The following is a 134575-nucleotide window of genomic DNA, read 5'->3' as shown; positions in this document are numbered from 1 at the left end:
GACTCTGGTTTTGTGACAACTGATTACAGTAAAATGATGTTTTTGACAGAATTTAATGAAACAGACTAGAAAATATTGAGAAGCATACTTACATGCTAGTGGAATCTATGTGTTTGAGGCTAGCTGAGAAACTTGCCTTGGGCAGCAGCAGGTTACCAGGAGCAGGAAAAAAAGCTTCAAGAGTAGAAATAGGAATTTAAATAGGAATTTTGCCTCTTCTAGTGCAGAGAGTGCAGGTGTAGAGGGGAGGCATACCTGAGCATGCTTCAGGGCAGCACCAGGGTCTAAAACACCCCTGACTGAGTGGGTTGAAATAAATGGTCTGATGGCTTGAATGCAGTGGTGCAACCTCTACAAGGGAGTCTGCTGGGGGGCCTTGGTTATTTGTAATTTCACATGTGACCCACAACACAAGAGAATTCGGGTCTTGTAGAGGGCCCAGATAAAAAAACATAATTCTGCATAAACATGTTGACTGAGTAGTGAGTGCCTCCCTGATGCTTGCCAGTACAGTTAAACTTGCAATTTTATATTATAGGACCAGTTTCAGAAATAAGGGCTGGTCGACCAGTGGGCTCAGACCATTGCAAGGAGGGGCCCAACCTGAAAGCCATTTAGGGTGACTTGGGCTAAATGCAGATTTGCTGCTTTTGTTGTTTGTTTTCTTCCTGTCCTGATACACATATTTATAAGAAATTCAATAAGTCACAATGTGTTTAATTCCGCATGCACTCATTGTTTATTGTAATATTCTGAGATTCCAGCATAATACTTTGTTTAGTATACATCATATCTTCTAAAATGCTGACCTCTCTCTATTCTAATCTGATTTCCTCTAACAATGACTTTTGAAATTGTGTAAACATTGGTTGCTATGGATGGTATAGTACTCTGTCTGATAGTCAAATAATGTGCTTGCTATTCTGATCCTGAGCAGATATAACACAAAAAGCTACCTTGTTTAAAGAGCAACAGAAAAATCAAAGGGTTTCATATACATTACCATGCAAAATTATTTAGACAGTTGACCAATTTGTTCATTACTGAATAAAAATCATATATTTACATTTTGTTCTTTGTGATATTTTGTATTATGTATTTCTAATAAACCCTAATAGAAACAAAAACTATTTGTATTATGCTTTTTTATATGCTATAAAAGCTCTAAATTTACACATGTGAATGAAACTGCCTTAATGTTTGTTGCACTAAAGGACAATGAAGCTCAACTTCACTTAGGGTTGTGAATTTGTAAGGTCCCTCCCTTCATAGAGACTTTAATTGAGAACTGGAACACTAGCATTTTGCATTATTTCTTTGTCCTACTACCATAAATAGGAGTGCACAGTGATGTGTGTACTACGCATGCACAAATCAGTCGCTGGACAGATCTCTGGCATGAAGAAATAAAATGACAGCTGCACAATCTGCAAAAAGTACCGTTGTCATGCATTTATCTAATGACACCTGCAATGTGTAAGCTGACAGGCCATTGCCATGCCTGTCAGTGGATTTGAAGATATGGGGCAGAAGGCTGTGGATTGCATGTGGAGAAAACACACCATTGTGCCACTAGAGCCTTAAGGTGGCCATAGACCAGCAACAATAATATCATACAAAACTAATTTTCATATGATATTCGGTGTGTGCATAGCGGGAGCCGAGCCAACTGATATCTGCAGAAGACTTGGATATCGGTCATCTCGTCGATGAAGCTGGCCAGAAAATTTTGATCGGGCGCCTTTGAAGGCACCCGAATATCGGCCATTGTTAGTGCTGAATCATCAGATACAGGTGGAGTTCTATTGTTTTTACGTGTATATTTCACGATTCAGCTCTACAAGTGTGTAATGAAACGAACCATCTTTTTTGTAAAGATCTTTTCCAGGAAAGATTGTAATTGTAATGGCTGGCCACCTTTAGAGTAATTGGAAGGTCTATAAAAACTTTTGGCCCAAGGGGCAGATGTCAGGAGTATGGCCTACTTCAGTTTTCTACATAACCCTCTGCTGTTTCTATAACAGTTAAGGGTAGGGTTGCCACCTTTTTTTAAAATGCTTTACCGGCTGGTGGGTCGGAGGGGACACAAAGGGGCGGGCCGTGATGTCAAAATGGGCGGGCCATGACGGTGAAAGGGTCTGGGCCGTGCCACGGACACTAGAAGAAGCAAAAGAAAAGGTAAGTTCCAGGGGATTGGGGGCAGGCCGAGGGCTCCTTTTAATCGTATTACAAATTTACCGGCAGCTACATTGGCTAGGCCGGTAAAATACCGGCCGGGTGGCAACCCTAGTTAAGGGTGATGGCAGATTGCCACCCACTGACCCAATCAGCACACCCCGTGGCAACAGAACTCCCGAAAAATGGTAAATGAGAGCATTTTTATAGCATATTTGAAGAAAAATGCAGTGGACGTCACTTTCCCATGATTGAGCTATTTAAATGGTTTACTTTTGGCTATTCCCTTTCTCTGCAATTAAAAAAGCATTAAGGGGGCCAGTAGAGATCACAGATTTCCCTTGCATGTTAAAGCACTCACTCTGACATTGCCCTTAAAGGAACAGTTCAGTGTAACAATAAAAACCAGGTAAATAGATAAAAATAAAAAATATTCCTAATATAGTTAGTTAGCCAAAATGTCATGTATAAAGGCTGGAGTGAGCAGATGTTAACATAACAAGACACAACACTACTTCCTGCTTTTTTCTCTTTAACTCAGAGTTAGTCAGTGACTTTAAGGGGGGCCACAAGAGACATAACTGTTCAGTGAGTTTCCAATTGATCCTCATCATTGAGCTCAGATTCATAAGCAAACAGTTATGACCCATGTGCCCCCCTTAAGTCACTGCACCAGTAAAGGCTTGTATATCTGGAAGATCAGTCAATATAATTGAATTATAAGGTAACAGGTGTACATGTAATGTAAGTGCCCTTTGTCATTTTAATGTGTAAGAGGAATGGCTATTCTGTGGTTAATGTACAAGAGAAATTATGATCAACTGTTTTTTCTAGAATGGTTTAGTTATCACTACACACTCTCCTGAGCAAAGAGGCTTTCTGGGTTGTTTCCACTTTTATGTAACTTTTTTTTCCCAGAAATCAGTTATGGATTGTTTCTTTATGACTAAACTGCTTAGCCAACTATGCGAATGCTAAAACTTTTCATGTTATTTCACATGTGCCATGTTCTTTTACAGCTGAATAAACGTGCAATATACAGTACCTTTCCCCTGGCGTTCGTGAGCATAAAATGGGTGTTAAGGTGTATCCAGTTTAGAAACAATAAAGGAGTAATTGTTCTGTGAAGAAAACACTGGCATTATCATGTGGCTCCTGAAACCTCACAAAACAAAGGAAAGGCTCAAGGTTAGATTCTTTAGAAATCAATGTACTGCTGAAAGTTCATCTGATAATGATTTATTTTGTTCTCAGATTTTTGGCTAATACCAATGTAGATGGCTATATTATAAACATAGCTGCTCTTACAGTACCAGAATGTGAAACATATATAAGAGTTCATTGTAGTGCAAGTCTTGATTTATTGATGGCTTTGTTTCTGTACACACCATTTGTGCATCCTTATAGGTCCAATCAGGGCAGTTGCCTGGAGCCCATTGTTAAAAGAGGGACCAGTGTTGGTGAAAGGGGAGAGGCTTGGGCAGTGGCAGGACATGGGTTGGTTGAGGGAAGAGCATGAGAAGCTTACCGCCCAGGGCCCTACATTCAGCTATTCACTCCTGGTACACATATTCCCTACTCATTTTGTTTCAAAGCCACTGGTTAATTAAATTAATAACATTTCTTTGAATAGACCTGCCAGTGTTTCTCTTAAAATTGAAGTCCTGTTTTTTTTTATATAGTATGTGGGCTATCAACTCCAGTGTGTTAAGCCCAACCTTGTCTTTTCTGTACAATTGAGTCTTACATAATACATATATGACACAGAATGCCTTTAAAAACCTAAACTACATCTATTGCTAAATAAAAATGCCATGCTTTCTATGGAGATTTTTCAAAAGTGCAGATTCAGCAAACATTATAAATGTCTAAATGCAGGTATCACATTTTCACATTTGTAGTGTGCAAAGCTAATGCACTGCAGTCCTGATCAGATATTACTGAGGGAGATGATAGTTTTGAACCCACACACACCAAGAGGCTTCTTACTCAGTCTATATGTTCATATACATGCATAAATATTTGCCTAGGCAATGCCTGCAGGCCATCTGCCAAAGACTTGATCACTCACTTGCCTAGGGCTGCTTTTGCCCAGCATCCTGAGTAAGTTTCAAGGAAAGAAAAATACATTGGGGCTCATTTTTAAAAACACTGAGCAAATTTACACCAAGAGCAGTAACACATATCAACCAATCAGTGACTAGCTTTTTACAGGCAGCTGCAGGTTGAACATTTGATTGGTTGCCATGGGTTACTGCCCAGCTGTAGATTTGCCCAGTGTTTTTTTATAAATGAGCCCCATTGTGCCGATAAGGGCAATCACACATGGGTTGTTTTGTTGCCAAAGTTAAAGTGTGAACGAGAAAAAAGACAAACTGCTTTGCCATTGCTGCAATGTAAATCTTCATAGGCAAATTATAAAAAAACGACATAACCATTTTGCTAGTCGTTATTGAATTATGACATTTTAGTAATTTACTGCTGTAATTTATATTGCTGACAATGGCATGGTATTTTTGGTTGTTTCATCACCTGCTTTTAAATTGGACCTGTCACCCAGACACAAAAGGCTGTATAATAAAAGTCCTTTTCAAATTAAACATGAAATACAATTTATATTTTTTATTAAAGCATTCATAGCTGTTGTAAGCGCATTTAGAAATCTCAGCTGTCAATCAAATATTGTCTGCCAATCCTCTATGCCCTTGGCATAGAGGCGGGGCAGACAATTACTTTCACTTTCCATTCGGCACTTCTTAGATGTCACTGCTCTCCACATATTCCCCCGTTCTCTTTACCATTTAATTGTGTAGCCAGGGCATGGGGATGAACATCAGGTCACCCATTCTGGTGCACAAACAAGATTCTGAGGTGATGCAAGGTTTGCCTTAATAACAGTGTCCACAAAATGGCTTCTGCCTGTTTGCTATAATTTTGAAATCCCAAACTGAAGGAAGCAAGATTCAAATAATTGATATTGTGTAATTAAAGATCATTTTGCTTGACTAATGTGATAAAATAGGATTTTGAATAATTTTTTTTGGGTGACGGGTCCCCTTTAATGTGACTGACAAAATGACCCATGTACCATTGCTCTAAGCCTTTTTATTCACAGCCTAACACACACAGTAAACTCAGAAAATTTCTCCTATGTACATGCTGTTTTAAAAAAAAAAAAAATTATTGTATCATATAAAAATAACAATATCCCCAAATGGAGCCTAACACGTTTCATGCTTACCTTGCACTTAGTCATAGGCAATCCCAAATGGGACACATATCTCCATACAAATACATTAACAAATGTCATTAAAACCAATCACAATTGAGCAAGGCTCTTGTTACATAAACAAGTCATTAAGGATTTCCAGATAAGTCCACTCATCTTAAAATACTTAGTCTATTAGACATTTTTAAATCCATGTTTTGGGGCAAAGTATCACAAAAATACATGTACAAAATGCATTATAGTATAAATATCATTACACAAAGCAAATCACATCAAATGTGAAATTCATACCTAGTGGTAACCGCGTCTGTAAAAAAAAAAAATCCAATATATTTCTCGTAATTTCTGTAATCTAGTTAAAATAGCTCCTCCTGTTTTAACCTGTTCTATCGCTTGTAGTGCAAAATATTTAATATTCCCATTGTTACATTTCATAAAGTGCCTGGTGACATTGGTTTTGTTGCAATATTTAGTATTACTAATCTGTTCCCTGATTAGTTCCCTGAAGACATTTACACGTAATACATTGATTGTTTCCACATTTATAGCAGCTTTTGAAGCTCAAAAAATGATCTTATTTAGCATTTACTCATGAATAGACTAGGTGATACTAAATCTCCCAGGGTATGTGCTCCAAAAACATCTTCATCTGTATGTATATAATATAGGAAGAAATTTTTTTAACTACATGGACTATTTTTTATATTGTCTGAAGGGATGCACCAAGTCCAGGATTCGGTTAGGGATTCTGCCTTTTTCAGCAGGATTCGGATTCGGCCGAATCCTTCTGCCCGGCCGAACCGAATCCAACCCCTAATTTGCATATGCAAATTAGGGGTGGGGATGGGAAATTGGGTGACTTTTTGTCACAAAACAAGTAAGTCAATTTTTTCCCCCTTCCCATCCCTAATTTGCATATGCAAATTAGGGTTCGGTTCGGTGTTCGGTATTCGGCCGAATCTTTCTTAAAGGATTCGGGGGTTCGGCCGAATCCAAAATAGTGGATTCGGTGCATCCCTAATTGTCTGCTATATCTCGTAATGAAAGACAACTTCTCATTAAATTGTGTGTTATGTATCTTATTTTTCATAACCAGCAATCTATCTCTATCCATGTTAGCTGTCTTACAAAAGGCTTTTTTATTTATAATTTTAATTATGATTTGATATTGATTTTATTATATCATTATTATATAGGAGAATTTATAGGAGAATTTTTTGGAGTTTGATGTTAGACCTCTCTTTGGTCACTAGAGGTCTCTACCATGCTACAGTGGGTTTTTACACCACCTTTAAAGTATCACACACAGTGCCAACTTTGCCTCCCATATGAAAAGACTGAAACCACTGGTACAGGAATTTTTAATTCCTAAAGTTGCCATGCACCTGAAGCTGCCAGACCTAGATATGTTGGTGAGCACATAAACTATAAGTCAGAACTGGATTTGTTGGGTTTCTAGACAGAGATTCGTCTCTTGAAGGAACACAGAAAAAATGCTGGTTCTGCTATTATTGTATTGTGACTGTGTCTGTGATTTTAACTTAAAAAAAGTATTTAAACAAGAACCTATTACTTGAAAGGACACTGACATAATTACCATTATTTTGTACAAGCTTAAAGAGCCTCAAGTAATTTTCTGTTACATAATGTAAAGGTTTTTGTGATTATGTTGATACTCAATTATATGTTAAAACCTATTGGTTTTCTTTGATCCATTTCTGGTAATCTCTTATATAATGTCAACATAATTTTCCAGCTCCCAGTGATGTAAGGCTATGGACACTCAGACTGCTGTCAGCTTCTGTATTTTTGTAGGCTGAGAGAAACAGATCTGCTCAGTGCCCCTGCTCCATTAATTTGAATCAGATCAGCCTGTATGCAGTCACACATAGCAGAGCTGAAGCTGAGGTCAGTGTGTGACCACACACAGGGTGATCTGATTCAATTCAATGGAGCAGGGGCACTGAGCAGAGCGGCTTCTATCAGAATGCAAGAATACGTAGTCGGACAACAGCTTGTGCATTCATAGCCTAAGGGCATGGACACACATGCGGTTTTTGGCACGGAAACACAGCACAGTTTTTAAAAAAAGATGACTGCCACATTAATATGCTAATCTAGTGTGCCATTACCTAAGCTTGAAACTGCTTAGCGTATTTACGTGGCGGTCAACCGTGCTGCGTTTCCATGCAGTAAAACTGCATGTGTGTCCAGGCCCTTAGTGTAAGGCTATAGCCACAGAGAGAAGCAGATCTGCTCAGTACCCCTGCTCCATTGATTTGAATGTAATCAGCCTGTGAGTGCTGTAATTAGAGGAAAGCCTATTATTTACCTAAGATTATTTTTTTAAATTTGTATGTATATATAAACAGATATAGTATGATACTAAGAATTAAATGTGTGTAATTTAGTTTGCTGTGATGAAAAAACAGTGCAGCCCCCAATCCTTATTGCTGTCAAACACTGTTTCTACTTTATCTACCCTTTTGCAGTTATCAGTTCTTGGAGACTTTGTACAATCATAAGGGAGCTAGCACATGGGCAGATTCGGGGAGATTTAGTCGACTAATCGGCTCTTCTGCGGGGCGACAATCTCTCCGAACTGCCTTCCCCGTGCCTGCTGCCTGCTGCCTGCTATTATGACAAAATGCTAGCGCCAATGCACTCGCAGCGATTCGATTTTCAAAGTCGCCTGAAGTTGCCTAACGAGGAAACCGGGCGACTTCGGAAATTGGAGCGCCGCGAGTGCATTGGCGCTAGCGTTTTGTCATTATAGCAGGTGGCAGGCACGTCGAAGGCAGTTCCCCCCGAATCTGCCCATGTGCTTGAGACCTAAATCTCACCCAGGCAACACAGATTGCCATTGTGAAATATTTACATATGAGTGTAGTTGTGTTCCAGAATTCTCAGCCAGAAATTAACTGTGTTGTGTCAAATAAAAGATCCACATATGCATTAGGAAATGCCACTGGAAATGCATTTATGTTTTGGTTTTTTTTTGTCTTCGTAGGTTATGTCTAGTCCTCTCCTGCCTTTACAGTATGTCTTAGTAATTAGTGGCACCAAATTACTATATTTGTCAATTGCAGTTGTACAGATCAAATAGTAGTTATGGTAAATCTCATAACTTTTGCAGGATTTGGATTCAGCCAACTCTTTAGCACTTAAATGGATTGTTCATTGAGTTAACTTTTAGTATGATGTAGAGATTGATATTCTAAGACAATTTGCAATTGTTTTTATTATTTGGGGGTTTTGAGTTATTTAGCTTTTTTGTTCAGCAGATCTAAAGTTTGCAATTTAATCAATCTGGTTGCTAGGGTCCACATTATCCTAGCAACCATGCAATGATTTGAATAAGAGACTGGAACATGAATAGGAGAGGACCTGAATAGAAAGATGAGTAAAAAAAAAGTAGCAATAACAACAAACTTTTAGCCTAACCTCTGTGTTTTTAGATGGGGTCAGTGACCCCCATTTGAAAACTTGTGTGTCAGAAGAAGGAGGCATGGCAGAGAACCTAGCCTGGTTAGGATGAGACAGGCTAAACGTAGCAAAAAAGCCCTTCACATGCAACATAAAGCCTTCTATAAACAGAAGGTATTCACTTGGCTTGTGCCATATACATAGGACTGCCTAAAAGGACAAAAATTGAATCACTGAAGAGCCTCTTTGAAATCTCTAAATACCTGCCCCTCTGGTTGTTCAAAGGTTAATAGGCTGCAGCACCCCCTTAATCAAACTTTACATCACATATGTGCTGTTTGCAGATATAAATGCATTGATGATGTGTCAGAGGGAAAATGGTCCCAGGTGAAAGGTGCTATTTGTTTTAGGGAAATGTAATGATGCTGGCACACGGAGGGGATGTATGCAGTACAAATAATGCCATTTGGGTGGGGGAGATGTGCCCAACTTATATACATGGGAGGAAAATGTAGGCTTTACATGTCCTTAATACCACAATTATAGTTCAGAGCCATATAAACAAATAAGGAGGCATATAATTCAAAACCTAAAGAAAATTAATTAATAAGGACCAATTGAAATGTTGCTTAGAATTGTCCACTCTATAACATACTAAAAGTTAACTTAAAGATGAAACACCCCATTAAACTTCCCATTATAGAATAACTGAATGTCAGGTCTGGACTAAGATCCAAAATAGGCTCTGGCATTTCAAGTACACTAAGCTCAAGCCCCCACTGGCCCAATAAATAGTGACTCTCCATGGCATCTTATCTTACAGCAGTCCCTGCTGTATCCACAGAATCCACAGATTGCCAGTCTGAGCAACTGAATGTAAATGTATTTTTTGAGAGTTTGCCCAGATTTGAATATGAAACATCAAGTTCAGATTCAGTTTAGTGTTTGGTCAACATTTTTGCTTAGGATTTCGTATTTGGGAATATCAACAAATGACCTATTCTAAGCATCTTTTCTTTTTTTAAAAAAAATTAATTATTTGCCTTGCACTTCTGCAGTAGCTTCTAAAATTCCAAATTTGAGAGCTGCTGAACAAAAGGCTAAATAATTCAAAAGCCACAGATAAAAAATAACGCCCAACTGCAACAATCTCTCATACTATCACTGTCATCTAAAATGTAATTCAAAGGTAAATTAACTTATTTAATTACTATTAAGTTAAGTATGGAAAAATCTTGGGAAAAGTAAAAAAATTCATATTTTTGATTATTTTTAAGCTCACTGATAAATTGTTACTGGTGGAAAACCGCTGAAAAAAATTACAATATTCAACTTTTATCTTTACAACTATACCCCTGAACATTGCAGGTCTGTATAAAAATATATTGCATAAAACATAAAGGTATAATTTTGCTTTAATGCTGAAGCTACGCTACACTTTGCGTTGACTTCTATGGCATGTTGACAGGTTTTAGGTGGTGATTCTTAAAAAGTTAAATCTTGCAAAATTGCAGTAAGAAAATTGTGATGGCATTACAAGTCACAGGTTGAGATTTTGCACGATTTATATCAAAATTTCAAACAAGATTATTAATAAAGCTATACCCAAATTTGCCTTTGTGTCCATCAGATTGACAGTAACGTAACTAGGTAGGGGAGGGCCCTGGTGCGGGCCATGCAGCTGTGGCCCCCCTACCCCACTTCACGTCAATTTTCTTTGCGGCTACAGTGGGGTGCGATCTGCTGGGGGGCCCTGCGGGGGTGTGGGCCCTGGTCCAATTGCACCCTCTGCTCCCCTGGTAGTTACGCCACTGCAGATTGATGTTCATGTATGTGCCACCTTTTGCTGCTGATTACATCATTGTTTTATGTAATGTTTTAGATGTTTTCAAACACTGAGTTTCCCAAAAGGGCAAATTATAAAAATATCCTCAAATAAGTAACTGTCCTCGAGGCTGATCCCTCCCCTCCACCATTGTATCCGGCCCCCCCGGGGGTGGGGGACACCACTGTTGGGAATCACTACTTTAGCATAAGGTAAAACAACACACACATTGTTGCAAAACTGGAATTCCCATGTTTTCCCTTATATTTTAAGCTAACATGCACAGTCCAGTTTCCTCCCACACTCCAAAACATATAGGGGCAGATTTAGTAAAAGGCGAAGAGACTAACATTAGCGAAAAATTTGCCAGTGTGACGTAATATCATTACTTCGCAGACGTAACTTCGCTAGCGAAGGAGATAGACTCTAGCGGTAATTCGCTCCCTCGATAGGACTTTCTCAAAAAATAGTTGAAAATTTTTTCTAAGCCCCAAAAACCGCTGGCGACTTTTAATTTTTTAGGGTGATAGGCTGCAAAAGATCGTAATTTTTCCTGGGGTAAATGGCTTCCCCCCTACATTTCCTTACATATGCCACATAAACTATACACTGGGCTCATGTTTAGGGCAATATAACAACTCTATTTTATTTTATTAAGGTTTACCGGGCTTGTTTAGTGTAATGTATTGGCTGCAACATATACGTCCATTCAACTTTAACTTCCCGAAGTATGCAAATTAGGCAACGCTAGCGAAACTTTGTTTCGCTTGCTGCAGTAACGCTAGAGCGACTTCACCAGCGTTTGGCGCCCTGGACGCAACTTCGGATTTTAGTGAATTAGCGTTGTCCTGGCGAATCTGCACCTGGCCAAGTGTTGCGATGTGAGCAAAGCCGTTGCTGGTGAATTTTCGCAGGGTAGTGAATTTGCCCCATAGGGAGATTGACTGGGTTTTGATAAGGTTGACCCTAGTATGTGTGTCTATGAATGTGATAGGGGCATAAACTCTATAGGAATGTGATGTGAGTTGTTTAAATTTTATAAAGCACTGTGTCAATGTGTCAGCTCTATATAAAGGATAATAAAAACAATATGAAAAACAGGAGAAATTACCTGTTTTTGCTGCAGAATATATGCTTCTGTTAATATATGTCATATGATTAAATAAGTAAATATATATATATATTGGGCACTCGTAAGCTGTTGCTGAATGGAGCTGGGATTGTTTTTTGTATATGCTAAAAAGGTATCACAAAGTGATTTATTAGGCCAAATTAAAAATGACTGTAGCCTATACTGTCTCTTTGGTTTCCTACATTTCTGCCAATTCACAGCATTTCTCCAAGTTCTTTGTGATGTGTCAAATAGAGATTGGAGTTTCTATCACTCATGTGAAAACTAGGAATATACACTGTGCAATACAAATGAAGTAAGAGCATACACAGTGAGAATACAACTATCTCCCCCCAAATGACATCCATACATAGACATGTTTTGCTTTATAAACCCTTTTAGATCACTGAAGCAGTCATTTTGTAGTTTCCTGTCTCCAGCCATCATACTCTCACAGCAAGTTTCACACATGGGTGGGATGCTCGGAGTTACTTTGAAAGGATACAAAAAAAAGGACAAATTGGGTTGTGGGCTCTCTATTAAAGTCATGGCTAAATGAAGGTTTAATAAAAGGTGCTTTGTTTTGTTGACAATGAAAATGAACCACAAAATATTTTAAAGAAAAAGAAAAGACTGCTAAGAATTCTAGCCCAAAGGCATGCACTCTTAAAGGACTCTGCACAAAAGACCTGATGATTAAAAATAATCAGAGGTCAAGGTGTGCATTGACAGTCATTTAGCAAATAGAAGTGCCTTGTGTAATACCGTGGCTATACATATATTCCATACAATAATAGTTTGTGGCTTCAATTCAGAAAGACTGTAAATATCATTGGGTGGCCATCTGAACTGTGCTTTTATTCTCCAGTGCTGACGTCTTTTTCCATTGTTATTAAATCCCAGCTCCACTTAGTGTTGATGAGTGGTTCCCAGCAGGCTTTTATTTGTTTGCACTCTACTGCGTGGCATTTTACAATGCAGCTGTAAACTAGAACTTTGCTAAATGTAACAGTGCACCGGACAGCAGCATTTCTGCAGAGCTGAATGTCCATGTTATTGCATTTCTTTGCAAATATCAGTGATGCTCTAACAGTGCACCCTTGCTAGTGCCAACACTGTTACTATTACTAATATGGGCATATTGTCAGAGCAGTGTAAAGGACCTGTAGATAATGAGGTGTCTGGGGAAGCAGAAGGTAAGGGCTAGTAATGAGAAGTGAAGCTGCTGAGAGATGAGCAACAGATAAATAAACTGAACGAGAACCTGGTCAGATACTTAGGGTAGAGGGGGCTGAACAAGGGTAAACTTTTAGGGGTCCAAACCTCTCTAAATAATTCAGTGTGAAAATGTTTAGTGAAGCAAGGGATGGGGTGCTGCTCCTGAGTTTTGTGAATGAGAATTTGTGCTCAAAGTCGAAGTTTGGGAAGCAGGAGAGAGGGGTACCTGCTGTAGGGAATTACTGAAAGAATGAAGGTGCAGGGAGTTTTACATAAGATACAACTAATTGAAAGGGTAGCTGTCTGGAATGGAGGCAGCAGCACCTGTAACAAAATGTGTAGGAGAGCAGGAAAGGAGATGGCAGTGGTAGATGTTAGGATCTATTTATGACAGTGAAATCCCGTTAAGTATCCCGTTAAGCTATCCCGTTAAGTATGACATGGAGTTGTCCAGAAAAGGAAGATCACGGTAAGTATGATAGAATCTTCCCTTTTCCATGATGCTTAAAGGAACAGTAAAAAAAGAAAAGTATTTTAAAGTAATGAAAATATAATGCAGTGTTGCCCTGCACTGGTAAAACTGCTGTGTTTGTTTCAGAAACACTACTATTGTTTATATAAATAAGCTGCTGTGTAGCAATGGCTACAGTCAAAGGAGAAAAGGCTCAGGTTACACAGCAGATAGCAATTAAGCTCTGTCTGTCTAATAGTGTTATCTGTTATCCATTAGTTAACCTGTGCCATATAACTATTTTTTAATTTCCGCCATTGCTCCACAGCAGCTTGTTTATATGAACTATAGTAGTGTTTCTGAAGCAAACAGATCAGTTTTACCAGTGCAGGGCAACACTACATGATATTTTCATTATTTTAAAACACTTAAATTTTTTGGTGTTACTGTTCCTTTAAAGATAATTAATGTTATTGTACTTTGCAAATGTAATCATGCCTTTTCCTTATGTAATTAAAGAGAAATATTCCATTTTTGTAATCTGATTGCACCAAAGGTATTTTCAAACTTACTGGAAGGCAAGTTTGAAAATATTTTCATGAACTTCCTTTATTTTTGGTACCACTGACAGTACATGTTCCTGTATTTGAGGCTCTGGCTCTGGAAAAAAAAAAAAAGAATTTCCATTCCATCATATGTAAGGGATGAACTAAAAGCATTGTGAAGACCAGAACTGTCTTAGTTAGGTAGTACCGCAGCATGCTATATACTATCTGCTCAGAAATTCTGTGAATTATCAGCTATTTCATTAACTGATATCTGGTTGAGCATGGCTCATTTACTAACCAGACAAAAAGTTCAGCATTATTCATTTATAAGCCAGCATGTTATGCAGCAGTTTACAATAATTTTTACAAGGAAAGATTCAGATTTGTTTTCGCGACTGCACACGGGAATCTTTCACGTAGATTTTATATTTCTAGCTCAACAGATAGATTAAAATAACTGGTTTCACTGTACACTCCACTCATGTATTTGAACATGTCCAGACATGCATGCATCATATGGGCAAACAGATTACATCTGTATTAGTAAAGAGCTTACCCAGGATAAGGGTCTGGGATGTTAAATCTCTTGCATAGCAGTTTGTCAGGGTGCCATTCAAATGTATCTCTTTTAAGCTTCCCAAACATTTTCATTTTCACGGCTGCTGCTTTGCCCCCCCCCCCAATTCGATCGAATTCGAATCATATGAATCAAAGTAATAGCGAATTTGATCGAATGTGAATCAAAATTTTTTATCAAAAAACCGAAACTGCCCACCAATTGACTCCAAATAGGTTCTAGGAGGTCCACCATAGGCTAAAACAGCTATTTTGCAGGTTTTAGATGGTGAATGGTCAAAGTTGAATTTATAATGAGACAGTACATGATAAATTTCGATATTCAAATTTTTTTTCAAATTCGAATCAAATTTGGACTATTCTCTAGTCAAAGTACACAAAAATTAGCTCGATATTCAAATTTTTATAATTCGAATTTTCACGTCGACCTTTGATAAATCTGCCCCTAAGTGTCATATTAAAGAATCTTACCAAACTGGTATATGTATTTAAGTAAATATTGCCCTTTTACATCTCTTGCCTTGAACCTCCATTTCATGATGGTCTGTGTGCTGCCTCAGAGATCACCTGACCAGAAATACTACAACTCTAACTGTAACAGGAAGAAGTGTGGAAGCAAAAGACACAACTCTGTCTGTTAATTGGCTCATGTGACCTAACATATATGGTTTGCTTGGTTTGTTCGTGTGCACTGTGAATCGTACGATCCCAGGGGTGGCCCTTATTTTTTAAAATGGCTATTTTCTATTTATGATTACCCAATACTAAAAAAAGTACACAGGTATAGGATCCCTTATCCGGAAACTCGATATCCAGAAAGCTCCGAATTTGACTCCATTTTATCTAAATAATCCAAATATTTAAAAACGATTTCCTTTTTCTCTGTAATAATAAAACAGTAGCTTGTACTTGATCCCAATTAAGATATAATTAATCCTTATTGGAAGCAAAACCAGCCTATTGGATTTATTTAATGTTTAAATTAATTTCTAGTAGACTTAAGGCATGAAGACCCAAATTACGGAAATATCTGTTATCCAGAAAACCCCAGGTCTGAGACATTCTGGATAACAGGTCCCATACCTGTATTATGAAAATGGTTTATTTACATGAAGCGGGGTTTTACATATGAGCTGTTTTATGCATTATGTTTTTATAGAGACCTCATTGTTTGGAGGGTATAGTTTTCCTTAAACATCTAAGTACATTTCAATACTAAGCCAGAATAAAGCCATACCTCTTGATATCTTGGAACTTCAATCTTGTCAGTATTATCGTCATATTAAGCCCTAGAGAATCGTGAGGACAGTGTTGAACTATAGAGCATTGCAGATCTCAAACTCCTCACACTCCCTCTAACGCTCCCATTCAGTCATAATTTCTTCCAGGCAGTTTTCTAAGGCATCTGTTGATCCAAAACCAGCTCACAGTCAACACAATTTTTATCTATCACTGAAGGATCTTGGTGAACATTAAAGACTTGTTTAGAAGCAACACACGAGTTTCACCAGTAGAGGGCAACAGTGCATTATATTTTCATTACTTTAAAACACTATTTTGGTGTTACTGTTCCTTTTGACTTCCTTCAATGTGATCCCAAGTTAATCATTTGACCAATCACACCACAGTCTTAACAGCCATGCATTCTTTGCACTTGTACCGATTAGCAGATTTCATGACTCCCGACCTTCATTCTTATCAATTGAATGTTTGGAAAGAATTATGGCTGCTTGCAACTGATATAATTATTTTGATAACAGAAAGCCACTGAACAAACACAAAGTAGTGCTACACACACACTCTCACCGCTCTTTGCAGCGCCGGGTGCCGTCTGTGTCTGCCCAGGTCTGATTCACGTACAAGAAAATACTTCAGCAGCACTCCGATTATGGTGAAAAAATTGAGGCTTTATTCGTGCCTCAAGCTAAGCGACGTTTCGAGCTTTTCCAGCCCTTTTCATGTGAGTATTTTTTAAACTCCTTTAAATTCGAATACACGCGAAATTCAACTGGGGGGTTATTCATAGAAAAAATCGAATATCTGAAACTCGGACGAATTTTACCAACTCGAAAACTCAAATTGAATTCGACTAAACTCGATTCAAGTTTTTTCTCAGAAAAAAACTCGGATGTCAGGAAGGCTACTAACATGTCCAAATTGGTGCCTGGACCTCTCCCATTGACTTATACATCAACTCGGCAGGTTTTAGGTGGGGAATAGTCAAATTTGAGTTCTTAAAGGGATAAATCTCGAAATTCTAATTAAATCTCAAATCGAGTTTGGATAATTCACAATTCGAATTTGAATTCGACCCTTAATAAATCTGCCCCTTAATGTCATACACCGTGAGTGACTAGACGCCAAAAGTAACATTATACAGGATTCATAAAAAAACCATAGGGCTACTACGCAATGCATATAAGTTCAAAAGGGTGATGGAGGTGCGCTGGAGATACAACGGAAAATCCTATAGGAACAAAATAGACAAAGCCTCTATGGTGTAATATCCTTTGTACACAAAGCTACTATTGTACATCAGATCTACTCACACTTAAGGAAGAGATCGTATCGCAGAAAAGGAGGGCTCGTCGGGTCTGTTACTAATCGATCATGCGCCTGTTAGATAAGAGTTCAGAATAGTGTAGTAACCTCACAATTCGTTTGGGAGTTTTGTCGATAGAGCGCTTACCTGACTTAGCGTACGATTCAGTGTAACTGCGGCTGGTAGCGGTTCCTTTCGGGCCGGCCACTTCAAAGCTTGTACACTTGCGCTGACAGGAATGCGTTTTTTTTCTTTCAGGTAGCGGTCAGGCTTTTCTTCCAAATATCAATGTCGGCGTTCTCTCCCACGTGGTTTGCAATCCGGTTTCGGTGCGATTTGGCGATGTCCTCAATTTTCTCTATAGGATTTTTTAACCCAAGTACAATACTTGGGAAAGGAAATTCAGGGCACGTATTTGCCTTATTAGAAATTCAATTTATTCACATAAAATACTATAATATGTTTTGCCAAGAACAATTTTCATTCATTCCAGTAGGAATGTAAATTCTGACATTTTGTCGCCCTTGTGCTAGTGAAGATGAAGTGCAGGTAACACAACATCCCAACTGCCTTAAAGATAATTATAATAATAATCTCAAAATATTTAACAATATTGCAAGATATTTCTGCTGTGAACAATAATGATGTGTGAACAGGGAGCAAGTAGAAAGGAAAAAAAATAGCTGTAAGCATAGCAGAACAGTTAGAAGGCCAATTACCTACCTTGCAGGGGGTTTCGCCCAGCATTTCTCTTCTCTGATCTGAGTTAAGATGGTGCCTGCTTTGCTTCTTTCTGAGAAGCATCAAGTAGTGCTTGGAGAGCTGGAGAGGTTTGACTGCTTGCATTAAGTACAGGTATGAAATAGTGTACTGGTCGGTAATCTTTTGGGAGCTCTGGGGGTGAATATATGTGCAGAATGGTAGTTAACTTAAATATTAGAATGTAGCACTGAATTCCATACATTCTAACGACAATTTCCTGATGTTGTATAGGTACTAATTAAGTTCCATGGACAATTAAAAGGGATTTGCTACATCAATAACAGTACATATCAGCTGGCAACTACATCAGAATTTTAAAAAGTAATACAGATATGGGACCTGTTATCCAGAATGCTCGGGACCTGGGGTTTTCCGGATAACAGATCTTTTTATCTTCATATCTTAAGTCTACGAGAAATTATTTAAATATTAATAAACCCAATGAACTGGTTTTGCTTCCATTAACGATTAATTATATCTTAGTTTGGATCAAGTTCCGTGTATTGTTTTATTATTAGAGAGAAAACCGAAATAATTTTTAAAACGTTGGATTATTTGGATAACATACAGGCAAATTCACTAAAGTGCGAAGCGCCTAACGCTAGCGCAAATTCGCCAGCGTGACGTCATTTCGTTACTTCGCCGATTTACTAACGGGTGCTGGCGTAAATTCGCTAGCGAAGTGGACCTACTCTAGCGCTACTTCGCACCCTTACGCCAGGCGTAGTTGCGCTATGGCGAAGGGAGGTAACTACGCTAATTAACTAACTTGCGCATTTTACTGAACATTACCTCTTGTGCCAGACTTGCCTTCGCCACCTCAGACCAGGCGAAGTGCAATAGAGTAGATAGGGATTGCTTCAAAAAAAGTTTAAATTTTTTCTAAAAAACGCTGTCGTCTTTTCCTTTTTTAAGGGTGATAGGCTGAAAAAGATTGTACATTTTTTTGGGGTACCCTCCTTCCCCCCTACATTTCCTAACATATGGCACCTAAACTATATAGTGGGCACATGTGTAGGGCAAAATATCAACACTATTTTATTTTATGAAGCTTTCCCAGGCTTGTGTAGTGTAAGGTATTTGCTGTTACATATATGTTCATTGTACTTTAACTTGGTGCCGTATGCAAATTAGGCATCGCTAGCGTAACTGCGCTTTCCTTGACGAATTAACGCTAGCGCAACTTCGCTACCTTTCACCTCCCTGAGCACAACTTCGGATTTTAGTGAATTAGCAGCGCCCTGGCGAAGTGCGGCAAAGTGTGGCGAAGCCTGCGCTAGCGCAACTCCGCAGGTTAGTGAATTTGCAAATTTTGCGAAGTGTGCCGAAGCCTGCGCTCGCGCAACTCCGCAGGTTAGTGATTCTAACCTGCGGAGTTGTGCTAGCGCAGGCTATGCCACACTTCGCACAAGTAACAAAATGACGTCACGCTGGCGAATTTGCGCTAGTGTTAGGCGCTTCGTACTTTAGTGAATTTGCCTATGGGATATGGCCTTTCTGTAATTCAGAGATTTCTGGATAACCGGTTTCTAGATAACGGGTTTCCGGAGAACGGTTCCCATGCCTGTAGTGGTTAATATTCACAGGTTGGTGTCGGCTGGAAGAGTTCGATTGGATTTTGGACTGTGTTCCAATAAATTATGAACATGCATACCAATTTTCAGACTAGCACATCTTTTTTGTACTTATTCTGCACTTATCTGCACACAGCTTTTTAATAGATAATCTGGTACGGAGGAGGACGGGGGCCCGGCGGCACGACCCGCACCAGGGCCCGTCCCCCTCCAGTTACGTTACTGGGAATAGTAAAATCAAATTCAGTGTTTTTATACTAGACGTACAATTATCTCACTACAGCAGCTACACTATTCCAGTGGCAGTAAAACTTTTTAAGTCACTTTTTGGCCAGGGCCCCTCTTAGCTCATTAAAATATTGGGGTTTTCCAAGTTCTCGCCAAAACGGTCTTTCAGACAACGTCCCTGTGCCAATCCCTCCAGGTAGGCTAGCCCCACAGTTGGGATCCTCTGCTCTATTCATTATATCATTTTTTTTACTTATTTAGCCTCTAACACATACAGCACAAATGGACCCCTCATGGAGAACCAAGGTCAAAGTTGGACATATACATAGGAAATGTGCTGGTGCCGTCGGAAAGTGAATGCCTTGGAATGCTAAAGTGAGCATTCCTAAATGATACCTACCTGCTAACATTTGTCAAAAGCAGCACACTTCCTAGGCAGCAGTCTGGTTTCTACTTCCAAGCATGAAAGTTCATTTTTCATGTACCTTAACTATTACAAAGCTTACCTGTCCAGACATTCTGATCTTCCTTCCTCTGCTGTGTTTTAATCACCAAGCATTACCATCATTACCATCACCAAATAATTTAATATGTTTCTCTTGTAAACCAAACAAAGCTTGACTAGGATCAAGCCTTCGATAGCCCAAGCCATGAACATTATCTTTTATTGTGAAATCTTATGGTATGACATCTTTGGGTGCAAATGTTACATTTTCAGGAACATATTCATCTTCTTCATTCTGTAACAAATTTATCTAAAATAAGCAATGTATTTGACAGAAGGAGCCATGTAAAAGCACTGGCAAAATTTGCTCTAGTTCGCTAACCCAGAAAAAACTGTAGTAGTACTGTACTAACTGCACTAACACAATAAAAGCTAACTATTAACTGGTTTATAGGGGTAAGGATTGTCTATGCTTCTGTGTTTACCACAAAGATCTTTAGATATTATTAAATATGTGAACTTACTTTGGATCCTTCATAGCCTACTGGGGTAATGCAAAGCCATACATCCTGACATAGCTTTCTAGGGGGGAAACTATAGTTCAATTATACTGCTGATTTTTTTTTTTTTAATTATACGGTGTCACACATATATGTCCCAAGGAAATGAATTATTCTTTATAATTAGTAACACGCAATTTGGCCAAAAGTATTCAAAGATTGACTTTTAAAATGTCCTCAGTTGAAACACTTATTGCCAAGGCCCAAACTGTCTCTGGAAGCAATGTTAGTACAAGAAATATTTTTGATCAGAAGCAAGCAAACCTAACATTACCACGTGTACTCCAAGAATTAGCTGTAATGGCGTAAATATCACTACTGTTGGACTCCGGGGTGATAAATGGCATTTCACATCATCTGTACCCAACCTCATTGCATTGTTATTTAAATGGTTGTTTTCATAAACCATATACAGTATACAGTGGTAAAAAGTCTTTGTTTACTGCAGTGCACAGCGGGCTTACACACAAAGCTATAAGGCAATGATGTGGCGGGAATAGGGGGTGTATATTACAGGGGTTGTACACCATTGAACACTTTTTCCATTTCAGTTGGTTTCAGATAGATCTTTACAAATAAAGACTTTTCCAATTACTTCCATTTTCTATTTTGACAGTTTTTCTAATATGGAAGTGTAAAGTTAAAATTTTCACCTTCTAAAGCAGCTCTGGGGGGGGGGGTTTGCAGACTCTGTAACTGTTCTAAATGGATACATTTAGTTGATACATTTGTTATCATAGTCCCTGCTGAGCAGAATCCCTGAGTTTCATTTAAAACAGCTGTTAGAATTGATAAAATAGTTGTTAATATTCCACAGATACTGCTGAGAAATGTATCAACTAAATGTGTCAACTAAATGTAGCAACTAAACGTAACAACTAAATGTAGCAACTAAATGTAACAACTAAATGTAGCAACTAAATGTAACAACTAAATGTAGCAAATTGTAAAAGTTCAGAATGCTCCTGGTAGTTATGTGTGGGCCGACCCGATACCCGTGTGTTCACCGACTTCGGGGTTCGTCTTTTAGAGATGCTACGCCTGCTCGCCCAGCCCCTTTTGTGACATCATCGTGGGGCGGGCAGCGCTTGTCTATAAAAGGGACCCGAAATTGCGGATGCAGTTGCGGGCCAATAGAGGGCGGGTGCGGGGCGTGGAAATCCTGACTCGCACATCACTAGCTCCAGGATCACTGAGCTGCCAGACTGAGTCAGGAACTTTAAACTTAAATTCTGGGAAAACAGTAAAAAATAAAAGATGGAAAGCAACTGAAAAAGTTTGTGTTTATGGTGCACAATCTGTAAACAACTGAACTAAGTGTGGAATGTGAACAACCCCTTTAACCACATAATAAATAGTAAATGCATGAGTAAAACCAGGATTATAGCAGTCAGTGTGAGCCTAACTGCTGCAAAAACCTTCCCCAAAGAAAGAAAGCGGAGCACAAGCAAGTTTTTAGTGTGTTGCCCAATAATATATAGTTCCAATGTGTCTACAACTTTATCCACAAGCTTGGAGAAGCTAAAGAATTCTCCACCCTGATTTTATGGATCTAGCGTCAAATTCCATTTCCACATGCCGGGCTTCTGCTTTTGTGCGCTTCTCTTTGTACGAGGCCCCACTCCCTGTCCTTCTTCCCAGCCCATTTGTCGCAACAGCTGAATACCAATGATTAGTCTAATAGAAATGAAATGCATAACAAAGTAAAACAAGAAAAGACTAAGACAACAGAACTATCAAGAGAAATGAGTACATCCACGTGGTTGTAGCAACCCCATGAATGTAAGTAATACACTGGACACCTGGAATCTACTCACTCTGCAGAAGTGGTGCTGGTCCTCCGTTGACCCGGCACTGTCCCTTAGCAACAGCAACTTTTTGTTCATGGATCCGGACACACACAAATTTCTGAAGTGGAGAAAGTGCCCCTTCTTTATTGATTTATATCATCACCGACATCAACCTTTTCGGGGGGTACAGCCTTCATTCATTAGGATATAATTACAAGTGCAGCAAAAACCTTTAAAGGCATAACCCCACCTCTTCCCTTGTGATCACAAATTCACGTGTATCCATTGTTTTAATTAAAAAGACTCAAGGTAGGCAGACGGCACTTCTGGAAGAGATTTATTGGGGTGGCTGCTGTAAATCCTAAATGGATATACAGCATCCACCCCAATAAATCTCTTCCAGAAGTGCCGTCTGCCTACCTTGAGTCTTTTGAATGTTAGCAGTGTGGATACTGCTTGATAGAGCACCTGGACGAGTACAAGTGGTGAGCAGTAGCGGTCTTTACCCTTTTTTTCGATCTTTACATTGTTTTAATTAACCCCTTCCCAGTTATAATGCATTTTCAATTGGAAGTCCTTTCAAAAAGTGCAAAGTCCCACATAAAAAGTGAATGAATAATTTATAAAAAGTTCATAAAAAATTTGAAAGTCCAGTTTACTAAACAAACCTAAATCCCAGGTAATGATGAGTGTAATACCATATCCAAATTCAAAACTTTTTTTAAGGAAAAAACAGGTAAGATATTGTTTTAACCATAAATAGTGATATATATATTATAAATGATATAAAACATTATTATTCACTACCTTCGTTGCTGTTAATATTAATTTCTATACCCTGACTTTTCTTATATGTGAGGAGAGGGAGTTAAAAGGGGAACAAATCTGTTAATTATCTATACCCTAACATTTTTATCCCTAGGGCATAGAAAACAAACAGGAAAACAAGACAGGGGGCCAGAAACACGTTTATCTAAAAACATTTACATAAACCATGCTAAACTAAAATTTTCATTGAGGCTTTTTGGAGCCCGCGTTTTGAGTTGCCAGATCCAGAAGGCCTCTCGCCTTAATAAAGATTTCTTTAAATCATTACCTTTGTACATTTGTACCACTTCTAAAATCTGCCATCTTAGCTGGGATATATTATGTTTCATGTCAAAAAAATGCTTCGCTAGCAGTGTCTCTCTTTTGAACTTCTCTTTACTTTTTCCCCTTTGGCCTCTGGTTTGTAATTTCTCACTTTTATGTTCATTCATTCTCACCTTAAAGTGTCTAGATGTTTGCCCAACATATCCTAGTCCACACCGACATTTCAATAGATATATCACCCCCTTCGTGTCACATGTGGCAAAAGTTTTCTATTTTATATCATAACCCAAACTTGGGTGTTTACAGATATCCCCCTTCATAGCATTATTACAATGGCCACAATTGTAACAGGGATAGGGCCTGATTTATTAAATCTAATTCTTTTGGAGGGTTTCTCCTTGAAATCTGTTCTAATAATCCCATCAGATATTGTCCTGCCCCTTTTGTAACTGAAAGTGGTTTTTCAGTAAAAAGTTTACCATATACTCTATCTTTCTGCAAAATATGCCAATGCTGCAACATCACCTTCTTAAGGAAGGATGAATGTGGGCCTTATTTGGTTACACAAACCAAATTTTGTTTCCTCAATCTACTTTTGTCTTTTTCCTCCAGAAACTCTCTCCTATCCCTATTCAGCACCTCATCTTTCATCCCTTCCACTTCCCACTCTCTGTCTGAATTTGTTGACCAAATCTTCTGCTTGGTTCTTATAAAGATCATCAGATGAGGTGATCCTTCTTGCTCTAATAAATTGACTTTTGGGTAGCCCTTTAGTGACTCCTGTTGGATGGAAGCTATCCTTGCACAAGAGATTGTTCCTGTCTGTCACTTTTTTATAAAGGTCTGTGATAAAAACCCCAACAGTTAAAGTTACCTTTACATCAAGATAGTTAACCGTACATGAACCAATGTCCATGGTAAATTTAGTTGTTTCATGCACTGAATTGACATATATATTTATGACTTCCGATTGAAAATGCATTATAACTTGGAAGGGGTTAATTAAAACAATGGATACATGAGAATTTGTGATCATAAGGGAAGAGGTGGGGTTGTGCCTTTAAAGGTTTTTGCTGCACTTGTAATTATATCCCGATGAAGGGAGGTTGTACCCCCCATAACGTTGATGTTGGTGATGATATAAATCAATAAAGACGGATCCGTAAATCAGTCTGTTTAAAGGTGGTTTTATGTCTTTAAAATGGGTTTAGATCTGGGCTTTCTCTCTCCTTTGAAAGCTACAAGACAGGGAAGATTAAGCCTGTGAAACCAATGCTTTGGTGTTGGCAATCTCTCTCCTTATAAAATCTAATCATGGGAAAGGATGAAACCTCTGACTGAGACCAATGCTCAGGTCGGGAGATACTTTTTGCAAGGAATACAACTATGCAGGAAAGTGCAAGCTGATGAAAAATATAACAGGAAGTATAAAGTGAGGACCACCAAATGGACTGATCAACAGATACGGCAAATGTTTAGTTGCAGTTATTGCTGCACAAGGGGGTCACACAAAATAGTGAGCATAAGTAAGTTATTCACTTCCGTTTGCCACATGCAGATATGTTATTGGATCTTTTTTTTCCAATAAATACATGACTAAATACAATACTGTGAGTTTCATTTAACTAGGTTTTCTTCACCTATTTTTAAGACTTCTTTAAAAATCAGATGATGTTTTAGCTCACATTTATATAAAAAAAATTTCTTTAAAGGGTTTAAGCACCACAGTGTATGCACTTGCACAGATACTAAACAACCAATGAAACAGGGGACCATGGAATTGGAATTAATCAATCTCTTTAGTAGGTTTGTAGCTTAGTAGGTTTGTAGCTTATTTTGCCAGATCAGTTCTATTTGTTTATTTTACTTAGCATTGGAATGCTCCCACAGCCCCTTTTTTGTAAGCAATAAAAAGTACAAAAAAGGAAAGAAAGAGAGGGTATGAGGAAAACACAGAATTACCTGGGAATGAAAAATATGTAAACAGAAGCACAATCCCAAGTTTGAAAGGACTGGGAAAAGGGGTTGACAAAATAAAGCAGACATATACAGGTATAGGATCCGTTATCCGGAAACCCTTTATCCAGAATTACGGAAAGGCCGTTTTGGAAGCAAAACCATATATATAGTATTTTTTAAGCCATATATATATAGCATATGTTAAGCTTTAGGCAAGTTCAATTGAATTGTAAAGAGGAGGAGTGCAAATACACCGACGCGCATTTCGCTATGTAGCCTTGACAAAGCTAAAAGGGGGTTATGATCAGTTTGTTAAATTGACGTGACGCTGAGGTATCAGCGGTAGTGTGCTGGGCAAAATTCCTAATGTTACAGTACCTTTATGCTACTTTCTAACATGAGATCTGCCCTTCATAGTCTTTCCCACAGGGGTATTTTAATAAATATACCGCTGAACAAGCCTTATAGTGCATAGTGTTTAATATAAGAATAAGAGAACCACCCCTGACCCACACCCATGTAGAATCACAGTGCCAGCAATGTGTTGGAATGGGGTGGTAGTAGCCACATGAGATAACTAATCACAGTGAATGGCAAGCCGTGGTATGATATTACTCTTAAGTAATCAGCAAAACACTGGGGATCATTTATTAATATGGACCAGTGTAGTTACCTGTAGCTGTCAGTCAGATATTGGCTCTCAAGATCTGACTGATTCAAATCATATCAAAATGAATTGGATTTTTGTTGCTAGTGCACTTCTGTACCTGCATTAGTACATTGGGGTCATTGTGTTCCTCAGCAGGCCAGAAGTAACTAGAAATATATACAGTACAATATAATGTGCTTGCAGTGGTTTCATGTAATTAGTGATCTCATTCTAGGCTCATATGCCATACTGTGTGACCTAAAACGCTGATTGTGTCTTCCAGTGTCTGTCATTGTATCTGGTGGCTATGACAAAGATGTAGTCCTTTGGGATGTAATTGCAGCATCTAAGAAACTCGTCTTAAAGGTATTTCATTAAACTAATATAGCATGAACCATCTGTTACAGTGATTTTTTTTGCAAATGCATGTCCTTGTGTGATTTTTTAAACAGTCTCATCATTCTGCACATCACTCTCGTTGAATGCTTTAAATGTTATAGCTGTAAATCATTCTTAGAAATGCGAAGCCTCTCCACTTGTCAAGGGAATTCAGTGGAATAATTTTATGTTGTACATCCATACCAACTATAGCCAGTGTCGAAGAAGGGTAGACAAATATATTTCCTTATAAATGGCTCTAATGTAAACCATTCCAATTGGCTGTGTCAGTGTTGTATAGTAGTTTGTATTACAATAAATATGTTGTGCTACATAAAATATGTAAATGGAGTCCATGGGGAAGTGGGGCCTTTAACTCCCCCCAAATATCTTAGTGAGTTGCAACAGACCCCCTAACTTGTGCAATATTTAAAATCTAGTAGTGCTGCTAAACTATATTACAGTATACAGGTATAGGACCTGATATTCAGAATGCTCAGGACCTGGGGCTTTCCAAATAACAGATATTTCCGTAATGTGGATGTTAATATCAAATAAACCCAAATAGGCTGGTTCTGCTTCCAATAAAGATTAATTATGTCTTAATTTGGTACAAGTTTTGGTACAGTTTTATTACTACAGAGAAAAAGGTAATAACTTTTTAAAAATTTGATTACTTGGACAAAATGGAGTCTGTGGGAAGGAGCCTTTCCATAATTCGGACCATTCTGGATTTCAGATAAAGGATTCCATACAGTGGTGTGAAAAACTATTTGCCCCCTTCCTGATTTCTTATTCTTTTGCATGTTTGTCACACTTAAATGTTTCTGCTCATCAAAAACCGTTAACTATTAGTCAAAGATAACATAATTGAACACAAAATGCAGTTTTTAAATGAAGGTTTACGTTATTAAGGGAGAAAAAAAACTCCAAATCTACATGGGCCTGTGTGAAAAAGTGATTGCCCCCTTGTTAAAAAATAACTTAACTGTGGTTTATCACACCTGAGTTCAATTTCAAAGGTTATAAAGCCATTTCTAAAGCTTTGGGACTCCAGCGAACCACAGTGAGAGCCATTATCCACAAATGGCAAAAACATGGAACAGTGGTGAACCTTCCCAGGAGTGGCCGGCCGACCAAAATTACCCCAAGAGCACAGAGACAACTCATCCGAGAGGCCACAAAAGACCCCAGGACAACATCTAAAGAACTGCAGGCCTCACTTGCCTCAATTAAGGTCAATGTTCACGACTCCACCATAAGAAAGAGACTGGGCAAAAACGGCCTGCATGGCAGATTTCCAAGGCGCAAACCACTTTTAAGTAAAAAGAACATTAAGGCTCGTCTCAATTTTGCTAAAAAACATCTCAATGATTGCCAAGACTTTTGGGAAAATACCTTGTGGACCGACGAGACAAAAGTTGAACTTTTTGGAAGGTGCGCGTCCCGTTACATCTGGCGTAAAAGTAACACAGCATTTCAGAAAAAGAACATCATACCAACAGTAAAATATGGTGGTGGTAGTGTGATGGTCTGGGGTTGTTTTGCTGCTTCAGGACCTGGAAGACTTGCTGTGATAGATGGACCCATGAATTCTACTGTCTACCAAAAAATCCTGAAGGAGAATGTCCGGCCATCTGTTCGTCAACTCAAGCTGAAGCGATCTTGGGTGCTGCAGCAGGACAATGACCCAAAACACACCAGCAAATCCACCTCTGAATGGCTGAAGAAAAACAAAATGAAGACTTTGGAGTGGCCTAGTCAAAGTCCTGACCTGAATCCTATTGAGATGTTGTGGCATGACCTTAAAAAGGCGGTTTATGCTAGAAAACCCTCAAATAAAGCTGAATTACAACAATTCTGCAAAGATGAGTGGGCCAAAATTCCTCCAGAGCGCTGTAAAAGACTCGTTGCAAGTTATTGCAAACGCTTGATTGCAGTTATTGCTGCTAAGCGTGGCCCAACCAGTTATTAGGTTCAGGGGGCAATTACTTTTTCACACAGGTTTGGATTTCTTTTCTCCCTAAATAATAAAAACCCTCATTTAAAAACTGCATTTTGTGTTTACTTGTGTTATCTTTGACTAATAGTTAAATGTGTTTGATGATCAGAAACATTTTGTGTGACAACTGACAAACAAAAGAATAAGAAATCAGGAAGGGGGCAAATAGTTTTTCACACCACTGTACCTGTATTTTACTATTTTATTTGCTATCATTGTCATGATGTATATGTGAATTTTAGGGGGGAATGAAGATTGGGTGCTGGATGTGTCACTGAGCTCCAACAAGAAGTGGATTGTTTCAGCCTCAAAGGTTGTAAGTTACTTTTAGTCTTATTCCCCCTAATAAATTTGGTATAGTGTGAAAATCAATATTAATTCTTTAATATTCACTGTTAAGTAGAGAGGTTTCTGTGAAAAGGCATTTCTAAAATCTAATTGCACAGATCACTATTTTCAATCTGATATATTCTTCTGCTTCTTTCCTATAGTGTTTCCAAGAGACATATGTAAGCAAGGCTTATACTCAATTTATTTTCCCTTAAAGGAGAAGGAAAGGCTAAAATTAAGTAAGCTTTTTAAAAAAAGGTCTATGAGAATACACCAGTAAATCCTCAAAGTAATGCTGCTCTGAGTCACCATCATTTCTTTCCTTCTATTGTGTTTACATGGGCTTCCAGTCTGTCCTCAGCATAAACCTCCAGGGCTAGGGTTTGAGCATGCTCAGTTTGCTCCTCTCTCCTTCTACCCAGCGCCGTTCCTGTGGACATTGCCGCCAGAGGCAGCTCCAGTAATGCCGCCACCCAGCCTGATTATATTTCCGAGGGGAGGCAGCAACACTAGCGCGGAGAGCGCAATTGCGCTCTCGCTCCCTAGTAAAGCGGAATTAAAAACTTGAAATTTGGCTCTTAAAGGCACCAGGAGTGGCTTTTTGCCATCCCTGGAAACCTAGCTGGTGCTGCCGCCTGAGACGAGCGCCCCTGCCTCTACCCCTCTCTGCTGTAATCTGAGCACAGAGCTATGAGTGAGCAGGGAGATACTCAGGCACGAAGTGATGTCACACCAAGCTAATATGGCAACTGCTATCCTGAACAAACAGCAAGCGCTTCTAGAGCTGTTTACTCAGGTATGGTAAAGCATTCTGCAGAATAAATATAGTGTTATAGCTTGCACTATTGTGGCTAATCTATTGTCAATAAACTGTTTCTGTAGCTTTCCTTCTCCTTTAAAGGAGAATGAAAGGGTTAATCTCTGGAGGGGTCCTCCTGACAAGCACACCAGCACTTGATAGATATTAGTGTGTGTCACACCTCATTCTTCTTACCTGTCCGAGGGGTCACTTGTGCACATGCGTAGTAGAGCAAAATTGTAACTTAGATACAAAAAAGCTGACATTTTTAGTTTCCCTTATATGTGTTCTTGTGGAAGATTAGCAGACTTTTAATCATTTTATTTTCCTGATCTGTTACATGATATTCTTGTAAACAGGATTATACACTGAGATTGTGGAATACAGAAAACTATGAAAAAATCCCTGCAGTTAAAGAAAACATTAGAGCACCTGGTTCAGTGGTGGCTCAGGTGAGTTACGCCATGATGATGGTCACCAATGTATTCAAATCAATTAAAGGAACAATAACACCAAACAATTAAATTGAAAGTAATTGAAATATAATGTACAGTTTCCCTGTATTGGTACAACTGGCATGTTTGCTTTAGAAACACTACTACAGTTTATATTCAAGACCGGATTTGTGACCAGGCTACAAAGGCTTGGGCCTAGGGCAGTAAAACTTTATGGGCGGCATGCAGCCCAGCCACTTCCCTAAGGAGCACTGGGGACTCAAAGCTCCCCAGTGCTTGAATGCTTGAGAGAGTGCTTGCTCACGCTTGTGCTCAATCGGGGAGGGTCCGGCCGGCACTAGGATTATGCAGGGCCGGGGCTAGGACAAGAACTGGCCGGCTCTGCGGCCTTGGGGGCTGCCTCCAGAAATCCAGCCTTGTTTATATTAACAGAAGTGGAGGTCACTTTCCCAACCAAAGGTGCACTGGGAGGGAGCGCCTGGAGAGACTGGCCATGTCTTGCAGGGAGCAATTACTGTTACCCCCAACCGGAGTGCGGACTGTGCTAGCCTGCACCTTTGGTTGGGGAAAATATTTTTGCCCAACAGGTGCCCTTTATAAAGTCATGCTTACTACATCTTTTGAAGAGGGGTCAGTAACTTGGTGGATCCATGGAGGATGAAATAAAGCCTTTTGTACAAATTACTGCAGGAGGCTGCCTGTGACATCCTGAATCTATTAATTGCCAGTAGGACGGGAACCTGAAATAAAACAAAAATGTATTGCCCTTAGCTAGAGTCCCTAAAAACGAAGCCATGAATATAAAACCTGTGTTCCCCAACAAAACGTTTGATCAAAGGCATTTCTAAAAATAAGGTAATTATTATTATTACTGTGGAGCAGATGACGTCTGCATTAAAATCCAATCCAAATGCTTACAAACAAAATCTGGAGAATGTAAGAAGCTATTTTCTACCATTAACTGGGATAATCCTGACTTGCTGAACAGATGTGTTTTCTGACACCTTGCATCACCTTCAACAACTCTTTGTCCGTTACCCTCAGTCCCAGATACTGTTCTGTTAATGGTTGATTTGAAAACTAAACTTGGCAAAATATGGAGAAACTTCTAGAAAATCCATCTTAAAAAGTCTGAACTCATTATCCTAGGACAGGACTTCAATACTGCAGTTACGTATTCACTAGATTAACAGTGAACAAGTACTGATATAAAATCTATCAAAATGTACACTACACAAGTGCACATTTTCACATTGTTATATGGGTGGATATAGGCCTTTATAGGGCATTTAAAACAAATAAAGTCTAATTGACTGTATAGTAATATCACAGGCATGGGTCCTGTTATCCAAAATGCTCGGGCCTGGGGCTTTCTGGATAATGGATCTTTGAATAATTTGGATCTTCATACTGTAATAAAAAGCACTCACCCTGGTGGTCCAGTGGTGCGGCGGGGACGCCGCCACGCTGCTCCTCTTCAGCCACCATCTTGGATTCTTATGGCGCGCGTTCCTGCGTCTCATTGTTTATATGGAGGTGGACGCGCTGGCGTAATGACGCAGGCGCGAAAATTAAACACTATAAAAGACCTATTTGGGCTTTCAGACCTTGTCTGTTATAGGTTTATCCTGTGGGGTTTGAGTTTTGTGCTATTTGATATTCTGATCTTGATACATTGCAAATATGGGAGTCTATCTAGGAGCAATGGATTCCTGTATAGTTAAATGGACAGAAAATTACTTACATAAAAAGATCCCCAAGCTGGTTCCTTTTTTCTTCCAAAGAGGAACTAGCCCAAAATACAGTTAGCAGTTTAATTAATGGGCAGGGGATGCCATCTAACATACTGGCCACCCCAAATGAATCATGTAGACCTTACTTAGACTAATGGCTACACCCCTCGAGAATGCTTTTGGATCATAAATTATTTTTACATTTATTTCAGCTTGAATATAAACCATGTGTTTCTCTTTTTGATCATTGGTTAAATGGAAGCTGTATGTGATTGTACTGCCTCAGAACAATGTAAATAGGCCACCCAAACATGTGGACACTTTGTACGAATATCTTACCAGAGCCAATGATTGAATTTCTGGAGTCTACTTGTGTTTGTGCGCAGCTTGGCAGAGCTCATATTCCTATCCTACACTGAGAGTTGGACTGTACAATTTAACTAAAACATGAAAACAGTAATCAGAAATAAAAATCTCCTGGGTAAATTTGCCTAAAGAATTTTATGTTGTGTATCCCATGTGAACAATGGTTACTTAAATTACATTACAATAATTTCTTTCTCTGCATTACAGTCAATTATTATTTTGCTTTTGACTGTTTGCAGTTACAGCACATCATTTTAACTCAGAAGAAACACTGGGTATTAGCTCATTTGTATATAAGTATAGTCTCAATTAGCCAATACTGTGTAAGAATTAGCAGTTGTTAATAGTGACACCTCAGACCATGTTTTTAAATCTTTGGTACTCCAAAGGGTAGATTTATTAAGGGTCAAATAATAAATTTGAATTTTCGATTTTTTTTTTAGTGTCAAAATTCACACATTCAAATTTTAATTCCCCAATTCGAATGTAAATTTGAATTGGAGATTTATCACATCTCAACCATTGACACAGTTCTAATTTGAATATTCGCCACCTAAACCTGAAAATGTGTAGGGGCCGACCATTCAGCCTGACGTTCTTTGAACCATTAACATCATTTAACTAATTTAAACAAGGAATCGTGTAGCCGTAGCAGTAATATTTGGGCAGATTAGTGAAATGATCTGCCACTTGGTCTATACTGCTGCCTGTGTGCTGAAGGTGTTAGTAATAGACATGTACTGGCACATAGTGATCTCACATACTAGGGCTGAAGGTGCAATAGACGTACTGACGTGCCAGTGAGTAGACTTAAGAAGTATGTGAGATCAGTGCATCACTACATGCCAGTACGTGTCCACGGGGCAAAAACGTGTCCACGGGGCAAAAACGTTGGCAACCTTATGTACATCACTACTAATTACCTCTTGTGTCAGTTATTGGTTGCTTTTTGGATGTAAATCTGTAAGTGTAATGTATAAAAATATTTAAGTAATATATAATATTAATAACAATATAATAAGTTGGACCATATAAATATGTGATAATAATTTAGGGAGAAGGGTTAGCCAAATTGCCATAGATTCCGAGTCTGTCTGTATATTCCTTTCATATTGCATCGTGTATAAACATCCCTGATAAGTCATTTGAGTGGAAATTTGTAATAAATTGTGAATAATGTCCACCTTTCCCACAGGATAGCGCAGTTGTTGAAGTGGATTATAAAAGGTAAAGGGGTGGTATGCACTTCTCAAACCACAGTGTGGCACCAACATTTCATAGCATTCACCGTGTAGTAACCCAGCATATGTCAGACACATTGTAGCCCAGTATATACTGACAGACACATTGTAGCCAAGCATATGATAGACACAGTGTGGCACCAGCATTTCATGGCCCAGACTGAGTCAGAGCATTTTGTGACAGACAGTGTGGCCCCAACAATTCATAACATTCAAATTGTGGCCCACAGAATATCATCATTACACAGTCTGGCCTCCCAGAAAATACACCCCGCTGATCTCACATCGGTGCTGCAATGGTACGGTCCACTGCCTGTTCATCATTGGTCCAGTCCAACCAACAAACACCCAGGCAGCATGGTAGTTTCTCCTACAGGCAGTGAGGGCTGTAATCCCCCTTTACCTCCTGTTCTGAGGGGTAATTAGTACAACAGAACGTAGCAATCCAAATCACTTTATAGGGTAAGACAAAGGGAGTGAAATAGCATCATCAGCCTCGGAACTGATGGCAAAATGGAAAGAGCCCGTATTATGCCCATAGATCATTTAATCAGAGCGCATAGCAATCAACGTGTCTTCGTTTCTATGGGCAACATATCCGGACTCTCAGCAGTCTCTGCTTGTTTGCCCTTGGTTATGCTTTTCAAACTTTCTATTTATAAAAAAATATATATACTATATATACAGACTGTAGGTACTACATGCAGTATATTGGTGTAGTGTATTAATACGAGGCTAACGAAAACCGTAAATTATAAAAAAAAAAGTGGTTTCCAACCTCAAGGCTCCGCTGGGATTCGAACCCAGGATCTCCTGTTTACTAGACAGGCGCTTTAACCAACTAAGCCACGGCGCCACACAGTGCTTCAGGCTGAAAATAGAAAATGTTAAATGATGCAACACTACCTCCTCCCCCTAATTATCTCCCCTAACATCAGTCCTCCCTTTTGCGACCTTTTCTGCGCAGCGCACTGTTCTACTTAGTGGTGCTGCTTTATTTTCCTTGGAATTCGTGCTCTGACGCCTCATGATAGGAGCGGTAATACAAGCGAAGCAGAACTAGAAGTTCTTTAGAATAAACCTCTGTTACAAAACTGTCACTGAAGGACTGTACTATTTTTTTGTCTGAAATCCCATCCCATACAATAGATGTTATGCTACAGCACAGCAGAGTTTCACATGTCGGATTCGAGAACTTAATTAAATAACGCAGATTGGGCGCTATCGGCAGACCAGCAGCACTAGGACCCTGTGCAGCGCGGTGGCTTTGTTACCTGGATGAATTAGAAGAGAAGGTGCACACCCTCATAAATAGAATGCAGGGTGCTAATCCATAGGAGGCTCCCCATAAGGGTCTCCAAAAATAGCTACTGAATATAATCAAAAAACGGATATCACATCCAATAAAAGAAAAATAAATGTATTACAAAAAGGAAAAATATAACAAAAATTACAAAAAAATATTTAGGGAGCCCAATGCGTTTCACCCTTAAGGGTCTTCCTCAGGGGCAAAAATCATCAAAAATTTTTTTTTAATGATTTGTGCCCCTGAGGAAGACCCTTAATGTTGAAATGCGTTGGGCTCACTAAATATTATTTTGTAATTTTTGTTATATTTTTCCTTTTTGTAATACATTTATTTTTCTTTAATTGGGTGTGCTGTCCATTTTTTGATGATATTGTTACCTGGATGAGGGAAGCCTTATGACATCTTAAAAAACACGTCATGCCCCAGGAAAAGAAATGCCAGCCCAGGCCTCTGGCCCAAGCCATTTCATGATACACATAAGTATGACACACCTCCCACCCAAAAAGTGTTGCACTGGCAGCTCTCCTCACACTGCACCAGGTAACATCATTCACTGCTGCCCTGCCGGCAGAGCAACCATCAGGGGGGGACAGGGGGGAGAGTTGTAGGGGGTCCCGAGGGTAATCTCATCTTTCTGAGAGCTGCTGACTTCGGGAAGGCATGGACGTTTAAGGGGCCCTGGCCACCAATTTTCTTATAATGTGGGGGGGCCCTGGCCACCAATTTTGGCCACCAATTTTTTTTCTCATGTGGGGTCCTAGCCACCAATATTTTTTACTGGGGGGGCCCTGGCCACAAATGGTTTTTTTATGGGGGGCCCTGACCACCAATATCGTTTTATTTTTTATTAACATGTGGGAACCTTATTTTTTTTGTTTTTTTACTGTGGGGTGGGGAGGGCGGACCTGTAGGTGGGGCTTGCGGTGGGCGCAGCCGACAAATTTTGTCCTATAGGGCCCTACGATTTCTGATGGTGGTTCTGCCTGCCGGTAATTCACCAGATAGGGCCGATATTACAAATTTTTCCAGCAATGTACTTACATGTGTAGGGACCCATAGGTTTAATATGCCCCTATGGCTTTAAAGCCATACCCTTCCTCATTTTTCCTAGTTGCTGGGCAAAAGCCCATGTATCTAGTTTAAGTATTCACCTATCCAGTTATTGGCCAAGAGGTGTAATGACCACTTCCTACCACACTTCCATATAGTGTTTGGAAAGGGGTGGATCTTCCTCTTTGGCTGCTGGTGTCCTGATTGTCTGGTTGTTCCCATTGAGCCTGGGTACACCAAGGCCCAGTAAAACCATTGCCCTAAAGCAGGGGCAATCTTGCCCAATTTGCTGCCCGAGGCGGCCTTTGTTTTTGCCACCCCCCCACCTCCCCCATGACACTCACCTTCAGTGCCGGACGGGGGTCCACGTCGCTACTGCAGAGAGCGCAATTGCGCTCTCTGCACTAGAAGAGCCGAATTTCTGGATTGAAAACTGGAAATTCGACTTTTGCCGCCCCTGACAACCAGGGGGGCGCTGCCGCCTGAGGCGAGTGCCTCAACTCGCCTCATTGGCGGAGCACCCCTGCCTAAAGGGACCAGTACCTTTAGTGTCTGAGTTGGGGACCAGGAAACCCCGAGAACGAGGTTAGCTAGAAATAAATTATATCAGTTAAAGACTCTCTCGGAGAGTAAAGGTCCCCATAGACGCGACGATTCTTCTTGCCGAATGACCGATTTTAGGGAAGTCCGACCAATCCTTCGAAATTATCGTGCGGTTAGTGGTATTTGAACGATCGTACATCTTACAATTTTTCGGCCGACATCTGTCGGGAAATTGATCGGCCAGGTCAAAAAATCTTTGTCGGCCCCAGTGCAATCTCTCTATGTTTGCAGGGCCAAGCAGGCAGCTCCCCTTTGTTTTCCTGCCAAATTGGTCTTTTTAGTTGATGGTAAATTCGTACGATCGTACGATCGTTCTGAGAAGATATTGGTCTCACGATCAGGATCTGATCTTTTAAAAATCTCAACATCTATGGCCAGCTTAAGATAGAGAGCTCAGATATCAAGAGCAGCTTTGTGCTCCATCAAGGATCAGTAGCAGGGAGTAGCTTCCCAAGGCTCCTAGATTGCCTTTAGTGAAGGGACCACGGTGGATAGGATGTCAGGCTTAGACTTTTTCTCCCTGACCACTCCGCTGGGTGGGATCTGGACCACTTCAAGGTATATCTGCCGGGGATTCCTATTGCTGCTTGACTGCAATGCCTTATGGGAGTCACATTCCTCAGCTGTTCTAGCCTATGATTTTACATCTGCCTATACCTCATATGACTGTAAGTAAACCTGAGGTCAATTGCCTTGTACAAATAAACTGTTGCACTTTTGTTTCATCAGAAGAATTTCCTGGAGTCCATCTTTTCCTATTTTTATTGCAAAGTAGCCTGCGAGTTGTAGTTTCAATACATCCTATCCGAAATCTTCCACTTAGTGAAGGCCCTAGCCTGAAGTGTTGAGTCACATGTAACCCATGCTCCTATCACAGGCTGGACATTAGCCACTTTTTGGTCTGCCTAGCCAAATTAGCGTTACACAGGTAAATTTGTAATGCCCTATAAGTCCTTCCCTTCTCTGACTTTCTTTAATGAGCTTATATGATCAGGTCCACCTCTGCTCTGCCCATTCCCCCCACCCAAACTGCCTATTTCACAGACCATTTCCCCACCCCATGACACCATCATCCTGCCCCCCACTAAGTGACATCACCCCTACCCCCATTCACCGGTATTATCCAAAACTGGGGGGAAATAGTGCATACGGAGTGAAAGTTTAAAATGAAAGGATAATTTACAAATAGCTAAAAGGGAATAAATCAGGACCAAAAGGAAGAATCACAAGGAAAATTAAAGTGCAATAAGTAATATAATATAAGAAGAAAGTAATAAGGGAAAACAATTAAAATACAGGAAAATTGCAACTACGCAGGGCATTTCTGGGGTACACAGTTCTGCTCTCTTCACCAAAGTAACCATACATTTCGTTAAAAAAAACTGAAAAATCAACCCTTAATGCTACAGTAGGTGATGATTCTGTACTTTTGGTGAGGGTTGGACGGTCATCCAAGGAAGAGAGAAGGGAGGGAGAAGGAAAAAGTAAACATTAAAACTGGAACAGGAAAAGAAATTGTGAAGAAAAAGTACATAAGAGAGACACATAAGAACTGAAAATTCTAGAAGAAAGAAATAAATAGATTACAGAGGAAGACTGTACAGAAACCAATAAGGAAATATAAGGGAAAGAAAAAAAAGTATAAACATGGTGCAGCAAAAGAGATGTATTGAGTAAGATGGTGTCCATTTCCCCTGAGACAATTGTGCACTTAACAGGGGTGTATTTGTAGAATTGTAAAAAAAAAAGGAATGAAAGGTGCATAAAAACAGCAGCCAGGCACATCCCCACCAATTGATGTTGCATGCAGGCCAAGGGAGCCCTTAAAGGGGACCTGTCATCCAGGCATAAAAAGCTGTATAATAAAAGTTCTTTTCAAAGTAAACATGAAACCCAAATTCTTTTTTTATTAAAACATCCATACCTGTTATAAATGCATTTAAAAATCTCAGCTGTCAATCCTATATTGCCTGCCCCTCCTCTATGCCTTAGGTAGGGTTGCCACCTGCCCGGTTCTAACCCAGACAGTCCAGTATTTTGAAAGGCTCTGGGTCAAAACTGGCTGCCTGAATTCCCTGAGAGTGACACGGAGATCGGGCAATCGCCATGTCGTAGCCCCGCTCCTGACATCATTGACCCGCCTCCAGTATGTCATTGACCAGCCACATCATCAGTCCACCTTCATTATGTCACGGCCCTGTCCCTCGCCCAGGGAAAGGCGGCAACCCTAGTCTTAGGCATAGAAGCAGGGCAGGCAATTACTTTCACTTTTCATTCTGCACTTCCTAGATGTCACTGCACTTCCCACATTCCCCCCTTCCTCCTCACCATCTAATTGTGAAACCTATTTATGATCATGTGCACCATGTCCCCCATTCTGGCTCGTAAACAAGATTTTGGTATGGTGCAAAGCTGCCTTAATAACAATGTCAACAAAATGGCACCTGCCCGCATGCTGTGATTGTAAAATGCAATTGCAAAATAGCACCTGCCCACATGCTGTGATTGTAAATTCTCAGCCTGAAGGGAACAAGATTTAAATAATTGATACAGCGTCAGTAAAGTTTATTTCGCTTGACTAAAATGACAAAATGGGATTTGGAATTATTTCTTAGGGTGACAGGTCCCCTTTAAATCAGTTACTGCTTATGTAACACCAACACAATGAGAAAGCACTCAATGATTGTGGAATATTGGCTCTCTGCCCCCCTGAAGCATGAGCTTTCGTCCCTACAAAGCTGCTCTATCTAACACTCGACAATGCTCATTCTCCTCTGCTTCCTTATACAGGCTTACCTAGAATAAACTAAATGAACAACAGAACGTTGGGGCAAAAGAAAATAAAACAATAATTAGCATTGTAACAACAATCTAGTGTAAAGACCATCCATCCACCTTCCAAAGTGATGTCCCCCACTTGAAAAAACTCAATGACTGAAAGTGGGGGCTTTAGAGATAAAATATACAACATACAACAAGCAAGAGAGCTGCAAAAGGAGAACAAGTCCTTACTTAAGCCATTGTGCTGATGAGGAGCCAGAACATTCTGTATTTCCCACATCACACCATTAATACTTCCCATGACATTGGAGCAGGAATATTTTCCCATGGCGTAAAGCACAACTCATAAAAATAGATTTCTACTGCATAATGGAATGTGTTCAAGGCTGTTTGTACAATATTTCATGATCTGACACTGATCAACCCTCTACACCGTGACATAATTTTTTGGTTAACATTGTATTTTTTAATTGGTAACAATATTGCAAATCCCTAATTATATTTTCATTATTATCTCCCAAAGTTTCTTTTCTGTTATGAAAAGTTGTGCACTATCCCTGGGCATTGAGGGGGATCTGCAACTGTGTAATTAACACTGAAGTTCTTGAAAGTCTTCATATAGCATCAATATAGCAGAGGTACAATATTAGATCTTATAATGAAATTCTGCAGGGTCAGGTACAAGCAGGGGTTTGCCACTGAGAAACTCTAGTGTATCACAAATAGAGCAATAAAGAGAACACAGATTTACCGCTATTGGATTTATGAAGCAAAACCTCCAAATCGACAAAATTTCACAAAGCTTTCACCTCACAGCAGGACAGCATTATTCCAAAATTTTCATGACATAAACAGTTTGCTGGAAAATGACACCATAGCATGGGGTTTTATCCAAGATGAAAAAATCAGCATTATATTACAGGAGGAAGCTGCACTTATGCTGTTTGCCAATACCGCTTTCTAGTACAATTTATTGTATTAATCTGTATACCTACTCGTGGAAGTAGTTTTGATTACACCGCTGTCTCAGACTGACATATTGCAAATTGATAATAAAATGGCTATATATTGTTTTAAATACTCTCCCAGAAGAGAAAACAATTGATGTTTTGAAACACATTATAATGGGATAAGAAACATTAGAATAAACTGATACTGTAAACTGTACAATTTATAAATTTGCCAGCATTTTGGTCTGCAGTGTGCTTAGTGAGAATATTCATTTTAATTTACAATTGATACAAAATGTTATATAGGGGACCCACAAGGAGGGGCATATGTAGTTGGGGGCAACTACCGGGGGACCCCCTATTTTTATTATATTTTGTAATGTATTCCACTTCAAAACAGTTTTGGGCCAAAAAGGGGCCTATTTGTCACTGGCCAATATGCTTAAATGTGTGTGTGTGTGGTTGTCTAACTGCTGTGTAATTACTACAATGTCTTCACTCTTTTTAAATATCAACAAACAGTACAGATGCCATTTCATCTATTTTGCCAGTCCCCAGCGATCTATTCTTCAGAGTTAATTTGCCGTGGGATGTGCAGATTAACCACGGTCTGTTAAAGACCATTTTGTGCTCCTGTTTCTTCACTGTGGATCAGTGATAGCTGTATCAAATGCATTCTTACAGTATAGAACACCATGAAATGATACTGCCAAAAGGCCTCGCTAGCATAAGAATTTTAAGCATTTTCAAATGGTTAAATGATGTTCGATTGACATAATGGTTACTATGGTTACTAATGAAGTCAAAAAGCAACAACACCCTCAATACACAAATAGCTAGGGATGCCTCCAGCCTGGGCAGTACAAAATTATATTTAATTATAATAATATTTAATTCCCTACACAACCAGAGAATTCAGGGAGCAGGAAGTGGAAGAGAAGGGAGGGATTATTAGGGTTTTTGCAGAAATATTTAATAGATCAGCCTAAAACGCTACTTTTTTAAGCACTATTCTTCTATAACTAAATGAGTATTACAGGAACGTTCTTATTTTTTATACAAAATGTCCCATTTAAGGCATGGAGATCCAAATTATACAGATTATCTCTTATTTGGAAAACCGCCGGTCCTAAGGATTCTGGATAAAAGATCCCATACCTGTATTATTAATAGGGAAGAAAGACAAAAATAAAGGATGTATTTTTTTCCAGAAAAAGTGGCAACCCTACAAATAGCATGCTACAAAAAAGGCACACATTAACCAACTGGTAGGGTAGAGAATCAATTGCAGCAGATTTGGGCCAAGTTACTCTGGCATGAATGACAAGAGTGGCTATGTGCTCCTTCCCTACCTATAGTTAAACACACCGTTATACCGGTCTGGAATAGTTAAGGTGGCCATACATTATAGGATCTACTCGTTTGGCAAGGTTGCCAAATGCGCTGATTTTTCCCCCAAGATGCCCACCAAGAGCCACACGATGGGATTACAATGACTGGAAATGGTCTGTCCGGGAGAGGACAGCATCAATGAGCCAATCCTTCATCCGAAGTGAAAATCGACAACCACTAAAGGGCCCCATAAATGGGCAGATACGCTGCCAACTTGATCTAAAGCGGTAGTCCCCAACCTTTTTGTGCCACGGACTAGTTTAAAGCAATACAAATTTTCCCAGGACTGTGTGGGAACAGGCTGATGCCAAACAGTATTTTGGTCCTTGTCATGATCAGTAGAAAGTTTCCTTGGTTTTTCACTGCTGTTGTCATGGCAATGGCACATCGGGAAGCTGAGATTGCAGATAATTTGGTTCTTTTTGATTGTTTTTTTCAGCTAATATAGACTGCAGCCAGGACCAGAGGAGGCCCGGTTCAGCACACGGCATGGCCCAGCACTGGTCCGCGGCCCAGTGGTTGGAGACCCCTGTTTTAAAGGACTCAAATTGCAGCTTATGGTCAACTATAATGGTAAGCACAGAGAAATTTACAGATATTTAAGCTGTCACTGTGTATCACAGCTATTAATATACCACTGACAGCCAGCAGTGAATTTTAGAGCTGGGCTCCCCAGAATGGTTAGATTGCCCCAAACCACATAAAATAAAATAAAGTTTGCTCAACACCAGGGTTGCCAGGTTGGCTTTTTTTTGCCTAATTGGGCTAGTTTAAAAATTTGTGGCGGCCGCCTATATACGGATTTGGGCTAGTTATAAAGTTGCCGCAGATCAGTTCTGTTTGGTATGTAAATTCATATATATATATATATATATATATACAATATCAAAACAGGGGGGTTGTGGGAGCACTCTAAAGGCTTTAAAGTATATATAAGTATAATAAATGCTATTGCATATGTACCCAAAACAGGGGTTATTTTGTTACAAAGTTATGATCATAAAATTGATAAGCCACCATACCACGTCAAGGTAAACCCCGAATGGCGGTCCCTAACTTGTTTTATATTTTATGTGCATTTTAGCATTACCTGTAATCAATGTCCGTTGAACGCTGTTTTTTCACTAAGGGCTAAATCCTCCCCAGCCAGCAATCAGGCTTTTAAAGGAGAGATATTCCCAAAACAAATTTAAAAGCATAGGATCACCACTAGTTTAAAGGGGGGGTATGGGGTGCTACAACCACTGAAGCTATGCCACAGCTCCTGGCTAAATATACAATATCAAAACAGGGGGGTTGTGGGAAAAAACAGCGTTCAACGGACATTGATTACAGGTAATGCTAAAATGCACATAAAATATAAAACAAGTTAGGGACCGCCATTCGGGGTTTACCTTGACGTGGTATGGTGGCTTATCAATTTTATGATCATAACTTTGTAACAAAATAACCCCTGTTTTGGGTACATATGCAATAGCATTTATTATACTTATATATACTTTAAAGCCTTTAGAGTGCTCCCACAACCCCCCTGTTTTGATATTGTATATTTAGCCAGGAGCTGTGGCATAGCTTCAGTGGTTGTAGCACCCCATACCCCCCCTTTAAACTAGTGGTGATCCTATGCTTTTAAAATTGGGCGTTTGTTTTGGGAATATCTCTCCTTTAAAAGCCTGATTGCTGGCTGGGGAGGATTTAGCCCTTAGTGAAAAAACAGCGTTCAACGGACATTGATTACAGGTAATGCTAAAATGCACATAAAATATAAAACAAGTTAGGGACCGCCATTCGGGGTTTACCTTGACGTGGTATGGTGGCTTATCAATTTTATGATCATAACTTTGTAACAAAATAACCCCTGTTTTGGGTACATATGCAATAGCATTTATTATACTTATATATACTTTGAAGCCTTTAGAGTGCTCCCACAACCCCCCTGTTTTGATATTGTGTATATATATATATATATATATGTGTGTGTGTGTTTGTAAATAAATATAGAAATCTGTCCTAACTTACAGGGAAATTGTAAAAATGTTCTCTTTAATGTAGAGGAATTAATGGAAAATTCCAGACACTTAATTGATTTGATAACCTTATTGTTTTACTTTATACACGAATGCTCTTTTTTCAGTGTACAAATTTGGCTATTTTTGTGTGCTACTTTTAAAATGACTTTTGGCTACTTTTTAGATCGTTTTTTGATAGCCTTTGGCTGGTTTTGAAATATAAACCCGGCAACCCTACGTCACGTAACCCTCCACATAAAATGTTATTGAAAGTAACCGCCTCGTGCCAGGTGTAGGTACAGCCCAAAAACACTATAGGGCCAAGTGCCATAAGGGCAACTAAAGATAGAATGTTTTTGTGCCTGGGCCTACCTCTGCTACTAAAGGTGGCCATACACGGGCCGATAAAAGCTGCCGACAGACCGTGTTGGCAGCTTATTGGCCCGTGTATGGGGGCCCCCGACGGGCTTCCCCGATCGAGATCTGGCCGAAAGTCCGCCAGATCTCGATCGGATGGGATTAAAAATCCCGTCGGATCGCGGCCGCATCTGTTAGTTGATGCGGTCCCGCGATCCGACCGCCCGTTTGGCGAACGCTAGGATCCGATCGTTGGGCCCTAGGGCCCACGATCGGATCAGCCCGATATTGCCCACCTCAAGGTGGGCATATCGGAGGGAGATCCGCTCGTTTGGCGACATCGCCAAACGAGCGGATCTATCCGTGTATGGCCACCTTAAAATATGCAGCCAAGATTTGGGTTGGAATTAGGAATCATTTACTACCACCTACAGGAGCACAAACACCCCACTGGATATGGAGGCTCACCTTTGGCCAGCAGTGTATTTTTAGCAACACTAATTACGAGCCCACTAATACAATTCTAGGCAGTGTCCGAATGGCCCACCAGGATACCAGGAAAACTCCCGGTGGGCCCAGGTGTCAGTGGGCCTTTTTGCTTCTAATAGGGTGACCACATTTTCTGTAAAAAAAATACCGGTCTTCCTATATATTTATCTTTTTTTCCTATTAGTAACATTGGGCTCAAGCATCATTTTTACCGTCCAGACTGGTAAACTACCGGACAGGTGGCAATTTTAGCTTCTAACTATTTGGCCTATTTAATGGTCATTCCCTATTTCTTTATGGGGCTTAATAGTGGAAGAATAGAGTATAGTATGTAGAGATAAAAGACTAGTTTGAATGAGGAGAGGAGGAATAATAGTTTGTAAAGTGGGCCCATGGCGTAAGGGTTTCTGGTGGGCCCCTGGCATCCCAGTCCGACATTGATTCTAGGTATATTGATGAATGTATTATGAATGATAATGTACAGGCACACTGATCAATGTGTTACAGTCACATCTATATCATATTGTTGGCCAACAAGACTATGAAATGTGATTTTTATTTGCATGTTCCTCATACACTTCATTAACGTGGTGAAAAATGAGCCCCAATGGGCACGCTGGCAGTGAAGCCAATGTGGACTCATGGGAAGGTATGAAAGCGAGGCTCTCCGGATTATTATGCTGAACTACAGAACCCAGCAGCATCTTTGGAAATTGCCGAGCGGCTGAACAGTCGGTTGCCGCGGCGGAGTGGAGGGAGTTTTGTGAGGAAACAAGAGGTGCCTCTTTCTCCTGGAGGTGTCGCTTTCTCTTTGTCTTGCATTCCCCAGCAGCACAGCAGAAGGTGCAAGTGTGGCAGAGGGGGGTGCGGAAGTGCTGCACATTATCAGCTGCAGCCAGAGATGCTTCCCCGCCTCCACCTCCCCTCCAGCAGCAGCAGCCGACAGAGGAGAGACAGCTAATGCATGTGTTGTGGGGAGCTGACAAGTGCACAGCTGATGTGGAGCCTCTCCCCTCCTGTAGCCCCCTGGTCGGCTGACAAAGGACTCCTGGCCCCCTGTCCGTCACCATGGCCGGGACTAGCAGGCTGGAGCTCATCCATCACATCTCTGTCATTTACCTTGGTGAGTACTGGGGACGTTTCATGCTATTGTACCCGCCATGCAAATGCTTATTGCTGCACTGCCGGTCACTACTACTGATCTTTTGTATCATTGCTTGCACCGCTGCCATCTAGTCTACAGTCTACTACAGCAGTGATCCAGTGCAAATGGGAGGCGACATTTAAAGGGTTAACCCCCGGTGCTGCGAGTGAATGGAGGTGGCCATCTCCAGCCTGTGTGTTGCCATTATTGGCTTTGATGGAAAGGATGATCTCCAGCCCTGTGCAAATAAAGCTCCGGCAGTGAAATGGGTTAATACTATGATCTCATCTGCTCCTGTGGGTATCAGGCTGCTCCCCCTGTGCTGCATGCTCTCCTGCACTTGTGCTCATATGGGTGACAATCTAATCCCTATTCCCCTTTCCTCTAGCCGGCTATACATCTATTTATCAATAAACGTGTGCATGTGGGTTCATTGCAGCAGGGAATGCAGTCAAGCAGATGCAATTGCGACAAGAGAACATCGCAGGTGCAAATGTGTAACAGGCGAGAAACATGAGCATTTCTGTTTGTATTGCTCCAATGACAAGAAATCTAAGCATTTCGCTAGTCCCCTTATAATTGGAGTTGTCAGTCTTGCACAGCAGCACCGAGCACAATGCAGCGGGGTGTATGTATATTCTCATTTTATTGTCACTTTTTCCACTTACAGTGGCTCCACTGAGGAAAATGATGTAACTGTCTAAACATACATTCAGATAAGAGTGGCATTTGTTAAAACATACATTCAAATAAGATGATATTTAAAAAAAAAAAAATCTATAACCACACAGTTAGCATGCATTATCTATGAGTTCAAATGCTAATTTTAGTATGTTTACATTCTAATAACGGCAGTGACTGGAGACCCTGATTGTATTATTGCAGTAACAGTGTATACATACATTCAGCATGCAATGTATCTCAGTGTCAGACTGGTCCACCAGGATACCAGGAAAACTCCCGGTGGGCCCAGGTGTAAGCGGGCCTCTTGCTTCTAACAGGACAATACGTGCTTCAGCGCATGTGGTGCGCACGGCAATTCCCGCTTCAGCGCATGTGTGCACGGCAATTTGCGATTCCGCGCATGAGCACATGGTGATGCACGCGAGGGTCAATTTGCGAATGCGCACAAAAGAACCGGTTCGCGCATGCTCGCGCTCAGTCAGCGCCAGCCCGGAAAAGTTGCCTAGGGCGCCTGTTGGGGCTGGCCCGGCCCTGGCTTCTAAACATTTCGCCTATTTCATGGTCATTCCCTATTTCTTTTTGGGGAAAATGTGTAACAATGGAAGAGCAGTGTCGGACTGGGATGCCAGGGGCCCACCAGAAACCCTTAGACCTTGGGCCCACCAGAAAACATAAAACCATGAGCCCACCAGAAAACCTTAGACAGTGGACCTTTCCTAACTATTATACCTCCTCTACTCACTCAACCTCTTTATTCTCCTAGTCTTTTATTATTTACTTACAATAATCTCCCATTATTAAGCATTTTTTCCCATAAAGAAATAGGGAATGACCATGAAATAGGCCAAATGTTTTGAAACAAGAGGACCCACGAACACCTGGGCCCACCGGGAGTTTTCCTGATATCCAGGTGGGCCAGTCCGACAATGTGGAAGAGTATAGTAAGTAGATATTAAAGAGTAGGAGAATAAAGAGGTTGAGGGAGGAGAGGAAAAATAATACTTTGGAAAGTGAATACATGGTCTCAGGTTTCTGGTGGGCCCCTGGCATCCCAGTCCAATACTGTATCAGATTATGGTACAACCCTTACATTAGTGTACATTTTTATTAACTCTTTAAATATTACAGTGCCTAGTTGTATAATGTATTCATGCCCTGTATGTTTAATCACAACAAACAGCTTTTTAATACTCAGTTCATGAATCGTTAACGCTCTGTTTAATATTTCACAGAGCTGGACTCTATTATAGCCAACCTTAGGGTTTCTGGCAACACTTCTAGCTTACAACTGTCTTTTGTTCCATACTGGCATTGCCCCTTGGGGTCGACAAGCTGACTACATATGTCAGAGCATTACTTAGGCTGGTGGTTAGCATATGTGCGCTCTTGCTTATACTAATACCTTGCTTTATTCGCTACTGAATGTGAATGGAAACCTCCACTACAATCTGCAATTGTTCAAATGTGTTACTGTTGAGGATTGTACAGTACCTACTATGACCGGCATTTAAATAACGTATATTTCATCTGCAGTATTATTTTAGACCTATATCTGCTCCTCAATCCCTCAAAACATTACAGGATTTCTGAGAAATCTGTTTGGTTGTATAGATGCTCATTGCTAGAACTGTAGGATCTGGCTAGTTAGCACTGCAGGATTGCAGGTATATTTTATCCCCTTTGTAGTGGGATTTATACAGTGAAATCATGAGTGCAAAAAGGCTGAGATTGCTGAGAATTCAGTAGGCATTCTGCAATACATTTGTAAAGCTGTGCAGAAAGATGGAATTCCATCACTGTTTTACAAAGGGGTTGTTCACCTTTGAGTTAATGTTTAGTGTGATATTCTGAGACAATTTGCATTTGGTTTTCATTTTTTATTACATGTGGTGTTTGAGTTATTTCGCCTTTTATTCAGCAGATCTTTAGTTTGCAATTTCAGCAATATGGTTGCTGGGGTCCAAATTACTCTAGCAACCATGCATTGATTTGAATAGAGACTGGAATATGAATAGGAGAAGTCTGAATAGAAAGATGAGTAATAAAGTTGCAATAACAATACATTTGTAGACTTATAGAGCATTTGTTTTTTTAGATGGGGTCAGTAACCCCCATTTGAAAGATAGAAAGAGTCAGAAGAAGAAGAGAGAAAATAATTCAAAATCTATAAAAAAGAAAAAATCAAGGCCAGCTGAAAAGTTGTATAGAATTAGCCATTCTATACCATACTAAAAGTTAACTTAAAGGTGAACTACCACTTTAATTACTGATGAATTATGTATTCCAGTGCAGTGCTTGCTATCTAGAGCATGAGACACTGGGGTTCAAAGTAGACCCCCCCCCCAAGGGCCCCCTAGCTGGATAAATGAGTTGTTCAGTAAGGGAGGTTGACATATCTGTTATATAATTCATAGGGTTGTTAAATTTTTTATGTATAAACTGTATAAATATTATCTAGAATGCTCGGGACCTGGGGCTTTCTGGATAACGGGTCTTTCTGTAATTTGCATCTTCATGGTTTTGCTTCCGATGAGGATTAATTATATCTTTGGACCAAGTACAAGGTACTCTTTTATTATTACACAGAAAAAAGGAAATCATTTTTAAACATTTGTATTATTAGATTATAATGGAGTCTATGGGAGCCGCCCTAATTCGGAACTTTCTGTATAACGGGTTTCCGGATAACAGATCTCATACCTGTGTGTGTGTGTGTGTGTGTGTGTATATATATATATATATATATATATATATATATATATATATATATATATATATATATATATATATATATATATATATTTACACACACAATGAATATCAATAATATTTATTTCATATTTTTTGCCCTGCTGTTCTCTGATTTAGTGTATCTACTGGCTATTTTTAGCATTAACATAGGAGTATAATCTTCACATTAGGATTATACTTTTAAGGTTTTTACAGGAAAAATCTGTCTGTTTATTCATAGTGTGACTCCCACAAATCGCCATATGGCCATCAGAGCACTGTGTAATCACAAGATAGAACACTGAGTTTCAGCCTTCCCCTGGGACTCAGCAACAGTGTGTGTTTTCGGCATATGCACAAAGAAGCATTGGTGAATGTATAAGTACTTAGACAGATGTAACAGGTCTGCTCATGCTGGTCTCTGGGAGGCATTTTGAGGACAAGGCTAGATGCTAGTTACATAGAGTATGAGACCTGAGGGCAAAAACCAGACCTCCACGATACTCTTGCTGGCTCTAGGACTTCAAAAATATAAGGGTAAGGCCACACGAGGAGATTCGGGTAGATTTTGTCGCCTGGCGACTAATCGCCTCGTCTCAGGAGGCGACTATTGAAAACGCATCGCCGCGTGTGCATTAGCGCAGGCGACTTTGCATTGTAACCTATGGGGAAAAACGCAGAGGCAGTTCGGGGAGATAGTCGCTCAAAAGACGGGGCTATTAGTCGCCAGGCGACAAAATCTCCCCGAATCTCCTCGTGTGGACTAGCCCTAACCTAGCTTGTGACCATAGAATATCAAAACATCTTAATCGTGCATTGTTTGGGCAGTCCTCATGGGATCTCTTCACCCCTGGACCAGTTTCTGCTGTCTTAATTAATCTGGTTTGGATTTAGCCAAATTGAATCAAAAAAATAACTAATACCAAACTGAATACAAATTTTAAGTTGAGAATTAGAAAGCAGTTCTCATAAATAAATTCAGCAAAAATATGCAGCCATTAGTTCAATGCAGCAGTCAGATGAGTCAAGTGGATTTCTCTTTGGCTTACAACTAAGTAACAGACAAAGATTTTCTTTTGATTGGGCCTTTCCTTAAAGGAGAGGTAAACCTGGAAATATTTTTATCCCTAATGAAACAATGTAATTCTGACCAAGTATTCAATATACAGTGTTTAAAATGTCTGACTTTTAATTACTGTTGAAAGCAGTATTTGTCCCTTTATGCACTCTCGGTTTTAACTGTGTAACAGATTCCTCTTCTTCTACAGCCAAGACTCCATTTGCCACAATTCTTACATGCTTTTCCACATATATTAGCTAGACAATGCTGTATTTATTGAAAGGTTGGTTGATGCATGTGGTACAGGGAATGAATTAAAGAATGCTTAATATAAGCAAAGTGCTACAGGAATGAAACCTTTCAGTTTACTTTTAGTAGGTTATAGAATGGCAAATTCTAAGAAACTTGTCAATTGGTCTTCATTATTTATTTTCTATAGTTTTATAATTATTTACCTTTTTCTTCTGACTCTTTCCAGCTTTCAAATGGGCGTCACTGACTCCATCTAAAAAGCAAATGCTCTGTAAGGCTACAAATGCTACTTTTTATTTCTCATCTTTCTAGTAAGGTCCTCTCCTATTCATCTTCTAGTCTTATTCAAATCAATGAATGGTTGCTAGGGTAATTTGGACCCTAGTTATCAGATTGAAAAGCTGCTGAATAAAAAGATAAATAACGCAAAAACCTTTAAACAATAAAAAATGACAACCAGTCAGGTTGCGCGCATGAGCGATAGCCAGACAGGTTGCCTAGGGCGCGTGGCTGGCCTGGCCTGGCTCTGCAACCAATTGCAAATTGTCTCAGAATATCATTCTCTACATCATACTAAAAGTTAGCTCAAAGGTGAACAACCCCTTTAATATAAATTGTTAGTAGACAGACTGGTGAAAGGGCAGACTTAATGAGCTAAGTGGTTGTTACCTTTTGTCATATTTCTCTACATTGCCTAGCCAAAGTCTGTGCTCAGAGTCTGGCGTTGATATGGATATAGCTCAAGACTGCAGAAGTAAGCATCCCTGAGTGATCCCTGCATGACAGGGCCCATGTCTGCCATAGACAAAGCCTTTCCCGTTAATGTAGATGGGAAAGCACACATGGGTGCAGTAGGTCTTAGTGCAGGGGGATTGTGGATTATAGAAGCCACATCATTTGCTCTCATCTGTTTATATCTCCGCAGTGGGTGCTATTTGTGTTATGTGTATAATATTTCATTTTTAATTCTTATGTAAAACTTTTCTTTTAAGGATGTTCTTGAAGATGCAATTAATCATGTTTTAGTTGAAGAGTCCATTAGAAAGACCCACCTTTGTAGAGTGTGGTGGGACTTGATATTGAGTGCTGTTATTTAAAGGACTACTTAAAGGAGACCTAAACCACCTTTCCAAAAAAAACCCCTACCCTCCATAGTCCCCCCTCCCTGCCCCCCCCCACACAGGTGTTCACACAAGTAAATGCCCCATAGCTGGTAATTACCCCTCATTGCAGAGTCAGCGAAGTGGAGCTCACGGGGCCATCTTCAGTGCTTCAGGAGACTTCAGAAAGTAAGTAACGTATCAGCGCATGCGCAGTTGTAGCTACATTCCGGTCCCAAACAATTGTGCATGCAGCAAAAACCACGGAAATTGCCGAAGGGACCCAAAGATTCCCGAAGTGCCGCAAGATGGCGCCTGTGAGCTCCGCTGCGCTGACTCTTCAATGAGGGGTAACTACCAGCTTTGGGGCATTTACTTGTGTGAACACCTGTGCGGGGGAGCTGGGAGGGAGGACTATGGAGGGTAGGGATTTTATTAGAAAGTGGGTTTAGTTCTCCTTTAAGTACATTTCTGATGCAGGGATATGCATTCCCTGGCATGCTGGGGTGCTGTTGCCACTTCTGTCAATTTATATGTCATTCTGTACTTAATTTGAATGGGATATGAGGGTAGTACATGAAGTTGGGAATTACCAGAAGCCATGAAAACTGCCTCCTTTTGGCCTTATGCTATGTATGCTATATAGCCTTGTAATTGTTAGGCATTCTGTGGTAACCCACTAAATCCACTTCCCTGGGCTCAGCTGTGAGGCAACACTATGTTATTGACTAGAGACATGCCTTTTGTGTTAGCCCTTGGTATGAAGGATAAATAAGTATTTGGATTTGGTTCAGTATTCAACTGAATCTTTTGCGAAAGATTCGGGGGTTTGGCCCGGATCCAAAATAGTGGATTCAATGCATCCCTAATTTCATGTTTTGTGTCACTTTCTAAATGACTTTGCAGCTGAGTTATCACATTTGCTCCTCAACACATTTGTGAGGTTACTTTATATTCTTTTTACTGTGTCTGCATGCAAACTGAAAAACAACTTCCTCCCCTATTTCTTTGCAGCTGCATGCTCTTCCACAGGTGTGTTCAAGCAAACTATTATCATTACTCCTTATTTTGCATCTGAAAATCCTGGAGGATGTTGGCAATGCCATTAATTCTTGGCAACTGAATTCAGTCAATATTGAGACAGCTTTTTACTTGTCTGAAGATCTTGCAATGCGTTGCCTCTGTTCAAAAAACAATCCAGCCAGATAATTATTCTGTTGAGTGCTCCAAACTACTATGTTGAGGAAATCTAGGAAACAACCCAAGATAAAGATATATTTTATTAATATGAATAAAGTATTGGTCTATCAAGTGAAATGTGGAATTTAGGAAAAAACAAAAAGTATTGTCACCCCTTTCCCCCTGCTGTATATCTACTTGGTAACCTACTTTATTTCCTTGTTTTTAAGGTATACTTTTTGTCCATTTTTGGTTTATGTTTAGTACCAATACAAGCTATTGTAATAAATTTACCATCTTTTCTATTAGGGATGCACCGAATCCGGGATTCGGCCAGGATTCGGCCTTTTTCAGCAGAATTCGGATTTGGCAGAATCCTTCGCAAAGGATTCGGGGGTTCGGTCGAATCCAAAATATTGGATTCGGTGCATCCCTATTTTCTATATTGTGTTACCTTTTCATGACAAAATTGTTACCATTAGGGTAAACTATTTGTAGCCAATTAAAATTGCGTGGTATTTGTTTACGCACTAATATAAATAAATTGCACACATTTTTAACACCAAATATATATCACCCCTATGTAGTCCAACATTTTAGGTATACAAAGTATATTCCTCCTGTACTCCAACTGGCAAGTATACTTCCCGTACTAAAGCATATCATATATAAATAAATTGACATTATATTAGCAGCCTATACAAGTTGTTGGTATGCAGGTTGTCAAGAAAAATCAATGTATTTACAGCAGGAAGGACCACCATTCAATCACAGGTATTTCCTTACTGTTGCATTTCACTGCTTGGGGTAGTATTTCCCCATTTCATTAGCTTTTTTTTTTTTAGATAATCCTCTGACATAAACCATTGCCATTCAATTTAATCATTCAGAATAGATAATACATATGTTTGTTGTGTAGTGATTGTGGATACCATAACTCCAACTATGGACAGTGTTGCCTCATTTGAACAAGAGATATGTTAATCCATTATGAGAATCCACACCCAACCCTAAACCACCAAACACTCCTATTTTATATATCCGTACCAACCCTGCCCCACTGTGATGTCATGGTAGAGGGCGGGGCATGATGGAGCACAGGTATATAAAAAAAGAGTGCGTCCGGCAGAAGCGGGGCTAGTTATAGTTGTAAAACTCAGGCGTCTTTTACTTTTTACAGAGTGATAGGCTGAAAAAGATCGTAAATTTGTTTTAGGGTACCCGGCTTCCCCCTACATTTCCATACATATGGCACATAAACAATATACTGGGCTCATGTGTAGGGCAATATAACAACTCTATTTTCTTTTATTAAGGTTCCCTGGGCTTGTGTAGTGTAATGTATTTGCTGCAACATATACGTCCATTGAAATTTAACTTCCCATCATATGCAAATTAGCCAACACTAGCAAAACTTCGCCATCGTTTGTCGCCCTGGACACAACTTCGCATTTTAGTGAATTAGCGAAGTGTGGCACTGTGAGCAAAGCTGTCGCTGGCGAAATTTCAGAGGTTAGTGAATTTGCCCCTTAGCCTTGTATCATGATATTTATATTCTCTTTGTACTGTATATTGTGTGTCAGTCTCTAAGTTCAGGTAACTGGCAGTAGCACAGAGGATGTACTGTATATCATGTATATCTGGGAAACAGTAATAAAAAAATCAACTTACGGTATATGGGAAAGAGTGATAAAAAAAATCAACCTGTATGGGCATCTTCTTGTCTTGGTGTCCCTTAGTCAGCAGAAGATGACTATCTGGTGGGGCCAAACGATGGTGATTGTGTGGGCCATGTAGTACGTAAACCACCGACCTTCAAATGGAAAATGTTTTTAAAAAAGCATACTTTGCTCCAAAGCTAAAACTACTAGTGATTTTGGTAGATGCAAGCCAACAATATGTAATGGGAGGCAGTTAGAGTACTTTATTAGGCCATTTGATGAGTTTTGAATTTTACATTTTGTAATAGTATTCTATGCTTGGAAGGGGAAGGGGGGGAGGCACAACATAGCAGAAGACTAGCCCAGCAGTGGAATTGTTAAGTGGTAATGAATATAGTGGACATGGTTGGAAGAGGAAAGATGAAGCTAAAAGGCAGCATTATGTTCGATATTGTGCGATGTCTGCTTGAATGTTAGACACAGCATACTACATTTCATGTTGTAACTGGTATCTGGTTTTATTCTTGGAATGGATGGATGACCATAATTATCATGGTAAAGCTGTGTTTTTATGGTAGGCAGATTAAGTATGTTAGATTTGCAACAGAATATTTTGTTTAGTTATGATGTACAGTGGTGTTCAGATTAATAGCAATCCAACATCCCTAACCTGATCAATCACAGTTTTTGGTAGAAATTACATTTCTACATAGCAAATCAGACCCAACAGTCATGGCATGCATGCTGCTGTTCCTGTGTAATTGAATCATTGAGACTTGTTCCAATTGCAGTGTTCAAAATAATAATAGTTTGTTCCAAATAATAGTAGTGTGGAGTTCAATTAGTGAGATCATTCATTATGTTAAAAAACAGGTGTCAGTTACGGCCCTTATTTAAAGGAGAACTAAACCCTAAAAGTGAAAAATGCCATATTTTATATAATGAACTAACTGCACCAAACCTAAGGTTTCAACTTCTTAATAGCAACAATGATCCAAGACTTCAAACTTTTCACGGGGGGGGGGGGGGGGGGTCACCATCTTGGAAAGTGTCTGCGACACTCACATGCTCAGTGGGCTTTGAGCAGCTGTTGAGAAGCTAAGCTTAGGGTTGTCGCAGAAAATGAGGTTGGCCTGTAATATAAGCTGATGCTACAAGGCTGATTATTAAATTCTGATGTTAGTTGCACTGGTTTCTGTGCTGCCATGTAGTAATTATCTGTATTAATTACTAATCAGCCTTATATTGTGACATTTCTATGCTATGTGTACTGTATATTGTGAGCTCAGTAAGTGACAGCAGCACAGAGCATGTGCAGTGAATCAGCAGAAAAGAAGATGGGGAGCTACTGGGACATGTTTGGAGACAAATCTTCCCTGCTAAATAGCTGTGGTTGCCTTGGGCTAGTACAGAACCCCAAAACATCATATATAACATTTCTAGCCTACTTCTTTAGTTACGCTTTAGTTCTCCTTGATGGAAGGCAGGCAGGCAGCAAATGTTGGGCATTGTGTTAAATGGGTCATTCCAGACATTGTTTAGGAGAACAGTGTACTTTGATTGGAGAGGGGAAAACATATAAAGAAGTGCAGAAAATGATAGGCTGCTCAGTTAAAATTATCTCAAATGCTTAAATTGGCAACCAAAACCTCAAAGACGTGAAAGAAAAAGGAAAACTAGCATTCGAATGGATAGAAGAATAGCCAAAATGACAAAGCCAATGATTAGCTTCAGGAAGTTCAAAGAAGGTCTAACAATTAGAAGGCGCCTATGTGAAGCCAAGCTATGGGCAATAAGTCCCTGCAAAGTCCCATTGTTTAAAAAAGACGTGCTGAAAAGGTTATTATTTGCCAAAGAACACATTGACTGGCCTAAAGAGAAATGGCACAGCATTTGGTGGACTGATGAAACAAGATGTTTTTTCACACAGTACACTATCTCCAAAGATGCTCAAGTAGCTCCCCATCTACTTTTCTGCTGATTCACTGCACATGCTCTGTGCTGCTGCCACTTACTGAGCTTACTGACTGACACGAAATATACAGTACACATAGAATATAAATATCACATTATAAGGCTGATTAGTAATAAATACAGATTATTACTACATGTCCGCACAGAAACCAGTGCAACTAGCATCATAATTTAATAATCAGCCTTATAGCATCAGTTTATATTACAGGCCAACCTCATTTTCTGCTTCATAATTTGAAACCACCCCTAAACTTAGCTTCTCAATAGCTGCTCAGAGCCCACTGAGCATGTGAGTGTCTTTCCAAGATGGTGAACCGCTGTGACAAGTTTGAAGTCCTGTATCATTGTTGCTATTGAGAAGCTAAAGCTTTAGGCTGGTGGAAGTAAATAAGTTCAGTATTTAAAATATGGCAACATTATTTTTTAGGGTTTAGTTCTACTTTAAATAAACCCAATAGGCTGGGTTTGCTTCCACCAAGGTTTAATTATATTTTAGATTTTGATCAAGTACAAGGTATTGTTTTATTATTACAGAGAAAAAGGAAATCATTTTTTAAAAAAAGACTATTTAGATAAAATGGAGTCTATGGGAGAGCTTTCTGGATAAGGGGTTTTCAGATGAAATTTTGATGGATCCCATGCCTTATATAACATTATAATATCTACCTAGTTTCTGATTGATTATCCAGATGATGTATGAGGGTTTTATTAATCCTTTCATATTTCTAGAGATTGTAGGGTGTAATGTTTAAAAGTTTGATGATGCAGAATTACAATAAAACCAATTTTCTATCACAGATCTTTTTTGATTTAATTATGAAAACCATTTATGCAGATTGATATCTAAGACGACTAACCATTCTGGCATGTCTGCAGACTAAAGAAAGAAAGGAAGCACTTACATTTCCCAGTTGCATTGATTTCCTTTAAAGCAGGAACAGTTTACTTTGTACCTTATTGGGTTCACGAAGTCTAGATAAGATGTGATTTGTATATTTGAGGCCGAGTATCAACATGAGAGCTTATGGCAAATGTTGCATATGGAAATTGCTTACTCCCTTCCAAGTGTTCTTAAACCGTGGCTCAATATCCTAAAAATAAACCTTCAAAAATAGCTGTGCCCTCCACAATCGGCATATCTTACCAACTGCCGCACTCTGGTAGATGATGTGCAGCAGAAAGTTATAAAATTGGCAATTACCAAACCGTACAGAGTTACAATGAGAGATAGACAAGACAGAAATACAGAAAGTGAGTTTAAATGAACAAATAAGTCAAGTGGTTCTTGAGGTTCTCCAGTTTCACAGTACACATTAGGGTAAGTATTTATTACATGAGAAGGAAAGCTACTGAAGCATTTTATTGCCAATAGATTAACCACAATAGTTCAAGCTAAAAGAATGCTTTACCATACCTGAGTAAACCGCTCTAGAAGCTCTCTGTTTCTTTAGGATAGCAGCTTCTATATAAGCTTGGTGTGACATCACTTCCTGCCTGAGTCTCTCCCTGCTGATAGCTGATAGCTCTAGGCTCAGAGTGCAGCAGGGAGGAGGGAGGGGGAGAGGAGCAAATTGAGCATGCTCAAGCCCTAGTACTGGATGTTTATCCTGAAACAGGAAGTCTGATACAGAAGCCCATGTGTGCACAATATAAGGAAAGAAATTCTGTGTTTCTTTTGACAGAGGACTCAGAGCGGCATTACTTTGAGGGTTTACTGGTGTATTTATATAGACCTTTCTGAAAAGCTTACTTAATTTTAGCCTTTCCTTCTCCTTTAAATTACACAAATGAGAGTGTGTGTGTGTGTGTGTGTATATATATATATATATATATATATTCTATAAACTCCATCTTTACATAATACTTAACAGTTAACATAGTTAGTGAAAGGTTATATAGTACAACTTGGTGCCTAAACACACTATCATTCTTACTTGTAAAATGATGACTACTTTCTAGGGTGGCTTGTACATATATTTTATTCAGTTGAGACAATTTTACTTCAGCAAGACAAAGCATTGGAAAATGCAAGAAATGGTTGATAAAATGTATTTAGCTTATATTAAGAAAGTAAAGCTAAATAAGTGTATTAGCCTGACTACAATATTAAATATATAAACATATGTCTTTGTTTTTTGGCAGTGAATGTTTTTACACGTGGATGGATTGAAACAGCTGTTCCACATGCAGGTATGTTCTTACATGTAAATGTTTTATTAGTAAAATAAATGTACGGTAGTGCATTCATCACATATAGCCTACTTGCACACATGCATATGAATGAAAGAGGGAATCTTCAATGGTGAATAAGTATCTTACAAGTATTTCTGTGCTCTTAATTTGTGTAAATCTTGCATGTCAGCTGTCTTTATGTATCTTGTTAGATACATTGTTACGCACTGTTCATTGGTTGGGTTTATACATTATGCCTGGTTATTGAGTTCAGTAATGCTTTTATTTATAAGCATTGGAGTACAGCAATCAATACATAGTAAGTTAAAAACTAGTAAGTACATAGTAAGTAAAAAAGACACATGCATGGCAATCAAGTTTTTTAATCTAAATATAATCTGCCTAACTGCTAGTTGATCCAGAGGAAGGCAAAAGAAACAAAAAAAACAATTCCAATTTACTTCAGAGGGGGGAATCCTTCCTGACTCCAAGATGGCAATTGGACTAGTCCCTGGATCAACTTGTGCTATGAACTTGCACTTGCTAAAAAGCCATCCAACCACTTCTTAAAGCTTTCTAATGTATCAGCCTGTATGACTGATTCAGGGAGAGAATCCCACATCTTCACAGCTCTCACTGTAAAAAAAACCCTTCCAAATATTTAGAGGGAACCTCCTTTCTTCTAATCGGAATGGGTGACCTTGTGTCAGCTGGAAGGACCTACTGGTAAATAAAGCAGTACCGAGATTATTATATGATCCCCTTATATATTTATACATAGTTATCATATCACCCTTAAGAGCCTCTTCTCCAGCGTGAACAACCCCAATTTGTCTTTCCTCATAGCTAAGATTTTCTATACCAACTAGGCGTAGGCAGAAGACCCTTGAACAGACACCTGCCTAGTGCACCCCCATCATTGCTCCCTAGGCAGGTGCTTCTTCTACCTACCCCTAGTTCCGGCCCTGGTTTCTACTTACCAGTACTGATAATAGTTAGTCTCTTTATGCATCCTTCATAATGTCTGTGGAAGACCCATGTTTTCCAGGTTGCACTTGGATTTCAGTAGGCCTTAAGAGGACAGGGTTTATAGTGAAGGTACATTAAAGGTAATGGTAGACAGAGATGTGTGTCACCCACAATAAATCTGCTCTACTGCTGGCGTCAGATCTCACAAAATTACCGTCCCCTACTCTAAAATTTGAATTACCACAAGTAAATCAGGTTACTTCTAGCAATTTGGCTTAATCACTGGAAAATACAACCAATTTGCTGAATCTCCACAATTAGTTTTAGAATGTAAAGGTCCCCATACACGGGCCGATAAAAGCTGCCAATAGACCAAGTCGGCAGCTTATTGGCCCAAGTGTGGGGCCATCTGGCAGGGTAAAAGAATCCTGTCGGATCGCGGCCGTATCTGTTCATTGATGATTCCGACTGCTGTATTGCCTCCATTCTGATCCGATCGTTGGGCCCTAGGGCCCACGATCGGATAAGCCCGATATTGCCCACATTGTGGGCATATCGGGGAGAGACTGGCTCTTTGGTGACATCGCCAAATGAACGAATTTCCCTGTGTATGGCCACCTTTAGAGAATGGTATTTTCAGAAGATGTGTTGTCCGTGGTAGAGCAGATGATTTTTTTCATTGATGTTGTCACCTTTATACAGATGTACATTGGTCTCCTTGTAAGCTTGCCTGATCTTTAATTCTAACTGGTTTCTAGGTCAAAACTAAGTGATTGCAATTGATCATTGGTTTATCACCACAAAGAGAAACTCCATAGTGTCTGCACTTCTGTATCATTTCCCAGAGTTTATACAAAATAGGTTTAATGCTTAGATAGTTTTTAGTCACGTGACTTACAGTATATTATCCCATCATCATGTGGTAAGCAGGCATATAACCATTGTGTCTCCACTATGCAAGTGTGAGTTTCTACTTCATATTCTGTAGTTTGTTGCGGACAGTTAGGGCAATTTGATTATATCTCTATTAAAAGAATAGGCTGATTTTTAACACAAACCCTGTTCTTTTAACTAAAGAATAATGCCCCTTTAACTTGAGTTCAAAATGCTTGCTTGTTGTTTACAGTGGTTAAATGTTTGGGATTTGTTGCCTTAAAAGTATTTTCAACACACACCCCATTTACTTAATTCAGGGATCCCTAACCTTTTTTACCCATGCAAAAAATTTGGAGAGCAATATAAGAATGCAAAAATATGCAGGTGCCAAATATGGGCTGTGATTGGCTATTTGGTAGTCCCGATATGGACTGGCAGCCTACAAGAGCTCTGTTTGGCAGTACACATGGTTTTTATGCAACTAAAACTTGCCTTCAAGCCAGGAAATCAAAAATAAGCACATGATTTGAGGCCCCTGGGAGCAGCATTCAGTGGTTTTGTGAGCAACATGTTGCTCACAAGCCACTGGTTGCGGAACATAATATATACCCCATCAAAGAGATAATGTTTTGTGTTCTTGCAAAAAAAAACCCCCAACATTCTACCATTTTAAATTTGATTTGTAAACTAATTTAAGTTTTAGTATTTGTGTATAGGCAGCCATATCAGTTCATTATTCATCATCCTGTGTTTGCAGAAAAGCAAGCATATCATCATTCAGGTCCATTAACTCAGCTACTGTTACCTTGAGGGCCCACCAGTCTCAGTACAGGTATGGCACCCTTTATCCAGAATGCTCGGGACATGGGGTTTTCCAGATAACAAATCTTTCCGTAATTTGGATCTTCATACCTTAAGTCTACTAGAAAATCATTTAAACATTAAATAAACCCAATAGACTGGCTCTGTTTCCAATAAGGATTCATTATATCTTAGTTTGAATCAAGTACAAGGTACTGTTTTATTGTTAAATAGAAAAAGGAAATACTTTTTTAGAATTTGTATATAATGAAGTCTATGGGAGACAGCCCTTCCGTAATTCGGAACTTTCTGGATAATGGGTTTCCAGATAACGGATCTCATACCTGTACAGGATTCTGCTTTAGGGCCACTATTAACTGATCTTTGGGAAAAAAACATTTTCTCTCATGACAGTATACCTTTAACTTGAACTCAGCATCCTGCTGTGTGCCAGGGCTTGTAGTTCACAATGGTTAAATGTTTGGGAATTTGACATTTCTTGCAATGAACTGATAGGGCAGTTTCACTGAAAGGGAAAAACTGCAAATGTATAATATTTTACATGTATCTCTCCTACGTTTTGCTTTGCTATAGACTATAGACTAATTGTTTTGCTTTGCTATAGACTTTAGACTAATTGCTCCATTAATGCATGTCAGTGAATAATTAATTAATCTTAACATTACAGCAGCCTGCAGTGGCAAACTGGAGCAGCATACAGAAAGAAGAGGGGTCATTTACAGCCCAGCTTGGCCTATGAACTACCCCCCAACAATGAATTGCAGTTGGTACATCCAAGGAGATCATGGCGATGTGATCACAATTAGGTAAAATAATCACATTTTCTCTGGATCTGCAGGAAGAGGATCTTCATTTATTTACAATAATTGAGATATATATATATATATATATGTGTATATATTATGTGTTAAACTAATTCCTGTAATTTTGGAGATACAATATAGAATACAGTGGAAATTACATCTCACGCATGAGCTGAGTATGTGCGCTTTGTTCCACTGATGTCACTGAAATATTTTGCGCATGCACACCCCGGATTTTTACCTGCAAATCATTAGAAATTGGCACAGATTCCAGACATTGGGGGAATGCATAATATTAATGGAAGACAAAGCAGAAAATCTGGTGACAGCTCTGAGAATATTAGAATAAGTGCAGACCAATGATTTTACAATGAATAGGTGGCAATTTATCTGCATGCTGATAAGTGAATTGGGCAGGGTTTCTATGTTTCCAGCACTGCATATGCTTCTAACGGATTTATGCTTAGCCAGTAGCATGGTAGGATTATGTAATAGACCACTATAAAAACAAACCCTTCATTTTGGAGCACAACAAATTGATTTTTATCAGGCTTGTTATCAAATAATGGATTTCTTCAGGTCTAAAGTAAAGACTACTTCACAGACAGACATCTAATTATAAATTCCAGCTCAGCCCAGAAGATTTACTTGCTAAATTTAGTAAAGCAAATACAAAGAAGAGGAAAGTCTAGCATAATATAGGTATGGGGTCTGTTATCCAGAAACCCATTATTCAGAAAGCTCCGAATTACAGGAAGGTCTCCCATAGACTTCATTTTATCCAAATAATCCAAATTTTTAAAAATGGTTTCCCCTTTTCTCTGTAATAATAAAACAGTACCTTGTACTTGATCCAAACGAAGTTATAACTTATCCTTATTGGAAGCAAAACCAGCCTATTGGGTTTATTTATTGTTTAAATGATTTTCTAGTAGACTAAAGGTATGAAGATGCAAATAACGGACCCCAGGTCCCGAGTATTCTGGATAACAGGTCCCACACCTGTACAATGTTCTTTCCTTTTTACCATCCAAAGAACAGAGAAGACAGCGCTGTAATGTTGTTGTAATGTAATTGTGCTTGAAATGGTGCTTTGTAAGAAATTGCATAATTTTCTGTCATATGAAAAAGCAAAAAAATGTTTTGCAAAGTTTTGTTGCATAATGGCAATATGAACAGATAAACAGTGTATCACTTATTATGTGCATTTGATAAAAATAATAAATACTAAAAGCAGGGCATTGCAACCCAGATGTCTCAAGAAGAAAATGCATATTATAAAGGAATCATAAATCCTTAAGGCTAATACCAGACGTAGATCTTATTGAATTGTGAATAAATTCCACCACTATCCCGAGCCCCTACACCAAAAATCAGCCCCTTCTTTGCCTGAACCTGAAACCATTTTGTGGTACACAGGCAGTCACATGCGTCAAATTAGGTGCCAAAATGCAAGCTGGAGAAAAACACGTCTGGGACAGCTGGTGACTGGGATGCATGCAGACCAGAAGTACAGAGACCTTCAAGTATTGTTAACTACAGATAACATCAAAAAAGATGTACAGTATATTGCAAAATAATTACAAATGCCAGAAGGCAAACATACATTCAAATATTTTGCCAGTAGAACCAATTTAAACCAAGATCAGCCTTCTGCATAAACCCAACATAATCAGCTCATGTCCTCATCTGAAGTAAGGCTTCTCATTTTGAACGGCTTTCATAAATACTGTAGCTTGGGAACAATACTGATTGAAGATTCGCAACTCAATTCTTATGAAACTCACAAAACACAAGCATCATACAATACAAATGAAATATTTGCTTGTTGGTACACTATTGGGAACTTGTCAGTTGGATAATTATGCATAGTTCTCTTATTTAAAGGAATAAGGAATTATGCAATCATGTATTCCTTTTAGTTGCTTTGTGCTACACTGCCATTGTTTATTCATTTATTTCCTTATTCATGTTTATCCTCTCTCATACGCAACAGTTTTAAGAATTTTGATGTTGAAGAATCTCACAAGTGCTCTGTTGACTGGCTGCTGATTGGGCCTTCGTCAAGAAGGGAGGAGTACAAAGTATGTGGCTCTGCCATCCCCCCTGCCTTCACCTCTTCACGCGATCATGTCTGGATTTTCTTCCACTCTGATGCATCAAGCTCAGGACAGTCTCAGGGATTTCGTCTTTCATATATTAAAGGCATGTCAAATATGTTTTACAGCTTTTTAGTAGTATTATATTAAGGGTGTTTGAAGGGATGAGGAGCAGCAGCTTAAAAAAAATGGGATATACCTGAAATCTTCAGTGCAATCTTAAAAGTGCCTCCACAGTTGGAGATTTGTGATGCATTTTAGCCAGCTGAATTGTGTTAGGCTGAGAAGATGCCACGTAGGGCTGGTATTTAGTTTTGACTTACATTTTGGTACTTTAAATTTTTTTTTTCTAAATATAGACCTAAAATACCGTGCTTCGTCATCCTTATCGGGCACGGGAGGTAAAGTACAAGAGCTGAGGTGGAATGCAATTAAATTCTTTTGCTGTAATTACATTTTTATGCCACACTTTCACAGCTGAGATAATGTATTTATTTTCAAAGTGGTTTATTCTGGCCATGAAGACAAATGCACAAATAAAAAATAAATCTCTTAATCAAATTGCCTCAGACTAAAAGCTACAGCAAATGAGAGCTCCAACTTTCACGCACTTACTACTTACTGTAAAGCATATTTGGAAACCAGAGGGTTCTCTGGTGTATACCCAGAGTGCTTTACATCAGTTTAATGCATTTTCCATTACTATTTGCATTTGAATTCAGCTCCATGGATAAGCTGAATCTACATTTAAGAAGTGTCTAATTTTTTTATAATGGCCACCTTCTCAATATCTCCCCCAACTGCCAAAATATAGGAGAGGGCTTTATTAAGGCAGGACTAGAGGGCCGGATATGCCCCTCATATACTTTTTGTGGAACCTCATCATTTTAGTATATACTGCTCTACACACATTCTGTATTGTGTACTGTTTTATGAGTCAGTCCTCATTCTGTATCAAGTATCTAGAAAACTTCCATTGCTAATTGTCACATCCTACATTCAGGTTTAGTAATTGTTCCATTCATTATATTTTTATTGTGTTTTTATTCCCAACAGGAAAAATGGGTCTGACTTCTTGCCCTGCTGAAGAGTTTTTATGCGGGAATGGCAAGTGTATTCCAAACAGCTGGAAGTGTAACTCCCTAGATGAATGTGGGGATAACACTGATGAGAGAAACTGTACATTCCCTTCTGCAGAAACACATACCAGCTTATGCCCACTTGGCACTTTCCCGTGCAGCGCTGCTCACTCTATGCAGTGCTTGCCTAATGAACTGCGATGCAATACTGTAAAAGACTGCAGCAACGGTTCAGATGAAGAAAATTGCCCGGATATAAAATGTGGCGGAAAACTCAGCAATTTCTATGGTTCCTTTGCCTCTCCTGATTTCTTTCGTGCTGATCACAGCATAACAGATCTGCAGTGCACGTGGTATGTGGATACTCAAGATAATCGACATGTTATTCTGCAAATAAGCTTGCAGCTGGGCTACAATGACTTTGTGCGAGTGTATGATGGTATTGGTGAGAGAAGTGAAAGACTCTTGCATACTCTTTCCTATCACAACAATAAACACACTGTCCTTTCTGAATCTCCAAATGGGCAACTCACTTTATTATACCATGCACGATCAAAAAGTATGGGCCATGGCTTTAATGCAACTTATCAGGTCAAAGGTTACTGCCTCCCTTGGGAGCATCCTTGTGGCAGTGATGAGGGGTGCTTCTCTGACAGCCAACGTTGTGATGGTTGGTGGCATTGCCCTAATGGCAAAGATGAAGCAAACTGCCCAGCCTGTCAAATGAATGAGTACCCTTGTGAAGGAGGCAGCGGCCTCTGCTATTCTTCCCTTGATCGATGCAACAATCAGAAGAACTGTCCTGATGGCTCAGATGAGAAGAACTGCTTCACTTGTCAACCTGGCAATTTTCACTGTGGGACCAACCTATGTATCTTTGAGACCTGGCGCTGTGATGGCCAAGAAGATTGCCAGGATGGAAGTGATGAAGAGAATTGCCTGGTGATTGTACCCAGGAAGGTCATTACAGCAGCACTTATTGGCAGCCTTGTGTGTGGACTACTTCTAGTAATAGCTCTGGGCTGTGCATTCAAACTTTATTCACTACGGAGCAGAGAGTACAGGTGAGCATTTCATGGCCACAGAGATGCCAATAAGACACACCTAACCAAGCTTTATTCTAATAAAAACATGCAAGTAGCATAACATTTAAAAATGTACTGCCCCCTTATCAGCTCCCACTCATATGAACAAATGCATTTATATTTTGTTTTCTCATGCACAATAACTGGTCATGCTTAACCTATTTTAAGAATATCACTGGTAGATGAAGCAATGAAGAAGGTCTTGATTACAAATGCTATCTTATATATTAATGTATATTTGTTAGTAAGGTATAGAGCACAGTAATGGCTTTATTTTATCACTCACCCTCTTTGCAAGTGCAAAGGAGGTGCACTTATGGATTATTTACCATTGCTTAAATTAAGAAAGATCTATGGTTTGATGTTTTATGCAGAAAGTATTTGACGAGTACTCCATTCACCCGTAGAATTAAAAGAAGTAAACTTTTATTTTCAACTTATTAAAAACATTTAATTTGATGTGTTTCGTATCTGCCGATACATAGTCATAGGTTTTATGCACTAAAAATACTAAAATTATATAAATCACTTTCATAATGCCCAACTTTCTCATTCTGCTGAGTGGCTGTTTGAGGAGTAGTTAGTAATGATAATGATTATAATAAGCAGCTCCTTATCACAGAACTTAAAGAAGAACTAAAGGTAAAATCATTGAGGATGCCCCCAGTCAATATAATTGCTTACTTGATACCCCAGGATATTGATTGTGATACTTTTTGCAAAAAACTGCACCAGTCTTAGGGTATCTCTGTGCAATCTGCATTGCTGCAATCTTCTTTGGCATTATATGTCTTCTTTTCATTCTGGTCTGGGGTGAGTGAAAGTTGAACTTAGCCACCAAAATGCTCTCATGTTGAGCAAAGGTGTGTACAGGTGTCTATACACATTATAAATGCAAGAACATGGATTTTACAACATGGCTGATTGCCAGTTACAGGTGTTTGCAACTTTTATTTCTCTACATTTTATATGCAGTGCAATTTAGTCTACTGTATCTTTTGCTGTAGCCATTTTCTTGGTTTTGTAACATAGTAACACATATAACATTTTCCAGTCTGATGTTTTTTAACTGATCATGAGGTGCTGCTGTCTCTGGATAAAATGCAAATATTAATGTTAATGTCACTAGTGGAAGTTTACACACTTCTCTCAATCTTTACTTTAAGGAACAGTAATACCAAAAAATGGAAGTGTTTTAAAAGAATGAGAATATAATGTAGTGTTGCCCTGCACTGGTACAAAGGGTGTGTTTGCTTCAGAAAAACAACTGTGGTTTTGTAATGGAAAGTGAGGAACTTACCCCACGGGACATCCAAGATGGCGACCTCCTGCTCCACCATGCGGTTCTTCCTGGTCGTAATATGACTGCGTCAGGAACGTGTCGCCCCAGGATTGGTCGCCGGCGACGGAATGGACGCCGGCGTCAGAATGTGCGTCGGCGTCAGGACGCCAACGTGAGGACGTCGGCGTCAGGACGCCAACGTGAGGACGTCGGCGTCATGACGTCACCGCGTCAAGTTTTGGCGCCAACCTTGGACTATTTATTCTCAATTGCCCTTTCTGTCCTTGCCCAATTATAGGTCTATCTCGTATAGTTCCTGGGTGTGATTTCTTGTTATTCTGCTTTTCCGTGTACCGACTTCTGCTTGTTTAAAGATTCTGATCCTTGCTGCCTGTATTGACCATTTGCCTGATTACGACTATTCTCCTGATAAATCCTTTTGTACCGCGAACTTGGTGTTGTTGTCTCCTCCTTGGTCCACACTACAAACAGAGCCTTCGGGCCCTGACAGTATAATTGGGCCATGGACCCTTCTGAGGAGCCTCCAGTTCCTACTGATGTCGGCAGAGCTGTTCGTGGATTGGCTTCTCGCATGCAGACCTACGAAGCCCAACAATCCCACTTCGGCCAGGCACTAGAAGCAATCCTGGAGAAATTGTCTGCCTTGTCTCCGGTGGTTCCAGTTCCTCTGCCTGTTCCTGCTACTCCGCTCCAGGTTTCCGAGCCTCGCATCCCTGCACCTCCTCTGTACAGCGGTGATCCGGAATCATGCCGTGGTTTCATTAACCAGTGTGCGATCCAATTCACCCTGCTCCAATTCTTAGACACCCTGAACCTCTACAACCCTTCTTCATTGAAGTCGATGCCTCTGATGTAGGAGCTGGAGCAGTTCTGTCTCAAAGATCTTCTTCTGACGGTAAACTCCACCCTTGTGCTTTTTTCTCCAAAAAATTTTCTTCTCCAGAGCAGAACTACGATGTTGGCAATCGGGAGCTACTTGCCGTTAAGTTGGCCTTGGAAGAATGGAGACATCTGCTTGAAGGTTCTTCTATTCCGGTGACAATCTTTACTGACCACAAAAACCTTGAATTTATTCAATCCCTCAAGCGCCTCAATCCCCGGCAAGCCAGGTGGGCACTTTTCTTTTCTCGTTTTAATTTTATTATCACCTTTCGTCCTGGCTCCAGAAACAGGAAGGCTGATGCTCTGTCCAGAAGCTTTGCTCCTGAAGATTCCTGCCCCGAAGATCCTGTACCCATTGTGCCCTCCACCAAGATTATTGCTGCCTTGTTTCCCTCCTGTGCCTCTCAGTTACTTTCTGCTCAGTCTTTGGCTCCTGTAGAGACTCCTCCTGGTGTTGCCTTTGTTCCTCCGGAATTTCGTCATGCCATTTTATCCCAATCTCACAGTTCCAAACAGGCCGGTCATCCAGGGATTAAGAAGACAACCGAGCTCTTGTCTCGTTTGGTCTGGTGGCCGACTCTAAGGAAAGATGTCAAAGACTTTGTTTTGTCCTGTTCCACTTGTGCTGTTTCCAAGTCCGGACATTCCCCCTCCCCAAGGGTTTTCTCTTGCCACTTCCCATTCCATCTCGACCTTGGACTCACTTGGCGATGGATTTCATTGTCGATCTCCCTGTTTCGTCTGGTCACACTGTCATCTGGGTGGTGATCGACAGATTCAGCAAAATGGCTCACTTCACGCCTCTTCGGAAACTGCCTTCTGCTCCCGAACTCTCTGAACTTTTCATCAAACATATATTTAGTCTCCATGGTTTTCCTGCCGAGATTGTGTCTGATCGGGGTTCCCAGTTTATTTCCAAGTTCTGGAGATCTCTTTGCAAAGCTCTTAACATCTCTCTTCAATTTTCTTCTGCCTACCACCCACAGTCTAATGGAGCCGCAGAACGGGTCAATCAGGCCTTGGAACAGTTTCTTCGGTGTCATGTGTCCCTGTGCCAGGATGATTGGTCGGATCTTCTTCCCTGGGCTGAATTTGCCCACAACAACGCTCTGCATTCTTCTTCCCAGAAATCTCCTTTCTTCTGTGTTTATGGTCTCAATCCTTTGGCTTTTTCCCAGGATCTTCTTCTTACCAATGTGCCTGCGGCCAATGACCAAGCTGCTCACATGTTGGCTATTTGGCATGCTACTGCGGCAAACTTAGAGAAAAGTTCCTTGGTGCAGAAAAAGTTTGCTGATAAAAGAAGGATTTCTTCCCCTCCATATATTCCTGGTGATAAAGTTTTTCTTTCCACACGCAACATTCGTCTCAAGATTCCTACACCCAAGCTTGGTCCTAAATTCATAGGCCCCTTCCCTATCATCGAAATCATCAACCCTGTGGCTGTTCGTCTTCAACTTCCTCCTGAACTGCGGATACCCAATGTTTTTCATGTTTCTCTGCTTAAACCTGCTGTGTCTTGCCCCTCTTCTTCTTCCTCTCCAGCTCCTGTTTTGGTTGACGATCATAAAGAATTCGAAGTCAAAAGAATCTTGGACTCTCGTATTTCTAGGGGCATTCTTCAATATCTTATCGAGTGGAAGGGGTTCGGTCCAGAGGAGTGTTCTTGGGTGAGAAGCTCGGACGTACATGCACCTGTCCTGGTTCGTAAGTTCCACAGACTTTTTCCTTCTTCCCCTAGCCTCGGTGGTCCTGAGGCCCCCCCTAAGGAGGGGGGTACTGTAATGGAAAGTGAGGAACTTACCCCACGGGACATCCAAGATGGCGACCTCCTGCTCCACCATGCGGTTCTTCCTGGTCGTAATATGACTGCGTCAGGAACGTGTCGCCCCAGGATTGGTCGCCGGCGTCAGAATGTGCGTCGGCGTCAGGACGCCAACGTGAGGACGCCGGCGTCATGACGTCATGTAAATCCTTCGAATATCGAAGTCGAAGAATTTACCGCAAATAGTTAGATCGCTGAAAAATCGATTTTAATCGATCGAACGATTTTTCTTTGACCTAAAAATTGTTAGAAAGCCTATGGGAAACTTCCCCATAGGCTAACATGGCACCTCGGTAGGTTTTAGGTGGCGTAGTAGGGGGTCGAAGTTTTTTTTAAAGAGACAGCACTTCGACTGTCCAATGGTCAAATAGTCGAACGATTTTTAGTTAGAATCGTTCAATTCGAAGTCGTAGTCGAAGGTTGAAGTAGCCAATTCGATGTTCGAAGTAGCCAAAAAAAACATTCGAAATTCGAAATTTTTTTTTCTTCTATTCCTTCACTCAAGCTAAGTAAATGGGCCCCTTAAACACTTGTTACTGTTCCTTTAAACTCTGCCTTTGTTATTGTCCAGGAAGTACCTGTTTTTATTTTCCCATGGCTAAAATTACATTTTGCTTGTTCATTAGCTTTCTTTGTTTCCAAAGCCTTGTAGATGTAGTGACCAGCCAACCCTTGCCTGTAACATTAAATATATTTCTGGTATCCACTGAATATGTCCAAGCTTCCAAGGATATCAGTGTTTTTGCTGTAGTTCACAGTATTGCTGGAAGCTGCAGCTAAATTGTGCCAGTGCTTAATAATTGGCTGCATTGTTTTGGTTGTGTTGGCAGTTTAACGAATAAAGTAACACTGTGCTCTGCACCTGTTTTGTTTTTTTAACTTTCTTACAGGGCTTTTGAAACTCAGATGACACGCCTTGAGGCAGAGTTTGTGAGGCGCGAGGCTCCCCCTTCATATGGGCAGCTTATTGCACAAGGTCTTATTCCTCCTGTTGAAGATTTTCCAGTATTCAGTGACTCTCAAGTAAACATCTCTTCACTCATTGTGCATGTGATCCTTTGTTTAATAAGTAGCTTCAAAATGCCTTTCTATGAAGTGATATTGATATTTTTGTATTTCCTTTTTTTATCTGCACAAAAAGGGTTTTTGTTTTGGCATTTGTTTTTGCAAAGGTTATAGTAGGCTGGTTATCCCTGCCCCAGAAACACTGCAATACAATATAGACACTATTTAGAAGTAGTGATGGGTGAATCTATTAGACAGGTGCAAATTTGTGTTGAATTTCTGCGTTTCAGTGGCGGTGAATAAATTCGCAAATTTGCAGTGAAATTTTTTTTGATGCCGGCCACAATTCCGGCATCGGCCACAATTCCGACAATTAAACGCACGCCATTGACTTTAATGCGTTTCGACATTGTTGCTGCCGCCTGCATTGTTGCTGGGGCCTGAATTGATGCCGGCGTTGGATTTTGACGCCCGCGAATTGAAGCCGGCATCAATATTCACAAATTTTCGGGAATATTGGATATAACGGGACAAAGTCGCCCATCACTATTGAGAAGTATTAAATAGCACAGCTGATGGTTGTGGCACACTCACACAATATTAAGATTGTTGATGCTGAAAGGTATTGTGGTAAGCCACGATTTGCCAGATACAGATATACAAAGTCATTGAACTCACCACACACACACACCCACCTCCCCCCGTTGGCAACTAGCTAAGTTATTAGGGCAATGTCATTTATTGGCTGTACTGTACAACCTGCAAAGTGTGTGCAGCACAATAAATTATTTAGAGGTGGAAACATTTTGAAAAACTCAAATGTTTTAATAAAATCTTCTTCATAAATCATCACTATTCAAGGTTTTAAAAAAATTATCCTTGAGTATATTTGAGTTCACTTTTTTTGTTACCATGGATTTGTACTAATTGCAAAAACCCCCAGCTGGAAAGAAGCAGAAGAAAAAAAGTAAATCATTTAAAAATTATACAAAAGAAAGAAGTTACCAAGATTAAGATACTCTATAACAATCGACAGGTTATTGTAAAGGTGAACTACCTCTTTAAGGAATGAGCCATAAACTGCCATAGAAACACAAACTGTTATTAATTTAAATTACATAAGACCAGATACAGATTTTGCTGTCTCTGGATAAAAGCCAAAAAGAAAGATCTACTTAATGTATAAGTAAGGACTGTTCTACTGAGATAATAAATTATGCTCTTGATGGCATGATACTTATTTAAAGGGGAAGTAAGCCCCCTAAAATAATATAGACTGCTCTTTTGAGAACTCCATTTTACATTGGTGTTCTATTCTCTTTTGTTTTCATGGTACTGGCAGTTTTACACTGCTAATATTCTTATTCCATAGCAGCTCATTGCTGCTGTGGTGATTGGCTGCAGAGCATTACTTGCCTTACTTATGCAGGCAGTGTCCCCAGGTGATTCTATGCACAGTTCTGTCTTCACTACATTGACTGTCGTGCTGAACCAATCATTTAAATATGCTCCAGTGTATAAATTGCATCAGCTTGTATGGCATCGTATTTACTATAACTAGTTCAAGTTTAATATCTAGTCTTTGCTTTCTTCGCTATATTTTTTATACATATACAGTGTAACTAAACACATTTCATTCTTTGGAATATTCATTGTTTTTAAAACAATCATTTGATCACAAGCTATTTTTATTCTTAGTGCAAAGACAGCTTTTGTCCCATGGTTTAGATTTATTGTCAGTGACATGCTATTTTTAAACCATATTGATTTAGTGAATTGCAATTCATTTTGCCTTTACCTCCCTAGGTTTCCATGCTACAGAACATCCGAACAGCTATGAGGCGGCAAATGAGACGTCATTCTTCCAGAAGGATTTCCTCTAGAAGGCGTTTGGGAAGACTTTGGAACAGACTGGTTCACCGCCCACGCGCACGGGGACAGATTCCCCTCCTGACATCCATTCTGTCACAAACACGATATAGCGAGACAGAAAACAGCATAAATGAAGACAACTGGCAAAGTCCATCAACTCCCCCTGAACGATTTTACACATTCGCCAGCAATCAAGACTCAAGTCCTGATCTTTCTTCCAATGATTTACATTTTGAGCTGGAAGCCATAGAGCAGCTTCCGTTAAATGATTTACAAAACACTTGCAGAGACTTGCACATGCCTTTTCAGGCAGAACAGTTGGCTCCAAATTCAGACTCAAGGGAGCCTTGTCACAGCAACTGTAATTCAGCCATAACTGAAAGTATCGAAGTTACATTGGAAGACTGTTTGTCATTACCTTTCCAAGAAGAAGGTTTGGTTCCCCTGCCACAAAGGACTTCAACAGAGGGTGCCAATCACATCCACAGCCATCAACAGGGTTTAAAAAAGCCCAGTAATTTGCCTTTAAAAAGAATAAACTTGGATCAGGTAGACAGCAAAATGAATGTCCAGATTCAGGTTAACAAGGAGCCATGTTCCTGTGCAATGTCTTGTCAGGACGAGCCTTTAGGTGTACATAGTAGCATTTATCATTCAGTGGAAAATGGGACAGAGGAGGTTCCTCACCCGCTCTCAGAAAGTTACACTAGTGATGACGAGTCACTACTGGTTTTCTAATAAAAGTTCTTCTATCTTACTGGTCTAGATTTTGTACTTTTTGGAAAACAAACCCATAAATCAGCTAGAAGGATATATATTTTTATAATATATTACCAATATTCATATCTGCAAACCTGAGCTTGACTGGCAGAAAACTCTTTGATGTTGGGTTTAATTTAAAAGTATGTAAGGTCATAGAAACTGTTCAGAACTTATACTTACCTCATAATTTAAAGCTAAATTACTAATGAAAATGACATTTTAAGTTTCATTTGGAGCAGTAGCACCTGCGGAGCTTAGATCACTGCAATCATCTTCCGATTTGTTCCACTCCCTTGTGCCATTTCTCTTACACAATGAAGAATATGATCAGTTGTGCCCAAAATGACAATAGCCTATTTATTTGCTACAGGCAGACAAGCCTTCCAGATTAGAGATGAATAGCAGAATGCTTGGTACAAAAGTTGTAAAACATTACTGAGTAACGAGAAACAAAATATTTGAAAATTAATATAAAATTTTGGAAGTGCCATTTCTCAGCTAAGGGAACCGTTTCTCTTATTCCTTCTTTCCTAGACATAAGGTTTCCTCTTTTAGCTAACGCCTAACTAGGAAGCCATGACTATGAGGGATAATGTACCCTCAAAGCTTGATGCAAAATGAATATGAAATGTTTATATATGTTATGTTCTTCCAGAACTGGGAAACAAATAAATATCTGTGAATGCTATAAAATGATCTTTGATAAAAAAAAAAGATCGTATTATATTTTTTCATTACTTTTTTTTCTTTTGTTTTTTTTGTTGTTAAACTTTACCTCAAATGACTTTAAAGCTTGGGTCCATCAATGAAAGCATATCATTAACTCTAAATGACATGCTCAATCTTCTATTCACTCTTGAAACCAAATGCAAATCAATATATTTATATTAAGTGATGTAGGATCAACGTTAAGCTGATTAAAGAGCAATGGCTGGACGTTCCTTCAAGAAGAAAGGACATACCTTACAGGAAACCAAACAATGCTGCTTCACTCGCGTACAAGGCACTTTATAAAAGGTACTTTTTCTCCGATCCAGACGTCTGCCATAAAGCAGATGATTCCTCATCTTTTGATAAGCCTTTATTGTCTAGTTATTTTGTTTGTCAGTTTCTTTGCTAGACGTTGTCTGTAGACATCATTCTGTCCCAGTCAGCAGGATGTTCCGTTGATTTCTAAGAATTGCTTTTGACACTAAATGCACAAACTATTGAGATATTGTGGATTCGTATTGATTTTTGTTTCCATTCTTGACAAATATTGACTTGCTGTGATACCAAATTATGAGCTGATCTTTATTTTAAAAGACAGAGATAATAATAATAACAATTATACAAGAGGGGCAAAGAGAAATATTCCCTTTACAGAGACTGATCTGAAGAATCACCTTTACTGTGTGTCTTCAGAAGCATTAATTAGTCTATTCTGCCAGGGGGAAAATGGTCAAAAAATATTACAAAGCATATGTTTGCAAGAAATGCTTCTCAATGATATTAGCTATATACATCCTGCTGACTTAATATTTATTCCATCATTTAGATTTTGACTACTAATTTGGTTCAGCAAAGCACATCTGTTTATACGTGTCTCTTTTTTATTGATTGTTTGGTGTTACCCTGATGTTTCTGTTGACCTGTAAATAATTTTGCAATAAAAGGCTGAAAAGTAGCAATATTGGTTTATTGCACCTGTCAGCTAATTGCTGTGCACGTATGGGACCTGTTATCCGGAATGCTAAGGACCTGTACTTTCCATTTAAGGAGTCTTTCCATAATTTAAATCTCCATACTAAAAAATAATTTAAACATTAAATAAACCCTACGAGATTGTTTTGCCTTCAATACAGATGAATAATATCTTAGTTGGGATCAACTACAAGGAACTGTTTTATCATTACAGAGAAAAAGGAAATTCTTTTTTAAAATTGTAATTATTTGATTGCAATGGAGTCTGTGGGAAATGGACTTCACATAAGGCAAAGCTTTCTAAAGCTTCATAAGAAACCAATAATTGATCCATGTTCTAGGCCACAATAAATTAAATTGATCAGTGACAGCATATGAATAGGGATGGCCCTGTCAGCAAAGAAACCAATCAAATCTGCTCCCTGTTTGAAAGCTGGGAAGTAATTTTCCCAAAAATGTGGGAGATGAGGGAGAGCAGAAGAGAAAAGTAAAAGAGGAGGAATGGAATAAGAGCAAAGAATGGGTGGCTTTAACACGAAAAAGGGGGGATTTGTACTGTTTGGATTTCTTTGGTACCTAGAAAACCCCACTGTTTTATTCACTTACCTGATTCTTCCGGGTTGGTGCTCCTATCAGTAGTAACTGCCCCAGCCTGGGGTTTCCAGCACCAGGCCATGGCATCTGGTAAGTGATTTTGACTTCTCCTTTAAACCAGTAAAGTTCTTTCTTGAAATATAGGGATGGACACATTACAGTTTCCTAGTATAACCTCACAGTTTGCGGCTAAACTGGCGGTGGGAATTAAGAACCACAGTTTGCGTATGGATTTAAATATTTATATATGTGTGTGTATGTATATTTATTTGTGTGTATTTTTATCTTTGTGTATGTAATTACTTAAGAAGCTGCAAAGTCAGAAGAAGTGTTGCCACCTTTTGGCAGATGTTGAATCCGGCCAGGGGGCGGGGCTGTGACACTGCTGGGGGCGGGGCTGTGTCATGGCAGGAGCTGCGCTATTATGTAGTGATTGGCCAATCGATGCGTCAGTTATAGGGAATCCTGCCTGGTTTTCCTAATTTGGAAAACCGGCAGGCAGTTTTTGCCTGGGCAGCCGTTCAAAAAACTGAGTTGTCCGGGTCAAAACCGGACAGGTGGCAACCCTAGTCAGAAGAATATCTCACAATGCGGTTAAACAGTTGTCTTATTTTCAATCCAGAAGCAATGTGTTAGTCCAGTTAGATTTAGGTGCAGAAAAACACGTTTGCAATAAACAACAGCTAATGATACTATTAATGCCACACACAAATCCAGAATCGCTGCAACGTGTGCATAATTTGCAGGTGGAGATGCTAATTTGCTTCCATATTGATGCTGTCATGTGCAAAATGCTGTGGATACAATTTAACAGGCACCCACTAATAGGCTAAAATTCTGGTTAAAAACTCTGTATTAAAACATGGTGAACCTTTAGTGGCTTTTACCATTTTTATGTTCTTTAATGCATGTTTTTTGCTATTAATAAAACTCTCTTCTTTTGTCTTTGAGCATAGATAAAACAAATGGGAAAACAAAAGCAGAAAACAATATACTGTGTACAATTAACATGTCTCCTCTATGGCATCTGAATGATGGACAAACAGCTCCTGTTGCGGAAATCTAAACAGGAAAATTTTGATTAACGTAAGGGAATTCCTGAGCAAGTCCTAATACATATTTATCATCCCTTTTGTGCTGTTGCTGTATACGGTAATTCTCATCATGCATGATAAAAAGAAGATTGAGTATCTTTTCAGTATAGTTTTCATAACATGATAGTTTCCTAGTTTGACTTGTTGGATACTTTTTGGCTTCTTCAGATGTAGTACAAGTTATTATGGTGTACATTTCACCAACACACGATAATTACAGTTGCTTTGAACTATAACATATAGAAGCACCAGAAAATGTTACTCCAACGTGGAAACACTCCCAAGAAAACCACCATACAGAAATGTCATATGAATGAGATTGTAGTCAGACAATGTTGATCTAATAAGATCTCATTAGTTTAAAATATTGATTTGACAAGTGTGCTTTTAGCACATAGACACAAAGGTTATATATATGGTACAGATTTATCAAGGGTCGAATTTCGAAGTTAAAAAACTTGAATTGGCAAAATTCGATAGTCGAACTTTTGTTTTTGAATTTTTTGGCCGTTTTCGTTGAGGTAAAATCGTTTGTTCAATCGTAGCAATCGATCGACCGATTCGAACAATTTAATCGATCAAGCGATTTTCAAAAAAACGTCGACTTTTTAAAACTTTTTTGGCTCTAGGTTCTAGGAGGCCCCCATAGACTAACATAGCAATTCAGCAGCTTTGAAGTGTTGAAGTCTACGTTTTTTAAAGAGACAGTACTTCGATTTTTGAATGGTCGAATATTAGAAGTATTTTCAATTCGAATATAAGTTGAAGTCGAATTTGGCCTATTCGATGGTCGAAGTACCCAAAAAATACTTCGAAAATTCACTTTGACCTTTCATAAATCTGCCCTCCCAATGTAAAAATATACATATCTACATCCCTTGAAGAGGGTTACCATACCTACCAACATTTTTGAAATGTAAAGAGGGACAAAAAGATTTGCTGAGCGTAGTGCGGCAAAATTTTTTGACCACGCCCATTTTTGTAGCCATACCCATAATTACCATGTCCATTTTACAACATTTGGCTGTTCTGGGTTCTCTGCCAAAACCAATTAAGTTAGAAACGTTGTATATTTTTCTGGCTTTTCAGTGCAGGAGATCAATTAGAAAGTCAGGACATTTCAGTAACAATCCGGGACTTATGGTTTATATATCTGTATTATCTGCTGCTGTGTATAATGGATGTTAACAAGTGGTGGCTATTTTTTTTTTTTTTTGGAGTAATATGGCCAAAGTATATCTGAGTGACATTTATACCTAAAATATTAGTTGTTGGGATTCAGGTGCAAACTTCCTGATGGTGTGGGCAGTCCATAGGTATCATGCAGAGGGATTGTAAAAAATGAAGAATCTGAGCCAGGCCAACCACTCCAAATATCACATCACTCCCCGACCAATCCTTCCCAGTAGTGATGGAACTTATAGCTAATAGTGTGTTGGAGGAGCAGTTAGCTCCAGTGAATCTGTCATTCGGGCTTAGTTTTCTGGCAAGACTGTGGGTCAATAGGTCCAGGTCAGATGACAAGTCAGCAAGTCCAGATCAGGGTCCAGGTCTACCCAACCACACACACAGGTCTCCACCTGGAACAAACTTTATGCTGGTTATTACATTATCCTTTATGATCCCTCTGTCTTGTCTGAGCAGTTTTATGCTTATTGAGAAGCTATCATGACATGACAACTGCCTGACTAGACTGAGTTGCCTTCAAGAGCTGGTATGTTCTGTATGTAAAGTGATGAATGTGATTTGTGAGAAAATGTAAAGCTATAACTTACTAAATTACTGAATTTCTAGGAATTTGGGAGAAGCAATAGGGATCTGTTGCATGAATTAAATGAATTCATTCAACCTGAATGAAATGAAGTAGAAAAGGAAGGGATCTTTGTTTCTTCTACTGAAATATTCTACTGATGCAAAAAGTGATTCTTTGTTGTTCCATGTAGCAAACAACATCATAAGGATCAGGGTCGACGGGACACCGGAAAAAAACCTGATGGGCCCTGGCTCTTTTGGGCACTGCTGACCCAGACTCACTCCCTGCAACTCCCTCTCCTTACCTCCCAGACGCTGACGCTCGCTAGAAAGAGGCGCTCATGCAGGAAGGGAGGTGTGCAGAGACTGAGGACTTTGCGACTGGGGGGCCTGGGGGATGGTGTGGAGGGGGCCCTGAGGCTGCAGGCCAGGTGGGTCCTTGGCCCCCTAGTCCAACGCTGATAAGGATTCTTCCCTATGCATACCTCCCAAGTGCCCTGGTTTTTGCAGAAAGTCACAATTTTCAGCCCACAGCCTGCTGTCCCGGTTTGTACTCTAACCCCCATATGTAATACAAGTCACTAAGTTTGCCCAGCAGCAGTAGCCCATAGCAACCAATGAAATGCTTGCCTTTAGTCAGGTGACCATTAAAAGCTGATTATTGGTTGCTATGGGTTACTGCCCCTCAGCAAACCTAGTGAATTTTAATACAGAACCCGTAAAATGTCTTGCAGGTCCTTACCCAGCTCTCAGAAGGAAACACACTTTGGAGAGCACTCACCCAACAAACGAGCCAGGGACCGACCAAGCAGCCTGTGCTAACCAACGTGGATATGCCTCCGGATAGAGCGTTGCAATTTGTATCGAAAAAGTCTCAAATCCACAGAGCACTAGACATTTTCGGGACTTTTAAAGTGTATCAATTTATTGAAGAACGGATAACATCAGTGAATATATAGCAACAGTGCATCCACAGTGCTCCATGGATTTGAGACTTTTTCATTACCCAGCTGTCAGCATGGAGAACGATTCAGGGAATAAAAAAAAAAAAACCTTTTGAGAATTATATTGTTCCATTAATTTTAAATGAGGCAAAACTTGAATGTTTTAATAAACTGAGAATATCAATACATTCAAAAAGTTCTATACAACCGTGCCAGCTTTTACTTGCTGAGTTTTTTTCTGCCAACTTTTTGCAGCCTTTTCATTTAATTAATCCCGACTATTTCTGAAAATAATAAATTTTTGATAAATTATCCCCAAAGAGTTTTCCAGCAGTGAATATATCCTAGATCAGGAGTGCCCATACTTTACTAATGCAAAGTCTTCTTCTAGTGATGTTGTACCATTATGATCTACATCCATAAAAGTATTGTTAGCATTCTGTTCCATGGAAAATATTACTTAAATATTATATTGATTTACTATATTGCAATGTCTTGAGATTTACTGATCACCAGCTAAAGGTCTTTTGGTAGATCCTGATCTACCTTTTGGGCACCCCAAGTTAATAGCACTACAGAGAAAAAAAGACAAAAATAAAAGCTGAAAATTCACAATACAGTGGCCTTTTTTAAAGACAAGAGTTGATCTATTTTGCTTTCCTTACATTTTAGCGCTTGCTTTGTCTATCTGCCATCTTGTGGTACTTAAAGAGAATACAAGATGGTAACGGGGCATCATTTGCAAATAGCACAGAGAACAGGACATTGCTTCATTTAAAAAAACGAAACTTGCCCAAACAACATTGTTTGTTTTAATATTATAGGTGCATAGAATGTGGAATGTATCCCAGGGGACAATGTACAGCTGGCTGTAAAATGGAAGCTTGTTTTATCTACTACAAAGCACAGCCATTTGACTCAAGGACTCAATGCCATAGACTGAAGTTGTTCATCGATGCTTAGTGTTTTCCAGGCAACTTAAAAGTGTCCCTCATGGAACACGGTCTGCATTTCCCAACAAATATCATAGGGTGACAAATGACTTGAGGTCAACTTCTCACTGCTGTTTATCCTTCAGATGGCAGAGGTGGTATTATCATTAAAATCCAGTAAATCTAATTTACAAAACCTTTTTTTAAACATTTTAAAGTTTGATCTCTGTCAGAAGTAAACTCATGGGGGCAGATTTACTAAAGGGCTAAGTGGACGTCGCTAGCGGAAATTCGCTAGAAATCCCATCCACAGGGACATCGCTGATTTACTACCAGGCGTAGAGGACAATTTGCTAGCGAAAGAGACCATCGATAGCATAGTTTCGCCCTATCGCCTGGTGAATTTGAGTTTAGGCAAACGATCGTTACTCTGCAAATTTACTAAAGTGCGAATTTTACAGAATGTTACGTCTTTAGCCAGAGTTTCCTTCGCCACCTTAAGCTGGCCATAGACGCAAAGATCCGATCGTACGAATCAACGTACGATCGGACTTTCCCATCTCCCGACCCTCCACTAACCATTCAGACCAAAGTCTTTACCATTCCGATCAAATAAGAACAGATCACCCAATGTTCTGCCCCTGACAGCAATCGTACGATACTTATGTCTGACAACACTAGTGACAGTCTCCCACTTAAAATCGTACGATCGGCAATACACGCAGAGATATTATCGGCAGGCGACAGAAATTTTCTAACCTGTCCGATCGACCATACGACCGATCTCTGACGGACGAAAAATGTCGGGACTCTCCACACATGGTCCGAAAATCGTACGAATCCATGATTCGTACGATCGGATCTTTGCGTCTATGGCCAGCTTTAGACCTGTCGAACTGATAAGATGAAGTTACATCCTCCTCAATTATTATTCAATCATATCCTGTATGCCGGAAAGTCATAAAATTTGCAAACGCTGGTGTTTTTTAATTTTTTTATAAGTTCTAACTATTAAAGATTTTTGTGTTAACATTTTTTTACAAATTTGAGGGGCATACCCCATTTGTTTTAGGGTGGGCGCATGTCTAGGACATTAAAGGATTTCTTTTGTATTTATTTTGCTTCCTTGGACATTTGTAATAATACAAGCATTTGCACCATCTCTAATAAAGACATTTATATGACCTATATGTGACTGCCCCATCCAAATTGACCTAAGCTTAAGAGTACTAACGAAGTTTCGCTAGGCAGAAATGAACATTAGCAAAAGTTTGCTATGAAATGCTTGTGCTGATTAATTAACGCTAGTGAGACGTCACCATCGTTTGGCTGCTGAGATGCAACTTCACATTTTAGTGAACTAGCGTAGTAGTAGCGAACTTGTGCCTGGCAAAGTGTGGCGGTGCCTTCATTCACCCCTTATTGTTTTTTCCCCATTTTATTGTACACCACTTACCTGTCATGCCATGTCAATAAAATGACAGTAGTGTTTCTGAAACTAAAATACAACCAGTACAGGGTAATAGTGTATTGCAGTTAAATGCATGTAAACGTTTTTATTTTTAGGTGTGACTATTAATTAAAGGTGAGTAACCCACCAAATGCAATGAGTTTGGACAGTATTGAAGTTACCTTTCCACACAATGAACAGTATAACACTACAATAAATTTGTATTTTAAATACAAATGAAACAGTGGCAGCAGGATGCAGTCAATAAGAAAATCTTGCATGAATCCAGAGCAAGTATTTAGAAAATCCACAACAGATGCACCATGCTAATAAGGTAGACACAAACCACAAGTAGAGTTAAGATGATATTAAGTTGGGTAGGAGCTGTTCATTTACACTAGAACATCAACATTTACTATAGTTTGAACACCATTTTCTGACACCAAACACCCAGATGTTTTGACCCAAAGTAACACAGCTTTGCCTGTTTAACATTATCCTTCTAAATTTGTCGTTATTAAGTCCAGCAAAATGAAGATAATATCCCCAAAAACTTACATCAGTTCATATTGGTTTGACTTATACTCCAGAATTATATGGAGAAATGCAGTACTCCAAAAGTGACATTGTGGAACAACAATTGAATTCCACAGTGATCAAAACCACCATATTTACGGAACAAAAATGTAAGAATTTTGTGAAATTATGTTTTTTTTAACTCCAGTTAAACTCCAATGACATTTCCTACTCCAGTTTTAGTTTACTTCATATAAATGGAATCACAATACCTTTAGTACTGTCATACTGTTTTATTGCTTCACACTTCTATAATATAAGAGGCCAAATACACATCATGAAAGTTAAATCAAACTTAACCTTGGTAAATGTGTAGTAAAGCATCTTTTTTTTTTGTAGGAGTGAAATGTTCACTTGAAGGGATACATTGGTCCCATTATACCCTGCTATTAGTTACGTGTGAGTTTACCCAAAACACTATATGACCCACGGGTTTACTGCCTGTTGGTTAAGTTTAGGTTGAATATTGGCTAACTAGTGTGGGTTAGGATTGGGTATGGGTCAATCTGGGGAAGTATAGTCCTTGCCTTTTCATCTTTTCATGTACTCAATGGGGTAAGGGTCATTATGTTAGGTGGAAGTCTATTCTGACAATTATTCATCTGAGAGGTGGTAGCCTATCAGGAAGGGGATCATGCACTGACTCCTGACCAACACCCTGAAGTGGTTCAATTATGTGAGAATAATCACCAATGATAATATGGCTTACCAGTGCACTGTGACTGTGGTCATCAACCATAATGGAAGACATAGTGCTATTTGGTTGTTTAGTGTTAAAATGCTTTTACTACTTCTAGCTCCAGTTGCAGGAATAAAAAACACTGTCCCACTGCTGTCAGGTCACTGTGCAGGGCTGGAAGGCAGTCATATTGCTCTTGCAGACACATACACACATGCTATGATCATAGTGATATAAGAGATGCACTAATCCATAACTAAGTTTTCCACTGTGAACCTTATTCCAAGTGCTGTGTACAAATATGGGAACCTGGGGGCGTAACTATAGAGGAAGCAGATTGTCAAGGGTTAGGTAGGGGGTGCTGTGGAGGCAGAGGAGGAAGGTGAGTCCATTAGACAGGGACTGGCTGCGCCCATGGAACAAGTAAAGGGAAATGCAGAAACAAGGTGCAAAGGGCGACAAATCAGACTGGAATGTGTCAAGAGGGCAACAAATCACACTGCAACGGGTGAAGAGGACGATAAATCAGATTGGAATGGGTGAAGAGGGCGATGAGTCAGACTGGATAGGATAACGAGGGTGAGGAGTCAGGAAAGGAGCAGACTGGGTAGGATCAGGATGGAGCAGACTGGAAGGATAGGACAGTGCGGATGTAGAATCAGATAAGACTGAGAATAGAGTAGCAGGAGGACTGGAGCAGAAGGAGAGGACTGGATAGCAGGAGAGGACGGAACAGCAAGAGAGGGGAACAAGGAAAGGAACAAGGATACAAAGCAGGTACAGGCGAAAGGTTAAAACTGGAAACCAGAGCTAGGGGCAAGCCACAGTGCTCTGTAAGGTAAGCAAGGTAGAAGCAAGGGAAAGGGGATAGAGTTGGAAACAACCTAGGTAGGGGCACTGCCACAGTACTAGAAAGACCAACACTCAGGCAAAGGGTGTGAGGAGGGCTGGCTTTATATAGGGCAGAGTCAGCCTTGATTGGCTGACTGCAAGCCAATCAGGCTGCTGCTGGGCTAGGGCTGTAAAGGCCAGGTAACTCATAGTGAGCAACCCTGCAGGCTGCTCACCTGGCCCAATGGTTAAGACAAAGTCAGAAACCCAAAGGTCCCTGTCTCGAATCCCAACAGAGCCTGACACAGACCCTGTGGCTGCAGGAAGGTCAGGAGATATAGGGGCCCATGAGACCCTAATTTATATACAGTTTCAATTAATATTGAAGTCAACCTCTAAACATTTTGGGGGCCTGAAAAATAATATGTTGTGGGGCCCAGTAATACCTAATTATGCCACTGATGGGAACTGTTATCCACAATGCTTCAGATCTGTGGTTTTCCGTTTCTTTTTGCAATTTGAAATTTATACCTTAAGTCTACTGAAAATTTAAGAATGAAATAAACCCAATAGGATTAATTATATATTTTTTGGGATCAGGTACAAGGTACTGTTTTATTAATGCAGAGAAAAAGGAAATATGTTTTGAATTATGTAATTTAAATCAAGTCTATGGGAGATACAGTAATTATTATGTAATTTGGATCTTTCTAGATAACAGGTTCCAAATAATAGCTCCTATACCTGTAAGATCAACAGTACTGGCATCAGCTCTTAGTATGGGGCACTGCTGCATCTCTCCAGGGTTAAAACTTGAAGATAAATCAGAAACACCTTCATAACAATAAATCTGGTTATATACACAGGTTCATTTTAAAATTAAGTCACTTTTTAACCAAATTGTGCCATTGTCTGTGTGTGTGAAATCCCTAAAATTATTAGTTTTGCGATTGAATCTCTTGTGTCATCATAAAAAAATTGGTTTTGTGTGATGACAGAAGACCAAATGGTGACCCCAGTTTGGCGAATATATGGCAGGCTGAACAGTAACTGAATGACTACTGGACTGATCTGAATTAAAGGTTAGCCAAACTCCACTCCTTGTGTGAGCAGCTTTTATCTTTCTCTTTGTCCAGTCTCTGGAAGAGTAATAAATACTTCTTTGAAAATGCCTGGGGTAACACTTTGATAATTTGATCAGTTTATCCCTTTTGAAGGGTAAATATATATGTAAATATATAAGTATGAAGGTATAATGAACTTCCATAATATGCAACTACACTAAACAAGGAAAAAACTCAAAGGCTACAAAAAGGTTCTTAATACAGTAGAACCCTGATTTCACATCCCCCGATTTTACGTTTTCCCGTAACTGATGCCATTTTGTGATGGTCCCATCCAGGGAAGCTGCGTTTTTTCTTTTCTGGATTTAACAATTTCCCAGAATTGATACCATTTTGATGCAGGAAATGTAAAATCCGGTTTCTACTCTATATTCAGGGTTTGCATTCTGTTTGACAAAGCTGTGTATATATTATTCATGGTGGTGGCACTGCTTTATATAATTAGGGGCAAATTCACTAGGCGCCGAAGCGCCTAACGCTAGCGTCAATTCGCTAGCGTTGGTCATTTTCGTTACTTCGCAAATTCACTAACGAACGCTGGCGTAAATTCGCTAGTGTTACTTCGCACCCTTATGCCTGGCGAATTTGCTCAATGGACGTAACTACGCAAATTCAACGCGCACATTGTACTGAACGCTACCTTTTACGCTAGACTTCCTTCGCCATCTCAGACCAGGCGAAGAGTAGATAGGGATTGCTTCAAAAAAAGTTCAAAAAAGTCCCAAAAAACGCTGGCGTTTTTTTAATATTATGGGTGATAGGCTGAAAAAGATCGAAATTTTTTTTGGGGCTCCCCTCCTTCCCCCCTACATTTCCTAACTCATGGCAACTTAACTATACAGTGGGCACATGTGTAGGGCAAAAAAAAAAAAATTATTTGATGTTTTGAAGGTTTCCCAGGCATTTGTAGTGCTACTACATATTCCTCCATTGAAATTTGAATTTGGCGCCATATGCAAATTAACCATCGCTAGCGTAACTTCGCTTCGCTTAGCGAATCAACGCTAGCGCAACTTCGCAACCTTACGCTACCCCTGAGCGCAACTTCGGATTTTAGTGAATTTGCGGAGCGCTGGCGAAACTACGCCTGGCGAAGTGTGGCGAAGGGCGGTGAAATGCGGCGAAGTGCGGCGAAGTTATGCCTGGCGCAACTACGAATCTAAGTGAATTTGCCCCTTAGTGTGTTTGTGCTGCGAGTTTAATGTAAAAATAGAAAATACAAATCACCCGTTCATCAGAGTTTCCTAATTATTCACAGATGCTCTTTAGCTGGTTCAAAATGAGGCTTTAATCATCAAATAAGGACATTCAAATTTATACAAGGCATCCCAGCAATATTTTTTCAGAATATATATAGCTGTACAATCATTTCTGCCAGGGGGGGGGGGCCCTCGCCAAGATCACTTTGTGCTTACCCTGATAGGGAAGAGGTTAATCAAAACAGTATAGTAATAGGGCAGCCGTTCTTTGCCGCAATCTCCTATCAAAGCAAAGGTAATCCTGACGGATTTGAAGAAAAATGTCACTTTAGCTGGGGGAGGGGAAGTTCAATGCAATGTTCCCATAGGTGCAAATTCAGAATTAGTTGCAATACAGATATTGATTGCTGCCTTTTATGTTAACACAGCTTTGAACATTCCCGCAATAGATGCACTCTGTGCTTTACTAGATCTCTAGGGTTTCAAGTACACTTTTTTTTTTTTGTCTCCTCTTGAAAATCAGCATGTAAACAAAATGTTACTTCTGACATTTGCACAGATCACTGCGTTTTGATGGATTTCTCATTGTCGGTGACCTGGTTTTCATTCTGAGGCATGATTTCTTCTTCAGGAACGGCAGGCTGAGGGTACACAACGTAACACACTTTTTGTCCACAATACGTCATGTATTCTAAATAGAAGATGAAAATATCGTTTTAGAACATTTATAAAGAAAAATATTATTTGCTATTAAAGGTTTGTCTAATGATCTCAAATATAGCTTACTAAATGCGGCCTGTGGGGCCTTTTGAATTTACATATAGGGTACTTATTGAGCCAATTTATGATTACATTCATTTACAAAGCACCAATATATTCTGCAGCGCTATACATAACAGTATACAGCAACCAACATACAGACAAAGCAATATACAATGTGGACTTACAATTATGGCAAATTTAAAGTAGTAAAACATCTTGATCCTCTTAATGTTCTCTATTAATATATATATATATATATATATATATATATATATATATATATATATATATATATATATATATATAGATATATATATATAGATATATATATAGATATAGATATATATAGATATATACCATATATATATAGATATATATATATAGATATATATATATGCACTCCCTTTGTGATATAGTGTTTTTATTGTACACACGTTATATAGAACGCCTATGTCCAAATATGGCAGATTTAAGGCACTCTCATGCATAAAACTGTAGACCTAGTAAATGTCTTGTCCGGCCACAGCTTTTGAAAAATCACATAGCTTACAAGATTTAATACCCTTACATTTTGAAGCTTGCTTAGTATTATTATTATTATTATTATTAACATGTATTTATATAGCGCCAACATATTGCGTAGCACTGTAGTGACCCAAAATAATTATGAATTAAATATGTTAATTCATTACTTTACACAAGGGCATAATGATAATTTAAGTCCAGCATTTTTGGTCAAAAATTATTCCAGAAAATGCCCTGGAAAGCATGCTCACTTATTAATGCAGAGTAAGCGCAGCGGAGCTCATGTGCGCCATCTTCAGGGTGTTCACTTTTCTTCTGTAAGGGAACACTGTTTTCTGCGCATGTGCAGTTGGTGCAGTCCAGTATTTGTACCAACATGCGCTGAAAAGGGAAGGAAGATGATCAGAAGAAGACTGAAGACCCGGAAGACGGCGCCCATGAGCTCCGCTGCACTACTCTGCATAAATAAGCGAGCATGCTGTACAGGGATACTTTCTGGAATAATGGGTGGGTAGGAAGCAGGGAGGGGGGCAATATCTAGGGTAGTAGATGAGGCTTTTCTTATTTTGGTGGTTTAGTTCTCCTTTAAAGAGTCAGCGACCCCCTCATCAGATCTGCTTTAGAAGGTGAAAAATGAACCTGTACACTTCAATATTAGAAAAATGGCCACAAATAGATAATAGAAAGTAATTGGAAAAAGTCTTTATTTCTGGTGAAAACTCTGAAACCAACTGAACTGGAAAAAGTGTTGAAGGTGCACAACCCTTTTAATGCCAAACAGATGCACAAATAATACCAAAGTCATTCTGATACTTAAGATCACTGTTAAAAAAATACTTACCAATACATCTATCTATACACTTTGGTTTGTTCTTCCAGTAGACTCCCAGGAAAAAGACTGGCACCCCTGTTAAAATAATAATGAGCCCAACCCCACAGACTACCGGCTCAGAATAAAAGCTAAAAATCAGGAGGAAGGCCCAAAATATCATATAGGTGATTGGAATAAGCAGATTGACCTATGAAAAAGCAGAATAAAAGGGTTATACGAATTTTATTTGCAGATTTTTTAATATATTTTATCACTTACATTCTGAGATTCTTAGGGGCAAATTCACTAAGCGCCGAAGCGCCGAACGCTAGCGTTAATTCGCTAGCGTTTGGCATTTTCGTTACTGCGCAAATTCACTAACGAACGCTGGCGTAGTTTCGCTAGTGTTACTTCGCACCCTTACGCCAGGTGAATTTTTGCTAGCGATGTAACTACGCAAATTCACTAACTTGCGCAGTGTACTGAACGCTACCTTTTACGCTAGACTTCCTTCGCCACCTCAGACCTGGCGAAGCGCAATAGAGTAGATAGGGATTGTTTGAAAAAAAGTCAAAATTTTTTCTAAGTCCCAAAAAACGCTGGCGTGTTTTCTACATTATGGGTGATAGGCTGAAAAAGATCGAACATTTTTTTGGGGCTCCCCTCCTTCCCCCCTACATTTCCTGACTCATGGCAACTTACCTAGACAGTGGGCACATGTGTAGGGCAAAATAAAATTTTATTTGATGATTTGAAGGTTTTCTAGGCATTTGTAGTGCTGATACGTATTCCTCCATTGAAATTTGAATTTGGCGCCGTATGCAAATTAGCCTTCGCTAGCGTAACTTCGCTTTACATAGCGAATCAACGCTAGCGCAACTTCGCAACCTTACGCTACCCCTGATCGCAACTTCGGATTTTAGTGAATTTGCGGAGCGCTGGCGAAACTACGCCTGGCGAAGTGCGGCGAAGTTGCGCCTGGCGCAACTTCGAATCTTAGTGAATTTGCCCCTTACAGTCTAAGGGGGGGGGGGTTCACAAAAGTGGTTATATTGAGAAAAATAAAAGAGTCAGATTTTCCACCATATTCACAAACCGATATCTCCACTTCTTGTCTTTCGAACAAAATTTCAAAAAACATTTTACAAACATTTTTTGGAATTTGTCTTTAGCTCATCCTAAACCGGACAGGCTGTCATTAGTTGCCTCTCTGCTGTACATTGTTGTACTAATGATTGTGCCCTTCAGAGAAGAGATTCCCTGTCGCTGTGAATATGTGAATTTGAAGATTGTATTTACACCAGTTTTAACGCCAAAAAAATGCTTCTTCCACTTCTGTGAAATTCCCCTGTGAGTTTTTCCCTGTACCTATTATGTCCCTTTAGCATAAATAATCATATGAGTCTACGTCATCCTGCTGACTGGTGTTAACAAAGCAAAGTGCCTCAAGCCCTAGAGCAGCTGTATCAATGAAACTGACAATTCTCTATTGGGCAATGTGGGTATGTGTGTGCTGCAAGATTAGCCTTTGTGCAAAATAAAAGCAGAATAAAACATATATATAATTAGCATGCCTTTTGCATGGCAATTCTAAATGACAGGCAAAAACACTCTTGTGGTATAAGTCTAAATAGGAAAGTATTGATTAACCAAAAGGGAATCCCAGGAGTATATCATTGAGCTGGAGAACATGACAAGGGCTAAAAGCATTTATCATCACTGTTCTGCTCCCTAGCTTTCTCATCAGATATAATTAACTAATAAAATGGAGATTAAGTACCCTACTTATATACAGGTATGGGGCCTGTTATCCAGAATGCTCGGGACCTGGGGTTTTACGGATAACAGATATTTCTGTAATTTGGATCTTCATGCCTTAAGTCTACTAGAAATTCATTTAAACATCAAATAAACCCAATAGGCTGGTTTTGCTTTCAATAAAGATTAATTATATCTTAGTTGGGATCAAGTACAAGCTACTGTTTTATTATTACAGAGAAAAAGCAAATCATTTTTAAAAATTTGGATTATTTGGATAAAATGGAGTCTATGGGAAACAGCCATTCCGTAATTCGGAGCTTTCTGGATATCGCGTTTCCGGATAAGGGATCCTATATCTGTACTGTATTTGTATAATGTGATACTTTTACCTTAATCGGTCGGAACATTTTGGGCTTCTTCAGACGTAGCACAATTAGACCCATAATTGTCACTCCGTAGCAGAGGTAGTTAATAAAGGACACATAATTTATTAAGGTGTACGTATCTCCAACAAGCATGATAATTATAGTTGCTCCGCACTGTAACAGAAACAGAATTATGTTAAGGTGATGGATGACTTAAAAATGATCTAGCCACATACAGGTAACAGGTTCAGAACCTTAAACAATGGACATAAAGGGGGAGTATTTACTAAAAATCCAAAAAATTTCTCACTATTTTCTTAAAACCACTTAGACCAAACTCCTGTGGACATTTTTACCATATTAATGAATAAAAATCTGGTGCTTTTAAAAGGATTTTTTCCGAATTCGATGCCCGAAAACTCCTATTTTTTGCATTATCACCCGAAAACCACAAATTCTTCGCATTCTGCGCAGATCCTGATAACTTCCAATTGCAAAAGGGACATCTGTCATTGACTTCTACATGACCTCGGCAGGTTTGTGATGGAGTCTTTTTTTATTCTGACTTTTAACAGCATCAGGGTTTAATAAATCATGAACAATTCAAGTTTATGTTTTTCCCCTTTAAAACTCCAACCAGAAAAAAATCAGACTTTAATAAATAACCCCGAAATTAATTATATATATGTAGCACAAACACAGTCCTTTACCAGTCTGCTGTACAATCTTAACTTATGGAAATACCAGGAAATGATAGAAACACTGCAAGGAAACCACAGTAGAGAAAATGATATTAATGGGACAGCAGACATATCTAATTAGATCTCATTAGTTTGAGCGATGGATTTGGCCTGTGCGCTTTCAGCTCATGGGTACAGAGGTTGTATTTACATATTTACTTATGTATTATTAACAGTTCCTAGAGGCTGGTTATTCTTTGGCAGATAAGTGTCTGTTGCTTTTGAGATGTGGTAGTAATATGTGCAAAGTGTGTCTTTATTGTTCTAATTGCAATAACAAAATAAGATCAAATTATTTATGGATGACTGGACTGCATAACCCAGTGCCCCCACCTAGATTTTTTATGAAATTTAAATGCTGTAATCGTGTATACTTTTTTATGTTTGGTTGAATGTAATAGCAGATGGATAATTTACTTCAGTTTGTTTTACTAACCCTAACCTAGCAGATGTTTGCTTTCACACAGCTGACCTGTGAAGTCCTTCTGCTATTGGTTACTTGACCTGTTATTTGTGCAAATTATTCAACTGATTTTACAATTTTTCTACTAATCAAATATAAGCTTGCATTTCCTGTTTTGCTGTTTGAGAGCAAACCTTGTATTGGTTATTATGTGTTCCAGTGGCATAACTAGAGTGCGCCAGGCCCCCCCCCTACAAAAAAACCTTCAGAGGGGCCAAGCACACTCCAATCCCCATCCTCCCGCCCACTTCCTGCCTCCACCCACTTCCCGCCAAGACCTAACCCACTCCCCCCACACTCCCCACCCACTCCCCATCCAGACACCACTCACTCCCCACCCAGACTCCACCCACTCCCCACCACACAACGACGCACACTGCTTCCCAGTTAAGAAAGCAGCTGGGGAAGGGGGTTCTTGTTGGCTATAGAGGAAGCCAACCCTCTATAGCTTCCTCTAGTTACGCCACTGATGAGTTCCTAATGTAATGTTTCTAGTAATAATTTAAATATTGGTGGCTGGTTGTTGCCACCTTTTCTGGAAAAAATTACTGCACTGGCGAAGTGCACATCGCAACACTTCGCCAGGCGTAAATTCGTTGGACAACGCTAATTCACGAAGATCCGAAGTTGCGCACAGGGTACCTAACGATGGCGAAATTACGCCAGTGAAATTACACTCAGCAGTTCGAAGTTACGCTAGCGTTGGCTAATTAGCATACGACGTGCAGTTAAAGTACAATGGATGTATATGCTGCAGCAAATACATTACACTACACAAGTCCAGGGAACCTAAATAAAATTATATAGAGTTGTTATAATGCCCTACACATGTGCCCACTGTATAGTTTAGTTGCCTTATGTTAGCAAATGTAGGGGGAGAAGGAGGGCACCCCCAAAAAAAATTTACGATCTTTTTCAGTCTATCACCCTTTAAATAGGAAAAAACGCCAGCGTTTTTTGGGACCTAGAAAAATTTTCAACTTTTTTTGAGGAACTCCTATCTACTCTATTGCACTTCGTGTGGTCTGAGGTGGCGTAGGCAAGTCTGGCTATAGAGGTAACGGTCAGTAAAATCAAAAACTTAGTGAATTTGCGTAATAACGCTCTTTCGCCAGACCGAAAATTTGCCTTTCATTAGAGTGCGAAGTTGCGCCAGAGTCTATCTTCTTGGCGAAATTACGCCAGCTACCGTTAATAAATCGACGAAGTGCCGAAATGATGTCACACGGGCGAATTTTTGCCAGCGTTAGCCACTTCGCCCTTTAGTAAATTTCCCCCATTGTGTGAAGAGATTGGCAAATTTGCTAATGCAGTGCCATTATTCAAAAATGGATCCCAATCTTAGCCTCAAAACTATAGATCTGATTGTTTGACACCAGTACAGATATGGCACCTGTTATCCAGAATGCTTGGGACCTGGGGTCTTCCAGATAACATATCTTTCAATAATTTGCATATTCATACTTTGAGACTACTAGAACATCATGTAAACATTAAATAAACCCACTAGTTTGGCTTTGCTTCCAATAAGGATTAATTACATTTTAGTTGGGATTAAGTACAAGATACTGTTTTATTATTACAGAGAAAAAGGAAATCAGTTTTTAAAATTTGGATTATTTGGATAAAATGGAGTCTATGGGAGATGTCCATTCTGTAATTCTGAGCTTTCTGGATAACGGATTTCTGGATAACAGATCCAATACCTGTAGTAGGAAAGCTTTGAAGGAGGTGATAAGCGATAAGATTATTACGATTTCTTGCCTACTTTTTATAAATAGGCAAGAAATCATCCACAATAGAGTCACATTGGTTAAGTGAAGATATATAATACGGTATGGGACCTGTTATCCAGAATGCTCGGGACCTGGGGTTTTCCGGATAACGGATCTTTCCGTAATTTGGGTCTTCGTGCCTTAAATCTACTAGAAATTCATTTAAACATTAAATAAACCCAATAGGCTGGGTTTGCTTCCAATAAGGATTAATCATATCTCAGTTTGGATCAAGTACAAGCTACTGTTTTATTATTACAGAGAAAAAGGAAATCATTTTTAAAAATTTGGATTATTTCAATAATTTGGATATTCACACCTTCAGACTACTAGAACATCATGTAAACATTAAATAAACCCACTAGGTTGGCTTTGATTCCAATAAGGATTAATTACATTTTAGTTGGGATTAAGTACAAGTTACTGTTTTATTATTACAGAGAAAAAAGAAATCAGTTTTTAAAATTTGGATTATTTGGATAAAATGGAGTCTATGGGAGACAGCCATTCCATAATTCTGAGCTTTCTGGATATCGGGTTTCCGGATAAGGGTTCCTATACCTGTATATTAATGCAACCCTGGTTGCTCAGAATTGCAGTTTTGCCAATGTTTCCTCACTGGGTAAAATCCATGTAATTAAAACCTGACTTAAGCCATTAATACGAAATGGATGTCTTCATTTGTAAATGTCTACTCCATGTAATCCCACAAAACACTGAGAAAATTGTGTTGCATTCTTTTCTTCTGCGGGTCACACTTGTAGTAGTTTATTAATCTTTCAGTCACTTCTGCTACTTATTATAATAGGCTTAGTGGTGGAACTTTCCATTCACTGAGCAGTGCTTTATACTCTGCATCTCAAATTAAAAGCTAAAGGGGAATTGTTACCATATAATGGCCCATTTATATTTTATTTTTCATCTCAATAGTGGTCTGTTACGTGTATCATATGTTACATTTATTATAATGATGTAGTATCATCACTTTCAATAGATGGAAGGGAAGGAATTTCCTATCCAATGCTAGAAAGGCACAGTTTCAAGCAATAAGCAGAGTGTTTTGCATGTAACTCCAAATAAAAATTAAAGGTGGAATTTTTAAAGACAAAACGAAATCAGCACAGAGCATTCCATAAATAAAAATATATCAAATAAACCAATCCACATGTAAAATAATCTGTCTAAAAAAACAGCCCTTTTTAAAAACTAATTTAACAGTTTGATTAAGGGTATTTGATCCTGGCATGTGCCTTACTTGTATTTATAGTAGAACCTCTTACATAAACTTGTCAGGATTGTTCTTTTCTACCACAATTAGAACAAAAAAGTCACATAAATATCAGAGGACAGACTACCACATGCACATACTACAGATCTTCCAAACTAATTCCAAAACCATACTACAGGTATGGGACCTGTTATCCAGAATGCTATATATGGATAGCTTTCCGTAATTTGGATCTTCCTACCTTAAGGGGCAGATTTATCAGGGGTCGAATTTCAAAGCAGAAAAAAATTTGAAATCCTCCGATATTCGAATTCAAAGTCGGAGGATTTCATACATCGTACGATCGTACTCCGATCGTACTTTGAATCGAACAATTCGAACGATTTTATCGTTTGATTGTACGATTTTCCCAAAAAATCCTTAGACTTAAAAAAACTTAGCAAAACACACAGGAGGTCCCCCATAGGCTAAACAGCAATTCGGCAGGTTTAAGTTGGCGAAGTATTGAAGTCGAAGTTTTTTTAAAGAGACAGTACTTCGATTATCGAATGGTTGAATAGTCAAACGATTTTTTTTTTTTTAAAAGGTGTTCTTTTTATTGTTTTAAAGTGTAGCTGGGAAAGGGTACAGAAAGAAAGAGGGAAGGGAAGGGGGGGGTGAAAGGTACACCAGCAGCGAAAACAACATAAGTATGAGCAAAACATACGACAGTGCATTTCTCAAAACATACAGTATCATCATGGTAATGACAACAAATGTGCTTCTAACCAAACACCCCATATTCTCTCAAATTTGTTGGGGTGACCCCTAGCTTCATATGTCAATTTAATTAACGGGAGCATCTTGTTCACATACCCAATCCAGCCCGGTCTTTGGGGAGGGTGGGGGGCCATCCAGTGAATGATCATTAGTTTCTTGGCATAAAAAAGTAGGGATCTTAGTAATATTCTGGTACTACTGAGTGGCACCATATCGTCAACTACACCCAGTAGGCAGATTTCGGGGGTTCGCAGCGGGGGGAGGGACAGGACCTCAACAATATACAGTGTGATATCGGACCAATATCTGGAAATAACCGGGCACGCCCAAACCATGTGCCAAAAGGTTCCATCCGCCACCCCACATCTTTTACACGTGGGACGGGGTAGTCTTCCCATTTTGTGGAGCCTATTAGGGGTGAGATATATCCGCATCAGAAATTTGTATTGTATCAACCTGTCTCTCGAGCTAATCAAGAATTGGTAGAGCCTGCCCGTTGTCTCATCCCACTGGTCCTCACTCAGACCGGGCATGTCTACCTGCCATTGCTTATAGGCTGACTGAAAGGGCGAGGCAGTGGATGCCAGGAGGAGTGAATATAAACTCGAGACCATTTTAGCCGTTTCCTCCTTACTTAGTTGTGCTAGGACTGTTGGCACCACCATTTCTAGATCTCCTGAGCCAAATTGTGCCGCAAATATGTGCCGTAACTGAAGATACCGAAACATGGGTAAATTGGGAGTAGCAATCTTATCCCTCAACGCTACCATGTCCATAAACCTCGAGTTGACTACAATGTCCCCCAAATATTTGATGTTCTTTGAGGTCCAGTAGCTCATGGCCTCCACATTATCAAACTGCTGTAACTGGGAGTTCCTCCATAAGGGCAACAGAGGAGAAAGTATTGGCTGTTTGGTTTTAGTTAGTCTGACCATATGCATCCAGGCCGTATAAGGGGCTTTCATACAAGGGGGTAATGTTGGATAATCCCTAGACTTTCTATACACATAGTTCCTTAGGGCCTCCAGTGAGCCCAAGAGCCTGGCCTGCAATATAACATTGGGGTTATCTAAGTCCTGAGTCAGCCACCAATTGACATAGCTAAGCTGGGCCGCAATATAGTAGAGGAAAAAATTGGGGAGACTCAGGCCCCCCTTGGCATACGGGGCCATCAATCTAGCAGAAGAGATTCTGGCTCCTTTGTTGTTCCACAGGAAAGGTGTTATCATTGCTTGAACAGAGGTGCAGACTTGCTTGGATAATGGGGTCGGAGAGTTGTGGAACAGGTACAGATACTTCGGCAGGAATACCATTTAGTCAAACGATTTTTACTTCGAATCGAAGTCGAAGTAAATTCGAAGTCGTAGTATCCCTCGATGGTCAAAGTATCCAAAAAACTTACTTTGAATTTCGAATTTTTTTACCTCTAAAATTCCCTCGAATTGACTTCTACCCTTGATAAATCTGCCCCCAAGTCTACTAGAAAATCATGTAAACATTAAATAAACCCAATAGGCTGGTTTTGCTTCCAATAAGGATTAAAGGGGTGGTTCACCTTTACGTTAACTTTTAGTATGTTATGTAATGGCTAATCTAAGCAACTTTTCAATTGGACTTATTTTTTTCTTTTTTATAGTTTTTGAATTATTTGCCTTTTTCTTCTGTTTGCATCTCTTATATGGGGGTCACTGACCCCATCCAAAGATCAAATATTCTGTAAGGCTACACATATATTATTATTATTGCTACTTTTTATTAGTCATCTTTCTATTCAGGCCTCTCCTATTCATATTCCAGTCTCTTATTCAAATGCATGGTTGCTAGGATAATTTGAACCCTAGCAACTAAATTGTTGAAACTGCAAACTAGAGAGCTGCTGAATAAAAAGCGTAAATAATAAAATATTAAAACCTATTGCGAATTGTCTCAGAATATTACTCTCTACATCATACTAAAAGTTAATTTAAAGGTGAACAACCCCTTTAATTATATCTTAGTTGGGATCAAGTACAAGCTACTGTTTTATTATTATAGAGAAAAAAAAGAAATAATTTTTAAACATTTCGATTATTTGGATAAAATGGAGTCTATGGGTGACGGCCTTTCCATAATTTCTGGATAACGGGTTTCTAGATAATGGATCCCATACCTGTACTCACATTGTTTTTAGACATTCTTATGTTTAAATGTATATTATTTCCCATTAATTATATGGGCTAAATAGACATACCGAAAGTGCAGACCATAGAGATACATATACAATATATATATAAAAGATTAACATACACTCTTGTACTTACACAAACAAGAAGAGCTGGGACTGGGGTGCAATATTTAAAATGGATCATAGCAAGCAGGCTGGGTAAATGACCTTCTCTGGCTCCAGAGAAACATAACCTGGTGGGAAGAGAAGCAGAATCAGTGGAAATAATGAATGTCCTTATGTCTAGATGTAATGTTGTCTGAATGTTTTATATCACACCTCTTGTGACTGCTGCATTATGTTGTAATTATTGTAGTACTAAGGAGGATTGCAGAGAAATAGTTGGGTGGAAAAATTTTGGAGGACTGATATAAAACTTTCAGATCAATAAACTGCGGAAACAAGGAAAAGAAAAGATTGGATATAAATGTTCTGATGTGAGTTTCAGTATTGGGTGGTAAGTTTGGAGATACTATGAAAACGACAGTTTTGGGAGAACACAGTTTAGTAGCTCACCTTCAAAGAGAAGTCTACAGTAACGATGAGCGAATAAATTTGGCAGGCGCGAATAAACTCGTGAAAGAGCATCAAAAAATCTGCTGCGTCAAAAAAAATTTAGGCTCACTTCAGAATAGTCGAGCGTCAAAATTATTTGGACGTCCATTGACTTTAATGCATTTGGACAAAATAGGCACGTGTATATAAAAAAAAAGCATTGAAATTGGCGAGTGTCAAAACTATTTTGACGCCCATCGACTTCAATGCGTTTTACGAATTTTTTGGCAAAATGGGACAAAGTCACCCATGACTAGTCTGCAACTACCAACTAACCTCCAGTGGCTTGTAATTTCAAGGCTCATTTTGTCCCCTGAGGTCAATGAGCTCAGGCTTTGCACGTGAAAGATGTCTTAAATACAACTTCTACCTATGCCGTAACAGTAAGGGGCCTATTTTTTATGCTGTGAAAAACAATGGCTAAAACAGCACTTCGGCAGCTTTTAGGTGGCGAATGGTCGAAGTCGAAGTTTTAAAGAGACAGTACATGATACATTTCGATATTTGGATTTCAAAGTTTTTTTCAACTTCGACTCGAAGCTGGACTATTCGATGGTAGAACTACCCAAAAATTACTTTGAAATTCGAAGTTTTTAACTTTCGAACCTTCACTTCAACCTTTGATAGATCTGCCACTTTGTGTTAAAACTCACAAATTTGAATATAAAAGCACCAGCTCGTATGTAAATTCGAATGTGAGATTTATCACCCCTCGATTCGAATTTTCAGGTCGGGACTATTGGATCGAATATTAGATGTTCGCGTTTTTCAGAAATAATCTCCCATTCGAGATGTGAGTACATGCAAATGTATTAAAGTAAAAAAAATTCACATACATTCAACCTTTGATAAATAACCCCTTCGGTAAACCCAATAGGCTGGTTTTGTTTCCAATAAGGATTAATAATTTCTTAGTTTGGATGATGTACAAGATACTGTTTTATTATTACAAAAAAAAAAAAAAACAATTTAGAAAAATGTGAATTATTTGGATAAAATGGAGTCTATGGGACACGGCTTTCTGGATAATGGGTTTCCAGATAACAAGTCGCCTACTTGTACACGTATTTGTGTTTTACATGCTTTGAAACAATTATCTCTGGGTTTTACCAAAGCAGCCATGCAGTTTACTACACCACCATCAAAATATTAGAGAGTAGATGTAAGAGTTTTTGTCACCAACAAAATGCTGCTTCTAGATTTCGCAGCAACGTCTTAATACATGAGCCAGCACTAGTAAACTGATATTAGTATAGAATGTGATAAGGGTCTATCTAAAAGTCGAGGAGAAACTTTAAAATCATTATAAAGTGAGCTATGCCTTTGGAAAAAATGCTTGAATTCAGTATCTAGGATTAGATATCAAATAGATGGCAGTCAGATTAGAAGAACATGTGCTTCTCAATATGTAATTTGTGGAGATATCCAATGACTTCTACTTTGTCACATGTTCCCTAAACTATTCACTCACTTCCTGTTAACCTTTTACTGTTAACCAAACTGTTTGAAATACCATCTGTGGCACACATAACAAAAATGCCCCAAAATTGCTAACATTTTAGTTTGAGTTTGTTCAGTTATTTCATCTCTGTATTGTGGCAGACCACTTTCCCTGTTAGTATAAATTTGGCATAAAATATTCTTTTGTTTGCTTCACAGAATATTTATTAATAAAAGTGTGAGCCTGAAAGAGCTAAAGCCTAAAAAAGAAAAGTGCTAGAAAGGTTGTGTTCAATATACAGGTACAGCAACTCGGTAATAGTAATGATCCATGCATTTCATATTGTACACAGAAGCTCCACATCTTCTGATCCTGTTTGGCCATGTTTATGAGTGTCAGAGGCACTGCACATGCTCAGTGTGATCTGGGCTGCCATTAAAGGGGTTCTTCCAACACTTTTTTCAGTTCAGTTGGTTTCAGATAGTTCACCAGAAATAAAGACTTTTTCCAATTAATTTCCATTTTTTATTTGCAAACTTTTTTCTACTATTGAGGTTTGAAGGTTACATTGTCACCTAACCATGTCTTTCTGAAGCAGCTTGGGGGTGGGGGGATGTCTTTGCTACAATTGAATGTAACAAATCGGAATCCACACGTGGATCACTGAGCTGCCATAATGAAACACCAGGGACAGAAAGATCAACCTTAGACTTCAATTTTGGAAGAACGGTAAAAAATTATAAAAACGGAAAGTGATTGCACAATGTATTTTTACTGGCAAATAATCTGAAAATATTTGAACTGGAAAAAGTGTATGAAAGGTGAACGACCTCTTTAAGAATCTTTTGCCATAGATGCTAATGCTACAAAGATTTTTGTTGCAGAATACACTTGTTTCTGTACTGTCTAAATCTGGCCATAGGCGTAAAGATTTGATCATGCAAATCTCCATTTTGTAAAATTTTCAGCTGTGTGTAGAGTGTTGCGACAATTTTCGTGCCATGGAGATCGGTCGTTCAGACGATCGGACAGGTTAGAAAATTTACTACCGATAATATCTCTGCATGTATTGCCGATCTGACGATATCAGTGAGAGACTGTTGCCAGCTTTTGTCGGACATAACTTTTGTACGATTGCTGTCAGGGGCAGAATATCGTCTGATCTGTTTTTTTACTTCTTTATTTGATCTGACTGGTTAGTGGCAGGTCGGGAGATGGCATCTATGGCCAGCTTAATGTTACACATAGGGCCAAATTCATTAAATTTTGATTTTTCTTCATTTTAATAACCTATCACAATGAAACCCTTGAAGAAACAATGTATTGTGGATAGTGAAATATAAAAATGATAATTTTACCACTAATTAGTGATTTGCTATAGTGATTTGTAGCACTGTGCCACTATAAAAGGATTTTCACATGATTTCCTAAGAGGGTTCGAGAAGATGATTTGGAGCATCAAAGCATGGCAGGCAAAATGTCCTACATCACTGTAGGTGGCATAAACAAAATAGATCTTTTAAATTAAAAGAAAAATGTATATATTTGCAGAACTACATATATACAGGGTTTGGATTTATAGAGCTCCTAACTTGGAACATTTTCTCTGGTTGAAGTAGGAATTAGTAGCAAAGCTGTTCTGCATAAAGATGAATATCTCATCAAAAGAGCAAGATGTTACTAAAAGGCCATTATTTCAGTATAATTTTAACAGCAGCTTCCACAAAGGAAATTCCTTATTGTTCCATAAGATTTTAGCAAGAACTGAGCTTGAAGACACATTTTATCAATATTGTAATCAAAAGAAAGTGAATTTGTTTTATATGGGAGAAATGTAATATAAATTCAAGCAGGAACACTCTGTCAAGCTTTTTATAAATTAGAAATGTTGTAAAAATAAGAAATTTTAATGGAATTAAATCTACTTAATTTCTGTGGAAGAAGCTCTAAGTAGTCATGGAAGTTCAAGGGCAGGCAGTAAGTAAAAGAGAGGGAAGAGAGGAGGTGTCTATGCAAATGCAGGCAGTGCTTTATTCATAGGGCAAAAAACACGTTTCCACACTCTGCATTGGAGCACGGAGACTTTATTTTACGGGTATGATGCCAAGTGCAAAAAACATGTTAAATTGCACCTTGTTTTTGCACTAAACCCTGCCCTTCACATTAAAAAATTACTCCTATCATACAAGAGAACAAAAAGCAAAATAAATATGCTTCTGTTTTAAGAGACAAGTCACCTAATACTTCAATCCTACTATTTCAATCCTAAAAATCTATTTCTCATCTCATCTTTGTGGATACATTCTGGGAAATGTAAGAAAACGTCCTCTACATATTAAATAGTGTCATAAACTTCAGGTAGCAAAGAATACATGTAAACAATTAGCCGATTAGGGATAGTATTTACTTTATCAAAGGTAGTCAATCCTAGGGCAAAGTGAAATGAGTGAAATGAATCAGTAACTGCTAAATATGTTAAAATATTTTGGATACTCTATGTTTAACACTACCGTAAAGCTTGATCAGAGATTTGAAAATACTGATTAGATTTAAGGTGTTAGCTACTAAAACTACAGTGTTAAATCATACTTCCTCAAACCTTGATGAGGTAAAGAGGTATCCATTTATCCCTCCGAAAGTGGACAGCGCCACTGAGACTGGCATGATCCAGGAAAAATAACCCAGTAGCTTTTCACCAAATGTCTAAACCAACAGAAGGTAGAGAGGCTGAAATACAGAGGCAGGAGGCACAGGATGCACAGAACACTTTGTCTATGGGAACAACCTTTCTACTTACAACTGCAACAGCATTTGAAGACATGAGTTCTTGAGGCGACATAGCAGTAAAGTATGCGATATTGGTGAATGTGTACACAAATGTCACCAAGGGGATGGATATGAATATGGCGCGAGGTAGGTTTCTAATAAGAAAGAATCACAAAGCAATATTAGTGGAAACTCAATTATGACTTTAAAGTCTTATTTTATATATATATATATATATATATATATATATATATATATATATATATATATATATATATATATATATATATATATATATATATATATATATATAGTGAATAAAGTACCCCCTCTTGTAAAATATAAGGATATTAAAAGTTACAGAGGAGTTTCATGACCATATAAAAACACGAGGCCGAAGGCCGAGTGTTTTTATACAGGTCATGGAACTCCGAGGTAACTTCTAATATCCTCATATTTTACAACTGGGGGTACTTTATTTATTATAATACACACGTTTCAGTGAGTCATGTGACAGAAATTACATCACTACTCACCGTTTATAACTGATGACCTCACTAGTCACCGTTTATAAGGATATAATTTACAATATTCATGGCTTTTGTGTATTATATATATATACATACACACACACACATACTATTGCATAAAGTGATAAAGTGTAATATCTCCTCTGCTTAAGTAACTGTTACCAGCTTATGCCTTTGTTTTAATGTACTATTTATTTAAACCCTACTTAATTCTTTATTTTAATTTATAACTATGGGCATTAAATCCTAATAAAATTGGTGTATTTTAGTGTGGTCCATCTGGCAGTCTGTGGTCCCCATCCAGCTCACAGATCTACCTGTTTTGGTTCAACCATCTTTCTCTCTCAGTGTTGTTCTAGACTCTAGGGGGAACCTCTAATACAGTGAATGACAAGACACTATTATGTGACTGCATATATGTAGGAAATACTAGCAGTTAATTCATGTGTGCTGTCAAATTCTAGCACTTAGGTAAAGAGAAAGAAAAATAGAAACATGAGCAAGATTATGAGAAAAGAAGGGAACTGTGCAATACTAGGGGCACAGGGAAATTGCACAGAAGAGAAAACTTAAAACATGGAGGGCAAATTCGAAAAAGAAGATGTAAGAGGGTAGAGGAGAGTGAAAGTGGAGTGCTTTAAAATGTTGATGCGATGAATCTGTAAAAATGGAAGAAAAAAGCTCAAAACAGAACATAACAGAAACAGTTAATAAATGAAGGAGGAAAGACAAGAGAGAAGACAGAAGATCAGGGAGAAATGGATGAGGATAAAAAGGAGATGAAAAAAAAGAACAAATGGTCCATTGGTCTGAAATCAACAAATTAGGGGAGAGCAAAAGAAGAAGGAAAGTGCAGACAAGATTTGATGAAGAAAAGGGAACAGAAAAGAGTAATAGGTAGAAAAAATGAGCATGAAAAATTAGAAAAGAAAGTATAGGCAAAAGGATGAAAGAAAAGTAAAAATGAAACTGTGAAAGTTTAAGGAGCACATTATAAAGAACAATGGGCATAAGACATAGACAAAATACATTTATGTATGTATAGGTTTTTAAATAGTGCTATTTTTGTATGCAGCACTGCACTGTACAACAATAAATTAGTGAGGAGTCATAATAATAAATAGAAATAAATACAAAGTACAACTGCATTAAAGAGTCAGAGCTAATTGTCAGAAATAAGAGGAAGGAGGTCCCTGCCCCACAGAGCTGACAATATTAGAGGAAATATATTTGCACTGCTCTATACATTAATCAGTAGAGATATACTCAAGACAGTCATACTTCTAAAATTCATTCTCACAAGATTCAACACCCTTTTTCATCAACTAGGTCTCCAATGGTTCTTAATGATTTTCCTCTGTGTAATTTTATACCCATGTTTGACCATGCATTATACAGCAGTTTAGCAGTGTAGTGTAAACATTTCTTTTATTTATTGCAATGGTAATATCACTACATTCAGACTAAGTTGGCATCTTAAAAAAATCTAAAAAAAAAAGGATTGGACTCAATCTACAAATAAAAGATATTTATTACATCAAAAATAAAAAAGGGGGTTACAAAAAATACCAAAATAAGTAGTGAGCCCAACATGTTTCGACCATAGTAGTCTTCCTCAGGGGCACAAATAATAAGAAATCAAAAGAAAAAGGCAGGAGTTGGCATCTTATCTGCTTCAGGAACACCAATGGGCCTGCCCAACTGATATCTCGCAAATTGTCTAAATATCAATTGTGCAAGTTTGAAATTCTGTCAGACGAGAAGCGCACTCACACGCTTATCCAATCCTCATCCAATGGGTCTCCCCCCATGGGTGATCTGATCAATGGCCTTGAATGTGGGAGGCCAAATCATGCCAAGATCCGCACCAAACTAGCAACTTCACCAAACGGGCAGATATGGCCTTGACCCTTCATATATATTTATAGGCACAGGAAGTATGAGGATACACTTAATTCCAATGAGTTCCCAAAAAACAACAGATAAAAACTACTTGCCTTCTAGGTTCAACCATCTCTTCTGTGACATAGTTAAGAAAGTTCCAACCACTGAATGCAAAAGATGCTTGCAAAAAAGCAAGTGCCAGCTGCCCCACCGTCGGAATCATCCAAAAATTAAACGCATTGCTCGGTTTGAGCTCTTCATAGTTTCCTGTAGGTTAACACCATATACACATCAGAGTTGGGACAGAAATTGCATAGAGTCAACTATTTTCAACTTTGTGTAATGTCAGGCTGGATTTTAGATCCAATGCTAAAGGTTTTAAGGACAGCTACTGTACATCTTTTAGCCCAAGTAGTTGAACTGTTTGCTCTAGCAGTTTTCAGTTAACAGGTTTGGTATCCAATCCTAATCAATCAAAAGCTAGGTACCTTTAAATATCTGCATGAATCCGACTACAATAATGAGTCCCAAAGCTAAGAGTTTCCCAGCAGTAAATATATCTTGGATACGGGTGGCCCATCGAACACTTGAGCTATTCACCCAAGTCAACAGCACTGCAGAGAAAAGAAAACAGAAAAATCTCTAAGAACAATGGCGTGGTGTCTGCCATAGAATAAAACCAAAACATTTTATAAAAACAAAAGTGGATGTAATTTGTGCTCAAGTTTTATGGTTCAGTGATGTGGATATGAATTGCAGAGACAAATGATAGCCAACATTACTTACACAAGCAGACTATAGACAGGACTCTGGAGGCATCGTAGGGAGGGATACATTCAGGGAACACTGGCTGAAGGACATAGTTGGAGAAAGTCAGCGTAATAACTGCCAGACTTGTTGGATACATGATGAGCACTGTACTCCAGAGCAGGAGAAATCTGTCTCCCCAAGGTAAAAATAGAAAAATAAATAGTATGTGTGAGTAATTTTCTCAAATAAATTCAAACTTGCTTTTGTGAGCAGAACTGCAAGATGCATGGGGCTACAGAATTGAGTTCCATCTGTAAACTGTATAGTCTACATCACTACAATGTCTTCATTTAACTGTGGATTTCTGATGACATTGTTGCTTGCTCAGTAAACAGTAGATATACCGTATCTTTGATTTCTTATAATTAGGAATAATTATATCTTATAATTAGTGATATATGTGTGCTGATGCCCAGTGCATGTTACAGTTGCAAATACAGGTATGAGACCTGCTATCCAGAATGCTCGGGACCTGGGGTTTTCCGGATAATGGATCTTTCCGTAATTCGGGTCTTCATGCCTTAAGTCTACTAGAAATTCATTTAAACATTAAATAAAACCAATAGGCTGGTTTTGCTTCCAATAAGGATTAATTATATCTTAGTTGGGATCAAGTACAAGCTACTGTTTTATTATTACAGAGGAAAAGGAAATCATTTTTAAAAATATGGATTATTTGGATAAAATGGAGTCTATTGGAGACAGCCATTCGGTAATTCGGAGGTTTCTGGATAAGGGATCCTATATCTGTACAAGGTTTAGGCCCACAAAAGTTCCTGTATGCTACAGCAGAACATGTTTAGTGTAAGTGTAAAGATAAGTATATGCAATATCTTGGCAAATATGGTTTGTGATGATTCTTAGTAAAACATTTATTGCTTTAATGATTATATTGTTGTATACAATATAGTACATTTCAAGACATAGTGGATCTGCAGAGGAATGTCCATACAGTGCATATAACAGATAAGTATATGCCTACAAATACACATACAGTATGATGATTCATAGTTAAACATTTTTGTTTAATAGAACTAATTTTTCTTTAACTGTACATGCCACAGACCCAGCATTTAAAAGCCACCAAGTGATGTCTTTAATACCACAAAACTTGCCTGGGCCTTGCCTATGGTTTAGATGCAGCGGCCACAAACCCATCATTTAGGTCCAATCGATGAACTCATTAGTTCAGTTTTGCGCTGACGACTGCATGCCTGTTGTTTTAAAAGTGAGCTTAAGTCTAGACTAGCAACATGCTGGGCATGTGGGACATTTCCACTTCTCTACTAGTTACTGACATGTAGAAAAGTCCAGCTACTAAGTAAACCATTTAGAGTTAGACTTTTCCAAACAACATTAATATGAATGAATGAATTAATTAAAAAGCTTGAATGTGAAAAAACAAGTGGAACGTAATGAATCACGTTCTACCCATCATTTTTAAAGAGTGTGCCAATATTCTCAATTAATCTTGAAAACCTAAAATGAAAAATAGCTTGAAATTTTATAATACAACTTCTATATGAACTAGCCATTTTTTAGGTGGCAAATTGTTTTGCAGATCCTGGCAACTTTCATAAAGTGAACAGATGTTTTAACCGGTTTGTAAAACATGCAGTATATGAATATACCGATGCAATGCTTAAAGGTGGCCATAGACGTTCCGATTTTTTATCGTAAGACCAAGCTTATCCTGAAACGATCTTTTAAATGTATGATTTGTCCATCAACTAAAAAGACCAATTCAAGTGACCATTTTCAACCTCTAAACTGAGGTTAGTTGCCTGTTTGGTCCTGCAAACAATTGGACAATAGATACATTTCACTGTGAACAATGAAAAGTTTCTAACCTGACCGATCAATTTTTTCGACTGTTGTTGGATGAAAAACCATTAGCTGTACAATTGTTCGTCTTAAAGTCTATGGCCACCTTTACTCAGTCAAAACAAGAAATGTGCAAGTATATTTAATACTTTGCTTTTTTTGCATTCTTGTAACCAGCACAATTTGCTAGGAAAAAAGGACCAATTGCTGGATGCATTACGTCTTTCAACAGTAATTGTATATAAATTTTGACAATGTCAATATGGTGCCCACTACAAACAGAAACAGTAACTAATATATAGTGCCAGGATCAAGAGATTCATCCAAGAAAGGTGGATGAATATATTAAAAAAAGTAGTTGGAACTGACTTTCAATGGCTGCTATAGTGTTCCTTTAATATGTTTTTCCTGCACTCATTATATACCCACTTACATTGCTGTATATTTATGGACATTTATTGGGGATCACGGTAAAAATTTCCATTCGTTTTTTTGTTTTTTGATTGATATCACTTTTTGTTCTGCAGTTCTGTAGTTTGTAAATTAAACTGTTATTAGAAACTAGAATGGCAGACTGGGAGTTGAATAGGAGAGGAACTGAGCAGAAAGATACAGTAATTCTGATGATCATTAAAAAAAGATAATGAAAACCAACTACCTGCATGTGATGTGATAAATGTTAATGCTAAGGCAAACTATTTCTGGTGCACTTAATTGGTATTCTAGGACATTTAGGGGATTATTTACTTCAATCCAAAATTTCTCACTATTTTCGTAAAACTATTTCAGCCAAAATCCCTGTGCACATTTTTACTGATTTATTTTACAATAAATCTGGTGCGGAAATATACTCAATACAATCCTGAAAAAATCCGGTATGATTTTTTCAGTTTTTCCCCCATGAAAACTCTGATTTCTTTGAATTATCGCCCAAAAATTCTTCTGATTATTGTATGAAACCCAGCGCAGATCATGATATCTTCCAGTTGTAAAAGGGACATCTGCCGTTCACTTCTACATGGTTTGAGTTAGAGTACTTTTTTTCTTATTTGGACTTTTAGCAACATTGGGGTTTAATAAATCACAAAAAATTCAAAATTGTGTTTTCCCCTTTAGAACAATCAGACTTTAATAAATGCCCCCCCCCCTTAGGTTTAAGCTTGATATAACTATGGGGCAAATATATTACCATGGCAACATTATCTAAAATAATTTCGTTATGATCCTTGTCTGACATCAGTATGAGGCCAAGGCCAGGTTCCAGAGGTAACCTTTAACAAGTGAGGGTTCACTGGAAATTATTTTGTCACAGTCAGCAGAAGTGGCTCATAGCCTTATATCTGTATCAGCCCAATACACTTTAAAGCAATATAAAGAAAGCCCATAGTCTTTGTAGCATTATTTCTTTTGAACGGCAAATTAATAAATTAGAAACTAACAGCTAAGCTTTTTTGAAAAGTGTGAAAACTGCAGACTAAGCACAATAAAATGTTCCTTATTCTGCTGAGCAGTTAAGGAGTCATAGAGAGAGAATTTACATTTATTATTACAAACAGTTCCAGTTTAGTTTAAAGAAGATGTGGATTTCTTGGGGACGAAAGTAAACAAAGTTTAATGTGTCTAATACTTACCCTGCTAACCCACCAAAAATCTCAGTGACATATGAATAATCACCTCCTGATTTTGGGATAGTTACTCCAAGTTCAGCATAACACAATGATCCAAGGGCTGCCACTCCTCCACCAAGAACCCAGATAACCAATGCCAATCCTACAGATCCAGTGTGTTCAAGGACTCCTTTAGGGGAAATGAAGATTCCTGAGCCTATAATATTGCCTGAAAGAAAGAACAGGTTCAGTGACATTTTAATTAAAAGATGAATGTAAATATTTGTCTTCAGTAATGTTTTAATTTAAGCAAAGGACTTCGCTTAGCTCAAAAGTCTGGGGCACACGTCCCAAATCTTATGTATAGTGTGACCTATGTGCCATTAACCACCTGAAATGGAAAGTTAATTAATCTTAAAATGAATTCCATGTTGGTGTGCAAATCTCTTTGAACACTATATATATTATCAATGAAAAGAGATCTTTCTGCAGAGCATTTTCCAGCTGTTGCTAATTTTCCAGCAAATGGTAAATGAAATCCCAAAAGGATAGAAGGGATATGATATATTGTGGGATCTTTTGTGTGTTAGTGGCACTGCACATGCTCAGTGTGCTCAGTGCTGCCTCTGAGTTGCTAAACTTAATCATCAGAACTTTAGCAAAACTGGGGTTATATCTCATAGAAAAGGCAATGCTACAGGCTGGTTAAGTACCAATTATGATGCAGAAAGCAGTGGTATATATGCTGACTTGTAATAGGAATCTGATTTAATTACTAATTTGCATTTTGTACACTGTCTTGGACTTTGAAATAACCCCTTAGTTCTTAGTGGAACATTTAAGATCCTTTAGCATTTAGGAAATGTGCTTTGGCATGTAGGGAAGAATTAGATCTCACTCAAATAACTCCATTCCAGTACAAATAAAATCTAACAAAATAACTGCTTTTGCACAAATTCTGCATGTAGAGAGAGACATGTTTGGTGATTTTTTTTTTTTCAAACTTGTTTTTATTAAAGGATCTTCACATAATAGTTACATAGATACCATCAAAAATAGAAAGTATATGTCAGTTTTGTAACATTATGTTCATGTAATAGACGTGTTGTAATAGAGTAGCAATAACAAATTAAACTAAACAAACAGCTCAGACAAAGTACTTCGATAATCAGAGAGAGCCCCTATATAGGATTCCGTGAATAAGAGCCTAATAACCTGTTGGCGAATGTTTGGTGATTTTAATATAGTGAGCTCTAATTCAGCTGCTAGGCAAACAGAGCCCCCCTATAATATATATTGGATCTGTCAATGATTATTTGACACCCAACTGCTGCATGAAGACAGAATGAAGAGGAAACAGATGCTAAAAGAGGAACAGTGAAGATAAACTTTATTATTTCAAAAAAATATATTTTTTATATTCAATTTTCATTTTTGCAACAGTTCCCCTTTAATAAAACCTTTCCCAAGCTCTTTATGTTCAGTCGCCCCCTTAATACAGGATGATCCTCAAATATTTGCCTCCTCTGTGCTGTGTAGACATTATCAAGACTGTGCTGAAGCTTTGTTTACAAAGCAGTTGTTGTGCGGCACTGTATTCCAAATGTCATGCTTACTTCATCATAAAAAGCAATTATATTTTTTTACATGATCTGTCCTTTATGAAGCCATGATCAAGGAATGTCATGCTCCAAAGCATAATCTTGAATTTGATCCCTTAACAACCTTTCAAATAACGTGCACATCTCAAATGGATTTAGAATGTCAGGCTGCAATCCCTTTTTAAATATTTGAGCTTCCCTTAAATCCATAGGTACCGTACCAGATGAAAAAGTCTGAGAAAAATTGGTCAAGCTCAAACTCAACTAAGCTCTATTAAGTGTATTTCACCATGTCCCAGACCTTGTTTACATTAAATCTAGATTTGAGTACCATGTCCTGGGTCAGCCACTGACACAGTTTGATTAAGCTGAACCATCTGTGACACTACATAGTGGGTCCTGAAACTCTATTATATTGTATAAATCAAAGAAAATTACTGATTAAACACATTTGCTATTTCAGAGTCCCTTATAACCAAATTATTTTGCTTGTGAAGCATTCAGTTTCTAATTTTCTATTGGTACCTGATTTTATTTTACTATTAATAAAAAAGAAAATTGGGATTAGTTTTGAGATCCAATCAGCTCCTCACTTGCTTTTGTTGCCTTTTGATTGCTTATTTATTATTTGTTTGTATTGAAATGCCTTTAAACAAGCATCTGTCCCCTCTGACTTGTAGTTTTTATATTATTTCCATTCCTATAAACTTGGTTAAGCCACATAGGGTGGTCACTAAACGTATCCTTCACATTGAGAACACTTTTTAAATGACAACCTTTTATGCTAGTTTTCTTACTTGTAGACCTAACATTCCAATCAGATTCTATATCTTTACTAATCCTATGTTGTTTAAGTTTACTATCCCAGTGTATGTTTATTTTCTGCAACAAACATTGAGAGGCCCATTTACTAAGGTTAATTAACCCTCGATATTCGACCATTGTAGTAAAATTTACCGTAAATACTTAGATCGAACGATCGAAGGAAAAATCGTTTGATTGAACGATTAAATCCTTCGAATCGAACGATTCTAAGGATTTTAATCCATCGATCGAACGATTTTCCTTCGATCAAAAAAAGCTTAGAAAGCTTATGGGGAAGGTCCCCATAGGCTAACATCGGTGCTCGGTAGGTTTAAAGTGCCAAAGTAGGTAGTCGAAGTTTTTTTTAAAGAGACAGTACTTCGACTTTCGAATGGTCGAATACTCGAACGATTTTTAGTTTGAATCGTTCGATTCAAAGTCGAAGTCATAGTCGAAGGTCGAAGTAGCCTATTCGAAGGTCGAAGTACCCTAAAAGAAACTTCGAAATTCGAAGTTTTTTAACTTCACTCGAGCTTAGTAAATGTGCCCCTAAATATTTGAAGTGGAACAATGAAAGCAAAAGTTTGATTGGTTTCCGTTACTGCTCAGGGGTACATTTGGTCAGTGTATATGAAAAATTGAGCCCACTGCTTTACTTAGATTCACGTGGGGGGTTATTTATCAAAATCCAAATTTTTCTGATTTGGTTAAATAAAAAAATTCGACCAAACTAGAATCCATTATTTGACCTTATTTATTATTTGGCGCAATTTAGGTTTTTCCCCAAATCATATGATTTTTTCAGACTTTTTCCAAAAAAGGATTTTTGCCCAAAATTTTCTTTGTGCAGAAAACAGAAACTTCCAAATAGGATGGGGACCTCTCCCACCTCTCACACACAATATTATCTATTTTATATACAACCTCGGCAGGTCTGAGATGGAGGATTTTCTAATTCTGACTTTTTGCAACATCAGACTTTAATAAATCCTGAAAAATTCAAGTTTTTTTTTTTAAAAAAAACTAAAAAAAATTTGAGCTTTGCACCAAAAAGCCTGTCCAGACTTTAGTAAATAACCCCCTAGGTGTTGAAATGGAACTGGGTGACTCTAAATATGATTGGTGGAACAGACCAGGTAGACGCAGTATTCTGCCCTTTATTCAACACTACGGGGCAGATTTACATAGGGTCGAATATCGAAGTCGAAGGATTTACCGCAAATAGTTCAATCAAACGATCGAACGAAAAATCATTAGATCGAACGATTAAATCCTTGGAATCGTTTGATTCGAAGGATTTTAATCCATTGATCGAACGATTTTTCTTTGACCAAAAAAACATTAGAAAGCCTATGGGGACCTTCCCCATAGGCTAAAATTGATGTTCAGTAGGTTTTAGGTGGCGAAGTAGGGGGTCGAAGTTTTTTAAAGAGACAGTATTTCGACTGTCGAATGATTTTTACTTCGAATCGGTCGATTCGAAGTCGAAGTTGTAGTCGAAGGTCGAAGTAGCCAATTCGATATTCGAAGTAGCCAAAGAAAACATTCGAAATATGAAGTTTTTTTTCTTCTATTCCTTCACTCGAGCTACAGATGAAGCCACTTGGATTTGTGAGTTAAATGCGTCATGACTCAGGGTTAATTAAAGAAACTGTGTTATCTAAAGTCATCTTAACTCATTTAATGCATTTAACCTTTTCATTAGCATACCAAAGCACCATTGTTCACAATGGGGAATGGTTTAATTAGATGGGATGCTGTGACACAATTTTCTGTGTTAAATGGGATAAGTGGGATATCTGTGTTTAGTTATTCTGTGTCAAACAGGCAAACCAAAGTGGCTGCATCTGTAAGTAAATGGGCCCCTACATGTTTCGAGCCAAATTGCCCTTTTGTTCTGCTGCAAAAATGCCCTTTATAAGACACTACTAGGGGCAGATTTACTAAGGTTCGAGTGAATTTTCGAAGTACAAATTTTTTTTTTGGATACTTCGACCATCGAATAGGATACTACGACTTCAAATTTACTTCGACTTTGATTCAAAGTAAAAATCGTTCGAATATTCGACCAGTCGAAGTACTGTCTCTTTAAAAAAAACTTTGACATCAATACTTCACCAACTTAAACTTGCCGAAGTGCTATGTTAGCCCATGGGAACCTTCCAGAGCAATTTTCAATGTTTTATATATTCGAAGGAAAATCGGAATACGATCGTACGATGAATAAAATCCTCCGACTTTGAATGTTGGCGGATTCTATTCGATGGTCGAATTTCGAAGTATTTTCCACTTCGAAATTTGACCCTTGATAAATCTGCCCCTACATGTTTCGAGCCAAATTGCCCTTTATCAAGTTGATAAAGGACAATTTGGCTTGAAACATGTTGTGTCGAATAAAGGGCATTTTTGCAGCAGAATACTGCGTCTACCTGGTCTGCTCTACCAAATATATTTTGCACTGACTATTAGTACCTTGGACGTGGTACAGGGACAGAACCTAAAGGTTTAAAAGCTAAGGGAGAAACACCACATCCAGTGGAAACAAGGACATTTTTGAGACTCAAAATATGATGTCAGGGAAGCTAGGGATATCTAAACAGTATTCAACTAAACACACAAAGTTGCCAGTTTGGCAGAAACCTTGTCAGATCTGATTTCTCTGGATTCTCGTGCTTGAAATTTCTTGTATAATTTAACTGCCCTGGTCTCAGATGATGCCAAATTTCATAAGCAAAGCAGAAAACTAGATTTACTTTTTTTTTTATTTTTCAACAATGTTGATTATTATTTCAAAGCCAATTACAAAGGAAAACATCATTATACTGAAGATGGAATCATGCATGCACTGTTTTAATATGACCACTGTCCAGGGTGCTGAACTCTCAATAACTGAACTCTAACACTGATCCCTGTAGAATGAATTTAATTGTGGCTGGCTGGGAAAGACTTATATAGCAACAAAAACCAGCATGGGTACATTTAAATTTATGAGTGAATTTTAGGCCTCCTAAGACCCATGTGATGTCCAGGGCCCACTGAATTGCATGGACATAGTGGCAAAGTATAGAAGATATATAGGTATATGGTGAAAATATCAAAGAGCATTGTCCCAGACTGGGGTCCACTGGGATATCTGGTACTCTGCTTCTAGAGGAGAGGTTTGTGCTTTCCACACTAGTGGCTATGCCACCTTTTATATGCTCCAGGTAAGTGCAGCAATAGATGACTACAGTCCTAGAATCTTACTTGGTGTAAGCATATGTAGCACTTATTATATTATCCCCCATACCCCCTGATTTTACTCAGTGTCTTAATCAAGATGTTATATTCTTTTTTCTTTTAAATGTAGAAACATTGCTTTGAAATGCCCTTCATGCTTCTAGACCAGTGATCCCCAACCAGTAGCTCGCGAGAAACATGTTGCTCTCCGACCCCTTTGATGTTGCTCTCACTGTCCTCAAAGCAGGTGCTTATTTTTGAATTTCTGGCTTGGAAGCAAGTTTTAATTGCATATAAACTAAGTATAGAGCCAAGTAAAGCGTCCTGTAGGCTGCCAGTCCACATAGGGGCTACCAAATTGCCAAACACAGTCCTTATTTGGCACCCCAATATAGTTTTTTAAGCTTGTGTTGCTCCCCAACTCTTTTTACATTTGAATGTGGCTCACAGGTTAAAAAGGTTGTTCTAGACCAACATACAGTAGGAACTGTTTAACAACACCCAAAAACTGTATGGGACCAATGCAATTGCATCTCCAATTGATCAGAATCAGAGCTCATCAAAAATCATCATGCATCAGAGCTCATTCAGATATTTTTTGTTTTATTATTAAATCTGATCATGCATGTAAAAATATAACGGTCTAGATGTTAAACCAACTATTTGGTGTGCCAGTGAAACATTGTTAGCTATGGTCCACAGAGACCAATATAGGACACAGCTCCATTCAAAGGTTTCAAATTTAAAAAGCCTTTATTTGGTTCATGGCTTTGTGATCTGTAACACACCGTTTCTGGCCTGCTCCCAGCCCTTTATTATAGTCCATAGAGATAAATACGGCCCCTGTCCTACAGGATTTTTCATATGTATACTGTATATATATATATATATATATATATATATGAACTTCATGCAGAGCTTAACATGCTACTTGTTCATAAAACTTACTGTACATCATGTGTATTGTATAGCTTTAGCCATTACAGGCTACCTACTTTAAAGGTGTGTTGCATTCAAGAGCAACAAACAAATTCCAATCTTTAAATCAGACATATACATTTCAACAGTGACCAGGTACTTTAGTGGTTTAAAAAATAGCTTAAAGGGATGGGAAAACATGTTTTTTTTCCAAAATGCATCGGTTAGTAGTGCTGCTCCAGTAGAAAAAAAAGAACAGAGGTGAAATATTTTATTCTTTACTTCAGTAAATTAATTCAAACCAGAACCCTACTATGCTTGTAGTTTAAGGGTACATCTCTTTTCTGCCCCCAGCTCTCCAAATTAGGCTTCTCAAACTCACTCGTAGACACATAAGCATTATCCAATGAGACAGGCAGATATAGAGGTCAGATTTAGAAAAAAATCTATATTGCATGTGTCAACAATTACATGAAACCAAGAAGCAAAGTTCCATTCCTCATGTTGCTGGAATATGGTTCCTAGTATAACATTGGTTATTTCTTTGAGCAAACTGTGGAATTCATGGTTAAGAATGCAAATTGACATCCTTAAAGAGATACTGACACCAGAAATTAAACCTTTTTTGCATTTATCATAATATTGGCTTTGCATTCTACTTATAATGTTGCTATAAATTATTGGCCTGATGCTTTTCCATTACCTGTCTGACTCCCTGTGTTCATCTACGAGGGGGCTGCCATATTTGTGCAGCAGGAGTCCGTTAGTTTTAGGAACTTAACCGAGAGGTTGAGATGAAACAGTTAGGTTTACAAAACAGTCAGGTTTAGGAACTTTAAATAACAATTACTTAGAAAAACAGACCTCTCAGCAAAAAACGATCAACATGACCTATAGGTCTGGTTTTAAAGTCATACAGACACTACTTTTTAAAATATGAATGTACATTAAAAGTTACCTATAGGTAACTTTTAATGTACATTCATATTTTAAAAAGTAGTGTCAGTATGACTTTAAAACCAGACTATTCATATGTAGCTGAGACATGCAGTCTCTTTTAATAGAATGTCCCACCTGTTGGGTAATCAATTTTTTAGATTAGTAGTGTGGACACTTATGTAAAAGAAATATAATAATCATGCAAAAAATAAGAAAGGATATACCTAGAAACAGTACACGCAGACCCCCATGAACAGTGTATAACATCTGGCAGAGATGATGAATGGGAGAACATATTACCATACCAGCCCATCAGTCACCCTCCAGTATAAACCAGTTTAGGCTTACTTGCTGCAGAATATATTTTAAAATTCAGCTAACCATTTGAGTTCTGGTTCTGGTTGTTTAAGGGCAGAACTCAATGGCGCGAGAGTAAACGGACAGTACAAAGGCTTATGGATTTCTTTGCAGCGTAAAGCAATTTATCACTTGTCCGGATTTCACCTGAACAGTTCAGTTGCCCGTGTGAAAAGTTTCTGTCCGGATTTTCAAATTAGAAAAACTGAACAGGAGATTAAAGTAAATGACATGGAGATCAGCCAATTGCTGACTGCCACATCATGAGTCCCGCCCATGATGTCACCCGTCCGCCTCAAAATATCAACCGCCCCCGACATTCCCGCACCCCCATGTCACTGACCCACCCCCCTGCCCCTTTTTGTCCAAAAAAAAAGGTGGCAACCCTTGTTTCACTATTAAATGACTGGTCTGAGAAGTATGGCAGCCCTGTCTGAATGAATGAATAAAAGGTGAAGGTATTACATACTCCAATACCAGTGGTAATACTAAATGACATAGAAACCCTTCCTTTATACAAAATTGTACTGTGCTAAATACAGATTTGTCTGGAATTTTACACAGCAGTTTATCCCTTTATGCAGGGAGAATCTGCAGGTACATGTATCCCATAGATACCTTACACAAAGACCATCTCTACCCATATTCCTCATCCTCTGTATTGTACATACAGGAAATTCTTTGTATTAATAAAACAGTTTCATTTATCAAATGCCAATGAGGTAATTACAATGTAAGAACTACACATAACTAAATAAACAGATCGGCAAACTGCTTTGGGAGAGAGATCCTAGAAAGGTTGCGTCTCCTTGCTTGAACATAACCCATGCAAATGACTTACACGGAAAGGCCAGCTTTAAACACAGGCTGAACGTGCATTTGTCAAGCAGTTACGACCGTGCACGGAACAAAGAGCTGGTATCTTCTTTGCAAGACAGTTGTCTAATGGCTCCAAGTTTTCTTGCTAGAAGGAAATCTCATTCGTACTCAGCAGAACCTCTTTATTAGGCAGCAAAGGCATTTAGCTTAGTGGCACAAGGTCAAACTAACACCCCAGCCACATTCAGAGTCCCTTCATTTTTCCCCAGGCAACCACCCTGAGAAATGATGTCCCTTTTCCTAAGTGCTCCCTGCTTGGCATGCAGATCTGCAAGCAGACTTTCACACATTGGCTTGCAAAAAGGCAGCCAAAGCAACTGCGGCCACCTAACCCTTTAGTGTCTGAAATATATGCAAGCAGGGAAGGAAGAAAAAAGAAGCAATGAAGTACTGTACATTCATGGGAGAGTTTGATGAAAATCAGAACCATTTTTCTTTCACAAGCTTGCACTTGATTAAAAAAAAATACAACTTATATATGCTAAGGAAATAGCATATATAAAACTACAGAATAATTTTCCCAGTACACTATCACTGTCAATAAAAATAAAATGTTAAAAGCCTAAAATAATTGAAACAATGTGTTTTTATGAAAATTCAAGTCCACATCAAAATATGGATAGTGACCTGCTGCACATTTTCCCATGCACAGCAGCACTTAAAGGGTAATACACAGTGAATAATATGCCCCCTGTTGTAAAGAATGAGGGTATTAAAAGTCACAAAAGAGTTTCATGTCCACATAAAAGCTTTTATAAAGGTCACGGAACTCAGAGATGTCTTTTAATATCCTAATATTTTACAACAGGGGGTGCATTATTTAATACACCGGTTTCAGTAATTTAAGGGGCACAAATGACATCACTAAGCAACCATTATAACTGATGACATCACTAAGCTCTATTTATTAAGATAAGATTTACAGGATATTGGCTCTTGTGTGTTATCAATACAGGTATGAGAGCCATTATCCAGAATTACAGGAAGGCCATTGACCTCTTCCATTGACTCCATTTCATTTCATTTCATTTCATATAATTACAGAAAGACCCCTCATATGGAAACTCCCAGGTCCCAAGCATTCTGGATAAAAGGTTTTATATATATATATATATATATATATATATATATATATATATATATATATATATATATATATATATATATATATATATATATATAGATAACAAGGGAAAGTTGTGCTCACCACTAATTTTTTACATTAGGCAGGGTTTCAATGAGGCTGTGACCACAAAATACATATAGTCAAATACAAGATTCCTCTGCACTCAACCCATTATCAATATATTTAAGAGAGAGACTGTTTGTGCATACTGCTACTGAAAAATGCCTTACCCTTTAAACAAAACAGGTTTCAGAAAGCAGCTAATAAGTTGCAGGTAAAACTAAGTCCCTTTGTAAAATGTATAATGAAGCAATAGAATTCTTAATGAATCAGATGAAAATTGAGCGTAGGACTGGCCAGATATGGGATGACTTTGACGTAGTTGGCCAGCTTAAATATATTGCAATATATGGATAAACAATCCCTGTTTTTTATTATATTATTCCAAATATGTTCAGACTTTCCATGTTCAGTCAAAAATAGTACACAAAAGGAGTTGCCTGCAACCACAAGTGCAGCACAAAATACAATTTAGGTAGCAATTTGCTATGATATTTACTTTTAATATTTATTATGATATTTTCACTTTCCCCCCCATAACTCCAGTGTAATAGCAGCTGAGAGGGGGAGTTGTGCTGAACCCCATTGCAGAGATATCAAGAAGCACGTGTACAGCTCAATTCAGATTAATTTGTGCTGTAAAATTTCCAGTGCTTGGTGTCAAAATGATGCCTCAGCATAAGCAAAGTTGCAAGTCTACTGTGCCCATTGATGCAGTTTGCAGAGGGAACCTTGGAATTACTGTCAAATTGGTTGATGTGGCGCCAGGGTTTTTCCTGTGCACACTTTTGCACAAATCATAACAGGAGCCCGGGAGAGACACACCAATGCTCAGCACAACTATAGGGAAGTGCAAGGAGGTGCTTGTGGGTTTACCTTGAGTGAATGAATGGTGTCTAATTATTCAACAACTGCATCTTATTTTGCATAAGCGTCACTACAGCTTCAGTTGCAAATGAGCACTAAAGTACTCAGCACTGTGCATCTAATCATACATTTGACAAATTCTCACATTCCCCTCCAGGGCCTAGTAAAACAATACCATGTTGGCCCCCCTGTGACATACTGAATGAGTCTATATTGATGTCATGAGCCCTAATATAACCAGGCTACCTGCCTACCTACATACAGTATGTACCTTATGCTGGCCAGCATGGTAATTTATAAGCAAGTTCTACTAGAACATCTTCGCTGCACTAATTCATATTAAAGTATTAATGGTTATGTATTTTGTTCTGTTATTTAATACTGATAAATTGTAGAATCAAATATGTATTTTATAAATGTTTGCCTTTACTTTGATATATTGGTCCACTCTACATATATTTCTTTATAGTCGCACTTATTTTGCTTGTGGATGAGTCTGTCTGTTGGATGCCTCCTTAACACTGTGTGATTTTTATTTATGATGTCCCATTGCATACCTGACTAAGGGGACCCAATCCTAATGTGAAAAGCTTGGCATATACTCAATATAACTATAAATGCTGTAGAATTCTTTGGGGCTCACTGAACTTTATGTATCTGAAAGTTTAGGATCTTGTTTGCATAGCATGCTGGCACTACTACAACAAAGAAACTGCAAGATTTGGCATCTACAAATAAACAAACGGCCTATATAGAAGGCATGGAAGATGAGCTCCTAGACAGAGCAAATTTTTGGTTTATAACCCTAGTTTCCATAAAGTTCAGCACAGTTCTCTGGGTATATGTGAATGGGGAATACTCCTTGATAATCATGCGATTTGAATTGGGTTTCTGCCTTTCAAAAGAGAGCTTGTGTAGTATATGACACAGACAGGAAAGCCAGGACTGTATTTCTGATTTGATAGCAGGTTCTTTACAAAACCGCTGAGTTGGTAATAACATTATGTAGCACAGCAGGATATGAATAAGGTTAAACTACAAGCAAAAGTACAACACATGGAAAAAAAACAAACATCGGGAGGACATTTATTATTCTGTCACTGGTATTTAAAGAGTGAATCTAATCCTTGTGGCTGCAAGTTGCTCATTTATCTCTGTCATATTGTAAGTCATGTGGCCTAGTTCTAACTTCTGACACACTTTCCGCTAAGGGTGGTGGCACACGGGGAGGTTAGTCGTCCGGCGACAAATCTGCTCTACCATCTCCCCAAATGCCTTTGCGCTGGATGGCATATGCACAAGACTGGATTTGCCCTGAGGGCATCTGTCCGGCATCCTCCGTCAGCTCCTCCCCCTTAATGGATACCACGCATGCGCATCCTTTCTTCTTTTCAGAACACTAGTGCCTAGTGGCCAGTTCTCCAGAATTAAACTACGCCATCCTAGGCCCAGGCCTTTGCGGACTGGCCGCAAATCCAGGCCTGCATACGCATTGCTTTGGTTTTCGAAGTCGGCCGAAGTTTCACAAACTTGTGGGCGGGAAAGCGTTTGTGGAGTTAAGTCACCCTCAGTAGAGAAGATTTATCGCTGGGTGACTAATCTCCCTGTGTGCCACCACCCTAACATATAAATTGAGTTATGCACTCCTCAGGGCTGTATTTACCATATAGGCACTCGAGGGCCGATACCTAGGGTGACAGATTTAGAGGGTGGCCATTGGGTGCCTAAAAGGTAAATAAAATGTGTGAAAACAAACCTCCCCAGGATACCACTGGATACTTGCAGCTAAATTCTGCAGAAGAGTTGAGGGGTTGGGGGGTATCTTGTGTTCTACTAAAAGTCAATGAGAACAGGGCCACCATAAGCAATCATGGTGCCCAATACTACTAAGTTAGTAGTGCCCTTCCCATGAGGAGGGTTGTGGAACCTGCTAACAAGTAAAATGGGATGCCAATAAAAAAGTATGCCCAACACTAGGTCATGCCCCTGATCTGCCTGAATGTTTCCCATTATGCCAAAAACCCACCCATGACCCACATAAACCCTGCCCACAAGATTCTTTCCATTTGTGACACCCAAATCCCACTCTTGTGTCTTTTGCCTCTATCAAAGGGCTCTAAATGGAATACAGCACAGTATAAGAAGAAATATATATATATATATATATATATATATATATATATATATATATATATATATATACACACTATCTGAATTTCCAGAAATAAATATCCTTTATTTTTACACAGACATACCTAAGATTAAAAGAACCATTTCCACACCCTCCCCTTTGGCTCACGATATCATGTCACCCCTCCCTCACGTCTTTCCTTTGTAAAGTTATGTATGCTGGGACTTAAAGTCCCTCCGCTTTCCAGGTTTGTGCACAGATTCTCTGGAAAGTAGAGGGACTTCAATGCCCAGAATCCACAATGGAACAAGTTGAGGGAGGGTTTGCATTATACTATAAGTGTAAAATGAGGGGAAATGGTTCCTACAATGAATCTTGGTTTCCTTTCAGTCTGAGGAAACAAGTATACTACTAATATAAATGGAAAGAGTAGCTTTAAAACATATATGTATATTTGTATTTATATAGTGCTACATATCTACACAACACTGTAAAGTAGACAATACATTTAAAGAACAAACAGGGGCTCAATACCATAATAAATTCAAATAAATACAAAGTATAGTTACATTAAAGATTAAGAGCTAAGTGCCAAAAGAGACAAGAGGTTGGAGACTGCTGCCTTTTAGGCAGGTCCAGACTGATTCAAAATAGGCCCTACCATTTCAAATACACAAAGGGCCAAACTGCCTCCTATCGGGCCAATAAATATTGACTGTTTATATGACATAACTAATGAAATAAAACATTTGTTGGGTACCAGTGGGCTACACCTGATGTAATACGTATACAAGATGCATATGTATGATATGGCATTTTTTACAAATAGTATTTCACATGTGACATCTGGGGAGTCATTCCCATGCGGACAAGCTAAATTGGATCCCATTTGTCACAACTAGTATTTCACAAGTGGCCATCTGGGAAATCACCCACATGTACTTTGTAACTCATATGCAACTGGCCGGCCACTTATGTGCATCTTGTATACTTTGATATGGCACCGGGTTTCTATCGGTGCCAATAGAGGTATTAATGTATTTGATTTTTATTGATTTGAATTTATGTATATAAGCAGTGCATATGTTCTTACTACTCCTCCAATTAATTGAATTTATATGTATTTCACTTCTTAACCATATATTTTTATGCACTTGCTATACATATGGTAATTACTGTGAGGAATCGACTGTGTAACAAAAAAATCCCTAATTGAATGAGTTCATATGAAAAAGGAAGGCAAAACCTAGGTCTGGCACAATAAATACACCACTTGAGCCTACCGCCATGTCCTAAAGCTGGATTTAACCATTTTGGTTCATTTACTTTAACATGGTTTTGAAAAAATACTAAAACATAGCAGGGCACAATGCTCACTTTACTCCAAGCTTAGTTCTTATTATACAACGTGCAATTAACAGCTTATTATACTAAATACTGATACTAGAATGATACCAGAATGTGTGTTATCTCGATGATTCTAGGTGAAAGGTTACACCAGTCAATGTACCCTAAACCTTTTGCCTGCTTTCTATTCTAAGGTTCAGGCATTCTTTCAAGATTTACTCTCATAGGGGGCTATAAACTCCATCATGGAGTAACCTGGTTTCCAAATTAGTAATTTCGGAGTGCAGCTTTAGCAGAGCCCGACTCGTGCCTGATTTTAAAAAAAATGTACATTAAAATTCTTAACAAGTAACAACATGAAAATTCATTGTGTGCTTTAAATCCCGCATTCCAAGGGGCTTTTTGAGGACTAAGCTATAAACGGATTATACAATGCAGAACTGAACAGATTTCCAAATGAATGCTACTATCCTAATTCTCTGCAGTTCCAAAATGAAAATGAACTGGCATACTGACAGTATAGCGCTATACTCAATCCATTTTTTTTCTTTTACTATCATCGTTTACTATCATAGAAACAAAAATACTCTACGATAACACCCAGGTTTAAATTTACTGCAAAAAAATACAGAAAAAGTGAAATAATGCAAGAACTGTTTTAAGAGGTACTCATCTCAATACAATGACCCAAAGCTCTCAGTCAACCCCAAAAAACAAAGAACACTGGCTTTATATTTCACATGGTATTAAATAATGTCTATCTAATTCCAGAGTAATAGATGATGTGTTTTTTATATGGATTTAGTTTTTTTGGTTTGTAGCAAGCTGTATCCTAGTGGGCTGAAAAGCTCCAGACCAGGGGCGTGGCTACAAAGGAAGCAGACCCTGCAGCTGCAGAGGGGCCCAGCAGATTAGAGGGCCCAGTGTGGCACTAATTAATAAGTCTTTTAATATATTTTGGTAGAATAGAACAACTTACTAATATGTTGTGGCCGTAAATTGAATTTGAAATGGGGTGCAGTAACATCTGGCCACTGCAACTGCCACTGACTGAAGGATCCCACCACAGGGCTAAATAGCAGTTCAAATTCCAAATACCTAATATATTAGGAAGTCCATCACAGTAATTAAGTTTTGATTGTTTCTAATTTACCTTAATTAAATAAATTATATATATATTGATGTACCAAATTCCTAATTTTTGGATTTAGTTTAATACCAAATGTTTGGCTGAATTCTGATTCTAATCAGAATTCTAAATCCTTATATGCCAATTTACATTTAAAAAAAAAAAGTAAGAACCCTATGAGAAAAAACTGTCCACTTAGCTCTCCGGTACCTTAAACAGATAGAACCTTTAGAAAAAACCACACAGAAGAGGGAATGACCCAATAAAAACCTGCGGGGATTCTGCTACAAGTGCTTGTAATGCACACAAAGAAACATACATAATGAATTACTATCTATTGTAAACTAAAAATTTGCAATTTATTAGAATGCCTGCATTTAATGAATCTGAACTTTTTCCTTTCAACTCGTGGGAAGTTCTATGATACAGAAATAACTGTTAGGTGACTTGCCCTTTTCGGTATGGATTTATAATACTAAAATGGCTTATGACTTTTAAAGCTTTGGTATAAATTGGATTATAGTGTAGTTTAGCAGCACACTGATGTAAAGGCTGTTCCCAATTACTGCCTATACAGATGATTCATTCTTGAAGTACATAATAAACCTTTTTTTTTCTGTCATCCCCAATGACTGGTTTCATTTACATTTGATACTTTCATAGTAGTTCATTGCCTTTATTATTATCTTGCTTCAAAATTCTTCAATAAGCTGTTGCTGAAATAGTTTCTGAAATTTTTACACTGCGCACGGAACAGAATGTTATTAAGAACCTAAGGGTGAAGAAACAACCTCCCTGTGGCAATTAAATGGAAACTATAATCTATTGCTGTTGGTGTCCTGAGCTACTGCATACTATATCTCCCGGCATTACACAGTGGATGAAACGTGCTACAAAATCATGGAGCACTGTGCGTGCAAAGCTTTATGCTGGCCTTTAATGGGACAATGTAAAGTGAATCCTTTTCGGTGAAAGGGTAGGAGTACTTGGCACATAACAATCTAGTTCATGATTTTATTCAAGCAGATACATTCTTATTAAGGTTAAGGTAGAGGTGGAGTAGATCCACAATAGTGACCAAAAAGCCACCAAAGAGTAAAAATACTCTATATACATTTATAGGCTTAGTATAGATATATAGAGGCATTTCATGGGTTAAAGACTAAGAATATTGTATTCTGACATACCTCCCAACATTTTGAAAACAGAAAAAGGGACAAAAGGTTTCGCCCTGCGCAGTGTGGCGAACATTTTTTGACCATGTCCATTTTATGGCCACATCCCCTAATTACCATGTCCGTTTTACAAAATTTTTCAGGTTATGAAAAGTTTGAACACATTTCTGGGGGGTTTAAGGTCAGGTTTTATGTGTTATTACAGTTTTGCTAATGAAGGTAAATTGGCCTTTAAAGGAGAAGAAAAAGTTAAAATTAAGTAAGCCTTATCAGAAAGGTCCACCTAAATATACCTGTAAACCCTCAAAGTAGTGCTGCTCTGAGTCCTTTTTAAATAGTTTTTTAAATTTCCTGTACACCAATCCCCATTGCTCTGGTCCCAATGATGAAAATTTGATTAAATAAAAGGGAGGGGACAGGTCGATGAATGACAGCGGGCCTAGGGGCGCCTACTATGTAGATCTGGCCCTGACTGCATTTCTTTCCTGCTATTGTGTACACATGGGGGCAGATTTACTAAGGGTCGAATATCGAGGGTTGATTAATAATTTACATTTAGAAACGTATCTTTTTCTGGCTGTTCAGTGCAGGAGATCAAAGAGAAAGTTGGGACAAGCAAAAGGGAAAGTTATTCTAACCTCTAAACATTTTTTTAAAAAAAATAAGAAAGGGTAGTATTGTACATAATATTTTTTTTTATAGTTACAAAGTTACATAGTTAAATTGGGTTGAAAAAAGACAAAGTCCATCAAGTTCAACCCCTCCAAATGAAAACCCAGCATCCATACATACACCCCTCCCTACTTTTAATTAAATTCTATATACCCATACCTATACTAACTATAGAGCTTAGTATCACAATAGCCTTTGATATTATGTCTGTCCAAAAAATCATTTAAGCCATTCTTATAGTCATTAACAGAATCAGCATCACAACATCACCCGGCAGTGCATTCCACAACCTCACTGTCCTGACTGTGAGGAACCCCCTACGTTGCTTCAAATGAAAGTTCTTTTCTTCTAGTCTAAAGGGGTGGCCTCTGGTACGGTGATCCACTTTATGGGTAAAAAGGTCCCCTGCTATTTGTCTATAATGTCCTCTAATGTACTTGTAAAGTATAATCATGCCCCTCTCAAGCGTCTTTTTTTCCAGAGAAAACAACCCGAACCTTGACAGTCTACCCTCATAATTTAAGTCTTCCGTCCCTCTAACCAATTTAGTTGCACGTCTCTGCACTCTCTCCAGCTCATTTATATCCCTCTTAAGGACTGGAGTCCAAAACTGCACTGCATACTCCAGATGTCTATAGGTCTTACCAGGGACCTATAAAGAGTCATAATTATGTTTTCATCCCTTGAGTTAATGCCATTTTTTATGCAAGACAGAACTTTATTTGCTTTAGTAGCCACAGAATGACACTGCCCAGAATTAAACAACGTGTTATCTACAAAGACCCCTAGATCCTTCTCATTTAAGGAAACTCCCAACACACTGCCATTTAGTGTATAACTTGCATTTATATTATTTTTGCCAAAGTGCATAACCTTGCATTTATCAACATTGAACCTCATTTTCCAGTTTGCTGCCCAGTTTTCCAATTTAGACAAATCACTCTGCAAAGTGGCAGCATCCTGCATGGAACCTATAGTTCTCCACAATTTAGTATCATCTGCAAAAATAGAAACAGTACTTTCAATGCCCACCTCCAGGTCATTAATGAACAAATTGAAAAGCAAAGGACCTAGTACAGAGCCCTGCGGTACTCCACTAACAACACTGGTCCAATTAGAAAATGTTCCATTTACCACCACTCTTTGCAGTCTATCTTTTAGCCAGTTCTCTATCCAGGTACAAATACTAAGTTCCAGGCCAACATTCCTTAATTTAACCAGTAACCTTTTGTGTGGCACTGTATCAAATGCTTTAGCAAAGTCTAAGTAAATCACATCCACTGCCATCCCAGAATCAAGGTCTCTACTTACCTTGTCATATCACACCCTGATCATTTAAAAATGTTTAGTGGTGAACACAACTTTCCCTTTCAGTATTTTATCATTCCCAACTCCTGTTAGGTGATTCTCTTGTGTCCAATAGGAGTTTTAACTGTGAAAACCCTAGTCCAGGCATGTCCAAAGTCCAGCCCGTGGGCCAATTGCGGCCCGTTTTCAAATTTACACCAGTTCGCAGCATCAATCATGAAATTAATAATAATGTGGGCCGCCAGCACAGTGCAATCAGGAATTGCCTTGCCATAGCAGTAATATTTGGGCACATTAGTGAAATGATCTGCCACTTGGTCTATACTGCTGCCTGTGTGCTGAAGGTGTTAGTAATAGACATGTACTGGCACGTAGTTATGCGCTGCTCTCACATACTTCTTTAGGGCTGAAGGTGCAAAAGACATACTGACGTGCCAGTACAGTAAACTAAAGAAGTATGTCAGCACACAGGCAGCAGTATAGACCAAGTCACAGATCATTCACTAATGACAAATACTTCTGCTACGATTCCTTGTTCAAACGAGGCGCGGAGAACAAGTCCAAGCAGACTCCACTTCTGCACTTCCTAAACGCCGTGTACGCGCCCATCTCTAGGAGTGAATGATCCTGATCGCAAGCTAGCAACCTCAGAATGGATGTCAGGCTGAATGGTCAACCCCCACACATTTTCACCTGACCCCCTGCCCTAGTCTCTATAAATATGCATAATGAAATACTATCATTCTAAATCAATCAGATAAATGTGACTGTAGGACTGACATAGTTGGCCACCTTGAATACATTGAAACATATGGACAAACCATCCCGGTTTTGTTTAAAAGTTGCATACTTAGCAGCTGTCTTCATGCAAGCTGATAAAGATTAAAGCCCCCAGAATGTGTTCTAACATAATAGATGTAAGGGACCACTTGCCCTAGTGCAAAAAGTCCTCCAGTCTGTTTTTAACCTAATGGCCTGACCTCAACAGAACCTTAATTCCTTTGCAATAGTTCATTGTGTATAGCAACCAATTAGAAGCTTGCATTTACTGGTAACCTTTCTAAATGCAAATGCCTTATTGGTTGTTGGGGTTACCACAGCTGTAACTTTTATTATACCGTATTGGAAGCAGTGTGTGAATAGTTTTGGCCAAATCGAATCTAGTTACAAAAGACTTAAAAGGCATCTATCATATATTATGTTTCCTTCACAAGAGGTTCAAGCTACCAGAGACCACATTCAAGATGAGGGAATCAATTGTATTTATATTTCCAGAAACAGGTTCACTCTATGCCCTGTGCACTCTGCGTCAGGAGTCCAAAGACTATTTTCTCTCTAGCCCAGTAAGTGAATAAGGGGATAGTAAAGTAGATAGGGTCTCAGTTTGAAAATTAAATTAAAACAAATACAATTAAAGCCATGGTTTAGATCTAGCACCAGCCTCAATACAGAATGCTTTCACTACTCAAGTCTCCTTGGCTTATTGTAATCCAATGGAAACACCAAACAATCAGCCAGGCAACCAGATTCAGATTTATGTGATGCTGGAGGAAGAATACTCTTTCAGGACGTGATGTCCATGTCCTAGTCCACATCCGCCAATTATTTCTCACACATCTTTATTCGAGTGTGAACATAGGGGGCAGGTACCTGAACTCTACCAGCAAAAGGAGCAAAGACTTGTTAATGAGAGCAATTTATGGCCAGAACTCACAGTGAGAACCCATTCAGCATTTAGTCATTTTAATTCATTTACAGGTAATTAAACTGACCTAGAAGAGCAAACGTTGTCTCTTTTATACAGAAGTACATTTCCTATTCTTTTCAATACTTCCTTTTGACTCTACAAGAGTTATTAACCCCCTTGGGTACTAGAGAGATTTCCAGGGCTGGGTAAATGTTGGATACAAGTTTAAACTTGTATCAATGAAATCATTTTTGAAGTTTTGAGGGCAACAAAATCTACAATGTACTTGTTCCTTTTGACTGCAAATGAAGGAAAACCTTTTCCAGAGAAATAAATTTAACCTGCAGAAACAACTCAGGGACAGATTTATTTTCACTGACTTATAAGAAGCATAACACACAGAGGATTTGTCTGATAAAGCTGTATACATATTAGCAGTGGAAATAAATGCAAGAAATTATAGCACATTAGCACTGAATTTTGGTGTGATGTAGACGGGGATATCGAGATAGTTCTCAACTGGCCTTCATTTTTAAAGTTTTGCATTGCAGAATTATTTAGTTTGTTTTTGTTCAGCGGCTCTACAGTTTGGATTTGCAGCAGTGGAAAATCTTATTTATCCCTAGCAATGGACTAGGCAATTGCTTAAATAAAAAAAATTAACTGGAATATGAATAAGAACAGGCCTGGATAGAAAGAGAAGCAATAAAATTAAACAATACATTTGTTACCCTAAAATAGCAGTAGTTGTTTAGTTGCTGGGGTCAGTGACCCCCGTTTGAATCATGCAAAGAGGAGAAAGAAGAAGGGGAAATAAGTACAGAACATTCGATAACGTGATAAAAGTTAATTTTAAGATGAACTACACCTTTAAATGACATTCTATAAATGTCACTCTCTGAAATGTACATCTAATATTTTATTTGTAAAAATGCATAATTAACATGGACTCGTCTTATACCAAATGAAAAAAAAGCCTGGGTGTTTAGAGACTGATAGAAAAAACTGTGGCACAGCTCAAGACTGTTCAAAAATGGGACGATTTTATTTAAGTCAATGGCATCAAAACTGACGGCTTCAGCCTGATTTTGTCAGGGTTTGAGTAGGACTGGAACAATGATCAGGTTTGATGCATCTGTCTTAAATACCCTTTTGAAATTTTAGATAAGTCATGAGTTGCGCCGGCTTTCTCTGTCTCTTTTTATACAGTCAATATATATAAATGAACCAATTCACCAGTTATATTTTCAAATCTCTATTGAAATCTTACAATATAAATCTAATAACAATCCTAAGGAATCAAAACATAAGGAATGTTCAGTTCATAAACAGCTAATTGGTAACTTACTAATCATTACAACTCCATTGAAGTGGGTACTTTTGTCTTTTGAGCTTAAACATACTTGGCTCCAGGGTTGTTTCGTGCCCAATTTTGCAGAGCTCTGGCTAGCCAGCATCACTATAAATATAGAAGGAATGACTTTGTGTTGGCTTTCCTTACCTATAATGATGGCACATGCACTGATGAGTCCAATTTCTTTTTTTAGAGTCACTTTTTCTGTGGTGGGGCTTTCTTGGTTTGTAGTGGTGGCATTGGGAATGTGCTGTGTGGGTACCGTTGGATCCTGCTCCTGACTGTTCTTGCATGAGTTCTGTAGCTGGTTTTCTCCTGCCATGTCTCTCCAGGTCCCTGAAAGATTCTGCTGCGCTCAGTTGCCAGCCTGTTGTGCTTTTCACTTCACTGTGTGATCTTCCCCAGATTCTGGGATGTGGCCCCTTGCTGTGCCCCTGGTACTTAGGATGGTTACTCTGCTCTTTTTGCTGGACCTGCAGAGAGCACAGTGACACAGCAGAGATTGGCACACACAATCCCAGTACACTTCTTACATGCTGCTTTCCCCAGCCTCAGCCAGGGGGAGGGTTCCACACAATTCTTAAAGGCACAGTGCCTTCTGCTGTACCATCCCTCCAACTGGGAAAAAATTACACACCAGTTATGCACCCAGTTTATTTTGCAATATAGAACTAGAAACAATAGTTGACTGTGAAGTAAAACATTGCATTTTGTTTTGCCCCCTTCATCTCTCCCCCTGCTGTAATTCTCTGGACTTTACATTTTTTACAATAGTTAAAATCATTACAAAACCCTATGGGGTATATTTATCAAAAAGTGAAGTTAGAGACGGCCGCAGTCCTCTAGAGTGAAATTCCACCACTCTCCATTAATTTCTATGGAATTTTGAAAGGCGTATTTATTGAAGGATGATCTTTGACTTTCAGCCATTGATAAATACTCTTTTAACAATCTCATAGAAATTAATGAATAGTGGCAGAATTTCACTCTAGAGGACTGTGGTGGTCTCTAACTTCACTTTTTGATAAATATACCCCTATGTCTTTCTAGGACTCTTTTGATCAGTCTAACACTAACAAATGGGGTGTAATGATATTGGGTATAGCTGCTAGTGGACAGGGTCGGACTGGGCTGGTGGGTCATCCAGAAAAAATCCGGTGAACCCTGGCACTTTTTGGGCTCCGCAGGCACAGACCCGCTCCCTGCACTCCTTCTCCTTACCTCCCTCCTTGACTCCATTGCACTAACATGCTGGAAAAAGGTGTGAGCTCGCATGGGAGAGTTTTGCCCCAGTCTGACGCTGCTATTGGGCCCTGGAACTAACTTGTTTTAAGGGCCTAAATAGGATGGGAAAAAATTTAATCTGAAGGGGGCCAATGCACAATCCAACTTGCATAGTATTAGGAATATGGGTGGGAACAGTAATAATAAGAAACCATTATTTCTAATATATTAAACCCATCATTAGGGTAAGGTAATGGGGTTGTCACATTTTGTAAAAAAAATAGCAGCCTTCTAATCTTTGTTTTTCATCTTTGGCAACGAGAATTTATTTGGGGCAAATATGATGGGGAGACTCCTACCTATTTTGCAGCAGAGCCATCTAGTTATGCCCATGAATGCTGGGATTGATTTTGTTTGACTGTTTCTAAGTACAATCTGAATATATTGCCTAAGGACGCATGGTCTAAAAGGCATTCTTGAACAAATTAATTGTATAGAAGATGCAATTGTTTTTTTGTCCTCCATGTAAACTTGTGTGCATCAATATACCAGAAACTGTCCTTTCCTTGCAGTTCATTTGAATCACTAAGAGCATGGCAGCAAAAGTATGTAGTCATGCAAAAATAGTGTCAGACATTGTAGTGACATGCTCACAGCAATTTATATGCACTGCAATGGAAGGGCATATTCTGGCATTTTGTCACCCACGATTGTGCGTATATATCTACTGGTTTTTCAGTACACATGGGGGGCTGAGCCTGAAGGATGGTTAGGGTAAAATTAGAGAAGAACATTCATTTTCTCCTCTAAAGCTGTGCTGTAAGCAATTTTTATGAGCAAAGGTATTTCTCTCCAAATTTTTTTACCTTACATGGGAACTTGAATTGAAAAAGTCTGTATTCTAATGAGTGCCCAAGGACAAACAGTTAAGGGCAGATTTATCAAGGGTCGAAGTGAAATCGAGGGAATTTTCGAAGTTAAAAAATTTGAAATTCAAAGTAATTTTTGGATACTTCGACCATCGAATAGGCTACTACGACTTTGACCGTTGATTCGAAGTAAAATTGTTCGACTATTCGACCATAATCGAAGTACTGTCTCTTTATAAAAAACTTCGACTTCAATACTTTGCCAACTTAAACCTGCCGAAGTGCTATGTTATCCTATGGGATAACCGTACTATCAAATCGTTTGAATCGTACGATTCGAAGTACGATCTTACTACGATCGGAATACGACCGTACGATGCAAAAAATCCTATGAATTCGACTTCGAATTTCGTAGTATTCAATTCGATGGTCGAATTTCAAGCTGCACAGATTTCAACATAGCACCACACAGCGAAGAAGCCATTAGTGGAAGTTAAAGGAAAACTATACCCCCGAAATGAATACTTAAGCAACAGATAGTTTATATCAAATTGAATGACATATTAAAGAATCTTACCAAACTGGAATATATATTTACATAAATATTGCCCTTTTACATCTCATGCCTTGAACAACCATTTTGTGACTCTATCTGTGCTGCCTCAGAGATCACCTGACCAGAAATACTACAACTCTAACTGTAACAGGAAGAAGTGAGGAAGCAAAAGGCTGAACTCTGTCTGTTAATTGGCTCATGTGACCTTACATGTGGTTTGTATGTGTACACAGTGAATCTTACGATCTCAGGGGGAGGCCCTTATTTTTTAAAATGGCAATTTTCTATTTATGATTACCCAATGGCACATACTACTAAAAAAGTATATTATTATGATAATGGTTCATTTACATCAAGCAGGGTTTTACACATGAGCTGTTTTACTCAGTATCTTTTAATAGAGGCCTACATTGTTTGGGGGATATCGTTTTCCTTTAAACTGCATTGGAGCAACCAAACATGTTAACTGCTTTTGTAAGCATTTCTGAAATGCTAATTTGAGGGAGCAGGGTTTTTAATGGCTGCTCATAAAATGCAACATTTACACCCTTTGTTAGAGTGCTTTTGCATGTGCCACTAGAGAGAGTCTGTTTCAGTTGCTCTGTTTATGTTGACAAGAATATATTTTAATTTTGCTAGAAACAGAATGAAGTCCTAGGAGCATGGCACAAAGCGCCTCCCTGCCCATACCAGAAAATGGTACCACTAGTTTATTAAAACAAAAAACATTCAGGATAAAAATTCAGATCATTCATACAATGTAAATGATCATTTAGGGTTTTATAATTCACAAGACTTTACTTTTTATTCTGCTCTCTTTATCAGCCTTATAAGATAGAATGCTGAGTCAGATAGAATTACACTTCTCAGATAAGCTCAGTTAAATCAAGGTATTTTACAACAGAGGCTAATCTTTATTAGTCATAGAAAATGCCTTGTGCAAG

General features: G+C 38.7%; 2 protein-coding genes and 1 non-coding gene across 4 annotated transcripts; 1 reads left to right on the top strand and 2 right to left on the bottom strand.

The window, feature by feature from the left end:
* Window positions 1–34246: 34246 nt before the first annotated feature.
* On the bottom strand, window positions 34247–34320 carry trnat-agu. The gene has a single exon. It is a non-coding gene; the product is annotated as a tRNA-Thr (tRNA).
* A 10457-nt stretch (window positions 34321–44777) lies between these two features.
* On the top strand, window positions 44778–73737 carry lrp3.S (LDL receptor related protein 3 S homeolog). Of its 2 annotated transcripts, none has more exons than XM_018240486.2 (7): window positions 44778–45527; window positions 58331–58378; window positions 61695–61833; window positions 63827–64035; window positions 64986–66072; window positions 70994–71126; window positions 72915–73737. In XM_018240486.2, exons 1-7 carry the CDS (start codon window positions 45473–45475, stop codon window positions 73716–73718), a joined length of 2475 nt encoding a protein of 824 aa, XP_018095975.1. In that variant the 5' UTR covers window positions 44778–45472; the 3' UTR covers window positions 73719–73737. The 2 variants fall into 2 exon arrangements, with proteins under 2 accessions (XP_018095975.1, XP_041417150.1); XM_041561216.1 differs by lacking the exon at window positions 44778–45527 and adding an exon at window positions 54007–54065.
* Window positions 73738–86671: 12934 nt separating this feature from the next.
* On the bottom strand, window positions 86672–131498 carry slc7a10.S (solute carrier family 7 (neutral amino acid transporter light chain, asc system), member 10 S homeolog). Its single transcript, XM_041561215.1, has 11 exons — window positions 131130–131498; window positions 109434–109638; window positions 105955–106106; window positions 105657–105782; window positions 105282–105435; window positions 102786–102909; window positions 102588–102691; window positions 98090–98186; window positions 90849–90998; window positions 88729–88906; window positions 86672–87291 (listed from the first exon to the last, which is right to left on the bottom strand). The coding sequence occupies exons 1-11, from the start codon at window positions 131302–131304 to the stop codon at window positions 87161–87163; spliced, it is 1596 nt and encodes a 531-aa protein (XP_041417149.1). The 5' UTR covers window positions 131305–131498; the 3' UTR covers window positions 86672–87160.
* Between the last annotated feature and the right edge of the window lie 3077 nt (window positions 131499–134575).

The sequence above is a fragment of the Xenopus laevis genome, chromosome 4S (assembly GCF_017654675.1).
Source record: "Xenopus laevis strain J_2021 chromosome 4S, Xenopus_laevis_v10.1, whole genome shotgun sequence".
Classification (NCBI taxonomy): domain Eukaryota; kingdom Metazoa; phylum Chordata; class Amphibia; order Anura; family Pipidae; genus Xenopus; species Xenopus laevis.
This window is presented reverse-complemented; position numbering and strand designations above follow the sequence as displayed.

Coding starts and splice junctions, on each gene's coding strand:
- slc7a10.S (XM_041561215.1), bottom strand. CDS start 131,304: ATGGCAGGAGAAAACCAGCTACAGAACTCATGCAAGAACAGTCAGGAG. Junction 102,692..102,785: donor CTTCAAATGCTGTTGCAGTT/GTAAGTAGAAAG, acceptor CTGTTGGTTTAG/ACATTTGGTGAAAAGCTACT. Junction 90,999..98,089: donor TCCCAGCTCTTCTTGTTTGT/GTAAGTACAAGA, acceptor TTTCTGTTACAG/TGCGGAGCAACTATAATTAT.
- lrp3.S (XM_018240486.2), top strand. CDS start 45,473: ATGGCCGGGACTAGCAGGCTGGAGCTCATCCATCACATCTCTGTCATT. Junction 45,528..58,330: donor CATCTCTGTCATTTACCTTG/GTGAGTACTGGG, acceptor GTTTTTTGGCAG/TGAATGTTTTTACACGTGGA. Junction 66,073..70,993: donor CTACGGAGCAGAGAGTACAG/GTGAGCATTTCA, acceptor ACTTTCTTACAG/GGCTTTTGAAACTCAGATGA.